This window comes from Brassica napus, chromosome C3 (genome assembly GCF_020379485.1).
Source record: "Brassica napus cultivar Da-Ae chromosome C3, Da-Ae, whole genome shotgun sequence".
In the NCBI taxonomy this organism is placed as follows: domain Eukaryota; kingdom Viridiplantae; phylum Streptophyta; class Magnoliopsida; order Brassicales; family Brassicaceae; genus Brassica; species Brassica napus.
In genome coordinates this window covers 18,655,980-18,797,971 of record NC_063446.1, presented here as the reverse complement: position 1 = coordinate 18,797,971, position 141,992 = coordinate 18,655,980, and the positions used below count along the sequence as shown (strand labels likewise).

Genomic DNA, 141,992 nt, shown 5'->3' with positions numbered 1-141,992 from the left:
GATTCTCTTTTCCCTTTTGGTACCTTCTTAAACTGAAGGAATCAAGAGCAGTTAAGATGATAAAATTCAATGACTACAAGGAAACATGAATGGTATGATTAATGGAACTAGCCATGCAACGAGCTCCATAAAACCCGAAGAGGGGAATGAAGGAGGCCCAGACGTTGAAAGAATCTCATCTCCTGGTCTAAGTGGTGCTGTTCAGAGCTTGTCTTTGGTGACTAAGGCTTGACTGCTGAGGAAGGTTGGACATCGGCATGGGCAGAGGTTCTCAATGTTATTGAGTGTTGGAGGCAGATTTCATCCCGCTCAAGACCCTATTCGAGAGTCCGACCCTGAGTTACTTGGACCAGGGAATGGATAACTGGCCCATGCCATATTGAGCTTGAGGGACGGCTCTTGCCGAGCTCACACAATCTAACCTGATCTGAAATAAAGTCAAAGAATTAAAGACAATCACTAAAAGTTTCTGATACGCGCCAGTAATCACATGGCCATTATGATTCATCCCAAAAGACCTATAAAAGAGGAGTTTTTTTTGCAAAATTGACCTAGAACTACTCAAATTCAAACACAAAACTAACTTTTTTTTTTTTTTTGAAATTGGTTTTGCCCTATTCACCCCACAAGTTCATATAATTCACAAAAATGCCATCAAAATTTTTTTTCTTTCCGAAAATGACATTTTTACTCTTTCACCCTCATCATCTTCAAGTAATTACAAGATTGTCATTGTCATCAATACTCCAACCACCATGAACAACTAATTTGAAGCTCTTAATACACCTAAAATCGATTTACATTCTCTCTTTCTCACTTGTTATGAACTAAAAACAATATCTCTTTCACTTTGCCTCCATATTCATCCAAAAAACTCAAGCTTTTGATTCAAATTTTTTTATGGTTGATATAGCCATTCAAGCATACTATTCTTGGTGGGTTAATTTCGTTTGAGGTTCTGGGTGGTTGGAGAAGACTCTGTGTGCTAAGGAAGTCATCTCACTAGTTTAAGGTATGAAATTAATTTTTTTTCCAGATCTGTTCGCGTAGAAGACTTACCCGTAAATAGTCTGGCTGTAGAAGACTTACGGGTAAGTCTTCTGGTCAAACAGACGACTTACTTGTAAGTCGTCATCTTTGTTTGTTAAAAAAAAATCTAGAGAATACCCTAGACGACTTACTGGTAAGTCGTCTAGGATAAACGAGTTAGTTTTGCATTTGACCGAATTGTGTCAGATATTTGACTTTTCCTGTACGACTTACCAGTAAGTCGTCTCCGGGAAAACAAAAATTTTAATATTTTATTAAAGCTAGACGACTTATCTGTAAGTCGTCTCACGATACTTTTGCAATTGGAAAATAATTTAAATATTTAACTTTTCCCAGACGACTTACGCGGAAGTCGTCAAGTAAGACGACTTACTTGAAAGTCGTCCGACTTACTTGAAAGTCGTCCAGGATAAGCAAAGTCGTCAAGATTTATTTCCTAGATTCTGGTCAAACCTTTCTTATTTCGGACGACTTTCTCGTAAGTCGTCTACCTGGACGACTTTCAAGTAAGTCGTCTGGGTAAAGTTAAATATTTAAGTTTCTTTTTCGAATTGCAAACAAACCTGAGAAAACTTACAAATAAGTCGTCTAGCTTTGATAAAATATTGAATTTTTTGTTTACCCAGAGACGACTTACTGGTAAGTCGTCCAGGAAAAGTCAAATATCTGACACAATTCGGTCAAATGCAAAACTAACCCGTTTTATCCCAGACGACTTACCAGTAAGTCGTCTAGAGTTTTTTTTAACAAACAAAGCTGGACGACTTAATTTAAAATTCAATTGCAAAAATGTCGTTTGCGTCAATGTTTAGTAAACTTTCATTTTCTCTATGTTTACTAATGTGTTTTATTTTGAATTTTTGCAGATGTTGCGTCAGTTACATGCAGTGTATGGAGAATGGTTGTTGAAAGATTGTTGTTGGGATTTTGTGGTTGATAATGTCAAAGGAGCGAGAATGTTTTTTTGAGTGAAGGTTCGACACATGCTGAACTTCTTGCAATGGCTCAAGAAGATTATAACCTGGACATGAGCACATAATCTGTGGAGATAACCTACTCATTACCAGTAGAAATGATGCTGGCTCCAGACACCCCTCCTATTAATGTTACAAGTGATAGACAAGTTCGAAACTTGCTCGAGATAACCAAAACGCATGGAGTACGGCTTTGTGTATCAAGCCGTAGCAAGGTGGAAACAGTTTCAGAGTTCAGGGAAGAAGATGATGAAGCTGATGAAGCTGATGAAGCTGATGAATGTTTTGAAGATGATGATGATGATTTGGTTGAAGATGAAAATCATGATGGGGAGGAGGATGATGGGGATGAGGACGATGGGGAGGAGGATGTTGATATCTCTATTGTTGCTGAAGCGGACGAGAATGGTGAGGATTACAGTGTTTATGGAATGGTTGAAGATGAGGATGAGGAAGATGATGATATGTGTTTTGAAGATTTCAAAAAGATTGAAGGAGGAAGATCGAATGGTAACATTATCTATGTCAACCAGAGTTTTGTTAGCAAGGATGCATTGCTTTCAGAGCTGCGGTTGACAGCAGTGAGGCTTAGGTTCTCCTTCAGAATATACAAGTCAATGAAAACTCTCCTTGTGACAACATGTCCGGTAAGTGGTTGTGAATGGAAGATCAGAGCGAGTGTGAAACATGTGACAAACACGTTTTGGGTAACAAAGTATGTGGAAAAACATACATGCTCAGTGGGAGACCGAATCGCTCAGCGGAGACACTGTACTCCGAAGTATGTTGGTAGGCTTTTCATTGATCGTGTTGGAATCATTGATGGGTTGAATCCGCAGCATATCACTGATGCAATGAAGAACATGTTTGGCATGAAGCTTGAATACACCACTTCATACAGAGCACTTTTATATGCACAAACATTGGTGAGAGGATCAGCAGAAGATGGGTATTCGCGTCTGGCATCATATCTCGAGCAAATCTCCTTAGCAAATCCCGATTCTATCACGACTATAGAACTTGATTCTATCAATAGATTTAAGTATCTATTTCTCTCTTTTGGAGCTTCTATCAAAGGTTTTAAGTATCAGAGAAGGGTCATTGTGGTGGATGAGACTCACCTAAGTGGGAAGTATGGAGGTGTTATGTTAGTTGCAGCCGCACAAGATGAGAATTTTCAGATATTTCCATTGGCTTTTGGGATCGTAGATGCTGAAGATGAACCTTTTTGGGAATGGTTTTTCACAAAATTGGCTAGTTGTGTATCTGATGAGCAGCCTCTGGTGATAGTCTCCGACCGGCACACGGCCATTAAAAGTGCGTGTGATAAGGTGTTTTCTTGGGCAACCCGAGTAATATGTTATTATCACTTTCAAGATAACATTGTCAAAAAGTATAAAGGGAAACATCTCTTGTACTTGGTGAAAGGTGCTGCTTATGCTCATACGGTTTCAGATTTTGACCGGTACATGGCTGAGATACGGAGTGTAAACCTGGACCTTGCAACGTATTCGGAGAATGCCGACGTCAGCCTATGGTCAAGGGTTTATTGTCAGGGGGACATGTACAACATAAAGACAAGCAACATCGCTGAATCTATTAATTTTGCTCTGAAGCGAGCTAAAGGATTTCCGATTCAGTTCATGTTGGAGTTCATAAGGGAGAAGCTAGGAAAGTGGTTTTGGAAAAGGAGAGAAGATGCTTTGAGTCTCCCAACTCAACATAGTCGGGGTGTTGAATACTTGCTTGCTGTTCGATCAGAGATAGCGGATACGATGACGGTACAACCAATTGATGGATGGCGATTCTTTGTGAAAGGTGGCAAAATGGACTGTGTGGTTGATTTGGAACATAGAAAGTGTGATTGTGGTGTCTATGCAGTGGAGAAAATACCTTGCTCTCATGCTATAGCTGATGGAACATCTGCTGGTTTGCATATCTCCACACTTGTATGTCCAGTGTACTCAAATGATTTTCTGTTTGCAGGATACTCAGAGAATATATATCCTTGTATTGGACAACAAGTTGAGGAACGCACATGCTTTCCTCCGGATGTAAAGCGTGGTCCGGGAAGACTGAAGAAATCAAGATGACAATCTTGGTTGGAGCTATCCAGGATAAGAGGACGCAAACCCCGGAAGCAACACAGGGTTTATAGATGCTCAAAATGCAAGAAAACTGGCCATACGAAACCACAATGTAAGAAATGACGTGGATGACCTTCAAGTAAGTCGTCCCGAAGGTCGTCCAGTTAGTCGTCCAGGGTTTTTTCTTCCAGAAGACCTTCAAGTTAGTCGTCCAATGTTTAGTTTTCCAGAAGACCTTCAAGTAAGTCGTCCAGAAGACCTTAAAGTTAGTCGTCCAAAGTTTTTTCTTCCAGAAGACCTTCAAGTTAGTCGTCCAGTGTTTAGTCTTCCAGAAGACCTTCAAGTAAGTCGTCCAGAAGGTCGTCCAGTTAGTCGTCCAGGGTTTTTTCTTCCAGAAGACCTTCAAGTTAGTCGTCCAGTGTTTAGTCTTCCAGAAGACCTTCAAGTAAGTCGTCCATAAGGTCGTTCAGTTAGTCGTCCAGTGTTTATTCTTCCAGAAGACCTTCAAGTTAGTCGTCAAGTGTTTAGTCTATGTATTAAAAATTTGTGTTATGAACTTATATGTGTCAACTTCTTTGTCAAATTGCACTTCCAAACAAATTTAAGAAGGTATTGCCCTTTATATTATCTGAAAGGTTACAAAAGGTCACTGCACAGAAGACTTTCCAGACTACTTATAGTTAAGTCGTCCAACATTCCAGACGACTTAACTGTAAGTCTTCTGCGCAGAAGATAGGTTACAAAATAATCAAGTTCAAATACACACTTCAGCCTAATCTATCATAAAAAATAATCTAACGTAGCCTGTTTATCACCCCTCATACGCTCCAGGTTGGCATCATTGTCCTTGTTTTCGAACTCATGCGCGTCAGGAAGCTCTTTAAATATATCCACCGCCATCTTATCACTCATAGTCTTTCCGTTGGGCTTAGCAAAGTCTTTTTTACTAAATGGCATCCCAAGAGCATGCCATTCAATGTACTTTAGAGCGTACACGCCACAATCACCAGCACGAGCCTGAGGTATATTGGTCAGTCTCTCATATGTGAATGGCTCCAGGCTGTATTGGGCACGTTGTTCGTCTGAGGAAGCGCACTCAACAAGCAGATAAGGGACCATATAGAGAAAAGGCTCCATTACCACATCGAGTTCTTCTGGGGAGATACTAGAAAAATGTTGTCCCAGACGACTATGTGCCTCTTAGGGATCGATATCCAGATAGCAATCCAATGAGTGTCGGTGTAGTTCATTGGCGCATAGACATCATCAATATATGTCCCCCAAACCTTGTTCGATTAGCAAACTGATGGTATAGTGCCTCCATAATAATTCCACGACCCACCAGGGAGTCTTCTTCCTAAACCGTTCTGATCGGGCTCTGAGTCCTTAAAATCCTTGTAGTTGAATCTCCATTGCTGAGCAAAGAGATGATCAAGGAAGCACATTCTCTCGCTCCTGAAATGTTGTGGGTTAGCGTCATACCTCTTCCTCAGCACATTAATCCAAGCATCAATATGCTACATATAAAATAGGGTACAAGTCAGAAGATATCAGACGAATTACTGGTAAGTCGTCTACGTAGAAGACTTACCAGATGACTTATTGGTAAGTCGTCTACAAAGAACACTTATCAGTAAGTCATCTAAGTCATAGTAGAAGACTTACACAGTCCTACAGCCACTCTAAGGAGGTCTGGAGGATGTGATACCACCAAGTTCTACTTGTACGTGTTTTTTTATCGAGAGGTGTTCTATAATGACTGCAAACACAAAATGTTGAAAAGCAATCAGTTTTTGTAGACTAAAGCAAGCTATTATGGGAAAAGCAAACACTTACGGACAAGTTTTCAACCAGTCAGCGAGCTCCTTCAACTTCTTCTTGCCAATTGGTGCAAAAGGATTATAGCATGGATAAAGCTTTTTGTTTGGAATGATCACTTTGGCCGTATTGTTTGTCGTATAAGGAGATTGCTGTGAGGCAGCAAGTTTCCTTGTTCGATCACTCTTTGCACGGCAAAATGCCAAAGCAGCATCCGTTTTTCCTGATATCTAGCATCCTCCTTCTGTAAATCCGAAACAGTGGGTTGATTTTTGTCCAATAGAACAAGGCTCGGTTCTGGAGCTTTATCTTTCGAGGAACTAGCATCTGCGGGCACATTTAGACCTTTATCTTCCGGCAAGCTCTTCCTTCCCGCGTTCGTCCCATTAACACTTTCACTCTGCAATATACAAGATGGATTTATACAATAATAACCAAAGATCCATTTCAAACAATAATAACCAATGAGTGTCTTCAAACATGAAACAAAATACATATACAAAATCCATACACTATAAACAAAGCACACATGTTCTGACATACAAGAAACAAAGCAAATGCAACTTTTTAGTTCTTATTCTTAAGACTTTGTCTAGTCAATCTCTTGTTGGGAGAGGATTCGCTACTAACCCCGGGTTCGAGCGTCGGTTTAGGTGGAGAGGTAGTGTTTTGAGATGATGTCCCTTTCCGTTTTGTGGTGATACCAACCTTATTCTCCACAGCTTCCACCCTTTCCAACAGATACTTGATCTCCTTAAGGCACGTCCCAAACCCTTCCTTCATGGCATCAACTATGTCCTTGAACATGGTTTTAATATCCTCTTTGGTCAACCCACCAACAGTCATAGTCACCTCTGAACGAGCCACTGTATGAATCTCTTCACTAGCCTCTGCAGGTGCCTCTTCACTAGCCCTGCAGGTGCCTCTTTACGAGCTTTCTTCCGAGGTCTTGGACTATCTTCCTTCACTACCTTTTTCTTCGCTGGACTCACAACCGTCGGCTTTGTATTGACCCAAGTACCGGTGACTTCCCAGCAATCCATGGTCCACTTCCACGGTCTCTTCACAAACATGAGTTTAATTATGTTCTCTGCGGGCATGTCCTCAACAGCAAACTCTCATTTTGGAAACATTTCACCAATGTCCTTCTGAACAAAGTTGATCACCCTAGTCTGCAGTAAATAGAAGATATGAACTTAGATATTTCACGGATTAAGAAAGGATGAAAGAAAAGACTTCGCAGACGACTTATAATTAAGTCGTCTGGAAAGTCTTCCAGCTGGACGACTTAGTAGACGACTTATAATTTAGTCGTCTGGAAAGTCTTCCAGCTGGAAGTCTTAGTAGAAGACTTATAATTCAGTAGTCTGGATAGTCTTCCCAGGCGACTTAATTATAAGTCTTTTAATAAGTCATCCAGCTGGAAGACTTTCCAGACGACTTAATTAAAAGTCTTCTACTAAGTCGTCTAGTTGGAAGACTTATCAGACGACTTAATTATAAGTTTTCTGCGAAGTCGTCCAAATTGAAGCAAATACCTGACTGGGGATAGCCTTTTTAAACTGTATGCGTCCTTTGCGACCCTTGTAAGCCAGTATCGGTAGAGACGGATTGTTTGGGAGAGGATTACCATTATTAGCACCCAATTCCGGCAGAGCTGTGTACACCCAGACCTGGAGAGCTTGCGCAAACCCATTAATAGTGTAACAACCCGAAATATCTCCGCTCTTCACAGAGTTCATCAGCACCTTAACTGGGACTCTCTCCCATGGATAATTCTGAAACCGTTCTAGCTTCATGTTTCCTTGTAGTCATTGAATTTTATCATCTTAACTGCTCTTGATTCCTTCAGTTTAAGAAGGTACCAAAAGGGAAAAGAGAATCATGGTCCCATGGGTCTATGTAGCTCAGCCTATATTTTTTTAATTATCAAATCTTTACCTCTCTGGCTCCTTTGAACATTAAAATTCCTATTCACATTTTTGGAAGACCCATTACTAAATCTTCTTCGTGCATCGGTGGAAGAAGACCGACCGAGAACACAAAACTGAACTGAATCAGCATCAGTTTTGGTCCTATGGTTCAGGGCCGGCTCAAGGAAATCATGCATCCTTGGGCAAAATAATTTTTAAAATTCATTTTCATACGACAATGGATAATTTAAAAATTTTGGGCTTTTATTCCTAATTTTTTTTAAACAAATTGGTCCCCTTTTTAACATTATTTATGCCCAAAAAAGTTTGGGCTCTAAGACCAACACCCCCATTGCCCTACTGCCTAAGACAGCCTCCTGGGGTTCCTACTCTTTGCTATTATGTGACAAAGAATAATCTAAACCATAATGAAAAAAAGGAAATGATATATAGTTACAATGCTATTCAAAGAACGGTTTCAACACGAATATAGAGGTATACAAAACTTGAGAATACCTGAGCAAACAGAAGATGATTGAATATGATTTTTTTCTCAATATGCAATTAACTTAAATTCAAAAAGATATCATACTCAGTAAGGTTTTTCTAAATGTGATTGATCAATTTAATCTTTATACGTTCGTTTGTTTGGAATAAAAACATGTTTTAGAACAATTTGAAATCATTTCTCTCATTTTAATGAAAATTCTTTTTGAACATAAAAAATCATTTTTATTACTCAAACAAAATGTAGTCTGGAAAGCTATACACAAATAGAACGATGAACATAAAAAATTACTTATGAAAAAATCTTGTAGTTCTATCTAGAGAATCGGAGAGCGGATGGAAATATTTTTAAGCAGATAGTCAGCGTTGGTAAACAAATACCAAAAATTGCAAAGGGAACAACATATAGTACATTGACATGTCTTTTTCTCAAAGATGAGAAAATATAAAACTTATTAATACATAAGCAAACCAAATTTATCATTTACTGTTCTAGACTATTGAGGTGGGGGAAAGCCAAATTGTCTTCATTAGAAATCAATAAGAATCCAAAATAAAGTGGAAAAAAATCTGTAAGTTATACTTTAGATTTTGGTTTTAGGTTTGACGTTTAGATTATAGGTTTGTGTAACTTGTAAAAACTTTGTAAATAGTCAAAAACGTGACATTTCTCTCTCTCCCTTCCCTCTCCCTTCTCTCTACCAGAAGTTTTAAAACCCTAATTTACTGTCGTTCTCAGCCGGTGGTGGCCTCCGGTGGTTTCTCTACCGCCGCCGCTGCCGGCTGTCTCTCCTCCTCTCTCTGTTTCCCTCTTTTCCCCTGTCTCGCCTCATTCTTCCTCTCTCTAACTCCGCCGATATACTCTCCGTTGTGGTCTCCCTCCCCTCTCTGGCGTCGCTGTCCGGTGGTGAGGTTTCTGGAGCGGTGGTGAGGCGCGGCTGGAAGAGTGAGGCTTGGAGGCTCTTCCAAGGGTGACTTCGAGACATTGCATTAGATCTGGCCAGATCTGCTAGCAAGGGTGAGCGATGGTGCTCCGGTGGTGGTGCTCTGGGTCTCCGACGCTTCTTTCGGCGTTAGTTAGCTGTGGTCGATGACAAGAACCCTCGTTCTCGGTTGGGGGTGCTCGTCTTTGCGATCTCTCTCCAGATCCATCTGTCTCTCATCACCAGTGAGAGGTGGCTGGTCATGGAGTCGATTTTGGATCTCAATCGGGTGCTCTGGTGGTGGTGATGATTCTCTGCCGGCAGTTTTACCTTGAAGATTGCAGCAGCTCCTTGTGGCTAGAAGGCTTTTCTGCCTGGATCTCGAGGTAAGACTGGGCTCTCTTTCTTCGCTAAATCAGAGGTGGCGTTCTGATGATGCAGGTGGCTGGAGATTCTTTATGCGGTGAAGGGTCAGGCTCCTGTTCTCGGGGTCAGTCGCTCGCGCAGGTTATTGTTGGCCTAGGTTGTTGTAGTCATCCTTGGTCTGCAATCCCGGTGGCAGCGAGTGTTGCTAGCGCCTCTGCAGATAGGGTGTAGTTCTGCTGTTTCTTGCCCTTTGGTGTTAGTCATTTTTCCCGTGCAGAGTCTGGTGGATGTGGCGGGTTATCATCCATTAGTCTTTCCAAATAAGAGCGGTTTCAGGCTGAAGTCTGGGTTTTGGTGGATCCAGTGGGGGTCTTAGGGTTATTGGAGTAGTGTGGTGCCTCTGAACTTCAGGTGGGTGAGTAGAGGTGGCTGTTTGCGGAGTTTGGTGGCCGGAGCTTCGACAGGCTCTGGTTCGTCGGTTCGCCGCCTCGGTGCAGTCCCATTGTCGTCTACTGTGACCTCTTTATTCCGATGGTGTCTTTGCTTCTGCAGGTGGTAGGGCTTTGTAGTGAGGCTATTTTTTGGAGGCGAGTGCCTGGGCAAGCCATTATATACCGGCTCGTTCTCATATGTTTACTAGTGCTTTCACTTGAAACTCCTGATCCTGCGTGTTGCGCTCTCCGGCCAATCCTTTTAAGTGCTTCCCGAGTGGTCTTTCCTCTGACTCTTGTTTTCTAAACCTAAATCGTGTTTTCCTTATTGTTTTTTCGTCGTTGTTATATGTAGTTTCTTTCTGTTGTTGTTTCTGTTACTAGTTTGTCATTGTAACTTCTGTCACAAATTTGAAAATTGTAATATAAGCTTAACATTAACATGTTTACCAAAAAAAAAAAAACTTTGTAAATAGCTAAAACCTTGGATAATTATATTGGGGGAAATTTAAAAACCTCTGTAATATTTTTTTTGAAAATCTATATATCTAAAATACATTGTTAGATAAAAAAAGAAAAATAGTTCATTAAATAAAGATAATTGTCAACGTAAAATTCAAAATTTTACACTAAGTAGTCGTACTTGGTTCAAAGCTGGTTCAATAGTTCACCGGTTTTTGATTTTTGCGGTTTATAGTCAGTATAGGTCAAGGTTGAATCCGGTTCGACCATTATTTCAGGCCAGTTTTAAAAAGATTGGTTCTAGACTACAGAGCTGAGAGGAAAGCAGAGAAATTAACTAAACCAAATTAACAAAAATGGCAAAAGATGAAATTTATATATTTTAAGAAAGAAACCGAAAGCCTTTAAATTTTCTTTATACCACCAACAAAGTTTTATGACCTTCCCCTCATCATATCAAACATTAGAAACCTAAGGAAGCTATAGCAAAACAAAAGCTCTTTCTATCTTCAGACCAACAGATGTACAAAAACTCATTTTGTAGCTTATCTGAAGTAGAACAACACTCAAAAGTGCAGCTGAAGCCTCCCCCACCTTCTTGTCCACTCCACCAAGTAATAAAACTAAAAAGAAAAAGGAAAGAGAAATGAGAAAACTATCTTCAAAATCGGATCACGAGTTGGGAGTTGCGTCCTCAGTTGCCTCTTTAATGATAGGCAGCGTTTGCATCAGTGATGGCTTCACCTCCTTGTGCTGTATGTCAAGTCAGATGAGTTAGAAAAAAAACAATGAGAGAGAATCAAAGCAAGCGAAGTAAGAGTGTTGTTATGTTCATATACCTGTTCATAGAAGGCTCTGATCTCCTCGTCTGTGAGGGCTTCTACCTCAGTATTGTTTTCGTCCCACCCAAGGGATTTAAGGAACTCCGCCTCTTTTTCATCTGGAAGGTCTGTCGACTCAAAAACGTTAACCCTCTCCGCAGTTTCAGAAACTTTCTCGACCCTTTCCATGACCATGTCATCTCTTTCTACACTTGAAGGGTCACTAGCTACAAGCTCCTTAGAGATGGTGCAAGAGCTTGTTGAGATGTTTGTAGATGTCTTGTTCTTCAAAGCACTGAAAAATGCATTCCTGCTCTGAGTTTGAGCCAGGGAAAGCTTCTTTTCTGGTGGCATGTTTACCGAGGATCCCTTGAGCTCCCTTGGATTGTTTGTACTTTGCGCAGAAGTAGTGGATAGTGCAGATGGAGCAGCGATCATCTGGCTAGCAGCAGCAGCCAGGCTGTTGTTTGTAGGACGTGGACTTGGAGATTCTTTGACGGCAGGTTTGAGAACCACCATCTTCTTAGTAGTATCAGGCTTGATCTGACTACCAGAATTAGAAGGAAGATTACCTAGCCGAAAAGAGGATTGCAGGTGGGTGTTTCTAAACGAAGCAAGACCAGTTTCACCACTTCGAGCCATTGGTTTGGTCTTGGATTTATCAGAAGAGCTCAGAACCTGACGAATTAAACCAAAGTAAACTGAGTATAGCCTAAGGTAACAGGAGGAAATTAATAATAGCTGCGGGAAAAAAAAAAAAAAAACTTACTGAGCCCTTTGGTGTAGAAGGCAGAACCGGTATTAGCTTAAGAGCTCGGTCTTCAAGTCTCTGTATCTTTGAAGATTCCTAATAAAAGTTAACATGTCATAAAAAAAAAAAAAAGAAAAAAGGCAAGTGTAGTATAAAGCAACACAAAGATACAAATCATATACCTGGGGAGGTGTACCAGTTCTAGGAGGCTGCAACAATGCTTCAGCCATGTTACGAGTCTGTCCCGTTAAGGTAGCAACATTAGCAGCAACGGGGTCGGAAGCACTCTTGTCAATAACAATGGGAACCTCTGCCAGAGCGGATGTCCAAGGTTCCCCAGGAGTGAAGCCTGAGTTACCACCAACAGCAGGACTTAGACAAGGAGACGAGATTCTTAGAACGTCTTGAGTCCTCTCAGAGCTCTTTGGAGGAGGAAGCATACCATTTCTGTTGTAAAGGCTTCTACCATCTTTGAAACCCATAGAAAACCCTGGGTCGTCCTGTTTCCTTGCTGACATTGAATTAGATCGCCTTAACTGAACTTCATTTAAAAAGGTGCCGAAAGGGAAACAAGTATCATGGTCCCATGGGTGGTCTACGTAGCTCTCCCTGCTCCGATCTTTATCTCTATTGCTCCTTTGAACATTGAAGTTACTATATGCATTTTTTGTAGACCCCCTCCGGGAATTGGTGGAACAAGACCGATCAAGAAAAGGAGACCCAAGTGAATCAACATCGGTGGTTTTGGTCCTACTCTTGCTATTATTAAGTAACAAAGAAGAATCTAAAACAAAAACAAAAACAAAAAGGGAGAGTCACAATGCTATTCAAACAATGACACTAAACGTAAAGAAGAGGATGGAGCATACCTGAGCGAGCAGACGATGAAAGAATGTGATTTTTACTCCCAACACTAGAACCATTCCCTGTACTTCTCAGCCATTCAGGTACCAAAGAGGGTTCACGTTTCTCCATCAACCAATTTTGCAATTCCTCTTCCTATCTCTAATCACCTAACACCACAACGAACAATTGATTCGTTCCAAACCCTCTCTCTCTCAGATTGCTAGAAGATCATCATCACTCACTGTCAATAAGAGACTAGCACAGTGATGGCACCCTAACAACTAGGGCAATTATCTCTGTATATGATGACTATCACTCCCGATGTTAATCACCCTAATCCCAACACAGCACGATGGGTGCGAACACCAGACCGAGATTATTTGGATGAAATCGCTCGAAACGAAACAATGGCAAGGAGGGAGAAGAGAAACCTACGACAAATTTGGAAGAAGAAAAAAAAAATAACGAATTCGAGAGACAAGACGGGGAGCGATTGGAGTAGAGGATGACGATGCAATTAGGGTTTGTAGAAGCGAAATTAGGGTTTTGCGATGGGAAGACGAGACTGGTAGGCCGAATGTTCTTTTTATTTGCTCTCTCTCTCTCTGTGTTTTGGGAATACTTGGAACAAGAAAACTCATGAACAAACAGCAGCCTCTCTCTCTCTCTCTCGCTTTCTCTTTTCTAAGAGAAGAGAGGACTACTCAGTTTTTATTTTTATATATCTTTTTTTCTTTAGGTTTTTTATTTCATCTACAAGAAATTGTTTTGATACACTCTTGAAATGTTTCTTCTCAATTCAATCAGTTTATAGTAATACCAAAATTTAATACCCCTCAGATTATTTCCTTATTTAGTTATTAATATATATATTGACAATTGTAATTTAATTAAATCACTATTTTCACTATTACTGTTTATTTAGTATATATATATATATATATCTCTGAACACGTTTTAATTAATTTATCACCATAATTTCATAAACTTTACATATTTATATCATTTATAAGAAAATCTGAAAATTTTGTTCATAATTTAATATATATATATATATATATATATATTCATACTTAGAACATCATCGTCATTCACCGACCAACGCGGAATCGGACTAATGGTTCTGTGAAAGGTCGAGCTCTTTAGTTTGATTCTCGTTGAGAAGACAGATTTACACTCTTCGGAAAAAAACTATTTCGCGCATTTTTAACTATTCTAATTTAGTTACCCTATCTCTAAATATAATTTATTAGAAATAATATTACTATTATATATATTTCACTCATATACATAGCATTTTTTTTTACCTGCTACAAAGTTTTGACATTTAATAACTCATGTCTTCTTGTTATTTTTTTATAACTCGGAAAATAAAAATAAAAGGTAAATTTTTTTTTGTAATCTACTTCAAAATAAAAGGTAAATTTTGTTTTGTGACACTGCAATAGCTCGAGCTTAGGCTATGCTCTTCTAAAACTCATTAAATGCTTCTCATATATCCTCACTTTCTGTTACTCATGAGGATTTCTCTTTGACTCCTTGGAGTTTCTTTGTTATAAGGTGCCTACTGGTATCTTGATTTTCTGATTGTTTTTGTTGGCCTTGGCTATGTAAGAACTATGAACCTTACGGTTGATTCAATATTACACAAAGCGTTAAAAAAAAGATCATTGTTTGCTCCAACAATGTTGCATTGCAATAGTACAATAGTATGTAGTTTACTCTTTAGAGCATTATTTACGGGTTTTTTTTTTTAATTGTGTGTCCCGCACCCCTATAATTGCCATTTAAATCTCGCAATACCCATCTCTAAATATCTTATTTTGCTTTTATTAGTTTACTTTATTTGATATTGATTTCCTTTTATTTTTAAATATTTTTTTTAGAATATTGACATTTTTGAAAATAATAAATTAAAATAACAATTTTAACTTTTATATAGTATAAAAAATAAAAAAATAATTATTTATGTTGAATTTCGAAAATTTATTATAGATATTAAGTTAATACATTTATAAAGTTTTTAACCTTTTTAGTTTACATTATTTGATATTGATTTCTGTTTATTTATAAATAATTTTTTGAAATATTGACATTTTTGAAAATATTAAACTAAAATGATGCTATGTCATACTTTGATTGGTGGTTTTAAATCCTACGTGGACGCCTTCGATGACTTATAACCTCGACTTTTATATAATATATATAGATTTTTTGAAAATATTGACATATTTAAAAATTTCAAATTCAAAAATGTTTATTTGTCATAATACGATTGGCCGTTTAAAATACTACGTGGACGTCTTCGATGGCTTATAGCTTCGACTTTTATATAATATATATAGATTATATATTGTAATACTAATTAAGGTTTTCTTCTTTTATTTAAGAAACTAGGTGTTTTCCTGCACTATGTGCAGTGATAAATTTTTTAAAAGTTAAATTATATTTAAAATAAAATTTATTAATATTATATATTTTATTATTTGTGACTAATATTTAATATAAAGTTGATTATTTACGCATAAAATTAAGAAAAAAATAATTTTGTTTATTTTAAATTACATTTAATAATATATATGAAATATATTTAAAATTCGAATCTTAGATAAATTTTTTATCTATTTATTTTTTTAAATGTATTAAATCAACTTGTATAAAATTACTAAAAATCATATAAAATTGTATAGTTATTAAAAATTATAACTAAACAATATTTATAAATTTTGTAGATATCTAAAAGAAACTAATGAAATTACGATTAACAATTTATTATTTTTTTAAAAAGATGTAGAAAATTTTGAAAATATTAGTAATAAAAATTGTATAATTATAAAAATACAATTAAACAATGTATTTCGAATTATATTGCATATTTCAATATATTTATTTTAGTGATCATTTATGAATTATTACCATATTTTAAGAAGTTTAACAAAAATATAAATCAACATTAAATGTAATGTATTAGTTAATGTCATATTCTATAAAGTGTACCAAAAATATATGTCACTAATAAATGTGATTGTCCATGTCATATTAAATATAAGCCATGTTATCATTTTTATTTGTAAAAATGATTATATATAGGACATGTGGCAAAATCACTTCGCAAATATAGTATAGGGGATTGGTTTGAGAAACTGTTGAAATGTTTCCTCGTAGTCCAATGAATTTATGGTAGTATAAAAAATTAATACCATAAAAGTATTTCCTTATTTATTCACAACCAATTAATACATATTTGACAAGTAAAATATCATTAAATAATTATGTTTTTACTATTAAAATTTAATCAATATATCGTTTAACAGATTTTAATAAACAATTTACCATAATTTGTACACTCATCCTATCTATCATATATATAACTCGGAAAATAAAAATAAAAGGTAAATTTTGTTTTGTAATCTCCTTCAAAATAAGAGGTAAATTTTGTTTTGTGACACTGCAATAGCTCGAGCTTGGCCTATGCTCTTCTAAAACTCATTAAATGCTTCTCATAGATCCTCACTTTCTGTTACTGATGAGGACTTCTCTTTGATTCCTTGGAGTTTCTTTGTTATAAGGTGCATACTAGTATCTTGATTTTCTGATTGTTTTTGTTGGCCTTGGCTATGTAAGAATTATGAACCTTACGGTTGATTCAATATTACACAAAGAGTTAAAAAAAAAAGATCACCGTTTGCTCCAACAATGTTGCATTGCAATAGTATGTAGTTTACTCTTTAGAGCATTATTTACGGGGTTTTTTCAATTGTGTGTCATGCACCCCTATAATTGCCATTTAAATCTCGCAATACCCATCTCTAAATATCTTATTTTTTTACATATACATCTACATCTTTGATCTGTTAGACCTTGTCTTCTCGTTGTTGCATTTTGAAAAGAGCATTGATGTAACACTTCATGTCCTTCCATTCTTTAGCATCATTTTGAGCTTGTTGTAATATAATCTTCCAATGACCAGGCCCAGTCCGGTTCATTTCGTTTTCTAAATCAGAAAAGCAGCCCATATGCAAAAACAAAATAGTAAAGCAAGTGTGGTGCCCTAGGCGTCGAACTTGGCAACTCTAAGGGTTGTACAATAGACAATGACCACTAGACCATGGCTATATTTCTGAAATGTATGCCTTTTAAACGTATCTATATTTTTACATCTAAAGCTAGTGCTTCACCAGCTTTAGCCTAGAGTTGACTCTGCCAACGGTTTTGTTTTTGTTAAAAATGAGCATATTACGACTTTTCCATATTCTCCAAAGGATCCAAATTGGTAGCTCCTAAAAGTTATTTAATATTATAGATGTTGTAAACTAAAAACAAGTATAGATTTTCTTCTCGAGTTTTGCAGTAGGACTGTTGATGATATTATTAGAAATGGCCCAATGCTCTCCAAATGTTTTTAACATATGGACATTCGAAGATATATAATTATTTGTTTCTTCTGCCAAATAGCATCTCCTACCTTGCCCATCAAGAACTATATGAACAAACATCAGCCTCTCTCTCTTTCTCTCTTGCTCTTCTCAAAGAGAGAACTACTCAATTTTTATTTTTATATTATTTTTTGTAATACTTAGGTTTCTCTACTTTTTTATAAGAAATTGTTTGAGAAACTGTTGAAACATTTCTTCTCAATTCAATGAATTTGTAGTAATAAAAAATTATTATAATAAAAGACTTATTTTGTTTACGTCTAATCAATTAATATATAGTGTCAAATATTGTAATATAATTAAATTATTATTTTTACTATTACAGTTTAATTAGTATATATTTGACATAGACTTTACATGTATATCGTTTATAAAAAAATCTAAAATATTTGCACAAAAATTAGTATATATATTGATAAATAGACAATCATTCACCGACCAACACGGAATTAGAATAATGATTATGTGGAAGTTCGAGTTCCTAGTTTAATTCCATTGAGAGAAAGCACTGCATATAATTCAGGGGAATTAGTAGGGCCGAAGGCCTGGATCACCTTCTGATTATATAAAAAACATCATTCACCGAAAACTATTTCACATATTTTATTTATTCTAATTTAGTTAGTGTATTTGTAAATATAATTTATTAGAAATAATATTTTTATTTTATATTAGTTCACTTATATATAGCATTTTGTATTTACATGCTAAAAGATTTGAAATATATATGACAAATGTAACATCTAATAACTATAAATAGAAATTCAGGCAGTTTGTTCTGTTAGCAACACACACACATATATATATATATATATTCCAAAAATTAATTTGGTCGAACAAAATTCATGATTTTTTTTTATTTTTAATAACTTTTTATTGATGATTAATTATTTGATCTTACATAGTTTTAGTGTAATAAGCCGCAAGTTATGAAAGTTAGAATATAAAAATAAAAGGTAAAATGTTCTTGATATGGGAGATTTTGTTTTGCCAACAGAGCCACCAATTAGTTCCAGGCTCTACCAGTCCATATGAAAGCGATATCTCAAAAATTTTGTTTCTATCCATTAACATTATGTATCATCAGTTGTAGGCAGCAAAATTAATGGCCTTGTTCTTGAGAATATCCATTATAAAGAAATCATAATTTCTCCTACATCCCTTACACTACCATCTTGATGTTTTGTTTCTAAGAGGTATATGATGTCCGAGAGATACTTACAATTTATCTCCTTGAGGTGTCGAACTGTTGAATCAACACATAGAGCTTGACAGTTCCAACATATTATTCTCACGGTGGCAAAGGTGGTTCTGCGACAATTGTGCCTCTCAACTCAGGTGTGTCTTCATCCACTTCATAACGTTCCTCCTCGCTATGTTCACTACTCCCTCGCGTATTGGGGTTCATCCTCTTTGCATCCTTACATCCACTTGATTCACCTTTCTCTCCATTTCGGAATTATGCTATGTGTCTAGTGGCACTGTCAAGCCAAGCTTTCCTCTCTGAACTTGTATCCACTCATGATGTCTCCCCAAAAGGATTGATTGGGTTGTACTTCTCTTCGATAATCACATAATATGTGTAAATTGTTTCCATGCATGCCCCACTCTAGAGTTCACCATCATTGGCTTTCGCTTCTATAGCTGCAATGTTCCTTTCATATGTTTCTTCATCTGGAATATCTGGTTCTGCACCCCCTTTTTGCTCTTCATCCTTATTTAGTTCTTCATAATAACTTTTGGTTTGAACTCATTCCTCCTCCTCATTATTCTCACCGCTATCATTATTATCTCCATAATTTCATGGTCGATTTTGTGAATAAGACAAGCTCATGAATCGTGAGTTAACATCCCACACACTTCACATAACCCCTCAAGCGTTCATAGTGAAAGCAGATCAGGATGTTTTGAACTCATTAATTCCTCCTCCTTATTATCATCACCACTATCATTATTCTCCATCATTTCTTGATCGATCATTACGAAGAAGGCAAGATCTTGAATCGTGAGTTAACATCCCGCACACTTCACATAAACCCCTTAAGCGTTCATAGTGAAAGCACCGCAAGGTGTTTACTCCAGCAGTAAACTGGAAGTGCCTTTTGAATCTCAGAGGATGAGATATATCCCAATTCAGTTGCACTCGAATGAAGTCAAATCTCCCACCGACTTCTTTGTTGTACTCCATCTAAATGTATTCCCCATAGCCCTTGAATATGAAGGATGACCTCTCTATTCATTAGCTGAAAAAGGTATTCGTGGGATTTGAATCTAGAAGGGAATGAAGTTGAGGAGTGCCATCAATGGTAAGTTGCAGCACTATCATACGGTTTGAAAATGCCCACATATCTTTGCAAATTGATGTTCACATTGCTTCCTCAGAAGGAAACACAAATTGAAATCTCTGATGTTTAATGATTCTTCCACGAACAAGTCCCTCAAGCCCTCAGTTTTGTGGCATTTATGCCACTATTGATTTTAGGTTTTGTCGGCTTGGCATGACAGGATGTCCCACCAGGATGAAGCGGTTTTCTTATGCCGCTTGTCGGACAACCACTGTAGGCAAGGGGATCGGCACATCATTGAAATCCAAATCAATATCTTGTAATGCTTTCCATTTTTTATCAGCTATCTTGATGAGAATCGAGTATAATCTCCAAGGAAAATACATAATATGTGATAAGAACTGAAGAAGAAAGTAATTAATGATTGTCCAGTGAATTGGATTTTATACTCTTTATATCGCAAATCTTTATGAAAAAGTGTTTAATCACGAAGGACGTGGATTCCTTCATGGAAATAACTGACATAATGGAGAGAAACCGTGAAGAAACTCCCATTTTGTCTTCTAAACATCATCAAACACCAAGCTTGTATGTCGTGAGAAATTGCAGGAAGAGTAACCATTTATGAGTCACTCTTTTGCTGCAATTTCTACGCACAACGGCCACGTCTTTTTGTTATTATGTGTGAAATGAGAAAAATAGAAAAAAAAACCTTTTTTTTTTAGTATCATTGAGTACATTCCTTCAAATATATATATTGATTGAGAAAGAAAGTCACTCTTACTTTGAAGACCACATCTTTAATAGCTCAAAACAATACGTTACAAAACCCATAAATTAGGGTAAGAAAATCTAAAAAAGCTGATTCTTTCGACCACGAAAAATTAGCTAGCTTCATTCCGGCATAAAGTTCTTAATAGAGTCTTCATTAGTAAACATTTGCAAAAATACTGTTATTTATAATCCAATCAACTATTATAATTTATATTAAATTAAATTTGTTATATACAATATCTATATATCTTTATTTTATCAGTTTTATTATTTCTCTGGTTTTGTAAAAAACATTATGTTAAAAAGTCAATTAATATTTTATTAAGAAAAAGAAAAAAAAATAATTTTTAGTAATGATAGTTATGTATAATTTTTTTGTATTTCATATTTTTAGAATACGGGAAAAAGACGAAATACTTATTTTTAAGACAGAAACCGAAAGCCTTTAAATTTTGCATTCATACCACCAAGAAGTTTTCTCTTTCCCCAGTCAGAGCACCATTAACCAAGGGTGCTTAAGGGGTGTTTAGATTTTTTTAATTAAAAAAAAAGGAAAGAGAAGAAGAAGAAGAAAGAAGAGTGCTTAATTAGACATCACAAGCACCTCTTGCTTGCACTATTCGCGGGTTCCACTGACACGTGGCGACCCGCGATTGGTTCGCTTTTTTTTTTCTTTTAATTAGAAGAAAAATTAAAAAAAAAAAAAAATTAAGCATCCCAAATGAGGTGCTAGGGTTAATGATGTCATCAAACATTAGAAACCTAAGGAAGCTTTCAAAACAAAACCACTCTCTATCTTCAGACCAAAAGATGTACAAATACTCAATTTTGTTGCTTTTCTGAAGAAGTAGAACAACACTCATAGTGCAACTGAAGCCTCCCCCACCACCAAAGTAAGGAAAGAGAAATGAGAAAACTATCTTAAAAATCGGATCACGAGCTGGGAGTTGCGTCCTCAGTTGCCTCTTTAATGATAGGCAGCTTTTTCATCAGTGATGGCTTCAACTTCTTGTGCTGTATGTAAAGTCAAATGAGTGTTAAAAAAAAACAATGAGAGAGAATCAAAGCAACCGGAGTACGAGTGTTGTTATGTTCATATACCTGTTCATAGAAAGCTCTGATCTCCTCGTCTGTAAGGGCTTCTACCTCAGTATTGTTTTCGTCCCACCCAAGGGATTTAAGGAACTCAGCCTCTTCTTCATCTGGAAGGTCTGCCGGTTCAAAACCACCATCTCTTTCTGCAGCATGCACACTTGAAGGGTTACTAGCTACAAGCTCCTTAGAGATGTCTGATTTTTCTTCGACAGAAGGGAAGATGCAAGAGCTAGTTGAGATGTTTGTAGATGTCTTCTTCTTCAAAGCACTGTAAAACGCTTTCCTGCTCTGCGTTTGAGCCACAGAAGTAATGAATGGCGCAGATGGAGCAGCGATCATCTGGAAACCAGCTGCCACGCTGTTGGTTATACGACTTGGACCTCCAGATTCTTTGACCGCAGGGTTGAGAATTACCAGCTTCTTAGTACTATCAGGCTTACCATAATTAGAATGAATATTGCCTAGCAGCATCGAGGAATGCTTGTGGGTATTTCTAAAAGAAGCAAGACCAACTGCACCACTTCGAACCATTGGTTTGGTCATGGAAACCTGTTAAATAAAACCAAAATATATACAGTTATAGCCCAAGGAAAGAGAGGAGGAAAATAATAATAGCTCCGGAAAAAAAGCTTACTGAGCCCTTTGGTGCAGAAGGCACAACCGGTATTAGCTTAAGAGCTTGGTCCTCAAGTCTTTTTATCATTGAATATCCCTAATAAAAATAACATCTTAGACAAACAGTAAAAAGGCAAGAGTACTATAAAGCAACACAAATATAAAAAAAATATACCTGAGGAAATGCACCAGTTCTAGGAGGCTGCAGCAATGCTTCAGCCATGTTACGAGTCTGTCCCGTTAAGGTATTCGAAGTAATATCAGAGTCAGAACCACTTTTCTTAATATCATTGGGAACCTCCGCCGGAGCCGATGCCCAACCTTCCCCAGCAGTAATGCCTGAGTCACCAACAGACAAGCTCTGAACAGCAAGACTTAGATCAGAAGATGAGATTTTTACAGCGTCTGGGTCTCCTTTATTGAAGTTAAACTTGATTTTGGGCTATGCTTAATTATGGACCAATAAACTCTTATTGGACTAAACCCAAAATTAAGCTTAAATTCTAGAATCTTTCTATAATTATCATCACCTCCTCAAATAGAAAAATATCTAGATATTGTAGTAGAAAAATCTAGAGAATAAAGAAAAATCTAGGAAGTAAGGAGGTTGTAATAGAACCATCTAGATATTTGTAATAGAGTTTAGGAGGCTATAAATACCTCTTCATCCTCTCATTTGTAACAACACAAGAAGTTGAACAAGTAAAGTATAAGAAAGTTTTCTTAAAGAAAGAGTGTTCTACTCAAAGTTCTCTAAATCTCTTTGAGAGTTCTTCCATATTATTCTTCATACTTGGAAGTTTTCTTGTTTCTTTCGGGTTCTCGGGTATTACGATCTTGGGCTAGTGCTAAGCACTATCAAGAGTGGTTTCTTTACATGGTATCAGAGCCAAGCTAATCTTGTGCTCATTAAGATCGGTTTTGAAAGAGAGCTCGGGTCTATTCTAAGTATGGAATCAACGGGTCGTGTTGTTGGATTGGGAATGGAAATCCTAAACCAATCTAACTACCGGTTCTGGAAGTCATGCATGGAGTCATACCTGGTGAGTGAGGACTTATGGGATGTCGTCGGTGGTAACAACACAACACCACCAAGGGGAAATGCTGCAACCCCGGAAGCGACAAAGGAGTGGACACGGAAGAATGCCAAGGCGGAGTTTGCTTTGAAGAGGTCCATATCTTCAAGCATATTTGAGCATGTCTCAAGGTGTACTTCCGCTAGTTCCATTTGGCAAGCTTTAGATCAATTGTTCAACAAGAAGAATGAGGCTAAACTACAATTATTAGAGAATGAGCTTGCGAATGCGAAGCAGGGGGAGTCTTCAATCTCGGAGTTTTTTTATCAAGGTAAAGAACCTATGCTCTGAGATTAATACTCTAAATCCGGAGGAGTCAATTTCTGAAGCACGGTTGAAGCGGTCTATCATTCGAGGTCTACGGCCTGAATATACACCGTTTGTGACTTCGGTTCAAGGATGGGCTACACAACCTTCCTTGGAAGAGTTTGAAAATTTGCTAGCTTCGCAAGAGTCATTAGCCATGCAAATGTCAAGAGTCAAAATCAATGATGACTCGGGAAGCGCCTTTGTAGCTCGGAGACAACAAAGCTTTAAGGCGAAAAACAAAGATGGAGGTTCAAGACACAATGATGGAAGTGAAGGATCTTCTATGGATAAGAAAAAGTTCAAGTCCTATCGGTGTGGAAAGCTTGGGCATTTCAAAAGGGATTGTCGAGTCAAGTTGAAGGAAACAAATATGGTGGAGTCAAAAAGTCATACGGAAGATGAAGAATGGGGGAAATGTTTCACGGTGGAGGCTACACATCCAGGTACACCCACAACTAAAAACTTGAGAAATGATTGGATTGTAGACTCGGGTTGTAGCCATCATATTACCGGAGATGAGAAGTTATTTTCTAGTCTTCAACGTCATGACGGGAAAGAAGCCATTATTACCGCTGATAATTCAATCCATCGAGTTGAGAAAGAAGGGACTGTTGTCATTAAAGGAGATGATGAAGAACCGATCACCCTCAAGAATGTGTACCATGTCCCTGGAGTAAAGAAGAATCTTCTTTCGGTGGTGAATGCGGTCGACTCAGGTAATTATGTTCTATTTGGCCCAAGAGACGTTAAGTTCTTAAGGAATATTAAAGAATTAAAGGCGGATGTTGTTCACACTGGAGCACGCGTCAAAGATTTATATGTTTTATCGGCCTCACACGCCTATGTGGAGATGATGAGTACGAATGACAATACTTCCATCTGGCATGCTAGACTTGGCCATATAAATATGACCAAGCTTAAGGTCATGGTGAATAAAGATTTGGTTCACGGGCTTCCAAAATTGAAGATTCAAGATGGAGGAAAAATTTGTGAAGGTTGTCAATATGGAAAGTCACATAGACTTCCATTTGATCATTCAACCTCAAGGTGCAACGGTCCATTGGAGAAGGTCCATAGTGATTTGATGGGTCCAACAAGAACATCCTCCTATTCTGGGTTTCGCTACATGTTGTTGTTCGTAGATGATTTCTCACGGTACACCTGGGTATACTTTGTGAAGGAAAAATCAGAAGTATTTCAAAGATTTCAAGAATTCAAGGTTACCGTGGAAGGAGAGTTTGGCCGGAAGCTAAAGACTCTAAGGACGGATAATGGAGGAGAATTCATGTCAAATGAGTTTCTCTCTTTTTGCCAAAAGAATGGTATTAAGAGAGAATATACATGTCCGTATACACCTCAACAAAATGGAGTAGCAGAAAGAAAAATTAGACATCTAACTGAGACGTGCAGAAGTTGGCTACATGATAATAATTTACCAAAGGCCTTATGGGCAGAAGGCATGAGATGCGCAGCCTATGTCATCAACCGGATGCCACTCAGTCCAAACAACATGAAGTCGCCTTACGAGATGATTCACGGGAAGAAGCCGACGGTGAAGCATCTAAGGATATTTGGATCGGTCTGCTACGTTCATGTGTTCGACTCCCAAAGAACAAAGTTGGAAGCAAAGGCAAAGAAGTGCATCTTTGTCGGTTACGATGAACAACGAAAGGGCTGGAGGTGTATGGATCCAGAGACACATAAATACACAGTGTCTCGGGATGTTGTCTTTGACGAAGTTTCATCCTACTATGGACCACATCAAGTCTTAGATGAGCATGATGGTTCATGTTCCTCCAAGACTGATGAACAAATTATTCAAGTTCCAAGTAGTAATGAAAGCTTTGAAAAGGAGACTCAAGGTGAAAGGGGGAGCATTGACCAAGATGAAGAAGAGGAGCATGATCATGGTTCTATCGCCAATCAACGACCAAAAAGGAACATTGTCAAACCCGCTCGGTTCAGAGATGAAAGGTTCGTCACCACTTACTCTTGTTACTTTGCAGCTCCTTTCGATGAAGATGAACAATCATCTTATGAAGAAGCAAAAGGAGTTGAAGAATGAATGATCGCAATGAAGGAAGAGATTGATGCTCTCATGAAAAATGAAACATGGGATTTGGTTCCGAAACCAAAGGATGCTAAACCTGTTTCTTGTAAATGGGTGTATCGACTAAAGAGAAAGGCGGATGGGAGCATCGATAGATACAAAGCAAGGTTGGTTGCTCGAGGATTCTCTCAGAAGTACGGAGAAGATTATGATGAGACCTTCAGTCCAGTAGCAAAGATGACTACGGTATGCTCACTCTTATCACTAGCTGCAAGCTTTAGATGGAAACTATGGCAGTTAGATGTGAAGAATGCTTTTCTCTATGGTGAGATTGATAAGGAAATTTTTATGGAGCAACCACCTGGTTTTGAGTCACAAGAGTATCCTAACCATGTATGCAAGCTAAAGAAAGCCTTGTATGGGTTAAAACAAGCTCCACGGGCTTGGTATGGAAAGCTTGCTCAATTTCTTCAGTTTTGCGGGTATATGGCATCAAGTGCTGATTCAAGCCTAATCTTCAAGAGAAGTGGAAGAGTTCATGTAGTAGTTCTCCTCTACGTGGATGATATGATCATTACTGGAAATGACGATGCTGAAATTGCTCGTCTACAAGAGGATATGTCGGTGAGGTTTGAGATGAAGAAGTTAGGTGAGCTGAATCACTTTCTTGGTCTAGAGGTCGAGAGGGTAAAGGATGGAATATTCATCGGCCAACAAGGTTATGCGAAAAGGATTGTTGACAGGTTTGGAGTACACCAAGGAAAGGTACGTTCCACTCCACTAGATTCTAACATAAGGCTCAAACGCGATGAAGGATCATTGTTAGCCAATCCTCGACCTTATCGCTCTCTTGTTGGAAGTCTTCTATACTTAACCATTACAAGACCAGATATTGCCTTTGCGGTTGGCCTTGTAAGCCGGTTCATGCAGGAACCAAGGAAGCCACATCTAGAAGCGGCAAAGAAGATATTAAAATATGTGAAGACAACTCTTGGCATGGGACTGATGTACAAGTATAATGCCAAGGTTTCTCTTCATGGTTTCACAGATGCTGACTTTGGTGGAGATTTAGATGATCGAAAATCAACTTCGGGTTTTGTGTTCTTATGTGGAGACACAAGCATTTCATGGTGCAGTAAGAAGCAAGCAACGGTGTCATTGTCTACTACCGAAGCAGAGTATAAAGCTTCAACACTCGCAGCCCAAGAATGTATATGGCTTCGAAGACTCCTTGAAGACTTGTTCAAACCAATCAATAAATTGATTACCATCTATGGAGATAACCAAAGTGCTATCAAGCTGGCCAATAATCCAGTGTTCCATGGAAGAACAAAGCACATTGAATTGGAACATCATTTCATAAGAGAGAAGGTGCTTGATGGAACAATTGAAGCATTGGAGGTTCGAAGCGAGGACAACATTGCTGATATCTTCGCCAAGTCATTACCTAAAGGTCAGTTCGAGATACTCCGCTCCAAGCTCGGAATGGTGGACAAAATCAAGTTTAAGGGGGAGTATTGAAGTTAAACTTGATTTTGGGCTATGCTTAATTATGGACCAATAAACTCTTATTGGACTAAACCCAAAATTAAGCTTAAATTCTAGAATCTTTCTAGAATTATCATCACCTCCTCAAATAGAAAAATATCTAGATATTGTAGTAGAAAAATCTAGAGAATAAAGAAAAATCTAGGAAGTAAAGAGGTTGTAATAGAACCATCTAGATATTTGTAATAGAGTTTAGGAGGCTATAAATACCTCTTCATCCTCTCATTTGTAACAACACAAGAAGTTGAACAAGTAAAGTATAAGAAAGTTTTCTTAAAGAAAGAGTGTTCTACTCAAAGTTCTCTAAATCTCTTTGAGAGTTCTTCCATATTATTCTTCATACTTGGAAGTTTTCTTGTTTCTTTCGGGTTCTCGGGTATTACGATCTTGGGCTAGTGCTAAGCACTATCAAGAGTGGTTTCTTTACATCCTTCATTCCCCTCTTCGGTTTTAAGCCTAGGAAAATCCCTGGAACTCGTTGCATTTGTAAACCCTTGAGCTAAGTAGTCGTCATGTTTCCTTGTTGTCATTGAATTTGATCGTCTTGACTGCTCTTGATTCCTTCCATTTAAGAAGGTACCGAAAGGGAAACGAGAATCACGGTCCCATGGGTCTATGTAGCTCGGCCTATCTCTCTCCATTCTCCGATCTTTACCTCTCCTTTGAACATTGAAATTCCTATATGCATTTTTGGTAGACCCATTACTAAACCTCCTCCGTGCATCGGTGGAAGAAGACCGATCGAGAAAAGGAGACCGAACTGAATCAACATCGGTTTCTGCCCTAGGGTTCCTACTCTTGTTATTATCTAAATCAAAATGAAAACGGAAATGATATGAAGTTACGATGCTATTCAAACAATGGTTTTAAAAGGAATATAGAGGCATATAAAACTGGAGCATACCTGAGCGAGCAGAAGATGACTGAATATGACTTTTATTCCCAACACCAGAACCATTCCCTGAACTTCTCAACCATTCAGGTACCAAAGAGGGTTCACGTTTTTCCATCAGTAAAGCTATATTGTATCAAGCAAAGGAACCAATATACAATTCTCTGCCCTCTTTCACTCTCTTACTATACACCACAAGGGCAGGGAAGAAATCACAATCTAAATTAAAAAAAAATCGATTTGTCCCAAACCTACACGAAATCAGTTATGAGAAACCCTCTCTCCCACAGATAGTTTCAAAGATACTTGAAGATCGTCATCGCTGTCAATAAACCCACAAAGAAGGAACACACGAACAAACAAATGCCTCTCTACCTCTCTTCCCCAAAGGAGAACTACTCAATTTTTATTTTTATATTATATTTTGTAATACTAGTTAAGGTTTTCTGGTTTTATTTAAGAAATTGTTTTGAGAAACTGTTGAAATGGTTCTTCCTGGTCCAATGAATTTATAGTAATATAAAAATTCAATACCATAAATGTACTTCCCTGTTTATGCACAGCCAATTAATGCATACTTTGACAAGTAAAATATCATTAAATAATTATGGTTTTACTATTACAATTTAATTATATCTTTGAACAAATTTTAATAAATTTATTACCATACTTTCGTACACTCATCATATCTATCATTTATATAAACTGTTTCTATAATTTTTGAGGAAAAAATAATATGTATTGACGAATGAAAAATCTTTTAACTGAAAAAACTGTTTGGCACTATTCTTTTACTATCATAATTTAGTTACTGTATCTACAAATACATTTTGATAAAGATACTATAATCAGAAATTTTTCTGGTAACAGAAAATAACACTATCATAATTTCATTTATATTGTGTATACTTGCAAAAAAAAGGATTTGACATATATTTAACAGATATTATATATAAGAAAATGTTATAAAAAAATAATATATAAGAAAATATTTTATGCATTTTGTTTTGTCAACAGCACACACGTATATATTGAACCAAAAGTTGTAGCACAAAATTCATGTCTTTCTGTTCTCTGCGGGTGGAGTGAAAATACTTCTCTTTAATTTCATCGAGTTCAGACGAATGTATCGAGAGCAATGATTACGTTTCAGGTGAAAACAACATCAATTCACCTGTTCGAAACTTTCCATTACATACACTTATGGTTACTGTCAAACAGTGCATTGTCCCTAGAAGTTATTTTAATTTTGCATGCAAAAAGAAAACTTCATTTTAGACATCTAACTTTTTTGAGTGATGCCTTCTTAAAATAATGCCACCCCAAACTCAAATTCACAACTGTATGACTTTAATCCGGTATTAATAAACCGGAAATCAATTATGGGTCTCATGTGTTATATGATTATTTTGTGTTGATTCCCCGTTTGCCTTTGATTCCCGATCTCAAAGCCTGTAAGGGTCTCTATCTAGACTCAAATAAATATTACGGTTTTATGTTTATTTTTATATTCTGACTCAAATAACTATTCAATTATTCAATCAATAGGTGGTATAAGAAGTCAGATGAAAATAGAACTATCAACAAAAAAATTAAAAATTTATGCAGTCTTAACTCATGAATTAGCCATATGGTTTTGCGCTTGGGGACGGTAGGCACTCTTGAAATCTTGAAGTCTTCTATTTAGAATAGATAACTCTTTCAATTTCATTGAAATTTTTTCGACATACTTTGGTTCTTGTATCACTGAGATTAGATCCTTGCAATTTGTTCTTAAATGTTGGCAAGATAAGTATTGAAGCAGACTTTTCATAGCCCAGGTAAGCGCTTCCAGCTCTATATGTAGAGATGAAAGCGCCTCTTTTGATTCCTTAATTTCAGAAGTTGCTCATATTCTGAAAAATCTTACCACACACATCCACATCCACTAGATTGTGCCTTAGAAGTTCATGGACCATCAACTTAACATATGCTTTGCAAACTTAACGGTTGAGATATCATTGGATGATGTTGTAGTTGCATCTCCTAAAATTCTTTAGGGTTCACTTCAAACCGAACTTGACATTCACCCTCTGCATGCCTTAGTAGCTCTAGAGAATCTCTTGTGATTCCCCTAAATAATTTTTGATCGGAGATTTTCAGAGATACTAGATTATCCAAGTATAAGGATCTCTATCCCAACCGTGCGGTCGGACTGGATCATGGGCGGTTCAGTTATGGTTTGATGGTTGGAGATTGTCCTTGGGATGGATCTAAGTATGGCCGATTGTTATATGATGAGTTTGATAGAGGTTTTTGAGTTAGATAATAGAACAAAACCTTAAATTGTTAGAATCGATTGTTAGGATATCGGATTGTGATTAATGTGATGGTTTACGGTTTCAGGATCTGCGGTTACTCGTAGTACGACCAAGAAGCTGTGAAGACTCGGTCAGCGCGAAGTTGTGTGGTGTATGGGTAGATCGAATTAGGAATGAACTTATGATGACCTATAGTGCAACTTAAACCTATGTATTGAATTTCATTTTATATTAATACAAGATTGATTTACCTTATTGTTTATACATACTGGTCGATTGTCTTATGAACCTCATATGATTGAAAATGACATAGTAAATATTGAACCTAAAATGAATCAAGAGTCGGATTGAGTTGGTGTAAGGCTGCGGGTCTTAGTTGGGTTCAGGAACCCGAGATCGGGTCTTACACGCATCTCACTATTGATTGTCTCCTTTTTCCCACCCAAGACATCAAATTTCAAAAACACGGAAATTTCAAATTCCACAATATATGCTTAAAAAGTAAGAACGGATTATCAAAGGAACCGTCTTTCCTTCCATTTTCATTATGCCATGCGATCTTACTAAAATCATCAATCATGAACCAAAATTCATTTTTTGTTAAGGCAAAACATGTAAGACGTTCCCAAACTTAATATTTGCGTTCTAAGACATGATCCACACAAGCAGATGTCATATAGCCTTTTATTCCATTACTGACTGTCTCACCATCAATTATTCTATTATTCAAAAACACAATATTAATCTGAAAACCATACATAAAAACAAAGCTAAATCTTCGGTTTGTCCAAGTGGCTATACAATAAACAAACAATCAAATCCCAGATCAGCTTGAATGTTTTGCAACACATGCTTCTATTTTTCATTTATAAAAGGAATATTATTTATGGATGATGCTCCTGGTGTATTCCCTATAAACGTTAAAGTGTGAGGTTATTTCCAGTCCTTCAATATATCCATAAAACACATTTACGTCCCGATTGTATCAGCAAACTAAGTTAAACGTTTACGATTCGAGACTATTGATTTGGAGAAAAATCGAGAAATAATAAATCGAGAATAACGAAAAGAGAGCAGAGAAGATATTATTTTGAATCTGCGTATGAGCATTTACAACATGTAAAAGCCTCGGCCGCAAGAATTGTCGGCGAATTCCTCGTTCTAACTGCCTAGGACAGGATACCTAATTGAGTCGCAGCTCAATAAAAAAAATGAAAAATTGCCAAAGTTTCTCTAAGTGCTAAGTTTCATGTGCCAAAGTTCTCCTTTCCGCCTCTCATCATGGCTTCTCTTATATACTCCTCCTAGGTCGGTTGTCCTTTCCTTTTCTGCCCCGGTTGAGTTTATACTTTTGCGGAAATATTTCATTTTTCTCGATCTTCATGATTATCCTTCAAAACTTGACATTTATCTTCTTTCGTGAATATTCGATAAACCTTCAAAGTAACTTTGGGCACATTCTCGTCTAAAATCGTAAGTGGGCTTTTGCCGCGTTTTAGACCTTTTCGGGCCTTTTTTTTTACTGAAGTGTTTTTACGATTTCTTTCAGAGAAATCAACTTCCCTATGACGTCGGTTTTACGAAATAGTAGGAACCAATTGTACAGTCGAGACAATTATGGTGTTAAGTTAACCATTATCGTTTTATACGATTGATTTGAATTCATATGAGAAAATAAGTCTTTGATAATTTTATCGTAAAGTTTCAACGGTAACTCCGATCGAGATGAAACAAGAGACAGTTTGATCAAGACTTTAAGGAGCGAGTTCCAGAGAGTGAAACGAGAGTGCATGGTGTGGGATTGATCCAGGTTGCCTGATGGCGAGTCGGATGAAGCTGATCCAACTCGCCTAATGGCGAGTTAGACATGGTCGATCCAACTTGCTTGATGGCGAGTTGGACGAGGTCGGTCCAACTCACCCGCTGGAGAGTTGGATGAGGTTGATCCAAATCGCCATCGTGCGAGTTGGATGAGGTCCATTCAACATGCCTGATGGCGGGTTGGACGAAGCTGGTTTGGTTGTTTCGTCGCTCGAGAATCGTTTGCTCGAGAGATTGAATAATCTTTTCCGAGAACTTGTCGCATAATACTTTTTACGAAGTTTTAGTTTTCATGCATTTTTTTCCTTTCTAGAGAAGAAAGGTTTCTCGGAAACTTTCCGACATTGATTTCGTCGTAACTGATTTTGACCCCAACATTAAACTTTAGAATATGGGATTTTTTTTTGCCAGTCTTCACTCCCTATAGCTCGTACAAGGAAGCATCTCACTGTTAATTGTCCCCTTTTTCCAACCCAAGACATCAAATTTCAAAAGCATGGAAATTTCAACATTCCACAACATCTTCCTTCCATTTTCATTATGCCATGTGATCTTACTAAAATCACCAATCATGAACCATAATCCATTTCTTGTTAAGGAAAAACACGTAAGATGTTCCCAAATTTAATATTTGTGTTCTAAGATATGATCCACACAAGCAAATGTCATATAGACCTTTATTCCATTATTGACTGCCTCACCATCAATTATTTTATTATTCAAAAACACAACATTAATCTGAAAACCTTACATAAAAAACAAAGCTAAATCTTCGGGGTTTTTTTCAAGCTGCTCAACGATAAACAAACAATCAAATCAGAGATCAGCTTGAATGTTTTGCAACACATACTTTTTATTTTTTGTTTCTGAAAGGAATACTATCTACAGACGATGCTTCTGGTATATTTCCTTTAACGTTAAGCTGTGAGGTTATTTCCATTCCTTCTATACATCCATAACAAAATACATTTGCATCCCGATCGCATCAGCAAACTAAGTTACACGTTTACGGTTAGAGACTATTGAGTTGGAGAAAAATAGAGAAATAACTAAAACTAATAAAGAAAACGGGCAAAATATTAAATTCTTACTTTTAAGAAAGAAAGCAAAAGATTTTAAATTTTTCATTCATACCACCAACATGCATTGCTGCCCCTATTGATTTTAGGTTTTTTTGCCTGGGCAAGACAGTATGTCCCACCAGAAGGAAGCGGTTCTCTTATGCCGCTTGTCGGGCGACCTCTGTAGGCAAGGGAATCGGCGCATCATTGAAATCCAAATCAATATCTTGTAATGCTCTCCATTTTTTTATCAGCTATGTTGATGATAATTGAGTATAATTTCTAAAGAAAATACATAATATGTGGTAAGAAATAAAGAAGAAAGTAACTAACGATTATCCAGTGAATTTGATTTTATACTCTTTATATCGCAAATCTTTGTGAAAAACTGTTCCATCACGAAGGGACGTGGATTCTTTCATGGAGATAATTGACATAATGGAGAGAAACCGTGAAGAAACTCCCTTTTTATGAAGATGTAAGATGTCCGCCCTGAAGTAGTCGCTGACGTAGTTGCTGAAGCAGACGTCGTGTTGAGTGGTGAAGACCATGTCGAGTCAAGGTGCTGAGCTGGAGTCGTGTAGACTTGGAGAGTAAGAGAGTATCTTGGAGATAAGGAAAGATGAATAAACTTGAGGAGCAAGTTTATGACTTAAAGAAAGAGGAATAAGTGCATTCCAAGAAAAGGAAAGTTGCACTTATTGTTATGGAAGATGTTCATACATGTTGCCTTGGAGACTAGGGTTTCGGGAACGTGGAGAATAACTATAAGATAGCTATGGGTTCGTCTGTATAGAGATAGAGACACAAAAGCTGATCTTATAGAGAAAGATAAGCTCTTGGAAATATTATAGGTCGTGCTGAAGCAGTGGCTGAGGTACTTGACGGAAAAGAGACACAAACATGTACCTTAGGAATCTTTCAGTAGCAGTTGTTAGGGTGTAACAGACTGTGTAAAGCTGATTAAGCAGATCTTGTAATAAAGTGTACAAAACGATTTCTAATAAAGCTTAAGTGTTGCTCGTAGTTGTTTTGTCTTTTTAAATTATTTTCTGCAGTATTATTGTGTTTACATCTTGCACTTACATTTTATTTTCTAAACATCATCAAAAACCAAGATTGTGGTGAGAAACTGCAAGAAGAGTAATCATTTATGAGTTTGCCATTTCTACGCACAATGGCCAACGTCTTTTTGTTAATTTTTTAAAAAACAACATTTTATTATAGTTTAAATTGTATAAGGTGAATACAAATAAGGTAACAACCAAATTGGTGGAACCGAGAAAAACAAGTGATCAACATCAGACTCACGAAACTGTTTTGACAGAGCATCCGCTGCCGCATTCCTTTTGCGATTGATAGCCTCAAGAGAACAATTTGGTAGAAATATATTATTTTTGTTATTTATGTGGGAAAGGAGCAAAATAGAAAAAAAATATTCTTTTTAGTATCATTATTACGTACATTCCTTCAAATATATTGATTGAGAAAAAGGTCACTATTACGGTGAAGGCCACATCTTTAATAGCTTAAAAAAATATATTACAAAAGCAATAAATTATGGTCAAAACCGGTCTAGAAAAAATCTAGAAAAGCTGATTTTAGAAATTAGGTAGAAATTTTTTAATATGGTCTTTTTCAAAAAAAAAAGGGTTCTTAATAGAGTTTTTGATTAGTAAACATTTGAAAAATTATTATGTTATTTATTATCCAATCAACTATTATTATTTCTATTATATTAAATATGTTATATATTATCTATGTATTTTTATTTTATCAATATTTTTATTATTTATCTGGTTTTTTAAAAAGAGAAAATTAAAATTAAAAAAATTCAATTAATTTTTTATTAAAGAAAAAATATAATTATTATTAGTGATGTGTATATTTTTAATTAATTAATGTTATCACAATAATCTACTTCTAACAATTAAAATGATCATGATACACAAAAAGAAATTGACTTTTCCAATACCAAAAAAAAAGGTCAAGGGAATAACATAAGACCATGATTAACCCGGATTCTTATGGTGGGGTTCTTAGATTCGGTTAAAAACCGTTTCTTAGCTTTTAACTAAGAAAAACTAAGAACCGGCTCTTAAATAAGAGATATAAGAGCCTCTTAACCGAAAAGTGTAAAAAAAAACAAAAAGTGTCAAATCATGAGTTAATAACCCCAAATTAAAAACCCGGGATAATCATGCTCTAAAGTACATTTGCATCCCGTTCGCATTAGAGCATGATTATTGGAGGGTTCTTAGAGTGGGGTTTTTAGCGGAATATAAGAACCCGTCTCTTAACTTTTAACTAAAAAAGTTAAGAACCAGCTCTTAAAACTCTTATTTAGGAACCGGTTCTTAGTTTTTTTTAGTTAAAAATTAAGAAACAGGTTCTTATATTCCGTTAAGAACCCCACCCTAAGGCCATCTTTATCCCACAAACTCACTAAAGGGTTTCTTAAAAAAAAAAAAAATTCACTTTTTGTCTGAAAAAAAATTAATTAAAAAACGCACCAATCGCGGGCCGTCACGTGTCGGTGGAGCCCGCGAACAGTGCAAAATGTTTCTTATTTGGTGTACATAAGGCACCGTTTTTTTCTAAACCGTGCCCCCCCCCCATAAGAGACGCTCTGTTTAGAGCGATAATGATGCTCTAAGAACCTCAAATAATCATGCTCTAAGAAACCAATTAAAATAGAGAAAATAACTAAAAAAAAAAAAAAAAAAAAAACTGCAAAGGACGAAATACTTATTTTTAAGACAGAAACCGAAAGCCTTTAAATTTTGCATTCATACCACCAACAAGTTTTCTTTTTCCCCAGTCATCATCATTGTCATCAAACATTAGAAACCTAAGAGCAATATTATCAACGTCCCAAAGGCATGTCCTTAGCTATTTTCGGATTTAAAAAAAATGAAAAAGGGAGATTAATGTGTAGTTTTCTTAACCGTCCCAATAAAACATGTGTCGGCTGAAGGGAGTAAACGAAAAGGGGGTAGGGCAAAATCGAGAGTCAATTGAGAAACTCTGTCTTTCTCGATCTCTCTTGTCTCTCGATCTCTCTTGTCTCTCGATCTCTCATCTCGCTCGCGATCTCTTTTCTCTCTCGATCTCTCATCTCCTTCGCGTTCTCCGGTTATCTCGATCTCCCCACGGTGCTCTTCTCAACGCACGGCGGTTCTCCTCTCGATCTCTCGTGGGTTCTCGTCTCGGCGGTTCTCCTCGGCGGTTCGACCATCGGCGGTTCTCCTCTAGATCTCTCGACGGTTATCGTCTCGGCGCTTCTCCTCTCGGCGGTTCGACTCTCGGCGCTCGCGATCTCTCTTCTCTCTCGATCTCTCATCGCCCTCGCGTTCTCCGGTTATCTCGATCTCCCCACGGTCCTCTTCTCAACGCACGGCGGTTCTCCTCTCGATCTCTCGTGGGTTCTCGTCTCGGTGCTTCTCCTCTCTGCGGTTCTCCTCGGCAGTTTGACTCTCGGCGGTTCGACTCTCGGTGTTTCTCCTCTCCATCTCTCCACGGTTAGTGTCTTGAGCTTTGAAAGTAATTTCTGCTATAATGTTTTTTGAAATGTTGATTGTATTCTTGAAATTTCTCGCTTGTATTCTTGAAATTACTCTATTGTTCGTAAAATTATTTGTCATGAAACTGTTGTTTGTATTCTTGAAATTTTACTCGCTTGTAGACATAGAACTGTTGTTGTTGATAGTTTGGCATGTTTGTTTGCAACTAGATAGTTTGGCATGTTTGAAATTTAATGCTAGTTTGATTGCGATTCAACTTAGACTTGGACTCTAATGATAACTGAAAGGGTAGTTTGTTTGCGACTCAACTTAGACTTGGACTCATGTTTCTTTATTGAACTTGAAAGGCTAGTTTGTTTGCGATTCAATTTATAGATCGATCTAGTTTGTGTAATGAAGAAGGCTAGTTTTTTTTTCATTTATTGGTAATTTGACAGTTTGAAATGAAAGGCTACTTTGACATCTTCACCAAGTCTATTTACGGGTACTTAATGCAATTGTGAAGTTGGTTGTGTAATGTGAATTAACTGAGTTGTACTTTGGTAGTTAGGTAATTAAACATGTCACTTAAGTTTACCTCTCCTATTAAACCGAGAATGGTTGTAGTAATTTTTACACCATCATCTTCTTTCTCTTCTGTTCTTTTGTCCCTTCTCTCGTTATTTCCTACTATGAATCCATTGAATCAGCATAGTCAGTCCTCTGGCTATATGGGTCTTCTTCAACGTCAACAGAGCGGTGCTCTGCATCAAAACTCTCCTTATGAGAGTTTTCATTCCGAAGCTTCTGACTTCCCTCAATTCAGTTCTCAACAAGGCGAGGCTCCAACTCCACCTTCTGATACACCCGTGGAGCGTGGGAAGAGACACAGATGGAGTCCAGCGGATGACGAACTTCTAATCAGTGCCTGGTTAAATACGTCTAAGGATACAATTGTGTCAAATAACCAAAAGGCTGGGACGTTCTGGGAGCGAGTAGGAGATTATTTCTTAGCAGCACTACTTAGTAGAGATGGTCGTCAGAGTAGTGAACATCTCCACTATAAACAGAGGTGGCACAAGATCAATGAGCAAACTAACAAGTTCTGTGGTGCATATGCGGCTGCAGAGAGGCAACTAAGGAGTGGTATGAATGATAACGATGTTCTTAAGGTGGCGCATGACATCTTCTATTCTGATCACCAAACGAAATTTACACTTGAGCATGCTTGGTGTGTGTTGAGGCATGAACAGAAATGGCTTAGCCTCAACACCACTAAAGCTTCTGCAAGTTCAAAGAGGAAACCCGTTGAAACAGACTCCCAAACTTCCACAATCAATGTTGGTGATGAAGAGGTACGACCAGAAGGGGTAAAGGCAGCAAAAGCGAAGAGAAGTAATGCAAAGGGGAAGTCTGTTGCTGATATAACCACGGTCTGGGAGATGAGAAAGGACGATTTGGACAGGAAAGAGAAACTGTCAAAGCTTGCAATCTTAGACACTCTCCTTGCGAAAACCCAACCACTAACTGCGGCTGAAGAAGAAGCCAAGAACAAGCTGCTCGCGCAATATATCTAGTTAATCATTTCATAAAAACTCTGTTGAAGAACTAGAACGCTGCTACTTATTCCCAGCTTCTTTATTTTTAATGTCTTAAGTACTCGGCGGTGATGTTTTAATGTTAACCTTCTCTATGTTTTAAATATGGTTCGTTGTGGCTTTGTTTGTATGTCCTCTTTATAAATATATATTTTCTCTATGTTAACCTTGTCTCCACTATGAATGTTAACTGTTAAGCTTGTCTATGTTATAAATATATATTTTGAAATGCGCAATGTTAACCTTGTCTATGTTTTTTTTCAGGTTTCAGTAAACATGGGACGATGGAGAGTGTCATGTGTGGAAATGGTGGGATGAGGCAGCAATGGAGGAGATATGCTCTTAGGTTTCATTGGTATCGTCCTGATCTTCATCTAGACTTTGATGCTCCGTTATGGTTATGCTCTAGACTATTTAGCTATGTTGAACTCGACCTTCTAATGTGTAATGTGTACTAATGTGTACTTGTCACTCAATGTTTTTATGTTTTGAGAAATTTGTAATGTTAAATTTGTACTATGTGTATTTGGATTCCATGATGTTGTTTGTCACTTACTGAAAAATTTGAAAAGCTTGTGACTATTACTTGTCACAGACTGATACAACCCGTGATAATTGCATGAGAGATTCTCCTCGTGTTAGAAATCACTAGGAGTCAAAAAAGTGGTTTCAATCCGTGAACAAGTACTAACAATATTCAATCAATATTGTATCACAAGTCGTGAAATTCTTCTCCTATAAATAAGAGTTACAACATGTTCGTTCAGATCACAACCTCTCTACTTCTCATTTCAAAACAAAATCTCTCCAACTCAAGTTAAAATCCCTTTCTTTTTATTCACTCAATATGACATCTTCTTAATTCACATTATCATTATAACAAAAAAGATGATGATGATGATGAATTTGAGACTATGGTTGAAGAATTTTTAGAAATCCCTTATAATATTCCCGAACCAAAAGAGCGAAAAAAAAAAAAAATTATCGAGAGAAACCGAGAAGAAGGCCACATGAAACTTTGGAATGATTATTTTAGCGAGACTCCGACATACCCGCACAATATATTCCAAAGACGGTTTAGGATGAACAAGAGTTTGTTCTTGGCTATTGTCGATCGTCTCTCCCAAGAATTTGAGTTTTTTCAACTCAAAGAGGATGCATCCGGAAGGTCTACCCTATCTCCCCTCCAAAAATGTACCGCTGCAATTCGACAATTAGCGTATGGTGGTGCCGCTGATGCCATTGACGAATATGTTTGGATGGCTGAAACCACAGCTAGAAAATGTTTGCACCATTTCACTGCGGGGATAATCCACTTATTTGGCGATGAATATCTAAGACATCCAACACCAGAGGATCTTGAAAGACTACCAGCTGTGGGAGAACAACGTGGATTTCCGGGAATGATTGGAAGCATCGACTGTATGCATTGGGAGTGGAAGAATTGTCCAGCCGCTTGGAAAGGAATGTATTCACGTGGAACCGACAAACCCACAATCGTGTTGGAGGCGGTAGCTGGACAGGACCTCTGGATATGGCATGCGCTTTTTGGAGCTCCGGGTACTCTGAATGATCTTAATATTCTTGATCGATCACCTGTTTTTGATGAAATAATTAACGGAAACGCTCCGGAAGTCCATTTCCATGTCAACGGAAGGGAGTACAATTTGGCTTACTATCTTGCCGATGGTATTTACCCGAAATGGGCTACTTTTATTCAATCAATCCGACTCCCACAAGGCCAAAACATTGTTTATTTGCTAAAAGACAAGAATTCGTGCGAAAAGATGTTGAGCGTGCCTTCGGAGTCCTGCAAGCTAGATTTGCGGTTGTTAGAAATCCTTCTAATTTATGGGATAGAAACAAATTAGGAAATATTATGAGAGCATGCATCATACTCCATAATATGATTGTCGAGAATGAACGAGATTCCTACCTCCGCACATCAGAATTTCAACAAGGAGAAGATGACGATCCCAGTTTTGTAGTCAGACGGACTACAAATATCCGTACTACATTGGGACGTCGAGCAGATGTTCGGGATACAGCAGGCTATCTACAATTAAAAGAAGATTTGATCGAAGATATTTGGGCTAAATACGGACATTTACCAAATTTACCAAATGATATGTAATTTTTATGTTTGTATGAAATTAATAAAATGTGTGTTTGTTTTTTATTAATAAAATGGGATGTAAAATGTTTGTAATATAATGTTTGTAATTTTCTATTAAAGTAATAATTTAGTTTTTTCTTATATGTGTTATTAAATTTAAAATGGAATTTTGTCTAAAAAAAATTAAAAGTTAAGGACCCAGAAAAAGTCCCACCAATAATCATCATTTTAACAAAAAGTCCTTAACAAATTCCTAATCTACAAATAATAATTAAATACTCTAAGGACTTATCAATTGGGACAAAAAGTCTTTAACAGAGTGGGGTTTTTAGCGGAATATAAGAACCCGTCTCTTAACTTTTAACTAAAAAAGTTAAGAACCAGCTCTTAAAACTCTTATTTAGGAACCGGTTCTTAGCTTTTTTAGTTAAAAATTAAGAAACGGGTTCTTATATTCCGCTAAGAATCCCACCCTAAGGCCATCTTTATCCCACAAACCCACTAAAGGGTTTCTTAAAAAAAAATTCTTTTTTTCACTTTTTGTCTGAAAAAAAATTAATTAAAAAACGCACCAATCTCGGGCCGCCATGTGTCGGTAGAGCCCGCGAACAGTGAAAATGTTTCTTATTTGGTGTACATAAGGCACCGCTTTTTTCTAAACAGTGCCCCCCCCCATAAGAGACGCTCTGTTTAGAGCTATAATGATGCTCTAAGAACCTCCAATAATCATGCTCTAAAAAACCAATTAAAATAGAAAAAATAACTAAAACCAAAAAAAAAAAAACTGCAAAAGACGAAATACTTATTTTTAAGACAGAAACCGAAAACCTTTAAATTTTGCATTCATACCGCCAACAAGTTTTCTTTTTCCCCAGTCATCATCATTGTCATCAAACATTAGAAACCTAAGGAAGCTTTGAAAACAAAACCAGTCTCTATCTTCAGACCAAAAGATGTACAAATACTCAATTTTGTTGCTTTTCTGAAGAAGTAGAACAACACTCATAGTGCAACTGAAGCTCCCCACCACCAAAATAAGGAAAGAGAAATGAGAAAACTATCTTCAAAATCGGATCACGAGCTGAGAGTTGCGTCCTCAGTTGCCTCTTTAATGATAGGCAGCTTTTTCATCAGTGATGGCTTCAACTTCTTGTGCTGTATGTAAAGTCAAATGAGTGTTAGAAAAAAACAATGAGAGAGAATCAAAGCAACCGGAGTAGGAGTGTTGTTATGTTCATATACCTGTTCATAGAAAGCTCTGATCTCCTCGTCTGTAAGGGCTTCTACCTCAGTATTGTTTTCGTCCCACCCAAGGGATTTAAGGAACTCAGCCTCTTCTTCATCTGGAAGGTCTGCCGGTTCAAAACCACCATCTCTTTCTGCAGCATGCACACTTGAAGGGTTACTAGCTACAAGCTCCTTAGAGATGTCTGATTTTTCCTCGACAGAAGGGAAGATGCAAGAGCTAGTTGAGATGTTTGTAGATGTCTTCTTCTTCAAAGCACTGTAAAACGCATTCCTGCTCTGCGTTTGAGCCACAGAAGTAATGAATGGCGCAGATGGAGCAGCGATCATCTGGAAACCAGCTGCCACGCTGTTGGTTATACGACTTGGACCTCCAGATTCTTTGCCCGCAGGGTTGAGAATTACCAGCTTACTATCAGGCTTACCATAATTAGAATGAATATTGCCTAGCAGCATCGAGGAATGCTTGTGGGTATTTCTAAAAGAAGCAAGACCAACTGCACCACTTCGAACCATTGGTTTGGTCATGGAAACCTGATAAATAAAACCAAAATATATACAGTATAGCCCAAGGAAAGAGAGGAGGAAAATAATAATAGCTCCGGAAAAAAAGCTTACTGAGCCCTTTGGTGCAGAAGGCACAACCGGTATTAGCTTAAGAGCTTGGTCCTCAAGTCTTTTTATCATTGAATATCCCTAATAAAAATAACATCTTAGACAAACAGTAAAAAGGCAAGAGTACTATAAAGCAACACAAATATAAAAAAAATATACCTGAGGAAATGCACCAGTTCTAGGAGGCTGCAGCAATGCTTCAGCCATGTTACGAGTCTGTCCCGTTAAGGTATTCGAAGTAATATCAGAGTCAGAACCACTTTTCTTAATATCATTGGGAACCTCCGCCGGAGCCGATGCCCAACCTTCCCCAGCAGTAATGCCTGAGTCACCAACAGACAAGCTCTGAACAGCAAGACTTAGATCAGAAGATGAGATTTTTACAGCGTCTGGGTCTCCTTCATTCCCCTCTTCGGTTTTAAGCCTAGGAAAATCCCTGGAACTCGTTGCATTTGTAAACCCTTGAGCTAAGTAGTCGTCATGTTTCCTTGTTGTCATTGAATTTGATCGTCTTGACTGCTCTTGATTCCTTCCATTTAAGAAGGTACCGAAAGGGAAACGAGAATCACGGTCCCATGGGTCTATGTAGCTCGGCCTATCTCTCTCCATTCTCCGATCTTTACCTCTCCTTTGAACATTGAAATTCCTATATGCATTTTTGGTAGACCCATTACTAAACCTCCTCCGTGCATCGGTGGAAGAAGACCGATCGATTAAAGGAGACCGAACTGAATCAACATCGGTTTCTGCCCTAGGGTTCCTACTCTTGTTATTATCTAAATCAAAATGAAAACGGAAATGATATGAAGTTACGATGCTATTCAAACAATGGTTTTAAAAGGAATATAGAGGCATATAAAACTGGAGCATACCTGAGCGAGCAGAAGATGACTGAATATGACTTTTATTCCCAACACCAGAACCATTCCCTGAACTTCTCAACCATTCAGGTACCAAAGAGGGTTCACGTTTCTCCATCAGTAAAGCTATATTGTATCAAGCAAAGGAACCAATATACAATTCTCTGCCCTCTTTCACTCTCTTACTATACACCACAAGGGCAGGGAAGAAATCACAATCTAAATTAAAAAAAAAAATCGATTTGTCCCAAACCTACACGAAATCAGTTATGAGAAACCCTCTCTCCCACAGATAGTTTCAAAGATACTTGAAGATCATCATCGCTGTCAATAAACCCACAAAGAAGGAACACACGAACAAACAAATGCCTCTCTACCTCTCTTCCCCAAAGGAGAACTACTCCATTTTTGTTTTTATATTATATTTTGTAATACTAATTAAGGTTTTCTGGTTTTATTTAAGAAATTGTTTTGAGAAACTGTTGAAATGGTTCTTCCTGGTCCAATGAATTTATAGTAATATAAAAATTCAATACCATAAATGTACTTCCCTGTTTATGCACAGCCAATTAATGCATACTTTGACAAGTAAAATATCATTAAATAATTATGGTTTTACTATTACAATTTAATTATATCTTTGAACAAATTTTAATAAATTTATTACCATACTTTCGTACATTCATCATATCTATCATTTATATAAACTGTTTCTATAATTTTTGAGGAAAAAATAATATGTATTGACGAATGAAAAATCTTTAACTGAAAAAACTGTTTGGCACTATTCTTTTACTATCATAATTTAGTTACTGTATCTACAAATACATTTTGATAAAGATACTATAATCAGAAATTTTTCTGGTAACAGAAAATAACACTATCATAATTTCATTTATATTGTGTATACTTGCAAAAAAAGGATTTGACATATATTTAACAGATATAATCCCTGTTCGGGAACGCGTTATGCGCTACTCGGACGGTCGGGTTGGGCCTAGCGTCTAAAGAAAAAATCGGAGATTAATCGGAAATTATGCGGGGCGGAATTTTAGATTGTTTACTATGTTATAAAACATGTTAATCTTTAATTGTGTATAACATTAATACATTTTAATGTTTAAAATTGTATAAAACACACAAATAGAGTATATAAACTTAATAGAGTGTAATTTTTATCAAAATTATGAATATAAATGATATTTATAAAATTTTAGATCAAATAAATAAATAAAAATATTATTAAAAAATAAAATAAAAAAAAATAGATTAGGCGGCCGCCTAGCGGCTAGGCGGTCATTTAGGCGGTCTAGGCGGAGAAAATCGGATATCCGATTTTTTAAACCGATTTGGCATAAATCGGGACGGAAGAGTGACGCGTAGCGCACAGGCGGCCGCCTAGGCGGCTTGGGCGGCTAGACGGCCGATTTTTTAGAACAGTGGATATAATATATAAGAAAATGTTAAAAAAAAATAATATATAAGAAAATTTTTTATGCATTTTGTTTTGTCAACAACACACACGTATATATTGAACCAAAAGTTGTAGCACAAAATTCATGTCTTTCTGTTCTCTGCGAGTGGAGTGAAAATACTTCTCTTTAATTTCATTGAGTTCATACGAATGTATCGAGAGCAATGATTACGTTTCAGGTGAAAACATCAATTCACCTGTTCGAAACTTTCCATTACATACACTTATGGTTACTGTCAAACAGTGCATTGTCCCTAGAAGTTATTTTAATTTTGCATGCAAAAAAAAAACTTCAGTTTAGACATCTAACTTTTTTGAGTGATGCCTTCTTAAAATAATGCCACCCCAAACTCAAATTCACAACTGTATGACTTTAATCCGGTATTGATAAACCGGAAATGAATTATGAGTCTCATGTGTTATATGATTATTTTGTGTTGATTCCCCTTTTGCCTTTGATTTCCGATCTCAAAGCCTGTAAGAGCATGAACAGGAGCGAACTTGCAATTCCCGATTTCCTATGTTTTTTTTTATTATTTTAATTTTTTTTTTTCGTTTGACTTTAAAAAAATATATATATATATAAACGAACCTATCGCGGGCCGCCACGTGTCGTGGGGCCCGCGGAACAGTAACGAGACGGTATCACTCCAGCGAACCTGTACGAGCCGGGTTCATTAAAATCCGATTATTTTAATATTTTTTCTTCTCGAAAAACGTGTGAACTTTTTTCTTGAAACTCCAATGCGGATGGTCTAAGGGTCTCTATCTAGACTCAAATAAATATTAAGGTTTTATGTTTATTTTTATATTCTGACTCAAATAACTATTCAATTATTCAATCAATAGGTGGTGTAACGAGTCAGATGAGAATAGAACTATCAACAAAAAACTTCTATGAATAATTTGTGCAGTCTTAACTCATGAATTAGCAATATGGTTTTGCGCTTGGGGACTGTAGACACTCTTGAAATCTTTAAGTCTTTTATTTAGAATAGATAACTCTTTCAATTTCATTGAAATTTTTTGGACATACTTTAGTTCTTGTATCACTGAGATTAGATCCTTGCAATTTGTTCTGAAATGTTGGCAAGATAAGTATCATCGCTCAGGCAAGCGCTTCCAGTTCCATATGTAGAGATGAGAGCGCCTCTTTTGATTCCTTAATTCCAGAAGTTGCTCATGTTCTGAAAAATCTTTCCACACACATCCACATCCACTGGATTGTGCCTTAGAAGTTCATGGACCATCAACTTTCCACACACATCCACATCCACATCCATTTTCATTACGCCATGCGATCTTACCAAAATCATCAATCATGAACCATAATCCATTTTTTGTTAAGGCAAAACATGTAAGACGTTCCCAAACTTAATATTTGTGTTCTAAGACATGATCCACACAAGCAGATGTCATATAGCCTTTTATTCCATTACTGATTGTCTCACCATCAATTATTCTATTATTCAAAAACACAATATTAATCTGAAAATCATACATAAAAACAAAGCTAAATCTTCGGTTTGTCCAAGTGGCTATACATTAAACAAACAATCAAATTCGAGATCAGCTTGAATGTTTTGCAACACATGCTTCTATTTTCATTTATAAAAGGAATACTATTTATTGATGATGCTCCTGGTGTATTCCCAATAAACGTTAAAGTGTGAGGTTATTTCCAGTCCTTCGATATATCCATAAAACACATTTGCGTCCCGATTGTATCAGCAAACTAAGTTAAACGTTTACGATTTGAGATTATTGATTTGGAGAAAAATCGAGAAATAATAAATCGAGAATAACGAAAAGGGAGCAGATAAGATATTATTCTGAATCTGCGTATGAGCGTTTACAACATGTAAAAGCCTCGGCCGCAAGAGCTGTCGGCGAATTCCTCGTTCTAACTGCCTAGGACAGGATACCTAATTGAGTCGCAGCTCGATAAAAAAAAGAAAAATTGCCAAAGTTTCTCTAAGTGCTAAGTTTCATGTGTCAAAAGTTCTCCTTTCCGCCTCTCATCATGGCTTCTCTTATATACTCCTCCTAGGTCGGTTGTCCTTTCCTTTTCTGCCCCGGTTGAGTTTATACTTTTGCGGAAATATTTTATTTTTCTCGATCTTCATGATTATCCTTCAAAACTTGACATTTATCTTTTTTTCGTGAATATTCGATAAACCTTCAAAGTAACTTTGGGAACATTCTCGTCTAAAATCGTAAGTGGGCTTTTCCCGCGTTTTAGACCTTTTCGGGCCGTTTTTTTGACTGAAGTGTTTTTACGATTTCTTTCAGAGAAATCAATTTCCCTATGACGTCGGTTTTACGAAATAGTAGGAACCAATTGTATAGTCGAGACAACTATGGTTTTAAGTTAACCGTTATCGTTTTATACGATTGATTTGAATTCATATGAGAAAATAAGTCTTTGTTAATTTTATCGTAAAGTTTCAACGGTAACTCCGATCGAGATGAAACAAGAGACAGTTTGATCAATACTTGAAGGAGAGAGCTCCAGAGAGTGAAACGAGAGTGCATGGTGTGGGATTGATCCAGGTCACCTGATGGTGAGTCGGATGAAGATGATCGAACTCGCCTGATGGCGAGTTAGACATGGTCGATCCAACTTGCTGATGGCGAGTTGGACGAGGTCGGTCCAACTCACCCGCTGGAGAGTTGGACGAGGTTGATCCAAATCGCCATCGTGCGAGTTGGATGAGGTCAATTCAACATGCCTGATGTCGGGTTGGACGAAGCTGGTTTGGTTGTTTCGTCGCTCGAGAATCGTTTGCTCGAGAGATTGAATAATCTTTTCCGAGAACTTGTCGCATAATACTTTTTACAAAGTTTTAGTTTTCCTGCATTTTTTTCCTTTCTAGAGAAGAAAGGTTTATCGGGAACTTTCCGACATTGATTTCGTCGTAACTGATTTTGACCCCAACATTGAACTTTAGAATATTGGATTTTTTTTTTTGCCAGTCTCCATTCCCTATAGCTCGTACAAGGCAGCATCTCACTTTTAATTGTCCCCTTTTTCCAACCCAAGACATCAAATTTCAAAAGCATGGAAATTTCAACATTCCACAACATCTGCTTAAAAAGTAAGAACAAATTATCAAAGGAACCGTCTTTCCTTCCATTTTCATTATGCAATGTGATCTTACTAAAAATCACCAATCATGAACCATAATCCATTTCTTGTTATGGAAAAACACGTAAGATGTTCCCAAATTTAATATTTGTGTTCTAAGATATGATCCACACAAGCAAATGTCATATAGACCTTTATTTCATTATTGACTGCCTCACCATCAATTATTTTATTATTCAAAAACACAACATTAATCTGAAAACCATACATAAAAAACAAAGCTAAGTCTTCGGGTTTTTTTTTCAAGCTGCTCAACGATAAACAAACAATCAAATCAGAGATCAGCTTGAATGTTTTGCAACACATGCTTTTTATTTTTTGTTTCTGAAAAGAATACTATCTACGGACGATGCTTCTGGTGTATTTGCTTTAAACGTTAAACCGTGAGATTATTTCCATTCCTTATATACATCCATAATAAAATACATTTTCATCCCGATCGCATCAGCAAACTAAGTTACACATTTATGGTTCGAGACTATATATTGAGTTGGAGAAAAATAGAGAAATAACTAAAACTAATAAAGAAACCGGGCAAAAGATTAAATTCTTATTTTTAAGAATGAAAGCAAAAGATTTTAAAATTTTCATTCATACCACCAACATGCATTGCTGCCCCTATTGATTTTAGGTTTTTTGCCTGGGCAAGACAGTATGTCCCACCAGAAGGAAGCGGTTCTCTTATGCCGCTTGTCGGGCGACCTCTGTAGGCAAGGGAATCGACGCATCATTGAAATCCAAATCAATATCTTGTAATGCTCTCCATTTTTTTATCAGCTATGTTGATGATAATCGAGTATAATTTCTAAAGAAAATACATAATATGTGGTAAGAAATAAAGAAGAAAGTAACTAACGATTATCCAGTGAATTTGATTTTATACTCTTTATATCGCAAATCTTTGTGAAAAACTGTTCCATCACGAAGGGACATGGATTCTTTCATGGAGATAACTGACATAATGGAGAGAAACCGTGAAGAAACTCCCTTTTTATGAAGATGTAAGATGTCCGTCCTGAAGTAATCGCTGACGTAGTTGCTGAAGCAGACGTCGTGTTGAGTGGTGAAGACCATGTGGAGTCAAGGTGCTGAGCTGGAGTCGTGTAGACTTGGAGAGCAAAAGAGTATCTTGGAGATAAGGAAAGAGGAATAAACTTGAGGAGCAAGTTCATGACTTAAATAAAGAGGAATAAGTGCATTCCAAGAAAAGGAAAGTTGCACTTATTGTTATGGAAGATGTCCATACATGTTGCCTTGGAGACTAGGGTTTCAGGAACGTGAAGAATAACTATAAGAAAGCTATGGGTTCGTCTGTATAGAGATAGAGACACAAAGGCTGATCTTATAGAGAAAGATAAGCTCTTGGAAGTATTATGGGTCGTGTTGAATTAGTGGCTGAGGTATTTGACGGAAGAGAGACACAAACGGGTAGCTTAGGAATCTTTCAGTAGCAGTTGTTAGGGTATAACAGACTGTGTAAAGCTAATTAAACAGATCTTATAATAGAGTGTACAAGACGATTTCTAATAAAACTTAAGTGTTGCTCGTAGTTGTTTTGTCTCCTTGATTTATCTTCTACAGTACTTTTGTGATTCCATCTTGCACTTACATTTTATTTTCTAAACATCATCAAACACCAAGATTGTGGTGAGAAACTGCAAGAAGAGTAATCATTTATGAGTTTGCCATTTCTACGCACAATGGCCAACGTCTTTTTGTTATTTTTTTTTAAAAACAACATTATATTATAGTTTAAATTGTATAAGGTGAATACAAAGGTAGCAACCAAATTGGTGGAACCGAGAAAAACAAGTGATCAACATCAGACTCACGAAACTGTTTTGACAGAGCATCCGCTGCGGCATTCCTTTCGCGATTGATAGCCTCAAGAGAACAATTTGGTAGAAATATATTATTTTTGTTTATTTATGTGGGAAAGGAGCAAAATAGAAAAAAAATATTCTTTTTAGTGTCATTATTACGTACATTCCTTCAAATATATTGATTGAGAAAAAGGTCACTATTACGGTGAAGTAGGCATGCGCGTTGGCACGGGCGTTCGGGTAACCGTTGGCATTCGGATCGGGTATTTTGGGTTTTCAGATTTTGGGTTTACGCTTCTAGGTCTCATACTAAAATTTTATTAGTACGGGTCGGGTTCGGATAATAACACTTCGGATTCGGTTCAAAATTGCATAGCATCATAAAACCCATAAAGTAATCATATATCGTACGGATTCGGGTTATATCAGTTCGGTTCGGATATAACCAAAGTAAAAAACAAATTTTTTGAAGTAAAACATAAAGAAAAACATCTAAATTAAATAAAAATTAATCTATCACATATAAAATTGATAAAATAACAATAAAATGTTAAATCAAGCATGAAAACAAACATCATTTGAAAAAAATATGTATTGCCTTATAGAGAGTAGACTTTTTATTTCAATGAGAAAATTATAAAATACTTATTTATAACTAATTGTGTACTTAAAGCATTTATTAGAATTTTAATATTTATTATTATATATAATATTACCACAAATATTGAATTTAATAATTGGAATACTTATATATATTTCAAAATATTTATATTGACTATTAATTTCGGATTTTTCGGGTTACCCGTTTGGGTTCGGTTAATAACACTTCGGGTTCTTATATTTTTTGTACCACCCTACAAGATCCGTTCGGATATTTTTACGTTCCGGGTCGGATAACGGATCGGGTTTTTCGGTTCGAATTCGGTTCGGATTTCAGGTTTCGGATTTTATGCCCATGCCTACGGTGAAGGCCACATCTTTAATAGCTTAAAAAAATATATTACAAAAGCAATAAATTATGGTCAAAACCGGTCTTAGAAAAAATCTAGAAAAGCTGATTTTAGAAATTAGGTAGAAAATTTTTAATATGGTCTTTTTCTAAAAAAAAAAGGTTCTTAATAGAGTTTTTGATTAGTAAACATTTGAAAAGTTATTATGTTATTTAATATCCAATCAACTATTATTATTTATATTATATTAAATATGTTATATATAATATCTATATATTTTTATTTTATCAATATTTTTATTATTTATCTGGTTTTTTAAGAAGAGAAAATTAAAATTAAAAAATTCAATTAATTTTTTATTAAAGAAAAAATATAATTATTATTAGTGATATGTATATTTTTAATTAATTAATGTTATCACAATAATCTACTTCTAAAAATTAAAATGATCATGATACACATAAAATTGACTTTTCCAATACCAAAAAAAAGGCCAAGGGAATAACATAACCCGGAGCATGATTAACCCAGAGTTCTTAGAATGGGGTTCTCAGTGGAAGTTAAGAAACTATTTCTTAACTTTTAACTAAAAAAGCTAAGAACCGGTTCTTAAATAAGGACTTTAAGAACTGGTTCTTAGCTTTTTTAATTAAAAGTCAAGAAACAGTTTCTTAAATTCCGCTAAATTAAAAACTCCACTCTAAGAACTCGGGTTAATCATGGTCTAGACCATGATTAACCCGGGTTCTTAGAGTGGGGTTCTTAACTTCGGTTAAGAACCGTTTCTTAGCTTTTAACTAAGAAAAGCTAAGAACCGGCTCTTAAATAAGAGATATAAGAGCCTCTTAACCGAAAAATGTAAAAAAAAAACAAAAAAAAAAAAGTGTCAAATCATGAGTTAATAACCCCAAATCAAAAACCCGGGTTAATCATGCTCTAAAGTACATTTGCATCCCGTTCGCATTAGAGCATGATTATTGGAGGGTTCTTAGAGTGGGGTTCTTAGCGGAATATAAGAACTCGTCTCTTAACTTTTAACTAAAAAAGTTAAGAACCGGCTCTTAAAACTCTTATTTAAGAACCGGTTCTTAGCTTTTTTAGCTAAAAGTTAAGAGACGGGTTCTTATATTCCGCTAAGAACCCCACTCTAAGGTCATCTTTATCCCACAAACCCACTAATGGGTTTCTTAAAATTTTCTTTTTTTTCACTTTTTGTCTGAAAAAAAAATTAATTAAAAAATGCACCAATCGCGGGCCGCCACGTGTCGGTTGGGGCCGTGAACAGTGCAAAAGGCATACAACAACTCTCTTATTTGGTGCACCGTTTTTTTCTAAACCGTGCCCCCCCCCCCCCCCCCCCCAAAGAAACGCTCTGTTTAGAGCGATAATGATGCTTTAAGAACCTCCAATAATCATGCTATAAGAAACCAATTAAAATAGAGAAAATAACTAAAACCAAAAAAAAAACTGCAAAAGTGGAAATACTTATTTTTAAGACAGAAACCGAAAGCCTTTAAATTTTGCATTCATACCACCAACAAGTTTTCTTTTTCCCCAGTCATCATCATTGTCATCAAACATCAGAAACCTAAGGAAGCTTTCAAAACAAAACCACTCTCTATCTTCAGACCAAAAGATGTACAAATACTCAATTTTGCTGCTTTTCTGAAGAAGTAGAACAACACTCATAGTGCAACTGAAGCTCCCCACCACCAAAATAAGGAAAGAGAAATGAGAAAACTATCTTCAAAATCGGATCACGAGCTGAGAGTTGCGTCCTCAGTTGCCTCTTTAATGATAGGCAGCTTTTTCATCAGTGATGGCTTCAACTTCTTGTGCTGTATGTAAAGTCAAATGAGTGTTAGAAAAAAACAATGAGAGAGAATCAAAGCAACCGGAGTAGGAGTGTTGTTATGTTCATATACCTGTTCATAGAAAGCTCTGATCTCCTCGTCTGTAAGGGCTTCTACCTCAGTATTGTTTTCGTCCCACCCAAGGGATTTAAGGAACTCAGCCTCTTCTTCATCTGGAAGGTCTGCCGGTTCAAAACCACCATCTCTTTCTGCAGCATGCACACTTGAAGGGTTACTAGCTACAAGCTCCTTAGAGATGTCTGATTTTTCCTCGACAGAAGGGAAGATGCAAGAGCTAGTTGAGATGTTTGTAGATGTCTTCTTCTTCAAAGCACTGTAAAACGCATTCCTGCTCTGCGTTTGAGCCACAGAAGTAATGAATGGCGCAGATGGAGCAGCGATCATCTGGAAACCAGCTGCCACGCTGTTGGTTATACGACTTGGACCTCCAGATTCTTTGCCCGCAGGGTTGAGAATTACCAGCTTACTATCAGGCTTACCATAATTAGAATGAATATTGCCTAGCAGCATCGAGGAATGCTTGTGGGTATTTCTAAAAGAAGCAAGACCAACTGCACCACTTCGAACCATTGGTTTGGTCATGGAAACCTGATAAATAAAACCAAAATATATACAGTATAGCCCAAGGAAAGAGAGGAGGAAAATAATAATAGCTCCGGAAAAAAAGCTTACTGAGCCCTTTGGTGCAGAAGGCACAACCGGTATTAGCTTAAGAGCTTGGTCCTCAAGTCTTTTTATCATTGAATATCCCTAATAAAAATAACATCTTAGACAAACAGTAAAAAGGCAAGAGTACTATAAAGCAACACAAATATAAAAAAAATATACCTGAGGAAATGCACCAGTTCTAGGAGGCTGCAGCAATGCTTCAGCCATGTTACGAGTCTGTCCCGTTAAGGTATTCGAAGTAATATCAGAGTCAGAACCACTTTTCTTAATATCATTGGGAACCTCCGCCGGAGCCGATGCCCAACCTTCCCCAGCAGTAATGCCTGAGTCACCAACAGACAAGCTCTGAACAGCAAGACTTAGATCAGAAGATGAGATTTTTACAGCGTCTGGGTCTCCTTCATTCCCCTCTTCGGTTTTAAGCCTAGGAAAATCCCTGGAACTCGTTGCATTTGTAAACCCTTGAGCTAAGTAGTCGTCATGTTTCCTTGTTGTCATTGAATTTGATCGTCTTGACTGCTCTTGATTCCTTCCATTTAAGAAGGTACCGAAAGGGAAACGAGAATCACGGTCCCATGGGTCTATGTAGCTCGGCCTATCTCTCTCCATTCTCCGATCTTTACCTCTCCTTTGAACATTGAAATTCCTATATGCATTTTTGGTAGACCCATTACTAAACCTCCTCCGTGCATCGGTGGAAGAAGACCGATCGATTAAAGGAGACCGAACTGAATCAACATCGGTTTCTGCCCTAGGGTTCCTACTCTTGTTATTATCTAAATCAAAATGAAAACGGAAATGATATGAAGTTACGATGCTATTCAAACAATGGTTTTAAAAGGAATATAGAGGCATATAAAACTGGAGCATACCTGAGCGAGCAGAAGATGACTGAATATGACTTTTATTCCCAACACCAGAACCATTCCCTGAACTTCTCAACCATTCAGGTACCAAAGAGGGTTCACGTTTCTCCATCAGTAAAGCTATATTGTATCAAGCAAAGGAACCAATATACAATTCTCTGCCCTCTTTCACTCTCTTACTATACACCACAAGGGCAGGGAAGAAATCACAATCTAAATTAAAAAAAAAAATTGATTTGTCCCAAACCTACACGAAATCAGTTATGAGAAACCCTCTCTCCCACAGATAGTTTCAAAGATACTTGAAGATCATCATCGCTGTCAATAAACCCACAAAGAAGGAACACACGAACAAACAAATGCCTCTCTACCTCTCTTCCCCAAAGGAGAACTACTCCATTTTTGTTTTTATATTATATTTTGTAATACTAATTAAGGTTTTCTGGTTTTATTTAAGAAATTGTTTTGAGAAACTGTTGAAATGGTTCTTCCTGGTCCAATGAATTTATAGTAATATAAAAATTCAATACCATAAATGTACAACCAATTAATGCATACTTTGACAAGTAAAATATCATTAAATAATTATGGTTTTACTATTACAGTTTAATTAATATATCTATGAACAGATTTTAACATATATACTACCTTACTTTCGTACACTCATCATATCTATCATTTATATAAACTGTTTCTATAATTTTTGAGGAAAAAATAATATGTATGACGAATGAAAAATCTTTAACTGAAAAAACTGTTTTGCATATTCTTTTACTATCATAATTTAGTTACTGTATCTACAAATACATTTTGATAAAGATACTATAATCAGAAATTTTTCTGGTAACAGAAAATAACACTATCACAATTTCATTTATATTGTGTATACTTGCAAAAAAAAGGATTTGACATATATTTTTAACAGATACTAATATATAAGAAAATGTTATAAGAAAATAATATATAAGAAAATATTTTATGCATTTTGTTTTGTCAACAACACAGACGTATATATTGAACCAAAAGTTGTAGCACAATATTCATGTCTTTCTGTTCTCTGCTAGTGGAGTGAAAATACTTCTCTTTAATTTCATTGAGTTCATACGAATGTATCGAGAGCAATGATTACCTTTCAGGTGAAAACATCATCTTCACCTGTTCGAAACTTTCCATTACATAAGCTACCACTTATGGTTACTGTCAAACAGTGCATTGTCCCTAGAAGTTATTTTAATTTTGCATGCAAAAAGAAAACTTCATTTTAGACATCTAACTTTTTTGAGTGATGCCTTCTTAAAATAATGCCACCCCAAACTCAAATTCACAACTGTATGACTTTAATCCGTTATTAATAAACCGGAAATGAATTATGGGTCTCATGTGTTATATGATTATTTTGTGTTGATTCCCCATTTGCCTTTGATTCCCGATCTCAAAGACTGTAAGGGTCTCTATCTAGACTCAAATAAATATTAATGTTTTATATTTATTTTTATATTATGATATTGAAAAACTATTCAATTACTCAATCAATAGGTGGTATAAGAAATCAGATAAGAATAGAACAATCAACAAAAAAATTCTATGAAAAGTTTGTGCAGTCTTAACTCAAGAATTAACAATCTGGTTTTGCGCTTGGGGATGATAGGTACTCTTGAAATCTTGAAGTCTTTTATTTAGAATAGATAATTCTTTCAATTTCATTGAAAAATTTTGGTCATACTTTGATTCTTGTATCACTAAGATTAGATCCTTTCAATTTGTTCTGAAATGTTGGCAAGATAAGTAATGAAGCAGACTTTTCATACCCCAAGTAAGCGCTTCCAGCTTCATATGTAGAGATGAGAGCGCCTCTTTTGATTCCTTAATTCCAGAAGTTGCTCATGTCCTGAAAAATCTTTTCACACACATCCACATCCACTGAATTGTGCCTCAGAAGTTCATGGACCATCAACTTAACATATGCTTTGCAAACTTAAGGGTTGGGATATCATTGGATGATGTTGTAGTTGCATCTCCTAAAATTCTTTAGCGTTCACTTCAAACCGAACTTGACATTCACCCTCTGCATGCCTTAGTAGCTCTAGAGAATCTCTTGTGATTCCCCTAAATAAATTTTCATTGGAGATTTTCAGAGATACTAGATTATCCCAGTATAAGGATCGCTATCCCAACCGTGCGGTCGGACTGGATCTGGGCGGTTCAGTTATGATTTGATGGTTGGAGATTGTCCTTGGGATGGATCTAAGTATGGCCGATTGTTATATGATGAGTTTGATAGAGGTTTTTGAGTTAGGTAATAGAACAAAACCATACATTGTTAGAATCGATTGTTAGGATATCGGATTGTGATTAATGTGATGGTTTACGGTTTCAGGATCTGCGGTTACTCGTAGTACGACCAAGAAGCCATGAAGACTCAGTCAGCGCAAAGTTGTGTGGTGTATAGGTAGATCGAATTAGGAATGAACTTATGATAACCTATAGTGCAACTTAAACCTATGTATTGAATTTCATTTTATATTAATACAAGATTGATTTACCTTATTGTTTATACATACTGGTCGATTGTCTTATGAACCTCATATGATTGAAAATGACATAGTAAATATTGAACCTAAAATGAATCAAGAGTCGGATTGAGTTGGTGTAAGGCCGCGGGTCTTAGTTGGGTTCAGGATCCCAAGATCGGGTCTTACATGTCATCTCACTATTGATTGTCTCCTTTTTCCCACCCAAGACATCAAATTTCAAAAACATGGAAATTTCAAATTCCACAACATCTGCTTAAAAAGTATGAAAAAATTATCAAAGGAACTGTCTTTCCTTCCATTTTCATTATGCCATGCGATCTTACTAAAATCATCAATCATGAAGCATGATCCATTTTTTGTTAAGGCAAAACTTGTAAAATGTTCCCAAACTTAATATTTGCGTTCTAAGACATGATCCACACAAGCAAATGTCATATAGCCTTTTATTCCATTAGTGACTTCCTCACCATCAATTATTCTATTATTCAAAAACACAATATTAATCTGAAAATCAAACATAAAAACAAAGCTAAATCTTCGGTTTGTCCAAGTGGCTATACATTAAACAAACAATCAAATTCGAGATCAGCCAGAATGTTTTGCAACACATGCTTCTATTTTCATTTATAAAAGGAATACTATTTATTGACGATGCTCCTGGTGTATTCCCTATAAACGTTAAAGTGTGAGGTTATTTCCAGTCCTTCGATATATCCATAAAACACATTTGCGTCTCGATTGTATCAGCAAACTAAGTTAAACGTTTACGATTTGAGACTATTGATTTGGAGAAAAATCGAGAAATAATAAATCAAGAATAACGAAAAGAGAGCAAAGAAGATATTATTATGAATCTGCGTATGAGCGTTTACAACATGTAAAAGCCTCGGCCGCAAGAGCTGTCGATGAGTTCCTAGTTCTAACTTCCTAAGGCAGGATACCTAATTGAGTCGCAGCTCGATAACAAAAACGAAAAATTGCCAAAGTTGCTCTAAGTGCTAAATTTCATGTGTCAAAAGTTCTCTTTTCCGCCTCTCATCTGGCTTCTCTTATATACTCATCCAAGGTCGGTTTTCCTTTCCTTTTCTGCCCCGGTTGAGTTTATACTTTTGCGGAAATATTTCATTTTTCTCGATCTTCATGATTATCTTTCAAAACTTGAAATTTATCTTCTTTCGTGAATATTCGATAAACCTTCAAAGTAACTTTGGGCACATTCTCGTCTAAAATCGTAAGTGGGCTTTTGCCGCGTTTTAGACCTTTTCGGCCCTTTTTTTTACTGAAGCGTTTTTACGATTTCTTTCAGAGAAATCAACTTCCGTATGACGTCGGTTTTACGAAATAGTGGGAACCAATCGTATAGTCGAGACAACTATGGTGTTAAGTTAACCGCTATCGTTTTATATGATTTATTTGAATTCATATGAGAAAATAAGTCTTTGTTAATTTTATATTAAAGTTTCAACGGTAACTCCGATCGAGATGAAACAAGAGACAGTTTGATCAAGACTCGAAGGAGAGAGTTCCGGAGAGTGAAACGAGAGTACATGGGGTGGGATTGGTCCAGGTCGCCTGATGGCGAGTCGGATGAAGCTGATCCAACTCGCCTGATGGCGAGTTAGACATGGTCGATCCAACTCGCCTGATGGCGAGTTGGACGAGGTCGGTCCAACTCACCCGCTGGAGAGTTGGACGAGGTCGATCCAAATCGCCATCGTGCGAGTTGGATGGGGTCCATTCAACACGCCTGATGGCGAGTTGGACGAAGCTGGTTCGGTTGTTTCGTCGCTCGAGAATCGTTTGCTCGAGAGATTGAATAATCTTTTCCGAGAACTTGTCGCGTAATACTTTTTACGAAGTTTTAGTTTTCCTGCATTTTTTTCCTTTCGAGAGAAGAAAGGTTTCTCGAGAACTTTGCGACATTGATTTCGTCGTAACCGATTTTGACCCCAACATTGAACTTTAGAATATGGGATTTTTTTTTTGCCAATCTTCATTCCCTATAGCTTGTACAAGGCAGTATCTCACTGTTAATTGTCCCCTTTTTCCAACCCAAGAAATCAAATTTCAAAAGCATGGAAATTTCAGCATTCCACAACATCTGCTTAAAAAGTAAGAACAAATTATCAAAGGAACCGTCTTTCCTTCCATTTTCATTATGCCATGTGATCTTACTAAAATCACCAATCATGAACCATAATCTATTTCTTGTTAAGGAAAAACACGTAAGATGTTCCCAAACTTAATATTTACGTTCTAAGATATGATCCACACAAGAAAATGTCGTATAGACCTTTATTCCATTACTGACTGCCTCACCATCAATTATTTTATTATTCAAAAACACAACATTAATCTGAAAACCATACATAAAAAACAAAGCTATATCTTCGGGTTTTTTTCAAGCTGCTCAACGGTGAACAAACAATCAAATCAGAGATCAGCTTGAATGTTTTGCAACACATGCTTTTTATTTTTTGTTTCTGAAAGGAATACTATCTACAGACGATGCTTCTGGTGTATTTCCTTTAAAAGTTAAACCAAGAGGTTATTTCCATTCCTTCTATACATCCATAACAAAATACTTTTGCATCCCGATCGCATCAGCAAACTAAGTTACACGTTTACGGTTCGAGAATATTGAGTTGGAGAAAAATAGAGAAATAACTAAAACTAATAAAGAAAATGGGCAAAAGATTAAATTCTTATTTTTAAGAAAGAAGCCAAAAGATTTTAAATTTTTCATTCATACCACCAACATGCATTGCTGCCCCTATTGATTTTAGGTTTTTCGCCTAGGCAAGACAGTATGTCCCACCAGAAGGAAGCGGTTCTCGTATGCCGCTTGTCGGGGCGACCTCTGTAGGCAAGGGGATCGGCGCATCATTGAAATCCAAATCAATATCTTGTAATGCTCTCCATTTTTTTTATCAGCAATGTTGATGATAATCGAGTATAATTTCCAAAGAAAATACATAATATGTGGTAAGAAATAAAGAAGAAAGTAACTAAAGATTATCCAGTGAATTGGATTTTATACTCTTTACATCGCAAATCTTTGTGAAAAACTGTTCCATTACGAAGGGACGTGGATTCTTTCATGGAGATAACTGACATAATGGAGAGAAACCGTGAAGAAACTCCCTTTTTATTTTCTAAACATCATTAAACACCAAGATTGTGGTGAGAAACTGCAAGAAGAGTAATCATTTATGAGTTTGCCATTTCTACTCACAATGGCCAACGTCTTTTGTTATTTATGTGTGAAAGGAGCAAAATAGAAAAAAATATTCTTTTTAGTATCATTACGTACATTCCTTCAAATATATTGATTGAGAAAAAAAGGTCACTATTACGGTGAAGCCCACATCTTTAGAGTATGATTAATGAGGAACTCTTAAGGCGGGGTTCTTAACGGAATTTAAGAAACCGTCTCATAATTTTTAACTAAAATAAAATAAAAACCGGCTCTTAAATATCTTATTTAAGAACCGGTTCTTAGCTTTTTTAGTTAAAAATTAACAGACGGTTTCTTAAATTTCTCTAAGAACTTCATCCTAAGAATTCTCCATTAATCATTAAATACCTTAAAAATATATATTACAAAAGCAATAAATTATGGTCAAAACCGGTCTTAGAAAAAATCTAGAAAAGCTGATTTTTTTACCGAGAGAAATTAGGCAGAATTTTTTTAATATGGTCTTTTTCAAAAAAAAAAAAGTTCTTAATAGAGTTTTTGATTAGTAAACATTTGAAAAATTATTATGCTATTTATTATCCAATCAACTATTATTATTTATATTATATTAAATATGTTATATATATAATATCTATATATTTTTATTTTATCAATATTTTTTTATTATTTATCTGGTTTTGTAAAAAGAGAAAATTAAAATAAAAAATTCAATTAATTTTTTATTAAGGAAAAAATATAATTATTATTAGTGATATGTATATTTTTAATTAGTTAATGTTTTCACATTAATCTACTTCTAAAAATTAAAATGATCATGATACACAGAAAATTGACTTTTCCAATACCAAAAAAAAAGGGCAAGGGAATAACATTACATTTGCATCCCGTTCGCATAAGAAACCAATTAAAATAGAGAAAAAAAAAATGCGAAAGACGAAATACTTATTTTTAAGACAGAAACCGAAAGCCTTTAAATTTTGCATTCATACCACCAAGATGTTTTCTCTTTCCCCAGTCATCATCATTGTCATCAAACATTAGAAACCTAAGAGCACCTTTATCGCCTTATATAAACAAAGGTTTTAAGGTATGGGTCCCGCATAATTTTTTAAAAACGTATGCAGAAATAGCGAAATAGTAGACATCTTTGGTGTGTCTTTAGTGCTGTTTGCGGGCCCCACTGACATGTGGTGGCCCGCGATTGATTCTTTCTTTAAAAAATAAAAAATAAAAAAATAAGAAACCCAATGCGATAATGGTGCTCTAAGAGCATCTCCAATGGAGTGTTTGTTGGTGGAGCCCACCATAAAAGAAGAAAATGGAGCGCTAAAAACGTCAGATTTGGCGTCGATGCTTGAGCTGTTTTGCGGGCCCCACTGACATGTGGCGCTCCGTGATTGGTTCGTTTTTAATTTTTTTTTTTAATCAGAGAAAAAACCAAAAAAGAAAAAAATTAAGCACCAAGTGGGGTGCTAGGGTTAATGGTGCTCCAACGAAGCTTTGAAAACAAAACCAGTCTCTATCTTCAGACCAAAAGATGTACAAATACTCAATTTTGTTGCTTTTCTGAAGAAGTAGAACAACACTCATAGTGCAACTGAAGCTCCCCACCACCAAAATAAGGAAAGAGAAATGAGAAAACTATCTTCAAAATCGGATCACGAGCTGAGAGTTGCGTCCTCAGTTGCCTCTTTAATGATAGGCAGCTTTTTCATCAGTGATGGCTTCAACTTCTTGTGCTGTATGTAAAGTCAAATGAGTGTTAGAAAAAAACAATGAGAGAGAATCAAAGCAACCGGAGTAGGAGTGTTGTTATGTTCATATACCTGTTCATAGAAAGCTCTGATCTCCTCGTCTGTAAGGGCTTCTACCTCAGTATTGTTTTCGTCCCACCCAAGGGATTTAAGGAACTCAGCCTCTTCTTCATCTGGAAGGTCTGCCGGTTCAAAACCACCATCTCTTTCTGCAGCATGCACACTTGAAGGGTTACTAGCTACAAGCTCCTTAGAGATGTCTGATTTTTCCTCGACAGAAGGGAAGATGCAAGAGCTAGTTGAGATGTTTGTAGATGTCTTCTTCTTCAAAGCACTGTAAAACGCATTCCTGCTCTGCGTTTGAGCCACAGAAGTAATGAATGGCGCAGATGGAGCAGCGATCATCTGGAAACCAGCTGCCACGCTGTTGGTTATACGACTTGGACCTCCAGATTCTTTGCCCGCAGGGTTGAGAATTACCAGCTTACTATCAGGCTTACCATAATTAGAATGAATATTGCCTAGCAGCATCGAGGAATGCTTGTGGGTATTTCTAAAAGAAGCAAGACCAACTGCACCACTTCGAACCATTGGTTTGGTCATGGAAACCTGATAAATAAAACCAAAATATATACAGTATAGCCCAAGGAAAGAGAGGAGGAAAATAATAATAGCTCCGGAAAAAAAGCTTACTGAGCCCTTTGGTGCAGAAGGCACAACCGGTATTAGCTTAAGAGCTTGGTCCTCAAGTCTTTTTATCATTGAATATCCCTAATAAAAATAACATCTTAGACAAACAGTAAAAAGGCAAGAGTACTATAAAGCAACACAAATATAAAAAAAATATACCTGAGGAAATGCACCAGTTCTAGGAGGCTGCAGCAATGCTTCAGCCATGTTACGAGTCTGTCCCGTTAAGGTATTCGAAGTAATATCAGAGTCAGAACCACTTTTCTTAATATCATTGGGAACCTCCGCCGGAGCCGATGCCCAACCTTCCCCAGCAGTAATGCCTGAGTCACCAACAGACAAGCTCTGAACAGCAAGACTTAGATCAGAAGATGAGATTTTTACAGCGTCTGGGTCTCCTTCATTCCCCTCTTCGGTTTTAAGCCTAGGAAAATCCCTGGAACTCGTTGCATTTGTAAACCCTTGAGCTAAGTAGTCGTCATGTTTCCTTGTTGTCATTGAATTTGATCGTCTTGACTGCTCTTGATTCCTTCCATTTAAGAAGGTACCGAAAGGGAAACGAGAATCACGGTCCCATGGGTCTATGTAGCTCGGCCTATCTCTCTCCATTCTCCGATCTTTACCTCTCCTTTGAACATTGAAATTCCTATATGCATTTTTGGTAGACCCATTACTAAACCTCCTCCGTGCATCGGTGGAAGAAGACCGATCGATTAAAGGAGACCGAACTGAATCAACATCGGTTTCTGCCCTAGGGTTCCTACTCTTGTTATTATCTAAATCAAAATGAAAACGGAAATGATATGAAGTTACGATGCTATTCAAACAATGGTTTTAAAAGGAATATAGAGGCATATAAAACTGGAGCATACCTGAGCGAGCAGAAGATGACTGAATATGACTTTTATTCCCAACACCAGAACCATTCCCTGAACTTCTCAACCATTCAGGTACCAAAGAGGGTTCACGTTTCTCCATCAGTAAAGCTATATTGTATCAAGCAAAGGAACCAATATACAATTCTCTGCCCTCTTTCACTCTCTTACTATACACCACAAGGGCAGGGAAGAAATCACAATCTAAATTAAAAAAAAAAATCGATTTGTCCCAAACCTACACGAAATCAGTTATGAGAAACCCTCTCTCCCACAGATAGTTTCAAAGATACTTGAAGATCATCATCGCTGTCAATAAACCCACAAAGAAGGAACACACGAACAAACAAATGCCTCTCTACCTCTCTTCCCCAAAGGAGAACTACTCCATTTTTGTTTTTATATTATATTTTGTAATACTAATTAAGGTTTTCTGGTTTTATTTAAGAAATTGTTTTGAGAAACTGTTGAAATGGTTCTTCCTGGTCCAATGAATTTATAGTAATATAAAAATTCAATACCATAAATGTACTTCCCTGTTTATGCACAGCCAATTAATGCATACTTTGACAAGTAAAATATCATTAAATAATTATGGTTTTACTATTACAATTTAATTATATCTTTGAACAGATTTTAATAAATTTATTACCATAGTTTTGTACACTCATCCTATCTATCATTTAAATAAACTGTTTCTATAATTTTGAGGAAAAAAATAATATATATTGACAAATGAAAAAAACATTAATTGAAAAAACTGTTTGGCACTATTATAATACATTTTGATAAAGATACTATAAATCAGAACTTAACAAAAAGGAATACTATACTATAAATCAGAACTTAACAAAAAGGAATACTATCATAATTTCATTTAATTCACACACACACATATATATACTTGCAAAAAGGATTTGACTTATAATCTATAAGAAAATGACATATAATGTTGTTCAAAGAAAATATAAAAGAAAAATATTTCATTTTGTCAACAGCAAACACACACACACATATATGTAGTACAACATTCATCCTTTTTGTTCTCTGCGAGTGGAATGAACGAGATAGTGACAAAATACTTCTCTTTAATTTCATTAGATTCCGCCAAATTTATTGAGAACGAAGATTACTTTTCGGGTGAAAACATCATCTTACCACTTCAAAACTTTCCATTGCAAAAGCCACCATTTATGCTTACAGTAAAAAAAAATGCATTATCCCTAGAAGTTATTTAAATTCTGCATGCAAAAAGAAAACCTTCATTTTAGACATCTACCTTTTTTCCTTTTATGAGTGATCAGAGGCGTGCCTACCCTTTTGATTTTGAGGCATTGGCCTCAGGCCCCTTCTCATATTAGTTCATTTTGGGGCCCCGAATTTATAGATTATGACATAAACAACGTGATAATATGCTTTCTTTTAATAATCAAACATCAATTTCTATTTTCCTTTGAGCATTAACTTCTGGTTTTCTTATTAATGTTGAAAACTTCTTTGTCTACGTAGAATTTAGCTTATAACAAGACATAATGTTTTCAATCTAAGTTTTCAATAATTTTTTAAGCTGTTGTTTATTTGTCAACGTATATTAAAATACTATTATTATACTAAAATTACTAGATATTTTTATTATTAAAATAAGATTAGCTATTTTGCCTTAGGCCCCTATTATGCTAAGCACGGCACTGTGAGTGATGCCTTCTTAAAATACTGCCACCCAAACTCAAATTCACGTATGTATGATTCCATAGACCATCTATATAGCACCAACATCCTCTTTAATCCGTTATTGATAAAACGGAAATGAATGATGGGATCTCGTGGGGCCGTGGGAACCTGATCAGAGGAGATTGTTTTTGGGTCTTGGATCCAGCGAATAGAGGAAGCTGGTTTTGGAGGGCCATTTGTAAGTTGAGGGAGTTAGCTAGGCCTATGATTCAGTGCGAAGTGGGAGATGGTGCTACTGCGAGCTTCTGGTACGATAATTAGAAGTCTCTAGGTCCTCTGATCGAGCTGGTAGGAGAAAGAGGGCCGTCTGTTACAGGTCTTAACATCAACGCAGTGGTGGCTGACGCTCTGATTTCTGATGGTTGGTGGCTTGATCGTAGCAGAAGTAGAAGCCCGATCATAACTCTGCTAAAGGCTTGCTTGCCAAGTGCTCAGGAGATCATAGTTTCAGCTCAGAATGACAAATATGTGTGGTACCCGGATGGAGCGCGTGGCTCAGGTATTTTCTCAGCTAGTGAGACTTGGCGAGCGCTTCACCCTCCTACACTAGAAGTGTTTTGGCATAAGAAGGTTTGGTTCTCTGGTCGTGTTCCGAAGCACACATTTATAGCTTGGGTGGCTGCTCAGAACAGAATGGTTACGAGGGATAGACTGATAAGGTGGGGGTTGAATGTTCCCGCAAGCTGCGTGTTGTGCTCGCAGCATGATGAGAGCCGTCAGCATCTGTTTTTTGACTGCTCCTATAGCAACGAGGTTTGGACTTTCTTTATATCTCGTATGCATCTCTCTCCTCCATAGCTGTTTGAGGATGTATTGAGATGGTTGGAAGCTCCCTCAAGGAATGATAAAGTTACTCTGATTGTGAGGCTAACTTACCAAGCAGTCTTGTAATTAATTTGGAAAGAAAGAAACTCGAGGATTCATTCAGCGGTGCAAAAACCACCAGGGACTTTGATTGTAGAGATTAAACAAATTATCAAATTCAGGTTGGACCCTATAGTAAGGAAGCAACGTCTCTCAAGTGATGGAGATTCAGTTTTAGGAACTTGGATGTTTTTTTTGGCTAAGAGGCTGTTTTCTAGCCCCTTTTGAGCCAAGCCCATGTTTTTTTGTGTTGGGCTTGTGCACCCCCTGTAGTTGGATTTAATTTATAAAATGAGTACTTACAAAAAAAAAAAAAAAAGAATGATGAGGGATCTCATGTTGCTATGATTATTTTCCTTTGATTCCCGATCTCCAAGACCTTGTAAGGGTCTCTATCCAGACTCGAATGAATATTACAATTTTATTTTTATATCTCAGATATCAAAAATGCTATTTATTAGTAAAAAAAGAGGTAGTATGAGAAGCCAGCCAAGAATAGAACACCCATAAAAAACACAAATTCATATGAAAAGCACGTGCAATCTTAGCTAATGAATTAGCAGTCCGGTTTTGTGCTCGAGGATGGAAGACAACCTTGAAGTCTTGAAACATTGACTTTAAAATAGCTAACTTCTTAAATTCCGTTAAAAATTTGGCCTTACTTTTGTTATTGAATCATTAAGATTAGATCCTTGCAATCTGTTTTGAAATGTTGACATGTTGAGTATTGAAGCAACTTTCCATAGCTCAGGTAAGCGCTTCCATCTCCGTTTAAAATTACGTTTGAGATGAGATGCGTTTCCTTTGATTCCTTAATTCCAAATTTTAACAAATTTCATACAAATAAAAATATTTTATTTTGATATAATATTGGTTCTCACATTAATATTAAGTATATATGCCTAAAATACCAACATTTCGTTATTTAAAAATTTAAAAATTATTTTTTTCTTATTAATTAATCAGATTTAATTAAAATATGTATGTTTTAAAGGAAGAAATGGTTTTTTAACCCATTTAATTTTTATGTTAAACACTAAATAAAAAATGACTGAGAAAGTGTGATTTGTGAATTAACAAAATTATGAGAGAAATTACTTAGACTACCATTTTCCTAACACATGTTTACTTTAACCAAATTTATCCTTGGTTTTAAAGAGATAAATCATACTATATATTAATGGGAAAATTGCTAAAACGGAACATAAAAACAACATAGTTCTCCATATGGTATAAAATCATATTTGTCCATTTATTCTCCCTTTTACCCTTTCCATTTCTGAAAATTAATGAAATAAATAGTTTTATGAATCCAAAAAAATATTAAAAATATAAACAATTAATAAAACACTATATACACAAACACATATTTTTTTTGGTTAAGAAACTTGATAAGTAAAATTTTAAAATTACGTTCCACTAAAAGTATAATTCATCTTCTACGGAAAATGAGTTAGTAGAAAACGAATTCTATAATAAACAAGTCCATCTACTTTTTTTAGAAGAAACAATCTAAAAATGTTTAAAATTCTAAACATGGAGAATGCGAATTCTACTAATTGTAAAGATCGCTACTTTTCTTTTGAATGCAGTTTCTACTTTTATGAAGTATTCTAAAATTTTGGGTATGCGAAATCTAAACTTAGCATGAACGTCTACAAAAAGTAGAAATTGTATTCAGAATTTTTGTCATGGTTCTACACAGTGTAGAAGGTGCCTTCTACGGATAAAAAAACCAGTTTTTCCGAAAATTAAGGAAGTTTCAGTTAAAAAAATATTCTAAAAATATTCTAATTTCCTAAAACGTGTCCTGGTCGATTTTCTTTGTCAAAATATCAAAAACAAATGATTTTGGCTTTTCTTCTTCATCAATCTATGATTTTTCCATAGTTTGTCTTGTGATTTTCAAAAATTCTTGTTCTATGATGCATATTTATACAATATGTGGTGTTTGGGAATTTAGTTTAAGCACATGATGGATTTTTTTGGCTGATGATAATTGGGGTAGGCTACTGTTATTGGAATCAAGCTCTACCTTAGAGGATTTTAAAAGAATAGTTTTGGAGGATTTTAGAAACCAAATGCAATTAGGTTACGAGATATTTTTGATCAGTGTCGTGTGTTCTTTTTTAAAAAAAAAATTGTTTTTAATTTTTTTTTCCTTTCTAAAACATTATGGGATTACCTTATTTTTTTATCTTTTTCCATTAAACTTTTTAAAAATGGTTTTAATTTATGTTTAATTTGATTAAGGAAAGGTTAGTTTTGGGATTATAAAAAATATTATACTATAGGGACAACTTAGTGATGGTTTTATACCATATGGACAACTATATTGTTTTTTTGTTCCGTTTTGGCAATTTTCTCTATATTAATTGAGAAGTCACTTAAATGATTTTTTTTTCTTATGCATTGTTAATAGGTTAAGTTTTAAAAAATAATTATAATTTGATTGGTTGTTGACGTTTATTAGTTATTTATTTTAATCAGATCTAAAAATAAAAGGTAAATAGAACTATTTAAAGAAACTAACGAGTGCAGTAGCTCAGTTTTGGTGGAGTCCAGGAGAAGCACAAGAGGCATGCATTGAAAATCATGAGATAAATTATGTGTACATAAGGATAATGGTGGGCTAGGCTTCAAGGATTTGACTGATTTTAATACGGTGATGCTTGGAAAGCACTTGTGGCGGCTGATCGAGAAGCCAAATGTCCTTTTTTCTCGAGTTTTCAAAGGACAGTACTACAAGAATGCTTCACCCCTGGAACCGATTCGCTCATATTCCCCGTCATATGGCTGGAGGAGTATTATCTCTGCTAGATCTCTGGTTTGTAAAGAACTAATTAAAAGGGTTGGAACAGGGTCATCTATTTCAGTATGGAATGATCCTTGGATCTCATCCACTCGTCCGAGACCAGCTAACAAAAACCTTCATAACAGTTACCCAGACCTTACAGTGGATTTTCTCATTAATCAGGAATCCCGAACATGGAATTTACATGCAATTAGGACTTTGGTGGAACCCCACGATGTAAAAATGATTGAAAGTATCCCTTTGAGTAGGAATCAGATGGAAGATAGGAATGGATGGCATTTCACTAATAATGGAAAATACGCGGTTCAATCATGGTATCAAATAGAAAGGATCTATCTTGACAAGAAAAGCCACCAGAATTTTATGGACCCAATGTGGATATACTTAAGGCATTCTGCTGGAAAGTGAAGTGTCCTCCGAAGTTAAAACATTTCTTATGGCGGCTGCTGACAGGTTTTATAGCGGTAACAAAAAATCTAAAAGCGAGAGGAATACAAGGAGATACATGTTGTGCACGGTGTGGAGACCCGGAGGAATCAATAAATCATGTGTTCTTCGAATGTCCCCCGGTACGTCAAGTGTGAGCACTATCTAAGATTCCATCGAACCCAAACATTTTTCCTATTGGCTCTCTTTTTGCTAATATGGACCATCTGTTTTGGAGAGTTACCCCAAAAATGGAGGACCATCAGTTTGCATGGATATTATGGTACATATGGAATGGCTGGAATAATAAAGTTTTCAGTAATCTTGATATTGATACGAGAGAAACACTTAACTTAGCAGAATTGGAATCAACACTTTGGGCTGAGACACATGTCATCAATAATCCCAGGTTGGTACATGAAGCACAAAACAAACCTAATTCATGATCAGGGACTACAGGAAGATGGTGTTACACTGACGGTTCTTGGAAAGATAAAGATTTATTTTTTGGGCAAGGCTGGTTCAGCACGCTACCGGGGTTTGAGGGCTTGTTAGGAGCAAGGAATCTAAGGGCATGTCTCTCACCTCTTCATGAGGAGATGAAGGCACTAATCTGGGCAATGGAAATCATGAAAAATCTAAGACAGTTTAGGGTTACGGTTGCTACGGATTGCTCTCAATTGGTGAAGATGGTTTCGGATCATAGGAATGTCCAGCATTTGAAAGTTACCTGGAATACATTAAGCTTTTGAGAAGAAGCTTCACCAACTCAGATGTCGTTCATGTACCTAGGACGGAAAACATAAAGGCGGATCGCTTGGCACGCAGTGCTCGGAAACAACTGTCTTTCGTTGTACATATGGATGCAGAGTTGTCACCTTGGTTTACAGAGTCTACATGAGTCTGTGAATGTTTGCTGTCAAAAAAAAAATAGAACTATTTAATATAAATTACCAAATAACACAAGTAATATTACAAATAATGATTTATGGTAACTAATTGTAGAATTGGAGAAATAATATATATGTTTTATCAAATTTTTTTTCTTTATCAATTATTTATATATAATTAAATAAAATAATTTAAGTTTTTTTATTGAAAGAAATTTAATGGTTATATATTTTTAATTTTTTATTAGGGATGGGTACTTTACCCGATATTCGAAGCCGCACCCGAACCCGATCCGAAAAATCCGAACCGAAATCCGAACCGAAGTAGCAAAATATCCGAACGGATATTAAATTAGGAGAGATTGGATATCCGAACCCGGACGGGTAATATCCGAACCGAACCCGGACGGGTAATATCCGAACCCGAGTGGATATCCGAAGATAACCGAACATATGTATAATTAACCTTATATTTCTAGTTTACATCTCTTATTTTATATAAAATATTTATATTGATACTACACATATTTTAAGTTCATATGATATACATACAATCACGGAAAAAATGATTTGCTACTCACTTGAAATGCATGTCAAACTTTTTATTTCAAGAATTAGCAAAAAGTTACATCCAAAATTTAAAAACAATAACCAAATTAATGTCTTTTTAGTTTCAAAATGTTATGTCCAAATTTTTTTAACCATTCAATCTATTAAAAAAAAATTAGTTAAGTGAAAGTTATATTTTTAAATACAAGAAATATGAGAAATGAAAAAATTAATATTTTTTTTCAAAATCTAAATATCCAAACCCGATCTGAAATAACCTAATCCGAACTAAAAATACCCGAACCCGACCTGAAGTTCAAAAATACCCGAACGGGTTCTAAACCTCTATACCGAAATACCCGAAAATCTGAAATACCCGACCCAAACCCGAACAGGTACCCGAACGTCCACCCCTAATTCTTATATAAAAGAATTAGATTTGTAGGTAAAGAATTATTAAAAGTTATTATGTTTTCTTAAGTCTACACAAAAACGTTTACAAAATATCTTCATGATAAAAGCATCTGATCATTGTATTGGTCCTACACACAAAAAAAAAACTATCTTTTTATTTCTTGAAAGCTAGAGTATTCCCGGCTTTTCACGTGTTAAATATAAAATAATTTTACAACCAATTATCTGAATTAATTATAATATTACTTTTCTGTAAGATCTTCTAAAAAACATATACTAAAATTTCACAGATTTTCTAAAAACATATACTGAAATTTTTGATTATTCAACTATTTGAAATTAAAAATTAAAATTTTAATTATTATTGAAAATTATAATAATGTAAACATAACATATATTTGTTCATATAATATAATTATCCGCAAAATTGCACCTGGTTTTTAATTAAAAACTAAGCATGGTTTTCTTATAACTTGTAACATTATAAATCTTAGCCACCGAAACTGGAAGGCCTGAAAAGCCCAATTAGATAAGCCTCGACATGTTAAAGAAAATAAAAAGAAACAAAAGACTCTCTGTGAAGCACCCACTAACAAAAAAAAAAAAAAAAAAAAAAAAGATGAGGAATCAAAAACACAGAGAAATGAGACCAATTATTTAACGAAAAACCGTGTTTTCGTTTACTTTTCCTTTTATTTTTCTTCTTCGGCCGCCAGGGTTTGCACAATCTTCGGTCCTCACTCCCGCACTTGTAGATTTTCTCGGAAAATTACCATTTGAAAGCAATCAATCAATCAATAAAGGTGCGGTACTCACAGAAAAAACTTGTGTATGGATTTAGCTATTTATGGATAGATTGATAGCTCGTATGAAGAAAGTTTCGGGTAGGAGAGGAGGGGAGCGGAAGTTAGAGCGTATTGGCGCCTTGAAGAACGTCAAGTATGACGCCGCTTCTTCTTCCAGCTCCTCAGCTGACGATCTATCCGTCTCCACTTCTTCCCTGATGACGCGCTCTCTTGAGGTGGATCGAACCAGTTTCCGCATCGGAGGAGGAGGAGGCGATGGAGAGTTGGATCGGATCTTTAAGTCCATTGGCGTGTCTGGCCCTGACGATTTGGCTATTTCTTTCGACGCCTGGGAAGCTTCCATGATGCGTTCCTCTTCGGAGGTTATCAACAGGTCTAACTCTTTCGACCACGATTGGAGTCGATCTGGTCCGAGTGGTGATGCTAATTCCGAGGTTGGGAGTTTGGCTGATAGGGTTGTGGTTGATGGTGGCGGTACGAAGCGTGGTCTCCAGCGGGTAATGTCGAGAGGTTATCTCGTTCCTAGTTCCAGTGATGTCGTGCCTGTTGTTGGTGTTAGTGGTGGTATAAAAGGAGTAAGACCATCTGTGCTTAAGCCTCCTCCCGCGAAACGGCCTCCTATTGATCACCAAGGATCATCTTGGGACTTCCTTATGCATTTGGGGCCGGAACATGAAATTGTTAAGCGGCCAAGTTCGTCTTCGTCTTCTTCTTCTTCTTCTTCTTCCGACAAGGCAGATCAAGTGGAAAAGCAGGAGAGGCTTCTCGCGGTTACAGCTGATGAGTCATGCTCATTCACTACAAACGAGGGTGGTGACTCCTCCAGCACAGTATCCAACACCTCGCCGGTTTATTCTTCTGGAAATATCATCACTTCTTGGCTGAAGGGTGACCTTCTGGGACGAGGATCATTTGGCTCCGTGTATGAAGGCATTTCTGGGTAAGTCCTACTGTTTAAGGTACAAAAGGGAGCTTTTACTTTATGCATTTGGCTGATGAATAAACTTTTTTTGATGGATAGTGATGGGGACTTCTTTGCTGTCAAGGAAGTTTCACTTATTGATCAGGGAAGTCAGGCACAAGAGTGCATTCAACAACTAGAAAGGGTGAGATATATATCATTTGTCACATTTTACCTGTCAAAGGTTGGTTTGCTTATCCTCCTCGCTTCATTTATATAGGAGATTGCATTACTTAGTCAGCTTCAGCATCAGAATATAGTGAGATATCGTGGCACGGCCAAGGTATGTTCCCCGTTCTGGCTTTCCTCTTCACACTTGCAGCTCAATCAGTAACGCCTATTTGGTGTGTTGCAGGATGGGTCGAATTTGTACATCTTTCTTGAGCTTGTCTCCCAAGGCTCTCTTCTCAAACTTTACCAAAAATACCCGCTTCGGGACTCTGTAGTGTCCACCTACACCAGACAGATCCTTGACGGCTTGAAATATCTCCACGGAGAAGGTTTCATCCACCGGTAAAGACTAGTAGAAACCCTTTCTTGTCATAGATTTCCCTGTATTTACTCTTTCCCTTACTTTTCTCATCTGATTCGACAAAAGGGACATCAAATGTGCAAATATATTGGTTGACGCAAGTGGAGCTGTTAAGCTTGCAGACTTTGGATTGGCAAAGGTTCTTTTCCATTTTGTAGATATCTATAGGTTTTGCTCTAAAGTAGTTGCTTCTGTCTTTTATTTATTTATTTTGTATTGTGTCATTTAGGTTTCAAAACTAAACGACATTAAGTCCAGCAAGGGGACTCCATTCTGGATGGCTCCAGAGGTATTGTTTTTGGAGATTATTACACATTTCCTTTCTACTCTTTTGATTATATGAATACAATAATAGACAAACATATTGCTCGCCAACATAATTATTGGATCTCGAACTATTGGTATAACTCGTGTAACGTTGGATTCATTTCACTTTCACAGTATTTAAGGCTATGCTTTTATGGTTGATTCTAAATGGAATGCAACAATTTTGTTCAGGTTATTAACCTCAAGCGTACTGACGGGTATGGAAGTTCAGCTGATATATGGAGCCTTGGGTGCACTGTGCTGGAATTGCTGACTCGGAAGATCCCCTACTGCGATCTTGAAAACCCCGTAAGTCGTCCAGCTTTGTTTAATATTCAGTCTAGTTGTTTATTTGACCTTTAATTTTTAGGTTATTGTTTATTTATTTATGGGTTTTTCCCAGTAAAATAAGAGTTGATGTCGTCGAAAAAAAGAGTTGATGTCAGATTTTGTGCAAACATGCAGTATCAAGCCCTGTTTAGAATCGGAAAGGGTGAGCTTCCAGACATACCTGATACATTATCACTAGACGCCCGAGATTTTATAATTAAGTGTCTCCGAGTGAACCCAGAGGAGCGGCCAACTGCGGCTGAGCTACTGAACCACCCATTTGTAAAACGGCCCTTATCATTCTCAGGCTCGGGAATCAAGATCTTCACTTCTCCATAGACGAGGCTAACTTAGTAGAATGTCTACACTGGTGAAACTCTTGGTTTCTTTTGCACGAGAATATTTGAGTCAGGAGTTGTAGATTCTAACGTTGATGTCCTAATGTATGTAAGCAGGCGTTAGCAGAAGATTTGTGAGAGATGGATAAGACGCTGTAGAAACTAAAAAATTGGGGAAACTTGAGCATGATTCTTCTTCAACACAAGTCTGCGGTTCAGTTGGGCAGCAAGAGCTAAACTGCTTGGAAACATATTCTGGCTCATTCATTGGTTATTTGTTGTGTAAGTTGTGTTGGGCTTGATTCTAAAACTGAAGAGCCATATTCTTCTAGGAAAAGGATAAATTAGAGTGTAACTTTGGGGTTTTGAGTGTATAGGTTTTGTTAAGTTAGTGTATGTATCCCATATGTAATGTGATGTAATGTAATGTATAATCTGGGTTTGCTAGTTCTTTCTTGTGTTTGTATCTCTGCACATTTCTTTTACCGTTGGGTTCTTTTCTCTAACTATCGTATGACCCCCTTCACGTATGGTTTTTTTTTTTTTTTTTTTTGTAGATTTTTGGTCGAAAACATATTTTATTGAAGTCTATTATTCAACTTAGATCCTACATTTTTGGCCTGTTGAATGAATGCGGTCAATAGACTTTTTTTTATCAATGAACTTCTGACTCCAGACATTTTCGGAGACCAAAACAGATTTACAAGTCGATTATATCTTCAATCCCATTGGACTAACTATTTTTCTTCAAACCACTGTTTCCTACCCGCCGCCCTTTATATCCCTTCTTATTCTGAATTGGTTTAAGGAAGGGCACCCATCAAATATTCATGATCCGATCTGTTAATTATCCGAATCGTTTCAATCCGTACAAATAAACTTATTTAAAAATAATATAAATATGTTATATTACAAAAAATTATTTACTTTCTAAAATTCTAATAACTTATATAATAAATTTAATAAATAAAAATACTATAAATTTTACATAAAATATAGTATTTAAATATTATGTATAATTCTTTGAATATATATATATATATATATATATAACAAATTGTGTCGGATATTCGCTTCTAAAAGTATAAGTATTTGTGATTGCTTCGTTTTTTTACGAATATTACATATTAATTTTTGGTTTGCTTCGTAGAGTTACGGATAACAAGCGATTCGAATCAAAATCATTAGAAGTTCCATGAATTCAGAATAGCACCAAATAGCAAAACAAGCCAAAGATCATAAATGCCTAACAGTTACCCAATTTTGCTCACAAAACATAAGCCAAAGATCACTATGTTGGATGTACCGGAGATATTATAACATACTTCACTACCTTTTTCCATCACAAGAGATTGCAATACTTACTCAGCTTCAGCATCAGAATCATGAGCGGCATCGTGACACAACCAATCAAGACCGATTTTGAAATTACGGGACCTTAAACAAAACCAAAAATGGAACCTAATATTTTATCATATCACTGAAAATAATATAATTAGAAGAAAAATAATCATCTACAAGATTATGCTTGTGATACATGTTGGAAGTAGAAGGAAGTACGATTTTCAAAAGAAAATAACACGTTTGTGAAAAAATGAAGATTCTCATTTAACAAGAGTTATTTACACTATAAGTCACTTTTACAATTCTTAATTACATGATAGAACACTTTCAACTACCAATACACTTTTGCTTCTTCTAATACAAACTCTCTACTCCCAACATCTTAAAACACATGACCAATCAAACTTACAAAATTAAAATCTAACTAATGTTTTTTAAACTATGAATCTCTTTTCACGCACAAATATTGTTTTCACCAAAACCGTAAAATCACATTTTTCCGCCAATACCAATAAATTGGATTTCCCACCAATATTGCAAAAGAGGTTTTTCATCAAAATCACAAAATCAGTCTTTCTAATAAAAGAAATAAAATTCTTTGTCAAAAAAAAATCACATTTTTTCTGCCAAAATCATTTTTTTCCGCCAAAACCGCAAATTAGGTTTTCTCACCATAAACAAGAATGAGTTTCCCACCAAAAAAGCATTATTGGGGTTTCTCCCCAAGACTACCAAATCATGTTTCCCTCATAACTGCAAAATTAAGTTTCTCATCAAAATTCAAAACGGTATAATCAAACTTACAAAGTTAAAATCTAACTAATGTTTTTTAAACTATGAATCTCTCTTCACGCACATATATTGTTTTCACCAAAAACGCAAAATCACATTTTTCTGCCAATACCAATAAATCGGATTTCCCACCAATATTGCAAAAGAGGTTTTTCATCAAAGTCACAAAATCAGTCTTTCTGATAAAAGAAATAAAATTCTTTGTCAAAAAAAAATTACATTTTTTCTGCCAAAATCATTTTTTCTCGCCAAAACCGCAAATTAGGTTTTCTCACCATAAACAAGAATGAGTTTCCCACCAAAAAAGCATTATTGGGGTTTCTCCCCAAGACTACAATATCATGTTTCACTCATAACTGCAAAATTAAGTTTTCTCATCAAAATTCAAACAATATAATCATATTTTCCTGACATAATCCCAAAATCAAAATTTTATGGCAAAACTGCAAAACCACGTTTTCCCGCCAAAACACAATATCATTTTTCAGTCAAAACTGTAAATCAAATTTTCTCACTAAAAATAAAAATTTGAGTTTTTCCCACCAAACCTCATCATTGGGGTTTCTCGTCAAAACCGCAAAATTTTGTTTTGACATCAAAACCGCAAAAGTAAGTTTTCCCAGCAAGACCATAAAATCATATTTTTTTGGGTAAAATAGCAAAACCACATTTTCTCGTCAAAACAACAAAATCTTGTTTTCGTCAAAACATCAAAATCATGTTTTATCGTCAAAATGTAAAATTACATTTTACTCGCCAAACCCGTGAATCACATTTTTGTCAAAGCCGCAAAATCATTTTTTTCTTCAAACCCACAAAATCAAGTTTTCTAGTAAAAACCGCAAAATCACATTTAGCCAAATCCGCAATCACTTTTTCTCATCAAAACCGTAAAGTTAATTTTCTCTTTACAAACAGCAAAATCACGTTATCTACTCAATTAATACTCTGATTCCAAAATTCTAATACACAAATCTCTCTAAGATCCCCTATACATTATTTGAAAAACGATTTTTCAAATTTTGTTTATGTGTCATTTCTACATACATTTTCACTAAAAAAGACGACATGACACACTAACAATTATAACATGGCTTATAGCTAATTGTGACATGGATAATCACATTTAATGTTGATTTATATTTTTAGTAATTTTTTTAGAATATAGTAATAACGAATATATCATAAGTAAATATATTTAAATATAACAATAAATAATATAATAATACCAATATAACAACATTTTAAGAATTTTGAAATATTGTTTAATACTACTTATAATTAAAAATAAATTTACTACTAAAAACTTCTCAAAAATTGTATGCAGTTCTTTTTTTTAAATGTTTTTTAATTCTAATACAATTAGTTTCCTGTTGATATCTATAAATTTTAGAAATACTAATTAGTTTTACTTTTTGATAATTATACAATTCTCTATCAGATTTATACAAGTTGATTCAATATACATGATTATTATTTATCTACAAAAGTAACAGTAAAATTTGATAAAATTAATTTAAAGTGTAAAATTATGAGAATATTTATACACATTAATTTATGCTACTTACAAGTTGATTCTGAGAATTTACATCATTAGCATAAATTTTACATATATATATACATATTAATTTATGCTACTTACAAGTTGATTTTTCTATCAAATTATACATGGTTTTGTATAAAATTATTATTTTATACAAGTTGATTTAATATACTTAACCAAAAGAAATATATCAGAGTCAGTATGAGTTTGTATTGTTGATGACAAAAAAAAACCAAAAGAAATAGATAAAAATCTATCTAAAACTATAAATTTAAATATATACATATCTATTAGTAAATGCAAGTTAAAAAAATAAAATTTATTTTACTTAATTTTATGTATAATTAAATCAAAATATATATTAAAATATTAGTAATAAAATAATAAAATTTAAATATTTTATTTTAAATCACATAGTGCAGAAAAAAACCTAGTATATTGTGAAACCAAAAGAGATATATATATAAATGTACATAAAAGATAGTGATTTGTTTTGGTTTATGTTTCTTTATATCGAGTTAGGTTTTGTAAGTTGTATGTTTATGTCTTTGATTCTGGAAAGATATTATATGGTTTAATATCAATTCAAATGTGTTAGAGTTTATTGGAGATAAAAAGATTTAAGAAGTTTGATAATATTTCAGGAGGTTATAATGTACTCATGTACACCGAACCATTACAAATTATCATGTTTGTCAAAATAAGGGATGTCCACATGTGGACAATTATCTTTTGTCAACTTTTCCATACAAAATGAATTTAATCTTGTGTACATTTTAAAAAATGTTGTTTATACATTGATGTAATAAATACTATTTAACACCAGCGTGACTTGCATATATGTGTAGACATAAGAGGTTCTAGGTTTGAGAAGGTGATAAAAAGGAATGGTTTCAAGTGTACATGATAAAAGATGTACATATGAATTTTACAAACAATGTACTTGTCAATAGCAAAATTATGTTTGACCGTCAAACCGCAAAGTCATGTCTTTTTTGCTAAAAACGAAAATCATAATTTTTTCATCAAGCTGCAAAATTACGTTTTCCACCAAAATCACATAATTATATTTTTCCGTCTAAACAATCAGTTCACATTTTTCCACCAAGACTTCAAAATCGCGTTTTCCCGTCAAAACAAAAAAAAATCATGTTTTCCTTCAAATCAACAAAATCACGTTTTCCAAACAAAACGACAAATTATGTTTTCGTGCCAAAATTACAAAATCACATTTTCAGTCAAACCGCAAAATCAGTTTTTTTTTTATCAAAACAACAAAATTATGTTTTTTCACAAAAATCGCAAAATTACGTTTTCCATTGTCATATTTTCGCGAAAAACTACAAAACTACGTTTTCTCTGAAAAATCGCAATATTGAACCTTTTTGTCAAAACAATTCGAGGAAATCGTGATATTACGGTTTCGTAGAAAATGTGATTTTGTGGTGTTGACGGTAAAAAGTTATATTGCAGTTTTGGCGGGGAAAATCAGTTTTTCGTGTTGTTTGGAAAATATGATTTTGTTCTTTTGACAAAAAAAAATGATTTCATGATTTCGATGGGAAACATGATTTTGGCGAAAAGCATGAATTTGCAGTTTAGACGGAAAACCTTATTTTACAGTTTTGGCAGAAAATTTTCATTTTGCGATTTTGACTAAAAACCTGATTTTGCGATGTTAATGAGTGTTTCGGCTAATGCTAATGGCCAAGGTATGGATCAACAATATGTCCTCTGGAACAACAAAATGTTCAAGCATCTCTGCATTCCATTCCTTTGGGTTATCTATAATAAAATCACTGATTGTCATTCTCGGATGGACTATCAGGACATTAGGACGAGCAGACTTCCCTGGTGTACTCGTTATCCAAGGATTCTCCCACGCCTTAACCTTATAGTGCTAGTGAATCTTCTGCATAATCACCAACGATTATAACTATCTTGCAGCAGAAAAAAAACTAGTCCATACGTAAAATGGAATAATGTAGTACTTACTTTTTTTTTGATAATCCAGGGTTCCCCACTTACGTGGATCATTCCCTGAGCCCGGTTAGGCAGCGGTCCACTTCACCCGGGAGGACTTAAATCTGGGCTGAGGACAAGGCCCAACACCCAGTCCCGCATTTGATGACAGGATGGACAGTTCCCCTCCGCCTGGCGTCGAACCCGGGAGCATGACAATTGGCCCCCAAGATCCTTACCAAACGAGCTACCACATCCCGTCAAATGTAGTACTTACTTGAAACAGAGAATTAAGTATATAATATTTCCACGAAGAATCCGAACTAGTAGAGTCTTAAAATTACACTAATCGCCATAGTTGTTTTGTTATCAGTGTCAAATTAAACTTATGGATTATACGAAACCCAATATCTCTCGCATCTTTTGGTAATCAAAGTTTATCCCATTTATTCCAATAATACGATATTGTTTAGTAAACATGATTTGTTTTCGTTATTTTGTATTCAAAAAAATAAAATATAACCTGCGTTAAATACGAGTTGTATCCTATAGGTCTGGGACGGATCGGGTATTCAGATAATTTTAAGATATTCGGATCCGGATTCTTATCCGGCGGATCTATAATTTTACTATCATTATCCGGATCCGGGATTCTCGGATATCCTTCTAAAAATTGTAATATCCGGTGGATATCCGGATCCGGATATGGATCCTTAAAATAAATAAAAAATAATATTAATATATATAAAATATGAACAATAATTTAAAAATAAAAATATATATAATGTTTTAATTATTTATATGTATAGTATTACAAAATTTACATAATGTTTATATATACTATTATAAAAATGAAAATATATTAAATAAAATTAGTTTTTATATATAGATATTACTATTTTGAAATATTTTTTAATAAAACTTGCGGATCCGGATATCCGGACTGAAAAATCAAGATATCCGGATCCGGATCCGGCTTTGACGGATCCAACATTTTACTATCCGGATCCGGATTCGGCCCCTCCGAAGATCCCGGATCTTCGGATCGGATTCCAGATCGAATCCGGATCTCGGATAAAAGTGTCAGGCCTAGTATCCTACTATTATACTTGTCAATAAAATAGCGTACCATCGTAAGTATTGGGCCTACCGGACCTGAGGAATTAGGAATGGGCCTACAGAGAACTAATCCCAAAAAGTTCGGCCTTATAAACAAACAACTGAAATCTCTGGGAGTCAGATTGGAAAACAATATCCAACGTTGAGACCGCCGCCTAGGGCGTCTCCTCCGCAATCCCAGTAAACCAAACAACCCTTCTTCCGCCGGAATCTGTCGTTCCCGATTGTCTGGGGTATGCTCTCGATCTCTAAGCTATTTGATCTCTTATGCTTTCTTTTGAATCCGAAACGGTTACTCTTTCGCTCGATCTTTGCTCTGAGTTTTAGGGTATTCATACTTTTATCGGAGCTTTGACTTTCTGCATTCGCTCTGTGTTTCATATAACTGTGATACTTGTTTTGCATTCTGAGCCCAGTGCTGTCGGTGAGAACCTCGAAAGTTGTGGTTTTTCTCCCGCCGATAAAGCATTATCAGATGGGGTGGGTTTTTGGTAGGATGGTTTGTAGGAAAAGGTAAGGATACTTCACTTATCAAAATAATCGTATATAGAACTATGAGGTTGTAGGATAGTCTCTCTCCTTTGATCTTTGGATTAAAAGCATTCTTGAAACATAACAATTCTTGCCTTGTTTTGGTATTTGATCATCATATTCTGAGGTTGTAAATCTCCTTTTAAAGGTAGTTTTGATCATCAAAGATATGTTCAACCTCTTAGATTGTGTTTTTTTCCTTTTAGTATTGTTGGTAGCTTTGAATGATTTGAGAAACAAACTTTACTGTTGTAACTTTGTATAGAATTGTTGATTGCTTTGCTTTGGAAGAGTTTTGTGAAGTGTATTAATAATATCTTATGTTGCTGATTTGTTCGGCAGATGGGGAGAGTTAATGCAGATGGTCTCCACTATCGACCTGGGGAAAGACCACACGCTCTGAAGAATATTAAAAAGGCTATAAGCAAAGAAAACCAGGAAAAGCCACATAAGAAGAAGGCACTGAAAGGAAAAGCCTGGAAGGGCGTAACATGCCCTGTCTGTCTTGAGATCCCTCACCACTCGGTTGTTCTCCTCTGCTCATCTTACCACAAAGGTTGCCGTCCTTACATGTGTGCCACTGGAAGCCGGTTCTCAAACTGTCTAGAGCAGTACAAAAAAGCCTATGCCAAGGATGAGAAGAGCGGTAAGCCTGCAGAGCTGCTGTGCCCGCTTTGTCGGGGCCAGGTGAAAGGTTGGACTGTGGTGAAAGATGCGCGAAAGTATCTGAATTCGAAGAAAAGGGCATGCATGAAAGACAGTTGTTTGTTTTCCGGAAGCTATAGACAGCTCAAGAAACATGTTAAGGAGGTTCACCCGAGAGCTAAACCAAGAGCCATTGATCCTGTGATGGAGGAGAAATGGAAGAAGCTTGAAGTTGAGAGGGAGAGGAGTGATGTAATTAGCACACTGATGTCGTCAACACCCGGAGCTATGGTTTTTGGAGACTATGTTATTGAGCCTTACAATGATGATTATGATGATGATGACGACCTTGACTCGGATGATTCTCTGGAAGATGGGTTCTTGGATCTGGGATCGCTAGGAGCATTTGGCATAAGCCGTTTTCAACCGCGTTCTGCTACAGCCATCACGAGTAGGGGACTTCGCAATCACTGGATGAGCAACCCCCGACACCGAAGCAGAGGTGGGAACAGAAGGCGGTAAATGCAAGATTGACGATTTGATGTTTGAAAGGTATGACCAAAAATAAAAGCTTTGAGCTTTATGAAGCTTTGAAGGGAAGCTTTGAAGTGGGGAACATAACAAAGGGTTGGCGTTTATTGTTAGCAGTTTTGGGTTCCAGGTTTGAAGACTGAGTTGTGTTGTTTGTTCCCTCGACCTTTGATTTTAAAGAAACGTTTCATACTTTCATATGCTTGCTTTCATTTGAAAATATCCCTAGTTGTTTGCGTCTTTAGCACTTTCATTTTCTTAACTATCAGATTTAAAAATATATGTATTTTGGGCAGAACACATTTAAACCAACAAAATAGAAAACGATTACAAATTTGATTAGCAAACTCAATATCAGACATTAAGACATCCGATGAGCTCTCTTACCAAGATATTGAGAAGATATTTGAGATAATTTGTATGTAAATGACAAATTCCCAGTTTTTTATACTCCCTCTGTTCCTGAGAATAAGATTTTCTAGAGTATGCAAGCTTATTAAGAATTTAATAAATATTTATAATTTAATTTATTTTTTACTTTATTATATACACTTTCCAATAACTTTCCACTAATAAAATTTAATCAATTCAAATATTCTCAATTAATATTACTCAAAAGTATAAAAAAAAAATACCTTAACAATATAGAAAATCTATTTTTGTGGAACAAGAAAAAAACCTAAAATATTTTACTTTCGGGAACGGAAGTAGTATGTTTTATCGGCTAATTTGGTAATTTACGGGAAAATGCATTTACCGCTACAGAGCATACGGGTTTAAGTCGTGCCCCTAATCTTTTACTATTAGGTTACCACAATTTGATTATAAAAACCATAGCTAGACCAAAACCTCACCAAATTGCCCACACCAGCCACTTATGAGCTACTAGCTACATATGTTCAGTTCAGAGTACATATGTCAACAACTAGATGGAATTTTGCCATGAAACCACTTGCCAGAAACAGCAAACTCATCAATGCAACCACAGGAAGTAGAATTACCAGAAAGGATTCATGGACGAAGAAAATATAGATTTTACAAGTTGAACCATTTTTTCAGCACCCAATGGGTCATGCCTTTTACATTTCAGTCCACGCAAATCCGTCCATGAGTGGCTTCAACCAAAGACACTTGTCTCATCCAGGAGAGCCCCTTAAGAATCCAGAAAACGAGGAACCAAACCCAGAGCCTGATCAAACAAGAAGATCCATTTGATTTACTAAAATAGGACAAGCCGACATCATTTACAGAATGTCTTCAAACTCTTCAAAAGTTTATTTGACCGAAACTTATTTATGAAAGCGAGGAGTCTGAATATCATGTAGAAGCCATCCTAAATGTCGTAACATGTGCCAGCATCCTCTTATATGGAGTCAACATATATTAGTATCTAACAGCTTCTTCCTAAACTAATTGTGCATGATATCAGTATATATCAAGCCATCAAGAAGATTCCCAGGAAGCTTATATATCCCTTAAAACAGTTCAGGTTCAAGAAGACTAAAGTTTTTCTTTTATGGCCAAGCAAATCACTTCCAGCGGTCATATTCCATGCAAGATCATCTCTTCGGAAGACTCTTCCTTTTGAGTAGTGTACTCCTCATTGGTTCCTAAATATCTTTAACATTTTCTTGGAAAAGACGAGTGTATTAATATTGTCATGGATTTAATAATAACATGTTGGTCCAAAGTAAAACTTACAATAGGTTTTGACAACCTAAAGCTTACAATAGGTTTTGACAACCTAAAGCTCTGATAGTGTGAATAAACGCGAATCAACTCAAAGATTACAATAGGTTTTGACAACCTAAAGCTTACAATAGGTTTTGACAACCTAAAGCTCTGATAGTGTGAATAAACGCGAATTAATATTCTCATGTATTTAATAATAACATGTTGGTCCAAAGTAAAACTTACAATAGGTTTTGACAACCTAAAACTTACAATAGGTTTTGACAACCTAAAGCTCTGATAGTGTGAATAAACGCGAATCAACTCAAAGAAATTTAAGAGCAAAATCGATTGAGGCAAATATTCGTCTAGGATTTGTATATTGATTATGTGAATGAATAATTTACAATTCTTTAGACATGTATATATAGCAGCCTCAGAATCCATTTTTCCTTTCCCTTTACAAAAACATATTTATCATAGAAAAAATAATTATCCAACGAATACAGATTTTTTTTACCGGTGTACAAAGATTTAATATACTTTTAGAATTAACAAGTGTTGATTAAATTTCCTTTTCTTCCTTCTCTTGTGTGGGCTTAGATTTGTTTATGGTTGCTGGGCTGGGGTAGTTGATCTGACACCGCTGGTAACATTTTGATTAGTATCTATCTTTGGAACGCAACACTCATATTGAGAGAAAGGCAGTTTCACATCTTATGAGATGGAAATCTTGGTACATTAATTTTATGAGAATCTATATTTCGGTACTGTGTTACATGAGCTACAGATCGTTTGAAGAATGTTATACTTTATACTTAGTTATGATATAATGAGCTGTAAGATAAGCTGACAAGATCATGCATGAACTACCCAACCATGGATCCATCTTCCTTAATAAGACCAAGATCAGGGACAAGAGATGAAATGAAATAAAGATGCTTCCTGCAACAATTTTGAGTATTTAATACATCAAATTTCTAGTGCTTCACAGGGCGGTGTTCTGCTGACCTGACTCATGCTATACCTAACATACATAATAAAGGAAACTAGAACTTGCTTTTTGTTGATGGGCATTTTCAACATGTTTTGCTTGTGCTAGTTCCTCCAGCAGCTGTGTTAACCTGTTTCGAGAGATAAGCTTCATAGATTTCAACGATAAGACGAGGCTCCTTTTCCACAAGCTCCATGTATTCCTCTCTTTTGGTAACATTCTCCATGTTTTCAATGATCTGTAACAACGCAGCATCACGCACGTGTTTTGCGTTGTGCTGGTGGGCAAAGGCATAGGTCATGAGAGAGTTGTCTGGATTGAGTTTAGTTACCAAAAACTTCTCACAGTAACTCTTGAGATGTTTGACTTGGTATTTCTCTGACATGACCAAAAGATCACATGCCATTTGCTCATCAAGACATGCTTCAGCTGTGTAGAGATAATAGACGAACGTTCGAAGAGTGTCATAAGATATGTCGCTTATCTTGATTGTGCCGCTACGGCTCTCTTCCATCTCGTTCTCAAGCATTGCTCTGAAGACTGGGGAACGACTCACCTGGCAGCAATATTCAACTTTTTTTTAGTGCACATATGAAAAACCATTAGACAATAAAACCCAAAACGAACACACAAGCCAAGATTCCAGTTTCTTTTGTCATGTTTTCGTGGAAAGATGGAGAATGCTATTCTTAAAACATAGTTCCTGCAATAGCAAAAGACTACTAACTTAACACTGTATCATATGATTGCAACTTCTACTTCTTCCTCATGGTTAAGAGTTGAATAAATTCATATCTGAACTTCAAACAGAAAGAAGAAAAAAAAAAAAAAAAAGACAATTCTGGAAATTTTCAAATGATTATGAACTAACTATTCCATTTTTTTTTTGTTCAGCAAGTGCCACAGGCTTCATCTAAAGTTGACTAATATGCATATGTTTTGTCCAGTGTACGTATATACTCACTGTTTCAATTGGTTAAAGAACTATCAAACACAGATAAAGCTGGAACATTGGGAAAAGACAACAATTGAAGGAAAGGGAAGATAATGGTCTTTGTTAAAACATACACTACTGAACACAATTAACTTCTATTTCATCCTAAAATGCATAAACTGAACATTTGGTATTAAAAACAACAATCAAATTCATCGTAGAAACTAACTGCCCCCAAAAATTAGGTTGAGAGAACAAACCAGAAGGGCTTTATGAGCGGGAACAGGAGGTGAACTGGCGGAGTCTTCGGAGGCGATGAGAACAACATCAGTGAAGGACCTTGAAGAGCTGTTACCGTGGTCGAGAGAAGATGATAAGCGAAGGAAAGTAACTTTGGCCTTAAGGTCTTCGATCTCGCGTTTGAGCTCTTCCTCTGTCTCGCCGGCCTCTACGTAGCATTCCTTGCAGGTGCCTGCGTCGCGAGGGAGGTACTCTTCCCGGCACGATATGCAGCGCATCGACGTGTCCGAAACGGATTCGGATCCGCTCTCGCTGCTCTCGGATTGGATGACGCATCGGTGGTGGGTTCTCCTCATCTTACACGACGGCGATTTTGCTCTCTCTTCGGATTTTTGTTCCTTTCTTTCTGAGTTAGAAAACAACTTATTGAGTTTCTTAACATATTTTTAGTATTGACCAAAAATTATAAAAAAAATAAACATTAAATTAAAAAGAGAAAAATACAAAAATAGCACTAAATCAAGTTTTTGTTCCCAAACTAGCACTCAAGGTCAAAAGTCACAAAAATAGCACTTAATGTTTTATCAAAAGTCACAAACTTACGGTTTAGAGTTAAATGGTGGGGTTTAGGATTTAGGGTTTAGGGTTTAGGGTTTAGAGTTTAAGGTTTAGGGTTTAGGGTTTAAATTTTAGGGTTTAGAGTTTAGGATTTAGAGTTTAGGGTTTAGGGTTTAGGGTTTAGAGTTGAGAAATAAGGTTTTGGGTATAAGATTTCAAATTTTGAAAAATAAAAAAATTATAATTTTCAAAAGATAAAATGTTATTTTGGTCATTTTAGTTTTTGAGTGCTATTTTGTGATATAAACTTAGAAATGTGCTATTTTGGAGATTTGCCCAATTAAAAAGGTTAAATTCTAAATCATTCAAAAAAAAATCTCTCTTTTCCCTATTTTCTATTTTTTTTAATTTATAAAAAAAAAATCTTTAAATTGCTTGGATACAAATACGGTTATTAGTCATTCTTGGTAAATAAATGATTACAAAATAAATAAATACTATAATGTTTTATCATAAAATAGTTTCTAAATATCCGAATGACCAAAATAAATTTCTTTAAAAATATTTATAAATTTATGGTTAACTAACATATATTTTAGGTTTAGATTTGAGCAGAAGCGGATGCAGAAATAGATTTAATAGGGAGCACAACAAAATGTTCATTGTATTTTTTCTTTCACTTGGGGACAATTATATATACTTACAGCATTTTATAAGGAAAATTTAAAAATTAGTTGGGGGCACGTGCCCCATACGCAATGCACTCCATCTGCCTTCAAAATTAATATTTATGTGTTGTTTATGAGAATGGATCACGTTAAAATTGTTATTGTGTGATTGGATCACGTTAAACGTTAAACGTTAATATTTATGTGTTGTTTATGAGAATGGATCACGTTAAAATTGTTATTATGTGTTGAGTGGAGATGTTTTGAAGAGTTGTTTATGAGAATGGATCACGTTAAAATTGTTATTGTGTGATTGGGTTACCACAAATATGAATTTGCAAATTGCACACTTTCTAGGTGAGAGAAACATTTGAAAACAATTCTACCTTTTTAACCTACAAACTCGAAGTCTTTTGTCTCGATAACTTACATGGACGAATAGCTGACGACCTAGAATCCGAAACTTGGTCACACATGCGAGAATAATGACCCAAAGAATCGACGACTTAGATTTAGACCTAAAAAGCTGAGGACTCGTACGCAGAAAGTTACGTGGGAGAGTTGAATTTTAAGATTTAAAATTTAAAATATAAATTAAAAAGAATATAAAATTTAAAATAATAATTATAACAATATTTTTGAAAAAGAATTTTTATTCACACACGATGAATTCAGGTACTAAATGGAAATCGGACCAAAAACGGATGGAACACGTATGTTTTATTTTTTAAACAGTATGTTTTTCTATTTAAAGAGCACTTTAAAATATTTTAAAATTGATGTGCTAGTTAATATTAAAGCTCAAAACTATTATATTATTTAATCAAAAACTATAATTACTTTTAAATAATCTAAATCAGTATTAATTTTGAAGTTCAAAATATTATATATGTAAAGTAATTTTATTTTATATTTTAAATTAAAAATTATATTAATTCCATTTATAAATCATTTTATACAAAACTATTTCTATTTATGAAAACAAATAGTAATATAAAATTTATATAATTTTTTTAAAAGTTGTACAGTATTTTGGAGTGCTTTTTATCCAACCATTCAAACATATGTTTGAGACCACTATATATGTTTGATCCACACTTGTACCACTAGATATGTTTGATCTGCTCGATCCGATCAAACCGCTTGATCCTCAAAGCTTAATACGCCTTTCTCATTCGGAGCCTCAGTCTTTCAAGATAACTTTAATCAAAAAATCTGATAGCTGTAACAATAGAATGATGCTGGAAAGAAGGGATTGGCTAATGTAACAATAACATAGAAAATAGCAATGATAGAGCAAGCGTTTTACCATGCGACATGATGTGTTTTTTTCTCCCACCAGTGGGTTAGGACAGAAGAATAAAACGAAAGTGTATTGCATTGTTCACAAGGTAAGTGAGCATGACATGATCAAGTTGTTGGAAACTAAGGTGTATGTTTCATTAAAAGTATCTATTGAATCTGAATTTGGAGAAAAATCTATTGGGAGGGAATATCGACAGTTTTTGATGAATGATGGCAGATGCTTTTCAAAAGAATTATCCCGTAAAAAGTAACGATCGATAATTCGTTGGGAGATTTTTCGTAGGTAATAAGTTCTGATGAAATATGTTTCTTCGGTAAAAAAAATTGACGAATCTGTTTCCTCTAGAATTTATCTTCATGAACATGCATGTCAAAACATGATTTTATCGTTGGTAATTCGTTAGTAATCAATCACTCCGTCAGTAACTATAGTTAAAATATTTTTTGATAAATTTATTACTCTCACTTTTTCAAAATGATATATGTTTTAGATTTTTCACACATATTAATAAAATATAATAATTTTATTTATAAATGCATGTCTTTTGTAATCATATATTTATTATAATTTTAAACCAATAATAATTTAATAAATGCAATTTTGTTTTGAAATTTACAACTAATCATCAGTAGTTGATAAAAATGCATTAAAATATAAAAACCATATCATTTTCAAAAACAAAATCCAAAAATGTATTTTTATGAAACGGAAGGAGTACTAAAATTATTTATTATAAAAATATTTTATTATTAAATAATTAAAAATTAAAAATTAAAAATTAAAAATTGTATTAATAACTAAAAATTCAAATTAAAAACAAAATTTAAATACATAAAAGGTTTTAGAAAATAAAAAATAAAATTTAAAGTTATAAAATGTAAGAAAACTAATATTCGTTCAGAACATATGCCAAGACGATACATCCATATATATTGAACATCACAACCAAGTGTCTCTTCTCTCAGGAGATGAATAGAAAGATATTCCGTAAAATTAAAATTGATGGAGGAAATATATTTTTGAGGCTGCAAAGGATTACAGGTATGTTATACTTTAAAGGGATATTTGTTTTTTTAGGCCAAAAAATGGTAGCTATGTCCCATTAAACTAATCTCATATATTTTATGTCTCATTAAGTTAATTATTTTCAAAATATCAATAATGCCCTTAATTTCAATTATAAATTCGAAATTACAATTAACAAAACAATTGTTAAATATTAAAATATAATAAATAATTAAAATAAAAGAAAATATTAAAAATCCTCAAATAAAAAAAACTAAATCTATACTTTATGTCCCACGATTTTTTTTCTTCTGAAAAATCGATTTTTTTCATTTATGGAAACTGAATATTTCCAAATATTTTCTTCCCATATTTTTCGGAACTGATTATTCTTATTTGTAGAATACAGTAAATTTGTAGAACTCGGTTTCTACAGGTTTTGAGATTTATAGTAATGTGTAGATTTTGATTTCTACTTATTTTAGATTTACAGTAAATTTGTAGAACTCGTTTTATACAGGTTTTTAGATTTATTGTAATGTGTAGATTTTGATTTCAACATGTTTTAGATTTATAGTAGCCTGTAGATTCCGATTTCTTCAGATTTTAGAGCGATAGGTTAAGTGCGGAATGTGTATTCTAAATATTTTTATAGTACTATTATTTTTGTAGATCACATATTCTAATCATAGTAGATTCAGTGAAAAAAATGAATTTTATTTTCTACTTCATAGAATGCATTATACTTTATGTAGAACATAATATGAAATTATGATTTAAACAGTTTTTGAACTGGTAAAAAATACTACTAAGTTCATATAGGTATTTAATCATTAGTTAATATTTTTCCACTTTTTTTTATTTGTAAAACTATTTATTTTAATTTATTTTCAAAATACTAAAGGGCATTAGAGATAATAAAAATGATACAAAATAGAAATTAGTGTAATGAGATATAGTTACTATTTTTTGGCCTAAAAACAATTTTCCCTACTTTAAATTGCAAACTATATTTTGATATGCGCTTTCAAAGCGTGAGATCATATTTATTATTATAACATACGTGTTTCTAAATAAAAATTATATCATGTGTGTGTTTTCTGATTTTGTTTAGCATTTGTTTTTATATGTCCATGTTCATTTTTATCTATACAAAATGTTATTTTATGAAAATAATTATTTTGTTGTGGCAAACTTCAATAAGAAATTAAATTATAAATTATGTGCAATATAATTTAATTTTAGAATGACTTGTCATATTGAAATTAAAAATGACTTGTAATATAACAGAAATTAATTTATCTAGCAATATAATGTAAAACCATATTGTAAATGTATGTTTATGTTTATTAATTGTAAATTTGATTTTTTAAATATAATATCAGTTGCAATGTTTTATAGTTTTGATAACCTCAAAATTTTAATATTGAAATGATTAATTTAAAGCCCATATACTTAAAGGTTTAGTTTGAAAAAAAAATGAATGGTTTTGCTGTCGATAGGAGTATCCTCTATATTTCTAATAACCATGAGGTAGGGTGAGGGTTTTTGATTTATGCCGTGAAGAAATATGCAAATCGTAGCTTACCAAATCTAAAATATGGCATATGCCTAATTTTATTGTTGCTTTTAATGATGAGGTTTAATTTGTTAACGTATTTTAAGTCAATAATATGTATATACTAGGGTCGGCCCGCCCTACGGGCGGGAAGTTATAATAAAAACTGTTTTATTATGCCGAACAATGTTTATCTTCTTGTTTAAAAACTAATTTTAAGTTAGCACTTAGAGTTTTGATCCAAAAATATTACTTATGATAAAAGATAATTTCATTTGTAGTAGTTTACAATGGTTTGGTGATTTTGTATTAGTCGCTTGATGATGTTGCAATTTATTTAAAATGAGAAAGTTATTATTAGAACTGTTGCAACACTTTTGAGAGTCAGATATTTAGTTACCATTAAGAATTCTATAATGTATGTGAGGAAATATTATTTATTAAAAAATGCAGTGTGTGATATTTCTTGTGTAGACGAATAGTTTAAGTACTATTTGGAAACGTAAACGAACTGGCTAATAAAGATATAACTAAATATAAAAACTTGTTGAGCGGAGTTTATATGAACTTTTTTAGCCTATCTTCTTAAATCAATCTTCAAGAAAGTGTGTATATTCACCGGTTTTTTCTAGCTTACAACTTTATGCCTTAAACACGTGCACCATTTAAGTGATTTTGATGGGAAATTTCGAAAGTTATAGTTATAGAGAAAGAAATTGGGTGTTGAGAATTTTGTTTACCTATGGTGGTCTGCGCTACCCGTATGATGTGATGTATTAGTTTTTATCACTGATATAATTTGTGTGTAAATTTTATTTTATTTTCATTTAGTTATGAGTGTGATTATGTTAAACAATCAGTGTTGTCTACATCAAATTTTAGTTATATAACTAAAAACGATATGTGAGCATATTCAGTATAATCGCTGATTTGATTCAGAGTTGAAATTTTTATAGTGTTATAATACTTTTAGCACTTCTCTAAATTTAAATCTTGAGCATTATAAATTAAATCGATCAAAATCAAACACAATAGAGAAACCTTGTTGAACCCATGGATCATAAGAGAAACCTTTACGGCTATATAATTTTTTTTTGATAGAGTACCGAAGTTATTTTATTAGGCTGACCGAAGAAATCAATTCTTTTAGCTAAATTATTGAGTGGGAAAGGTTAAAAAGATTGTTTGATCAAATTGCAAGAGAAGTAAGTAAAAAGTAAGTAAAATGAAATTGGTAAACATGATGTGTGATGTATGTAACTATATAATTGTATTTTTTGTTTGCGTGTGTTTTATGTAAGCTTTTGTAAAAACAGTATGTAATAGCGTTTATGGTTTTACATAATGTTAGGGTGTGTGTAAAAATATTAATAGATTGCAGCGTATAACATATTACAGAGGTGTAGATGATCGTTTTTGTTGTATGTTTTTTTATAATTAAGAATCTATGATTGGTTGGTTAGTTGTGAGTTGCTCTTATTTGAGCTCTCAATAGTGGGAATTTGATTCTGATGATTATAATGTGCAAGTTTGGTTTGGGCATTATATGATTGCATTTTGTTACAGTTCATGTTTGATATAGAATAGTTGATTCAAATTTTGATAGTCTAAATCTATTTTCTTTTCTTTTTATTATAAATTAACACTTACATGTATATTAAGTAATTTATAGTTCAAATATTCCAATTTTTTTTAAGGTTGTTGCATAGCTGTAAAGAAAATACTTTCGATGTAATCTATGACTTTTAAAATGCGGTTTTGTTTATTTTTTATTAAGTAAATAGCTTTGTTTTTTTCTATTTGTTTATTTATTTTTAACAGTTTTTTAATTTATTTATTTTTTGTTTTTATAAATGAATTATGATATTGTTAAAAAAATTCAATGTAGTTAATTAATATTTTAAATAAATTTTTTATTTTATGGAACTAAAAAATATTCAACTAAACAATAAAGATGATGAAGACATATAGAAATTGTTTTTTTCTTGCATGTTGTTGAACACCGCAATTATTTTTTAATTGTCTCGAGCTCTCTTGAACGCTGGTTCAGAGCCAAGCATTAAGCTTAATGTCTTGTTCAAAGATATCTCTCCATCTAGTTCTGTTTCCGATCTATACTTTTGTTTAGGACTACAATTCAACCACTTTACCATTACAACAGATTTTGTTAACCGATGATTCAGCTTCAACTTTGGGCTCCACCTAAAATGTGATAACCATATACCTTAAAACCAGTAGGAAGCTCATAACATGGAGAGAGAACAAAAACTTCTTGTAATAAATTTCAACATAATAACTCTTGCAAAAATATACAACAACAGAGGAGACTGATTATATAAGGATGATCACAATATCCTGATTTATTTATTAACGGTGTGTTTTTTTTTTGCCGCTTCGTACTGTAAGAGAGATAAAAAAATGGAGAGTGCCCCTTCTGTAGAAACGATGTAACTCTCTATTTCTTGTTTGTGGGTTGCCGTGAACACAATCAACATATCTGCAAAAGAAATGTAAAAAAGATAATACAGCTTGGTCAAATATAATGTATTCCATTTAAATTAACTTAAATGGCCAAACAGAGAAGAGAAGCAAAGAAGCTAACCTCATTGAGCGAGTGACAAAGAGCTTCCTCTCCCAAAGATGAATAGATAGTAACCACAGTGACGTTGCGCCTGAAGCAACCCTGTAACGGAATGAACCACTCTTCTCTCATATCCGCAAAAATGGCGACACGTTCCTCCGACTTGTGTCCAATCTGAACCAAACCAGAAGCAAAACTACACACAGCTTCAAGCGTCTGCCCGAATGTCTTGCACTCATAATCACCAAATGAAGTTTCTCAAACACTTTCCCGTCTTTGCTAGTCTCGACCTCTCTAGCGATCAGCCTCCTGGTCCCGAGGGAAAACCTGTAGCTGTGGTTCTTGCACGAGATCTCGAAGAGCTCTGGGAGAGTGGAGATGTCTTCCCAGTGAGAGCTGATGGGATCATTGAACCGGTGGTTCCTAACGGTATGACCTGGCTCTCCACCGACGTCCTCGTTTCTCGTCTTTCTTAGCGTTGCGGACCAAAAGGGTTAAAGCTAGAGGGACAATGACACCAGCAGCGTAAGGAATCATCTTCCACTTCCTGAAAGCAATGGTAAACGTGTTTATTCACAAAATCAATACAGAGAGGAGCTAAAAGAGTACACATTAGTTAAAAGCAGAAGTCAGTCTCGTAAAGTTAGAATCTTTTTAAATATGATTTAGATTTGAGACAGATAAGAGATAACAGAACAAAAGGAATAAATAAAAACAGAGATGTGGATGCTGCAACTTAGATTAAACTTCTTTGACATCAACATTATCTCATCTTTCATCATCTATTTTCACTCTCAAACAAACGGTCCAATAACTATAAAACATTTTGTTACGTTATATGATTGACTCAGTCTATAAGTCCCACATTCAGTCCATGGGTTCCATTTTCGTAAATGGTGTTCTCTGAAAAACTCATTTAGATTTCTAGACGTATCAATCCTACAAAGAACGGAAAATTATGTGTTCAGTACAGTACTGCATCTCTAACTTTTCCTATAGGGTTACACTACGGCAAACACGAATTTCTTCTGGAGAATTCTTGAATCTAAATATGTACGTTGTTGCATATAGCTAACCAAATATTTAGGGTGAAGATAATCAGTGACCACAATTTTTAAATGGAAAATAATAGGGAAGATGAGAAGGCCAACCTTTTCACATCGGATAGTAGGGGGTGAGAAGTAACCATTCCAGCTGTTTAAGCTTATTCTTGTCCAGAAAACAATTGTGTGATGATTATTTGTGGTGAAAATGCTTTTTTTTAGCAATATGAAGGAATTGTGTGAGGCAATGAAATTTGGGGAATTCATTGTCACTATTTATAGGATTGATCACTGAAATTCATAGAAGGTAGTGGTAGAGAAAATTAAATGTTACTTAGTGGGAGAGGTGGCTTGAAGAAAAAGCCACATCTCAAACTGTTTCAGAGATTAGGAAGATGCTCAGGCGTCGCCAACTCGCCTCTCAAAGAAGAGGAGTGTCCGACCCCAAATTTTTTTCTACTTCATATGAGTTAGGGTTTTCTTTCATGGGCCGTCGGACAGCATTAAACATATAAATTCATCAGCCCAAAATAACAATAGAAATAAGCCTAACCGTTAGAAGCCCAAATAAATACAACATAAATGAAGTGCTGCATAAATGAAGTGCTGCGTTTCATAGAAGACGGACACGTGTCGTCTCTATAGGAAAAGAGTTTCCACGTGGACACACAGGAGAGACACCAACAATTTTATATATATATATAGATATATTGTTTAATATTTTATTATTGAATTATTTTTCTTGGTGAATATGGCATATGCCTAATTTTATGGTTGCATTTAATAATGAGATTAAATTCGGTTACTATATTTTAGGAGAATCGTATAATGCTTATTTCTAAAGCTTATATATATAACTTTTAAGATTTTAGTATTTAATGATTTTGCTTAGTGAAGAGTGAATAAGTTTTAAAAATCTAGAATATTCTATATGTAGCATAATAATGACCAAAATGATTTTAAAAATATTAAGTAGATAATATCAGGCAATATAATTAGATTATCGTAAGTTATATTAAATTATATTTTTGTAGGAACGTAATATATATATTTAACCGTAAGTTAAACTTCATATTGTTAATTTTCATATAACACTAATTTAAAATCTCCACGAATTGATATATGTTTTTTAAATCATATTATTTGTATGTTTCATATAACCACCCTCTCCTTATTTTTTTTTATTTGGAAATTAATTGGTATAAGCCTAAGATCAAACTTAGGGTTTGTATGAATGTCAGGGTTTAGGTTCTGTGTAGTTCATGGTTATATTTTAGTGATTTAGGGTATAATAATGTGGTGCATGAGATGTCTTTTGATCGTCCTAAGGAGTTGCCTAAATTTCTAGTTAATTAACAAAGGCGGTGTTAGTTGTTCATTCAAAAATAAATAAAAGAAGGGGGCAGGGGGCAATGTTCGTTGTCAACAATTACGCTATGTACAACATACGGTACACAAACTTATTGTAGGGCATAAACATCACAGGTATATATGTATTTTTAATCACCCATATATAACGAATATGAGGAATTATCAATTGCGCCAGTGTTGGCGGAAGAGGGTACAAAAGTGTCAAAGGTGCTATTTCTAAGACCTTTCGTTCAGTTCTCAAAAAACTTTTTCTTCTCTCTCCGAGAATTTATTTAGCTTTGTATTAGAAAAACAACACTCGTGCTGTCATGATTGCTTAGCTAGAATAATATTATTAGTTCTCTTCAGCCTTCAAAAGACACTATTCTTAGTGTAAAAATAAACATACTTTATAGGCCATACATGCACGAAACTTTAAAACTAGAACAAAGAAATGAAAAACGGTCTCTCTTGTCGGCCAATTGACATCATCTTTCCTAGACCAAACACCTACGCAGTTTCTTCATGATACCGCTCGTCTGTCTTCTCTTATACATATATCATCTTTCCTTCTCTCTCTCTCTAATCACTTGATCATTTTTATTCACATTCACACGTACGGTTAAGATGGCGTCGTTTGTTTTGTGCAGACAAAAGTGCATGTTTTTGGTTCTTGTCTCAGTTCTTCTACTTGTCTCAGATGCTTCAAGATTCCCTCAAGTCCACTGGGAACAAATGCTCCCAAAGAAGCTTCCACTTCCCTCCTCTTCTCCTTCCAAAGGCACCAATTCTATCAGCAAATCATCTTCGACTTCTTCCCGAAATACTAATTCCATACAGAGCTCTTTTTCATCGGATGGAAAAGTTTGACGTAAATCGGGAGATTATCGCTTAGAAGATTTATAACCAAAAGGAGAAACATGAAGAGCAAAGGACGGCATTAGCAGCTCCATTAGAGATTGTTGTCAAGGAGAGAAAATGAGAAAGAAAAGTCTGTTCATTGATCATATAATTTTTGGGTTCAAATCCTACCAGTAGGCTAATGGGACCACTTTACCTTGCTCTGGTCACACTTTCCCAATGCGATTATGGATCTAAGACCAGTAACTTTTCAGTTACCAAGTAAATGATTTTGTTAATTTCATAGCAGAAACAATGCGTAAAATCATTGTGTAATATTTCAAGACTTATAGCTGTATATCATCTTCATTGTCCTAAATATTTCCTCCCTTGTAATATATTTTGTAGATATTTTATAATGCTAAAGAATTGTCCAATTTTAATCGTCTTTATTATTGTGTAACAAAAACAAAAAATAATCGTCTTTGATATTTAAGGGGCTTTTTGCCAAACCCAACCCAAATATTGATTCTAACCATAAAAGTATATCTTTTAAACAAAAAAAAAACCATAAAAGTATATCTCATATTTAATCAAATGCAAAACCAACCTAAATGGATAGTAAAAGTAGTATATATCTCTTATGACCAAACAAAAAACTAGAAGTTATTTTACAATTCTGTCATTCGTAAGTCTACACATAAAAATAAAAGTCTACATATCTTTAAACGTCAACACAAGTCTACATCATAATTTGATCTTATAAATTAATTTTTTTTTAAATTTTTGTGAAACTTAAATTAATCATTAATATAAGGGTTAATATGAAATTTAGAAATGAAAATTTTATATAATTGAACAATTTAAAAGAATACATATTGATTTGGTACACGTGTTAGACAATGTTTATGGTTTAGAACAAAAGGTTGTAGCATGTTATGTGTTTTAAGGTTAGATCTTAGGGTTAGATTTTAGATTGATATTTTTTTTGTTTTATTGATTAAAATTTTCATATTAGTGTTGACTAGTTTATATTTTGTATATGTGGATATTTGATACAATAATTGAGACTTTTTTTATTATCAAGCAAACATTTAGGGTTTGAGTTTTGTAGTTTAGGATTTCGTAGACTTACAATTTAGTCAACTGGAATTAGTGTTTAAAAAAATATTAGTTTTAAAAAAATTTAAAATATGAAATTATATATTATAAATATTAAAAAATAAAGAAAAAAATTATTAATTCATATATAAATTGCTAAAACAATAAAGAAAGTAGGAAAATAAAAATATGTGTAGACTGATAAAGAAGTCTACTCTCTACGAATTTAACCTAACTGGATGTAACCAACAAAATTGTAACCTAATCAAATTTAAACCAACCTTACCGGTGCAGACTGATAAAAAAGTATACTTCCACCGAATTTAACATAATCGGATTCAACCAAGTTAATTTTAACCAAATTTAATTTTAGTAGACTCCAAAAGAAGTTTACAGTATCGTAAATTTTAACCTAGTTATAACTTTTGTCTTCCTATATAAATGAAATTTACACAATTTCTCTAAAATGGCTGCACAAGTTTCTAAACTTCTCTCACTTCTCTCTAAAACTCTCTTATTTCTCTCTTTTTTTTCTCTATAACTGTTTCATGTCTTTCTCACAATATTATCTTATTAGTTTAGGTATTATGATTCATGGTTTTCATCTACTCCTTTAAAAATGTAAGTTTTATATCTATAGATTTTAAATGTGTGTTTTTATGCTATGCCTTTCTCACAATATTATCTTATTTTTGTAGGTATTATCCTTCATAGTTTTCATCTTCTCTAAAAGTGTAAGTTTTAGATCTATAGATTTTAAATTTTTATTTTTATGTTATGTCATTCTCACAATATTATCTTGTTTTTATAGGTACTATCATCAGTGCCGCGCCTAGCCTTTGTGGGGCTTAAGGCAAATTAAAAAATTGGGGCCTTAATTTAAATAAAATTTATCATGTAAAATATGATTTATATAAAGTATATTCAACATAATGAAAAAAACTTTTTAATATTTTTCATATCTAAAATATATGATTTAAATGTGAAGTAAACACAATTTAGTACGTAAACATAAATATAATTATTTGACATGAATTTTGTTTATTAAGATTGTTTACATGTTTTTATAATAACCTTAAAAAGTTCATATCAGTGTTGGTTAAAATATATAAATTATAGCTATAAAGACCAAAGATACAGATTCATTCAACACCGCAAAATATATAATACCAATAAATTTTGAAAGATTTTGTGAAATATACGTATAAAACAAGTATAGAAACCAATAAATGAATAAATATTTAAAATCTGTAACATAATCAAAATAGTAAACGTGTAACATAATTAAATTTGTAGGAACTATTGGCAAGAGTAAAGTCGTAGAACATATATAATTTTTTCAAACGTTATGCCAGTCATACGAAACGCTTAATAACACTTGAAACCGCAACCACCCGCATCCGCAAACTCCCACATCCGCAACCGCTGCGTTTGAACAAGTCGGGCTCATAGTAACTTGCCTTTTCTAGATGACTTCTTAGTTATTCTCCTTAGAAACATCTGATTTTAACAATACCTTATTTAGATTTTGATCCGCGATTTTATTTTACATAAGATATTACTTTATGAAATATTTTAAAGTGTGGAAATATCTTTTAACAAAATTCAATTAGTGTATTTCAAAAATAAACAATTACATTATTTTATATTTATATTAATTATGAAAAGTAGATAAGATATTACTTAATTTTATTTTTAATTATTTCAGTCATTTTTTGTTATGAATTTTTAATAAATCTCTATAATTTATTTGATTAATTGTGTGATATATATTTTTGATGAATTTCTAATTATAAAATATATTTGATGTCAATTTTGACTCTAACATTTTATTTATATACAGTATTAATTTAGTATGAAAGTTTATTAAGTTTAAATGATGGGCTTTTTGCAGAATTGACCTATAACTTAAAGTCAAACACAAAACTAACCTCTTTTTTTTTTGAAAATTGGTTTTGCCCTATTCACCCCACAAGTTCATATAATTTACGAAAATGCCATCAATTTTTTTTTTCTTTTTTTTTCGAAAATGACATTTTTACTCTCTCACCCTCATCATCTTCAAGTAATTACAAGATTGCCATTGTCATCAATACCACAACCACCATGAACAACCAATTTGAAGCTCTTAATGCTCCCAAAATCGATTTACCCTTCTTCTTTTTCCATTCTTGTGAACTAAACACAACATATCTCTCACTTTCTCTCCACAATGAGCTAAAAAAACCCAAGATTTTGATTCTAAATTTTTTATGGTTCATAGAGTCATAGAAGCTAACGATTCTGGGTGGGTTACTTTCGTTTGTGATTCTGTGTGCTTGGAGAAGCCTTATGTATGCTAAGGAACTTATCTCACCAATTTAAGGTATGACATCGAGCTTTTTTCCAGATCTGTTCGTCAGACGACTTACTTGGGAAGTCGTCTGGTCAACGCAGAGGTTATTTTTGCAATTGACTTTGAAATCTGTAACCTGAGACGACTGAAAGTTAAGTCGTTTGTTTTTGTTAGGTTTCAAAAAAATTTCCAAAGAACCTAGACGACTTACATTTCAGTCGTCATAGGTTAGTTTTGCATTTGACTGGATAATTTCAGAAGTTTGACTTCCCCAGACGACTTACATTTCAGTCGTCTGGCGAAAATTAAAATAATAATATTTTTTTAAAAGTAGACGACTTACAGTTAAGTCGTCATAGGTTAGTTTTGCAATTGAAAAAAAAAACTTCAAAATTTAATTATACACAGACGACTTATATTTCAGTCGTCCACGAGACGACTTACTTGTAAGTCGTCCAGGATTTTTTTCTGAGATTCTGGTCAAACCTCGTAAATCCTGGACGACTTACATTTCAGTCGCTCGTGGACGACTGAATTATAAGTCGTCTGTATATAATTAAATCTTGAAGTTTTTTTTTTTTCAATTGCAAAACTAACCTATGACGACTTAACTGTAAGTCGTCTACTTTTAAAAAAATATTATTATTTTAATTTTCGCCAGACGACTGAAATGTAAGTCGTCTGGGGAAGTCAAACTTCTGAAATTATCCAGTCAAATGCAAAACTAACCTATGACGACTGAAATGTAAGTCGTCTAGCTTTTTTGGAGTTTTTTTTTTAGCCAAACAATAGTAGACGACTTATTTTTCAGTCGTCCGAAATAACAGATTTCAAAGCCAATTGCAAAAATAACCCATGTGTTGACCAGACGACGTATAGTTTAGTCGTCTGGACAACTTAGATTGAAGTCGTCCGCGTCTTCTCCGCTAGTTTTTAAGTCTTCTACGTTAGTTTTTGAATAACTTGTATTTTAAGAGTGATAAGTAACTTCAAGATATGTAAAACTCATATTTACAAAATATGTTCTCTCCTTTAGTTTTACTAAATTTGACTAAGTTTTTCAACGCAAACTTATAATAAAATATGATATGTTTTGACTAGTTACTATTGTTTGTTTCCATCTCTTAAGTATTATTGTTATAGACAATAATGATGACTATTGTTATGAGTTGGAAGAAGGGTTAAAATACTTCTTAAAATGTTGTATCAATATAAACTACCAACATTCTTGTTTATTAAGATGAGAAAAAGGTCATTGGAGTTTATTATTGCATATGAGAGATCCAAAGATAAGAAAAAGGCTACTGAAGTCTATTATTTCATTGATTTGTAAATGTGTAAACACATTGTTAGCACATTTAATACATCTTGGAAAACATTATTACTGATTTTACAAATAATTCACAACTAAAAGAGTAGACATGCAATTCACAAAACAGACCACAAACAAAACTATTATAGATCATTCCTCTACAAAGACAAGCTTGGATTCCACTTGAGTAGACAAGACCACACGACTTTTAAGAAGTCCAGACGACTTCTAAGAAGTCCAGACGACTTCCAAGAAGTTCAGACGACTTTGTCAGAAGACTTTTAGGAAGTTCAGACGACTTCCAAACGACTTTACAGGAAGTCCATACGACTTTACAGGAAGTCCAGACGACTTTACAGGAAGTCCAGACGACTTTGTCAGAAGACTTCCAAGAAGTCCAGACGACTTCCAGACGACTAACAGGTAAGTCGTCCCAGAAGTCTTCCAGATCTGAAAAACCTGCATATTAAATCCAGATCTGAAAAACCTGCATATCCAAAAACGTTCAAATGGCTTAAAAACAGAAAAAATGAGTGAAAGATTAGATAAATCTACCTTTACAGAACACACAAAAATACATATCTAAAAATAATAGATCTACCTTTAAATTAGTGGAAGATGAGTACCATCTAATTAAAAACTTGCAAAAAAGATAGATTAGTAAGAAAGACATGAGACAAAACTGGAAAATTCATATAAAGTTTGGTGTTTTCAAGTCAAAGAGATTAGAGTGGGTTTGGAGAGTTTTAGTTTGGGAAAAAAGTAAGAACTTTATACAACAAGAAGTTCCCAAATGAAGAAAAATCAGACATAAGAACTTACCAAAATGCTCAGATCTATTATGAAAGGGAGACTTCGTCAGAAAACTTCCATGAAGTTCAGACGACTTCCTGGAAGTCCAGACGACTTCCCTGAAGTCCAGACGACTTCCTGGAAGTCCAGACGACTTCCTGGAAGTTCAGACGACTTTGTCAGAAGACTTCCAAGAAGTCCAGACGACTTCCAGACGACTAACAGGTAAGTCGTCCAAGAAGTCTTCCAGATCTGAAGAACCTGCATATCAAATCCAGATCTGAAAAACCTGCATATCCAAAAACGTTCAAATGACTTAAAAATAGAGAAAATGAGTGGAAAATTAAATAAATCTACATTTATAGAACACACAAAAATACATATCTAAAATTAATAGATTTACCTTTAAATTAATGGAAGATGAGTACCATTTGATTAAAAACCTGTAAAAGAGATAGATTAGTAAGAAATACATGAGACAAAACTGAAAAATTCATATAAAGTTTGGTGTTTTCAAGTCAAAGAGATTAGAGAGAGGTTGGAGAGTTTTAGAATGATGAACATTACATTTTTGTTGCAGCCATTTGAGAGGAGGAGAGAGAATGTGTAAATTTTTCTTTATATAGGGAGACAAAAAATCCAATTAGATTAAATATTTTTTACTCAGACGACTTCCTGGACGACTTACATTTCAGTCGTCTGGTGAAGAAATTAAAACAGACGACTTACATGTAAGTCGTCCAGAAGAGTTTAATATTTTTAGCGGAAAATTAAATATTTTTAGCGGGAAACTAAAATAGAAGACTTTCGAGACGACTTACAAGTAAGTCGTCTGGTTTAAATTATTTAAGCGGGAAAATAATTTTTTTAAAAAATTTTAGGCGGAAATATTTGGACGACTTACATGTAAGTCATCTGTTTTAATTTCTTCACCAGACGACTGAAATGTAAGTCGTCCGAGTAAATTATTCAACAGACGACTAAAATATACGTCGTCCGAGTAAATTATTCAACAGACGACTGAAATATAAGTCGTCCACACCCTAAACATAACCCCTAAACTTAATTATCTAATTAACGACTTCATAAAATCAAATCAAACTTGAAAAGTGTTTACTATACACATAAATAAACACATATAGGTGAAAACTAATTTTTGAAAAAAACATTTTAGTTTTCCAAAATCTAACCCTAACAATACATACAATACTACAACATATGTTTGCCAAACTCCTAAACCAAAGTATTTCATGATTCACTACTTCCACTCATCTATTTTCAAAACAAATCAATTTTATCATATCTTAATTTATATCACTTAAAACTGTTTATAATTACTTGATTTTTATTTTTCACGTATCAAAATATTTTTTTACAAGATTTATAAATTATTTTTAAAATAAACCGGTACCAGACGACTTACACTTCAGTCGTCCAGACGACTTCCAACATCTCAGACGACTCAGACGATTTACTAGGGCTATATTCGTAAAAATGGCTTCTGTTTTTTTGTTTGGTCACAAGGGACTGAGCTGTAATTTCACTAGGCTTTTAGGTTAGTTTTGCATTTGATTCAAGTTTGGGTATAAGTTTGGAGTTAAAATCAAGTTGTGGGTTAGTTTTGGCAAAAACCTCTTAAATGATTGTAGGTTTATATTTTTGAAAAAATAAATAAAATATTTTATTCACTTAATTTTCATATTAAATGAAATTATTTCCTAGTATCTAAACCTTAAAATATATATATAAATATTTGAGTGTTTTAATCAATAATTTTATATATAAAAGAATTTTAAAATGATTAATAAATAGTTTGCTTTATTAAAAATATGACCTAATATTTATATTGTTTGGACGCAAGATTAATTATTATTTTATTTGAAAACATATATAGTAGTATAATATTGTTTTCATAATTATATTAATATAGTTTTAGTGCTTTCATCAATCATTAATGACATAGTAAAGGTTGGGTTCAACATAATGTTTCTATTTTAATAAGATAAATGAGTCTTAACATTTTCAATCGTTTAGATGTTAAAAAAAATTCTACAACTACTTATAATAAATATGATTATTGTATTTTATTTTGAATATGGCCCCAAAATCTAACGTCCGACTTTGGCCTTCTTAGAAAAACTATAACAACACACTTCTGTAGTGTTTTTCTATTTTATAACAAAAGGATTGACAGAGATTTTTTTGCAAAGGAGTTAATTTTAAAGTATTACAAAACTTGTAGTTTTTTTTTTTTCAATACTTGTAGTTGTTGAAAGTTTGAATGCATAAACTGTATTTTGACAAAGTGTTGGCTGTTCTTTGACCTCTTGAAATGATTATGGCTTATGTTTAGTAACCGTCATATTTACTGAGCCCCCAAAAGTCTTTGGCGGCATCTTTTTTGCACTTCATGCCTTCCCCGGTGACTGGTACTCCTCGCCATCACCGGGGAGGTTCTCTCCTGTTATTCCCTTTCTTCTCTCTCTCCTTTGCCTTTGTTTTTGGATTTTATACAAGACAATTTCTACTCTGTTGGGATCTCATGGCGACTGTTGTGATCTTTCAGATCTACTGTTTGTGGTGGTTTGTTAATGGATTCTGGTTGTACTATGATGATATCGAGTTGGTGGGGTTTGGTTTGGCATGTTCGTGGTGTGGAGTGCATCAGAGGCGCGAAGAGAGCATTCACATTGGTGGCTCTGCTACCTGAGAAGTGGTGCTTCTTTTAGCATGTTCGAGGTGTGGAGTCTCACCGGAAGCTCATGGAGAGTCCATTCGTAGTCCAATGGCGTATCTTATTTGGATATGGATATAGTTCTACATCGACTGCTATCTATTGCAACCGAGCTAGTTTGGTTTACTCTTCATGGATTTTGGTTTTCAGTCCTTAGTCCTTTAAGATGTTTATTTTGTTTTGGCTACCGTCTTTTCCCTTCGAGTTTGGTAGTCATGATTGGTTTTGTTCTTGAATTTTAATTCTTGCTTGCGTTTGGAAAACCAGGCTTAGATTATAGTGGTTTTGATGTGGTTCTCAGTTCTCGTAGCTTCAATAGATTGGAACCTTTTTAAAGAGACTTGCAGAAATCTCTAGTTCGTTGGTCGATTGGAAAGAGTGGAAAGGGTAAGCTAACACCGTAGTGGTTCTCTATTCGACTGTATTTCACCTTGGAAAAGTCAGGAAAAATTGAGGTTATTACTTTCTTCAATTTGAATGGTGCCTACTAGTATCGATATAGTCTATAATAGTTTTTTTTTCTTGTTTCTTTGTATTGGTGTACTTTTTACAGTATGCTTTTTGCTTTATGTACGACCAGTTTGGTCTTGAACTTTATATTGAAATGATTAATAAAGCGTTAAAAAGTCATTTAAGGGATTTTTGACTATTGGAGAATAGGGGATCCAACTAAGACAAGTTTAATTAACCATTGGTACGTAGTGGCGGATTTAGAAAATATTTTGAGTAGGGGTAACTATCTCCAGTTCGCTTGGGAGAGCCATTATAGTGACACTTTACACGTTACAATAAAAGAAATGGAAACTTTTGAGTATATACACTTCTTATAGTTGGACTAAGCACAGAAAAAAAAAAACTAAACATTTATCCTTTTAACAATAGAGGGTTACCTATATATAACAGGAAGACATGACATCGAGGCCAGTTCCAGGAGTCATTGGTTGTCCTCCAGGAGTTCCAGGTAAGTATGACGCCGAGCTTGGTGTCATATGTTGTCCCAGCGTAGATGAAAGGTAAGGACTTGGGGCATTAGTTGCATGACAAGGTATGTTAGAGAAGAGTGGCCAACATGTTGGTTATTTTATTCGGTTTAGAAGAGAATCTCAGGCATGAATTTGGAGCTAGAAACGCTAGATTGGGCAATGGACAATATGTTGCATCATTCGACATGTTATCATTTTGGGACAGATTGTAAAGATTCGATCAAGATGATAAAGAAAACTCAGGCATGGCCGACTTTTTCGACAGAGCTGAAGGAAATACAAGAACTGAAGAGAAGATTCCATGATTTCAAGCTATCCTACATTCTCAGAGGACAAAATTAGAATGCTGACTTTTTTAGCTAGAATTGCTTAGTCTTTCTATAGGTCTTATGTCTTTTTGTTTTGTTGGTTATTCTATTCCGGTTTGATTACTAAGTAGTAATAGAATTGTCAAAAAAAAACTATTAGATCGTCTCACTATCGTATCAGAACATGATCATCACTTCAATTAGCAAATCAGAATTTTACAGAATATGGTGAAATATTTAATGTCAGTTACAAAGATATCAGACCAGAGCCATGTTTAGTCTGAGAAAGCAGTTTTTTTCTCATTTTCTTGAAACAAAGGTATCCAGATTTGTCTCAGCCATTATGAGTTTTTTGTTCTGACAGCGCCATTATGAGATAAATGCACAAATCATAACAATGAGAAACAATTAGAAATGTAATGATATTATCTGGATTTTTATCCAATTTTGTTTGCATGATGTTGGAATTGCTGTTTAGAGAGTAATTCATGAGTTATTAAAAAAAAAATAGCAGACGTGTTTTTATGAAATTTTCCTTTCTTTAAAAACAAACATGGATTTTTATTATTAACTGGTTAAATATAGCCGATAAAAAACACAGAGTGGTGGTTGATACTTGATATAAAGCATATTCCTTTATTTGGAAAAATCATCTAACTCGGGAAGTACTTGGTAGTAGAAATGGCCTCCAGTTCGACTTGAACCATCAGTGTATCATCCACAAGGAAACCCTTTGATGAATCTCTGAGATCATCAAAAGAGACGAACTCACTGAAACCCCATCCAAAGGATGTTATTCCGTACCAATTCTCCACTGTCAGGAAAAAAATGGAAGATCACAGGAGAGCACTCATTAATCGTATGTAAAATGTTTTCACTGCGAAGAATATATAGTATGTGCTTACGTTCCATCTGGATGTTGCCGAGTTTTAGTTGGTTAAGAACTTGAAACTTGGCTAGAACATAAACCGCCTCATAGGCTCCGGTTCTCTGGTTCGCAAGAAGGTGAAAAAACAATGACACCGCTTTTCCACTTCCGCTGCCACTACCACTTGGATTTATTCCTAATTGCCTGGTCATCATGTGGTACACATTTTGGTAACTCTAAAACAAGAACCTTTTTTGTCAGCAGTATGCATTAAGTATGCCAGGTTTGAATCCAAATGGTGACAAGAATAAAGTTACTATGTTAAATCATGAAACAAAACGTTTTATATTTAGAATTAATGTGGACCCACCATTTTCTTCCTGCGAAGGAGATGACATCTGAATAAGTATATTGGGTCACCGTGGAGAATCCCCTAATTGTCCAGGTGAATCTGTCTGAACGCTTACTAAAAGATAAAAGTTCTGATTTCTCAAAAGGCTTAGGAACAGTTACATCTACACCAAACTCGGAGTGGTCTCCATCATAAAGGTAACCGTTTTTTAGGTCTTTGAACGTATCAAGAGGGAGAACCTGAGAGAATCCCCCCATCGTTTTGAAGGCATTGAATCGGAATACATCGGTATCTACAGTTTAACACAATTGTGTTAATCACAATTGTGTTACCAAATATAGATTAATCACATTATCATTACTTTACACATAGCAGCATCTTTCTTGTTTTTTTTTTCAATTTTTGATTGAAAATGGGTTTGTTGGGAAGGATTATTTACAATTTTTGGGAGGGTTTTTACCAAAAAAAAAAGTTTAGCGAAGAAAACCTTGGATGGTGAAGTACTTCCTCTGGTTCCTGTTGAAGTTGTAAAACCTGAGATCCGCATAAACCTCTTGATGTGCAGAAGCGTCGAGACTCGACTTGTCAATGGCTACATAAAGGGAAAGGTAGCCTGAACCACCATCCTTGTTGTTCCCGTTAGGGTACACACGAAGAGTCCTATATACATAGTATGATGATACAATCAAATGAAATGTTTGGTATACATAAATATTTGATAAAGGCGAATAAATGATCAAATTATGATAACTTACCAGTTGTATCCACCAGCCGAAAAAGGACGAGTTTCATAATGTTCTGTTGAATTAAGGACTCTGTGGAAAGCCTCCATCTTCAAAGAGTAGGTCGATGGAGGACGTTCTCTCAGACCCTTCAGTGTGTTTGAAGAAGAGAGTTTATAATCACGCGATGAGATCTCTTGATGTTTTTGTAAGTAATGCATTTCTTCTTCCACGTTTGGGTTTGGTTCTGCACCTTCCTCATCTGCTTAAAAAAAAACAGAGCATCTTTGTAAGACAAAACAAGACAGAGGATTTGCATCCAAATCTCTTATATACTAAAACTCAAATCGTCTAGCTAATCAAATACAGCCAGACAACTGGAAAATGTTTTTCAGAAAAATATAAAAGTTTAATTAATTGTTGACATAGTGGTTAAAAATCTGAGCCAATTACAAAGTTAATCAATTAAAAAAAAAGTTAATCAATTGTAAAAAATAATTGCCCCTTTTTTATTGAACAACAAAATACAACTGCCCCTTACCACACAGAACTCCACGATTACTTTCATGGCACAAATTCAAACGGGTCTCTTCTATAGTTCTATATAATCGATATTACTTTGTAGAAGAGATTACGTGTGTTGGTCTGCATCACGTGTGTTTCACTTCATTTGGCCTTTGATCCATTTTGTTTTTATGTCATTCTTATATGCCTACTTTTGTAAAAGATGTCCCTTTTGGGAAAAGAATGAACGAATAAAATATATATTTTTTTAAAGTATTATAAAATTTTAGATATAATATCCACAATTTGTGGCTTTATGTAAAAACAAATTAACACTCTTCAGCATTTTTTTGGAGATGGTGTTTACATTTTTAACCAAAAAATGTAGTTTTCATACATATTAATATTAAGGAATTCAAAAACTTGTTTGCGTGTACGTAGTACTACTACGGGCCCAAACACTAGTATAGTATATAAAAGACATAGATACTTGAATATTATTGAGAGGACATATATACGCTGCGGATTTGTGTTGAAGTCATTGGTGATTTGTTGTATTACAGACTGGGAAGACGCATATGTGATGAAGAGACAAAGCAAGAGAGAGATAGTGTTTCTGTAGTGACAGTTCATCTTTTTTTCCTCAGTGGAGTGAAGCGTGAAGAGAATAGTGAGATGCATTTATAAGCCTACATGGATGCTTTATGATTGCTGTCTATGGATTTATAAGCCTACATGGATGCTTTATGATTGCGGTCTATGGATGAGAACTCGGCACGATAATGTTAATACAGTATAACCTCCTTAAATTAATACTCTATAAATTAATATAGTCTAAATTTTTTTATAAAATAATATAATTTTATAGTTTCAAATTGAGTTTTTGATTCAATTAGTATATCGATAAATTAATATCTCTATCAATTAATAAAAAAAAATATAGTTTTGGTGTAGTCCCAATATTATTACTTTATAGAGGTTTCACTGCCTTTTTAAATTAATACTCTATAAATTAATATACACTAAAATTTTTTATAAAATAATATAATTTTATAGTCTCAAATTGAGTTTTTGGTTCAATTAATATATCGATAAATTAATATCTTTATAAATTAATAAAAAAAAATATAGTTTTGGTGTAGTCCCAACGTTACTAATTTACAGAGGTTTCAATGTATATGTTTGCAATGGAAAATCAAAATTTTGTAATATTCTTTTTGGGATGATAACTAACGTGGTTTCATTTAGCACCATTGGCAAATTTGAACCCAATCTCTCAAGGGCAAGGTTGTCGTTAGCACTGTGCTGTATATTTGTCGTTTTACTATTAGTCACGTGAGCTATAAATAACAATAATAAGTCGTCAATATCGACTACTCTTGGCCGGTAGATCAATATTTTGTTTAAATATAAATTAGATCTCGATCCGCGCAACCGCACAGATTTTTATTTTCATTTACTTTTATATAAACATTTTGTTTTCAATTCTAAATTAGTATATATTATAATATATATGTGTCTATCAATTTTTAAAACACAATAAGTTTACGGTATATTTTTTTCATTGAATAGATTGTTTCAAACTTTCATATGTATTTGTATCTTCTTCTATACATATATTTTAGGATTATTATTTCACTATTAAAATCGTAACTATATATATAAAGATTAGTAAAATATTATTTTATTGTCATATTCAAAGATATTGTAACATTTCACAAATTTATAAAGTTTTTAAAAAATTAAATTTTTCTCTTCATAGATTTATATTATCGAGTAAATAATTAAACATTTAGTTTTTGTTTAATTTTTAAAATAAACTATATATTTTAAAATTCGTTTTTATTGGTTTAAGGTAGTAAAGATTAATCATTGTTAAATAATATGATTTTTGTTATTTAATTTTTTTTTAATAATTTTAAAAATTAACGTCGACAAATATTTAAATAATTAACATATAGAGGTATAGTATTACAATATTAAATTATATCTATTTAATTTGTACTATCTATAAATCCAATCGATCATTTATTGTTTAAATCCAATTATTGATAGCTCAATAAAAATTTATGGTAGGCCCAAAATTAAATGATAGATTATAGATTAAATGTAACATGATTTTCTAGGAATAGGTCAATTAGGTCTATTTTAAAAAAAAAATCACACATGAATCAAGGTTGTGACTTATGTTTTAATATATAAGACTAGATCTGGATCCGCGCCGCAACCACGCGGATGTTAATTTTTACTTTTACTTATATAGATATTTGGTTTTATTTCAAGAATGGTATATATTATAATTATATATGTGTATATGCATTTTAGAAACATAAGTAAGTTATTCATTTTTTTTTGTTTTTCATCAAATTAATTATTTCAAAATGTAACATGTTTTTGTATCTTCTTTTATATATTTTTGTTTGTTGAATTAGTGTTTTATTATTAAACACATGAACATGTATAAAGTTTTGTAAAATAGAAAATAATTTTCATTTCCAAATACATTGTAACATTTCACAACATGATAAAGTTTAACAAAAATTATACTTATATCTTCTTAGATTTTATGTCTGATATATGGTTTTATTTAATGAATGTATGAACCGCATATGTTAAATAGTCAATGATTGACTCAAGATAAATCCGTTTCGGGTTTTGTGAAAATAACTGAAATTCAAAAACCTAATAAAACCCGCTAAAACCCGAAATCCGGTCACCGGTTGAGCCACTGGTTAAATCAGTACACAGCTTTTAGTTTTAAATTATGTTTTTAAAATCTATTTTGTATAATTTTTAATTAAGAAATTAGGTTTTTCAGTTTTGTTATCAACATTTTATTAATGATTTTTATTTTTGGTATATTTTAGATTTAAGGTTTAACTTTATTAGTCACATCAAACATATAACTATTTATAATTTTTTAAGTCTTAATATTTTTTTGTTAGATGTCATAAACCTTAACTTGTTAATTTTTTTAAATAATCTAAACTATTTTTGATATCTTGTATGCAAAATAAAAATAAAAATATAGAAACTAAAGTTAAATATTTTCTAAAAAAATTTAAACATAAAATATTTACTTTAAACATAAAATATTTACATATCCAAACTGTTATTTTATGTTTTATATAAATATTATAAAATACTTAACCTTAGTTTCTATATATTTATTTTCATAGCTAATATATTATTATATAATACAATTAATTTATATATTATTCTACCGATCACCGACGGTCGATCCAATGATCTGATGACTCAGAAGTTCATCTGGTTTAGTGTTCGGATCGGATTTAAAAACATTGAAGCAATCTAATCATGTATCAAAAATGATGGTCATAACTGGTTATTCCAATTGTGATTTGTTTATTAACTTGTATAAACCAAACCGAGTAAAATGACTTATTTAGAAAAAATGTTAGGTTCGATATAAGCATTTTTTTTAAACACAGATATGCATCGTATGCGAATCATTAATGATGCAAATATATGTTTCTTAACTGATATGTTTCTTTAACTGAATCGTGTTTGTAGGAGTAGGTAGTTATTATAGTATCAAATAGAGTGATTTAGTAAGGCATAAATGTTATTAAGGAATAAATGAATTTGGATTTTCTAGTAAGGGTTCATTTAAAAAAAAATAACACATAGATTAACATCGTGACTTCTGAATTAATTTTAAATATATAAGATGTACTTTAAACAATTCCAATCATTCGTAAGATTTATTTAATCATGATAGGTAGGAAAAAGAACACCATCATCTAGAAATACGATTCGAAGTTTCTTTATAAACTATCGAGAAATTCAAAAATACAATAAACGGGCACAAGATGGAAACTCAAACGTTCATCAGAGCAAATCTCACGGTTGAACAAACTTGGCTAATATGGCCAGATCCAGAATCTTGACGTCGAGATTATCCTCAATCTTAACAATACCATCTGATCCGTCGATTCCGATCAGCTTACCTATAGAACCGCGATATTGGCCGCCAACGATTTTCACACGATCATTCTTCCTCGGAGGAACTATCTCCAGTTCGCCCGGGAGAGCCATTATAGTGTCACCTTCACCGCTCGACCCGAGAGACACTTTACACGTTCCATCCTAACAAAAGCAGCACATCACAACAGTGTCATTCACAAGACTGAGACTGATGTGTAACAAAAATGGAGTTGGTGAAAGGGAAAAGACTAACCGAGACATCTCGGATGACGCCCACATCGCTGTCTTCTCCAGCCTTGTGTATCTCAACCAATATATCAGGCATGAACCATGCTTCAGCATCTCCACCTGTGACATTTACAACAAAAGAAATGGAAACTTTTTGAGTTTATAAACTTCTTATGGTTTATCCTTTTAACAAAAGAAGGTTACCTATAACAGGAGACATGACATCGAGGCCAGTTCCAGGAGTCATTGGTTGTCCTCCAGGAGTTCCAGGTAAGTATGAAGCCGAGCTTGGCGTCATAGGTTGTCCAGGTGTAGATGGAAGGTAAGGACTTGGGGCATTAACTGCATGACAAGGTATGTGAGAGAACAGTCGACGCTTTTTGAAAATGATTAGATTGGATCTTACCATAGGCTGAACCACTATCTCTAGGTGTCCCCGCATCTGAGTAACTACCACCGGGTGTACTAGCCCATCCTGACCCAGGAGTTGGCGCTTCATATGCCCGTGAAGGAGGACTTCCCGGCTGCAAACAAGTGCCAATCAAACAATTTTAACTCACCGTTCGCCAATAATAAGGTTGAATGCAAAACATTAGATGTATAACTCTTACTTGATAGTTAGGACTCGTTCCCCAAGATCCTGGGTTCCCTTCTTCCCAGTTATCCCTGATGCCAATCACAACCATAATATGAGGGATATCAAAGTTTTTTCTTCGAACAAGACTCACCGTTATAAAATTGAAACATAGACCATGTTTGTGTAACATAAGGGGCAACATTGGTGAATACAAACGCAATAAAAAAAACATACCTAGGTGGACTCATAGGCGTGTAAGGATTCCACGCTCTATCGCGCATGGGTGTCCTCATTCCATCATGGATCGGTGTAGCTGAAATTTAGATTAAGTTTACCAAAGAGCATAACATATCAAATGAACATATTACAGAGGTACACGAGCTAGGAAACAAACCTCCAGCGTCCCGCATAGGAGTCATATAAGGATGAAGTGGAGTCCGTGAAGGATGCATAGGTGTTTCACTTCCCATGCTATACCGAGATGTATCTCTGTGTAGAAGAAATTCAGATGATCATAATCAATGTCCTTTACTGAAGTCTAAATAACTAAGAAGATAAATTAGTAGAATACCGAGACGGTGTTGTCACAGCCACATTATCTGATATTGCATTTCGATCAACTGCATTATACAACTATTGTTAGAGTCCATTCAACAAGTATCAAGAAGTAAATACAAGGGCTTGCCTGTCACAATCTTCATCTCAAGTTCAACACGCACTGTATCTCCTTTCACTTCTACTACAGGTCCCCTATATCCCTTGAAAGGTCCTAGACGGATTTTAACAGTAGTGCCCAACAAAGAATCGTCTCTCCCTCCTCTTCCACCCCTGCCCCTTCCTCTTGCTGCATTTTAATGATACAAATTAGATTATGTGCAACTGTATGTAGTACTCGTAACCAAAATAGAGAGGAGAAATCTGAACATACCATTATATCCCATGCCTCCGCGTTGAAATCGTCTTGGAGATGGAGGCACTGGGGCAGGAGCCTTGAAATTGCTAAATCTTGATAAGGAATCACCACCCTAGAATAGAAAAGTTGCTAGACAAAGTGAGGCTACAATACATATATTGATGCAACAGATTAAAAAAAAAAAAAAAAAACATGGCCATATAACGAAAAGAAGGCATACATTTCTATTAGCACCAGAACGTGATCCACCAACAACAACGCATGATGTGCATTTAGCGCAGATGAATCCGGCATGCTCAAGGTGATGCCGATCATATATAAACAAGACCCCTTTGTAAATATGCCTCACGGGACCTTGTTTACCCTATTTATATGTAAATTTGTTAAATATGAGATCAGTAACGTTGAGCACGTCAACCAATATGCAAAAATACTCACTTTGCTAGGACCCTCGACGATTCTGACATCATCACTCACAGAAATGACATTTTTGTAGCGATCTTGAACACTAATTTTCCTATCAAGCTTGCATTTGATTTCTCTGAGTTTGACAAGAGCAACCTCTGGTCTGTCAGGATTCCCTTTAAGAACCTAAGACATTAAAACAGAGTTGTTATTTCCTATAGCTCCATTGGTACGCGTATGACTTGATAATAGTTGTATTCTCAGAAAGTTGGCGATTTACCTGAAAAGCTTCATTCTCTAGCCGTATAGTTACTCCGAAAGTTAGGTTACTGCATCAAAACAATAAAGCTTAAAAAATGCGTGTAAATGGGAAAGATGCATCACTTCAAGTTATTCCACTTACTCCAGAAGCACAAGGTCATGAAGTTCATATTGCCCAATTTTGGTAACACCAGTCGTCACTTCTGAGCTCTCAACAACATGATCAGCAAACACGCGGACCTACGAGTATATCCCATTGGCATTTAGTCAGAAATAGACTCAATTAAAATACAAAAAATTGACTTACATGTTCTTTGGTCGTGTCAGACAGAAGGATGAGCACATGTTGATCAACTTTGACCACCATGCCTGTTGCTCCTTCATGTGTCCCAGAAACAACCTTCACGTGGTTTCCAGGCTCGAAGTATTTGCAGAGCTCTTTCTCATTTACAGCGAGAGGATCCTGCAACGCAAGAGTAATGATCAGCCTTTTTCCATGGGGGTGGATGATCTCAGAAAACATGCAGCAACCAGTTAAGAAAAGACAAAGAGTGGATTGCTTACAGGGAGACCTTTCAATCCTGATCTGATAAGAACGTTGTCTTCATCTACTTTCTCAACCCAACCTTTCAAGTTTTTGAGATCCCCTTTGATAACGATAACTGCATCACCCTTCATGAAATGACCTTTCTTTCTGTTTGCAAATAAAGTCGACAGACCACCAAAGTCGCCGCTCTCCCCATTTTCACTTGGTTTGTTGAATTTTTCAAGCTCGTCAAAAGTCGGTGTAACGTTCTGAGCAATGATGGACTTCAACGATACTGTTTTGTACATGAAGCCATCTTTGAAAAGCATACCACCAATATTTTCAAAGTAATCGCCGGTCATGGGATCACGCCGACGCTCAACACGTATGTGCAATTCCCTATACGCATGTAACAAATTTTAAAAGGTCCATAACAGGCATTATAATTAACGTACAACTGAACGGATTCTAAAAAGAGTACCTAGCTTCATCAATGTTCATGAAACGTGGAGGTGGAACAAAGGCTTTTTTCTTCGCAACTTCTCTTCCGTCCTGCAAATTAGTCAGGTAACACTTCAAAACCTTAGTATTGTCCAAGGCAAGATCCATTGAACTATTACTCTATTAGACAAAAATAAAACAATTTTCCCCCTTAATGATGGACAGAATCTATACCAGCTTAGAGGCTAGAGCCTGCAGATCAATTCTTGGAATTAACTTGACTGTAACCCTCTGGCGCACATTATCAACATCAACCACCTGCAAAGAACTTCCATTTTAGCAGTCTAAACTAAAGATAGTGTTGTTGTCAATGGAAAGACATTGAAATGGATCATACCTTAGCAAGATCACCTTTGTACGTCCCGATTTTCATTCTAACCCAGGTATCCCGAGACAGATCAATTGCTTTGCTTTCAACAGAGAGGACATCTGTCATTTCTCTTATGGGGACAAGTAAGATCTTCTGATTAGCATATATATTCCTCATTCCCTTGATTGCCTAGCACATGTAAAAAGAAACAACGCACATAATGACTTCACACCCTTCATAACATTAATGAACACAGAGAGCAACAAAAAAAATACCTCTTTGACGTGAGCTTCCTTGTCTGCTTCAACATATATATAGTTCTTAAGATGGTCAAGTGCAACAACAGATCTGATCTGCAAATCCGATCCTCGGTCTATGTATTTTTGCATAAGACACACCGCAACCTCCCTTTCACGGCCAATCTGACATTTGCAATGTGAAAAAATCAGGGAGATTCAATTCAATATATCATAAAAAGACATCAAAGTAAGAACCCCTTACCGCACATTTGACCATCCAGAGCTTTGGATCACGGACAGAAGGCAAAAGAGCTTGCTGCTCCACATCTGTAGCTTCTTCATCATAATCCTCTTGAGGCCTAGAGAACCTCTCTTGAATTCTCCTCTCCAGATCGTCCACATCCTCATCGTTTTCGTCAAATCCGCGGTCGTGATACCTCCGTCTATCAACACGCTCATCCGGAAGATCCGTTCCAGTATCCACTATGAATCCTGCATCATCATAATAAAAAAAAAAAAGCTTCAAATCATCAATAACAAAAAAAAAAAAAAACATTTATGTTAGAAAAATGGAATCCAAACCATCTTCTCCATCTTCGTCTTCTCCTTCTTCATCATCATCATCAACCTGGTCCGCTATGTCGTCTACGAACATAGCAGCGGATGACTTTTTTCTCTTAGGTCCACCTCCACCTCCTTTTCCTCGGCGGCTGCCGTAATCTTCGTCATCGTCATCGTCTTCCTCTTCCTCCGAATCCTCCTCCGCGTAATCATCGAAAAAACTCGATCTTCCTCTCTTCTGCCTCGAACCGCCGCCGCGGCTCCTTCCTTCGTCCTCCTCTTCCTCCTCCTCTAATTCCATTCCATCGTAGTCTTCGTCTACATCATCCTCTTCCCCTCGGTGACGCGGCATCTTTGGTAACGAGAATTAGGGTTTCTGATGTGGAATCCCCAAGCCTAGAATCGCTCTGTCTACTGCGGCTTTTTTACCTTGTTCCTTCTTCGTTTGTTTAGAGAGAACCCTAGATTTGTCTCCAGGAGTGAGAGAAAAGATCGTAGAGGTTGGTCTTGTCTTGTTTCCGACACACCTGGACCGGAATCACGGTTTAATACCATACCAGGTAATTTAGTCAAATTTGAGATCGTTCGCCTTTGGATCTAGTTTATTGGGCCTAAATCTCTGGTTTATTGGATCTACTAAACCCACAAAGTTTTGAATGGTAGACCCAAATTTTTTTTTTTTAAAAAAAACACGCAATAGATTACTAAATGGGAAATTGCACCCAATAGATATAAAAAAAAACAAAACTCGCTAACTAACTAAAAACACTCTCTCTCTCCTACTTTCTCTTTCTATCTCTCTCTACTCTCTCTCTAAAAATCTAATTTCACTTTTTTTTTAGCTATTTAGCAAATAAACCCTTACTAAATATTTTCTTTTTTTAAAAAAAAAAAGAGAAAATTTTCAAAATAGAACACATGTAATTTTCAATCATTCCAACAGATTTTTTTTTTTTTAGCTATATTAAAATGTCTTGTATTTTATAAATGAAATGTATCTTTTATAAATATTTAAAATTTCAAACTATTAACACAAATAATAGTATTTGTATTTGTATGTTTTAAATTTTTAAAATATTATAAATTACAAAAATTATTAAACATCACACAATGAATTTTTTTGTTATCAGTGATTCAAAGTCTTTGTTTAAAAAAGATACAAATGATCAAAAAAATATGAGTAGAAACAATTATTTAATAAATATCATATTAAAATATAGTTTACATCTATATTAATATCATTTAAATTTAATTATAGACCATATAAAATAAAAAATGTTTGTTTGGATTAATACAATTTATTTACGTGTTCACATCAATTTGATAATATACGTAATAGTTGTTGAATTTTTATATTTAATATATATTTAATATTTTATAATATGTAAAATAATATATAATATGTAAAAATAATTTATATACAATGTTCATTCCGTACAAGGCGCGGATCTTAATATAGTCTATATACTATAGAATATGTATCAGTGATTTCTTATAAATTCTATTTGTGCTATAATTCACTTTTCTATTTATTGACCAAACTCGTTGGTATACCTTTTCTCATAAATACATGTTATAACTTTAATTATATGATCTATCTTATTTTAGTAATATGTTATAAACTTATCTAACTATTCGTTTTTTATTTGCGTACTAAAGAATAGATACCATACCCTCTATTATTCAATGTTCCATTATTTCGGTTATTTTTTTTAGATCTTGAAAATATGGTATCTTTAAAAATCTGCATGATATATATTATATGCATTATGAAAGCGCATATCGCCAAGAATTATTGAGATTTGCGTTAGGATCAATGATTTTAAAACATTTACAAAAACAAATTTTAATAACTCCCAGCCGTCCTTCACCATTTCCAGACCACTTTGATTAGTCTTAACAAATTGCAAACTAAAACAGAGAGCTGAACTTATTCCCCCGACCTCTGTGATAGGTTTCTTTTGCCAATAATCCCATTGACTATATGCGTGCAATTCCATACAATGTTATAAGATTGTATATTCATATCGTTAAATCATTCAGGATACTTCTAGACACAAGGCAAATAACATTTTGTAAAAGGATTAAACAAAACCCAATGGGTTGATTTGTTCTTTGGTAAAGCACTAATTTATGCTGTTATGTTGTCCTAAGAGGGTAAACCTTTCTGGTTAACCGTAGCGTGAACTGATCTGGCAGCTGCCACTGCTGAATCTCCCTGTTTCACTATTTTCTCGAGTTCTCTCACTTTCTCTGTCAAGAATCTAGCATTTGTGGTGGTGGCGTGGACCAACTTGTTTGCAGTTTCTAAGGAAGTGCAAAGCTGAAAATTGAAGGGCAAGCAAGCAAACGATTAGTTTAGATACAAGCCAGCCACACGGAAACATTTCATCTGTCTATTCTAAAAAAACAATGTATCTAGAGAATCTCATAACCATGTATGAGACATTGGAAACACCCATAGGAAGTTAGAACCATCTTTAAAGACAATATCATCAAAAGACTGGAATTGACAATAACCAGAAAAAATTATATATGTTCCCATCACATCAGACAAGAGATAGTTGTAAAGGCAAGATGATTCCCATACCAAACTATTAGAAAACAAAAGGACAGACATGGTAATCGAAATTAACCTAGACCGCTAGACGTCAATATGTTGATTGTAAATCCTTATAAATTACCTCCAGAGTAAGAGAGGTCCATGAGTGATCAGAACCAGCAAACGCTCTGTTGAGTTTATCATAGTTGTCCTGAAACACAAAACAGCTGTTTTAAAAAATAATCTGCGGCAGAAAAGAGGCTTGCAAGCATTATCATCGATAAGAACAACAAAACAAATCGGTAAAATTTATAGATTAAGCTATAGTTACAGTACAGCTCTTCTTCCCTAACATTCAACCTAACAATGAAAGAACATTATAGATCGCAGCATAACCCAATGAAGATGCAGTAATGAGATTCACAAAGACCATTAAATCGATAAGCGATTAGAGGAATGACCTGAAAGAGGCCGGTTAGATCCAGTGGTTCAGAGATGGCATCAGTCTCTAATTTGGAAGCATTCTCAGGATTTGGTGGAGCTGAGACAACAGGTTCTTCAACGAGATCGGCAAGAAGATCTCCGATTGAAAGCAATGGTCCTCCCACTCCTTTCATCCCTGCCGAGATTAAATCGCAAAGCCTCTTGATTCGAATTTTGCAAATCTTCGTACCACGAATGTTACTCTCAATTTGCCTTCGAGGTTTCTGATTTAGGGTTATTTGGCATTTTAGGATTGTTCGACTCCAATGGGGTGTGTATCAACGTTATATTATTATTATTTTTTTTTTTTTTTCAAGATCAACGTTATATTATCAAAAAGCAGATTTTCATGTTATTTTCATGTTTACAGCATTGTACCATTGTTCATATTTACTTTCACTGAAAACTAATATTTTCACAAATATAGCAGAAGACTCTTGTACCTTATACATATACGAGGTGATTCTTTAGTACTGGTGCACAGATATAAATATAAATATATAATTACTTACAAAATAAATATATAATAATAACTGATTGATAGTTTGATTTCCGTTTTAAACTATTTATAACTTATATGTATACTTTATATTAATGATAGTATATTATTTTAATTAGATATGTACTTTCTAACGGGCTTGATATTCATTTGACTATATTAGATCTTTTAACTTTTCCAAATTCAACCATAATTTTCTTTTTGTTCTAAATAGATTAACTTTTGATTAATTTTATTATTTTACATTTAGACGGATTATTCTCTTAGATACGTAAATATACTTTAGTAAAATTATGTATAATGTTATATATCTTGTTTCAAAAATCAAAAACAAAAATAAATTAAAGTATTGATCGATTCAGAACTACATAAATAAATATAACAATAAATTTTTGAAATTTCATGCATATATATTTACAAAATAAATAAATGGTAACAATTAGCTAATATTTTACTTTTATTTATTAGTATGATTTGTAGAATATTGTAATTTTTTGTATAAAAATAAATAAAACATTACTACAAAAAATAATTTTTTTATTTTCCTTTTGATTTTGGATTAAAAAAAAACTTGATTAGTCCAGTTACTCATTTCGTGGTTATATTGAGTGACATATATTTCTTCGAATCCAAATATAGTTATTTTTATTCTTATGAAACCAAATCATGTTGGTTTTGTTTACCACATTAGTTCATTTTTTTTATCTTAGATGTAAATGTATATTTTTGTAATAATTCTAATAATCTTATATAGTTGATTTTTAAAGAAATATTAAAAAATATAAATGATGATCAGTAGAAAGTTGCATAAAAGAAAATAACTGATAAAATTTTGAAAGCTCATGAATTCATATTTATTTATTTATTTTGTTGTTAATTTAAACAGACTCAAACAGACTATGTAAACCAAGTCGGACGCTCTGTATCCATGTGAACAACAAAAAACGGTTGTCTCTTAGCACTATGTGCGAGGCTGTCCGCTTTAGTATTTTGCGTCCTTGATACATGAATAATCTCTGAGCTTATAAAACTTTCCCTGGGGATCTTGATGTCTTCCAAATAACTTGTAAAAACTGATCATTCTTCTGGTTTCGAAACCATATTCACCAATTGAGAACAATCCGTTGCAAATGTAACAAATGTTTGACGTAAATTCTGCATGCACTCCATTGCCCAAACTAAAGCTTTCACCTCTGCACGAAGAGAGGAAAGACAAGCACGAAAGACAAGCACAGACGTTTCGTGCGCCCATCAGTCCATCAAAGCTTTCCAAAGTACTATACCAACCTTGTCCGGATAGACAATCATGTTCCTTCCATGAGCCATATGTAAAACATTGCTACCTGTGTAGTTGGTGTTGCCCTCTGTATATTCAACAGTTGTGCCTCGCCCCACATGGCTGATTCAGTTTCAGCCAATTTAAGGGTGTCTCGTGGATCCATATCCAAGTTACTGCCATATGTAAAACATTGTTACCTGTGTAGTTGGTGTTGCCCTCTGTATATTCAACAGTTGTGCCTCGCCCCACAGGGTTGATTCAGTTTCAGCCAATTTAAGGGTGTCTCGTGGATCCATATCCAAGTTACTGAAAACTTTATTATCTCTCTCTTTCCATATATACCACAGTATCCATACGAACTGGTGATCTTCCATCATGAATTCATATTTATAATAATTAAAATGAGAATAAGAAAATGTAGATGTCGATTTTAGATGCATTTAGAGCTTGAATTGAGTTGTTTATGGTAGTTGGTGTATTCATGATCAGGGTCATTTTTGAAAAATCCCTATTCTAAATATATCTAATTCGAAGCAATTCAAGTATTTAGCTTCTATAAATTTATTGAGCATTAATTTGTAGAATTTTTAAATACTCAATAATTAGATCTGAGGATTCTTCAAAGTAAATTTTCTTCGTTTCGTAAAGACAGGCACTTTGACACTTTTCTAACTGATTGATAAAATGAATGAAATGCATTCATATTTTTATTAATTAAATATATGTAACCAATGAAATTTAAGATAAATAAAATTATTTATAAGATCAATTCATAATTAGTTAATATTAATTTTCAAAAAGCAAAAATCCTCCAAAAGACTCTAAATAATTTTTTTTTGTCAAAAAGAACACATAAAGGGGAAAATAATTAATAGAATTTTCATAAAAAAGATAAATAACAATTATATTCTTACTCTATAGATATGTTAATATAAATAATAAAAATAAAATTTTATTATATTTTTGAAGAAAACTTTATTTAATTGGAAACTTTTTATTTCGATGTTGGTTTTCAAAAATTTTGTTTTCTTTTTGAATTTTTATTTTCAAAAAAAAAATTATTTAAAAAAAGAAATGTTTGAAAACCATTATTTTAAAATTTAAATTTTAGTTATATATTTTTAAATCCTATACCTCACCCTATCTCCCCCAAACCCACCCACAAATATGAATTATAAGTCTAAGATTAGTTAACTCTAGAGATATAAATATTTATTACTCTTTTATTGAACCTTATTTTGGTCATTTCAAATATATGTGCTATATTTGTGATAAAACCTTTTAATGCTATTTTAGGATACTTAAAAAAAAGATTTAAACTACAATGAAATTTTAAAATGATATTTTTGTGTAATTAAGAAAAGAAGTGTCTCTTGACAAAAAAAAAAGAACTGTCAAAATGATAGGAAAATTTCAAGTTTACCCTATTTATTGTACTATAATTCATATTCACCTTCATCAAAGTGACATTTTTACAAATACTTTTTTCATTAAAGAGACAAAAGACTCTTCTAACTTTGCTTTATATATATATATATATATATATAAATATAAAAACTATTTAAATAAATAATAAAAATATTATATGGTTTTTGAATCATAAGTTTTAAAATTTGAACTTTTTATAAAGTTTTTTTTTGTTTTTTTATTTATTTATTTTTTTCAAAATTTCCTTTTGTAATTCGAAAAATCTTTTTGAAACTATTTTAAAATTTTAATTTTAATTTTTAGGTATTTATTTATATATTTATTTAATTTTAAACAATCTTCCGAACTTCCATCTTTCAAATCTAAACTCTAAGTATAAATTAGTTACAAATGTCTATTTATTTAACTTAAATGTTATTAAAGTAAGTATTAAAAATGTAGTGGTTTAAGCGATTTTTTCATAATTATATATGCAATCAACAATTCATAGCTTCCAATCACGATTAGCCACGTGACAGATCCACGTAGACGTCGCGAAACTTCTAATGAACGCGTAAGGATGCAAAGACGATATAAATCGTAGCTTATCATCCAATCCAATCGCCTCCCTGAAACTGCTCTTATATCGGTCGAGGAAGAAGAAGAAGAAGCCAGAAGATTACAGCAATGGCATACGTCGAAGGAGGTAGGAAACTTCAGATCTCTCTGATTCGTTTCCGCTTCTTTTTTTTTGGAAACTAGTAAGGCCCGATTGTTCGTCTTTGATCCCAAATCACAAGTTTCAATCCTATCCCTAAGAACCGATTCTTGATCAATAACCTTATTGATCTTTGATTTCTGTAGATTTTTTGATATCTGTGGGAATTGTTTTATATATATATCCTAATTTGGATAATATCTTACATGTCCTTGGGTTGATCATGAATTTTGAAAGGGTTTCTAATTGCCTTTGTTGATTTGTGTATCCATCATCTTTATAGGTTCATGGAAGATGGCAATTATATTTCTTTTATCCCTTTGACATTTGTACTAACCCGAGATGTATTACAATACTACATATCAATAGTCAAAGTATTAATTGTGTCTGAGTTTGAATAATTTATAGGTGTTGTTAAAGCCAAGCGATCAATATGGAGACTAAGGACGATCAAAGATTTCTTCTTGTCAATCATCAACCTGATACAAGTCTTCTTTATAACCATGTTCTCGGTAAGACTCTGCCTTTACTTGCCTTTAAATAAGCTATGACTTACCCGAGAGCAAAACTTTGGCCAGATGGAGAGATCAGATTCCTACAGGAAAGGCTCTGGAGCTAACAAGAAGTGGGATGGTGGCCGACCTGGTGGTGGTGGTGGTGGTGGCGGAGGTGGACGCCCTGGACCTCCTCGTGGGGGCCTCGACAATGTGCGTGGCTTGAATGATATCCGTGGAGCTGACCACAGTAAGTAACCTGAAACAAGTTTGATATTTACTTCTTTTACTGATGGAAAACACTGCACATGAATCATGGGTTAGTAGTTTATAATGTGATGATAGTTTGATCTTCATGTTGAAAACTGAGGTACTTTGATTTGTTTTTTTTCAGATTCTCTACCGGCGTGTGGCTCGTGCTGCGGCTGAGACTTTGTTTGTACAGAGCGCCCAAGAATAAATGAGGGGATCTATATATATACTTATATAGTGTTGAAATGGTGCTCTGGAGTTTGAGAAAGCAACATACCGTGATCTTATCAAGCTTTTTGTATCTAGTCACTGGGAACATTTAAAGTTGGAAATTTGCCTTAACTAGTTCGTACTTTTCATGCAACATAATTACATATTGGGATGAAACCATTGAAAAGTTTATGTATTAACTCGTTTAATTATAAATATATATATATATATATAAACTCGTTTAATTATAAATATATATATATATATATATACTGTTATCTAAGAAGTAATGTAATGATTTGTAATTTAAGAGCATGATTAATCTGGGTTCTTAACTTCCGATAAGAACTTCGCTCTAAGAATTTCGGATTAATCAGAGTTTTAGAGCAATCATTATCCCAACCTCATTTGGGGTTTCTTGATTTTTTTTTTTTTTTTTTACTTTTTCGAATTTAGAAAAAAAAACAATTAAAAACGAACCAATCGCAGGTTGGTACGTGTCAGTGGGGTCCGTGAACAGCGTAAGAAACCCTTAAGGATCAACTACTATTTGGTAGTTTTGATAACCGGTTTTTTAAAAAAAAATAGGTTCTACACGGGATCCACACGATAAAAACCCATCTAGTATCTTTGGATAACGATGCTATTATATCTTTTATTTAAAAGTTGGTTCTTAGCTTTTTTTTTTTAATTAAAAGCTAAGAAACCCGAAGCTAAGAACATTATCCTAAGAACCAGAGTTAATCATGGTATAACTATCTTAGTATACCAACTAGTATATATATATTTATTATATCATAGTACCCAATTCTATGTTAGTATATACACGGAAATTATGCATGCTTATAATAACTTGCGAACAATGTTTTTATTCTTTTTTTGAAAAGAAACCACATTATCCCCTATGTATTAAATGAGTGAGTCTTAGCGAGGCTTAAACAAGGGAGATCGGCTTTTAGGGCTGATGTGATTCGCCGTGTCAATTTTCCTTTTCTAGATCTCTAGTGTTTTTCTCACGGCAGCGGCACGTGACTTAGTGGGGGACCTCATCCACCATGGATCTACCGCCGGGAGTGACGGTATGACAAACAGAGGAGTTGTGTGTCGTGGGTTGGGTGGGCACAAACCAACTACTTACCATTTTTGGTATACTTGGTACTTGGCTTGTTCGAGTAAGAAAAATTTGGACTTATACTTGATTTACTAAAAACGAGTACTTGTTCTTTCAAGTACTTACTAAAAATGGTATACTTGCAAATTACTTACCCCAGTTTATTACTATTTATTTGTCAACTAGTTTACAAATTATTTAATAATTATTTGTAAATTATTTAATAATTATTTATTTATTTGTACCTACTAAACTTTGCATATGAGTTTCAAAAAAAAAAATTTAGTTATAATTTTAAGCTAAACAAAATTTTGTTTTAATAAAAAAGTATTTTCTTACTTTTCATATGTTTTAACTCTATATATGATAAATATAAAATAAAATCTCTAAAATATTTCTACAAATATATCACTTTTAATTTATTTATCTTATAAGAAAATTATTCGACTATAATTTAGAGATTGATTTGGTACAAAAGTAAAAAGATATAATAAGCTTCGGTAATAAGTTACGAGTAACAAACGAACAACACCAATAAGTTTTTTTATTTTATTTTAGTACTTGATACTTGTCATGTCCTTGCAAGTAATTGAGATAGACGACTTGATCAAGACGAGTACTTGAATTTAAGAAACAAGCACAAATCAAGTAGCAAATACAAGCCGAGTAGCAAGTAATTGTGCACACACATCGGTGGAAGATGGAGGGGTGAAGCCTGCAGCGGGTACATGGTGGCTCTCCATATCCCAGTGCTGGCGATGGTGTAAAGGGCGGAGCCGGCGGTGTAGTTTCACGCCATTAGAAATTAGGTTTGCTGTTCTGGTTGCAGTGTGGTCACCAATGTCTAACTTTTCAGTACAGGCTCATTCCGTCATTTTGGCTAAGGAGCAGACACTTGATCCCAGAAGTGATGGTCTTTCACCAGTGTTGCGCCGCAAGGTGAGGATGCATTGACTGGATTTGTCAATCCAAACATTTGGAGCCCAATGCAATGGCTGTTCAAGGAACTGGTCTTACAATCCGTCACTCTCGGGCTCTCAATGCTGCGATCTTGTTTGGTCTAGTTAGGAGGTTAAGAGGTTGCTTTTCTTCAGTCGTAAGGAAACTATGATTTCAGTGGGGTGGAATTACATATGAGTTTCATGTTGGGTAGCGTACGATCCAAATGTGTGATTCTAGGTGATACTAGATTATTCAGTTTATAATTGTGGTTGAATTACTTGAGTGGTGAAAATCATGCAACCCCTTGTTGGCTCATGAAAAGTTGAAACTGAGTTAAAAAGAAAAACATTAGATTAACAGATTGCTCTAAGAAAATAACAAGTTACAGAGATGTTTGTCTTCCTTCCGTTCTAATTTTCCCAAATGAACTACCTTCCGTTTACATCAAAGCGTGATGTTGCTGCCCGCCCAGTCTTGCAACTTCTGACAAGAGCAGTTATAAGCTTTGTCCAAGTTTAATACGTTTATGGAATTCGTAACAAAATAATAAGAGAGATTCGTACTATTAGCTGAGTCATTTACTAAAACTGGCTATGGACTTGAAGCTTATAGCAGCAAGGTTACGCCATTGCGGGAAGCTGCAAGCTTTTAAGCGTGGGGAATCTATTCAAGCTCAGCTAATTAAACAAGGGATCTCCAATAACGTTTTCCTTGCAAACAACCTGATCTCGATGCATCTGGAATTTAAGTCGTTCGTTGATGCACATAAAGTGTTCGATGAAATGACTGAGAGAAACATCGTCACTTGGACGACGATGGTCTCTGGGTATACAAGCGATGGCAAACCAAACAAGGCTATTGAACTATACAGAAGCATGTTAGATTCGGAATCAGAAGCTCCCAACGAGTTTTTGTTTTCTGCAGTTTTGAAAGCTTGTGGGTTAGTGGGTGATCTTCAGCTGGGCCGTTTGATCCACGAAAGAATTGGTGAAGAGAACATGAAAGGTGATGTTGTTTTGATGAATGCTGTTTTGGATATGTATGTTAAGAACAGGAGACTTAGGGAAGCTAATAAAGCTTTTTCTGAGATTTCACAGCCTAATTTAACTTCGTGGAACACTCTCCTTTCTGGTTACTGTAAAGAAGGTTTGGTTGACGAAGCGGTTCGTTTGTTTCATCGGATTCCGCAGCCAAATGCTGTGTCTTGGAACTGTTTAATCTCTGGGTTTGTCGATAAAGGTAGTCCTCGTGCGTTGGAGTTTCTAGTTATGATGCACAGAGAAGGACTCAAGCTAGATGGTTTTGCTTTACCATGTGGTCTTAAAGCTTGCAGCTTTGATGGCTTATTAACAATGGGGAAACAGCTGCATTGTTGTGTCCTAAAGTCGGGTTTGCAGTCTAGCTCCTTCGTACGCTCTGCCCTTATCGATATGTACTCGAACTGCTGTTCTCTAAGTGATGCAGTTGATCTATTTCGTCAGGCAAAACTTCATAATACTGTCGCTGTTTCGAACTCTATGCTCTCTGGATTTTTGATTAACGACGAGAATGAAGCGGCGTTAAGGATGCTTTTGCAGATGTATCAATCAGGGTTGAGTTTTGATTCCTACACTCTAAGTGGTGCGTTAAAGATATGCACCAACCTAATCAACTTGAGACTCGGGCTTCAGGTGCATGGTTTAGTTGTAATCAGTGGTTATGAGCTGGATTACATAGTAGGAAGCATTCTTGTTGATCTACACGCAAACGTAGGGAATGTCCAAGATGCGCATAGACTGTTTCATAGGCTTTCAAATAAAGATATCATTGCTTTCTCTGGCCTGATAAGAGGCTGTGTGAAAGCAGGTTTCTACTCTTTAGCGTTTGATCTGTTTAGAGAGTTAATCAAACTGGGACTCGATGCTGACCAGTTCGTCATCTCGAGTATTCTCAAAGCCTGTTCAAGTTTAGCGTCTCTTGGATGGGGAAAACAGGTTCATGGGCTGTGTGTAAAGAAAGGTTACGAGTCAGAACCAGTCACAGCGACAGGACTAATAGATATGTATGTGAAATGTGGCGAGATAGACAATGGTGTTGTGTTGTTTGACGGTATGTTGGAAAGAGATGTCGTGTCTTGGACAGGGATAATTGTTGGTTGCGGACAAAACGGACGAGCCAAAGAAGCGATTCGGTATTTCCGCGAGATGATTGATTCTGGAGTTGAACCAAATGAGGTAACTTTTTACGGGGTTGTCTCTGCTTGTCGACATTCTGGGATGCTTGAAGAAGCGAGATTCATACTCGAATCGATGAGATCTGAGTATGGTCTTGAACCGTGCGTAGAGCATTATTATTGCGTGGTTGATCTTCTTGGTCAAGCGGGGAGGTTCCAAGAGGCAGAGGAGATCATAAAGGGAATGCCGTTTGAGCCGGATAAAACGATATGGATGTCTCTGCTCACTGCTTGTGGAACTCACAAGAATGCTGAACTGGTCACTGTAATAGCTGAGAAATTGCTTAATAGTTTTTCAGAAGATCCGTCGGTTTATACATGTATTTCGAACGTTTATGCAGCTATGGGAATGTGGGATCGGTTAGGTGAACTGAGAGAAGCTGCTAAGAAGTTAGGGACAAAAGAATCTGGCTTGAGCTGGATTGATATTGCCTGAAGCAATGTGTGAATTGATGTTTCATTTATTATCCACAGGGAGCTTCATCTTATGTACGTGTGTGTTTGGACATGATAATGACAATTGAAAATACCGTTGCGGATTACACTTGAAATATTTCATAAAATATTTTTTAAATACCTAAATTCTTATTAAAATATTTTTTAAATAATAACAAAAGATATATAGACTATATTTTAATGATTTGATCAAATTAAAATTGTAAAAATATTCAAATTTTATCACTTCAAATATAATAAATATTTCTAAAACTTTGAAATTAAAATATTTTATATATTTTATATGGTATATAGTTTAATTAAAACAATATTAAATATATATATTTTTTAATATGAATATATATATATATATATATATATATATACTTCATACTCATATGGTTTTAATGTTACATGTATTTTCCTATAATAAAAGTTTAAACCACTGATCAAAATTTTTTCAAAGTGATAGTTATAACAATTTTAGTAATTTATAGTCGTTTTACAAATTTTAAATGTAACATATACGAAAAAATATAAAATTTTATTCTATAGTTAGTGTAATTGTTTAATTTATTTGAATAATATAAAATTAAACAAAAATGATAGAAAAATACAAATTGTTATCTCTTTATTGTTCAAAATGATTAATTTCATATATTTTAGTAACATTAGATAATTTTGCAGCTTGTATTTAAGAAATAAAATGAAGAATATTTTTTTACATATTAATAATTAATTTAATGACTACTTAATGAAAGTATATTATATGTTTAGATGAACCATCAATTTCTCTAAGAATAGAATCATTTTAGTGAACATGTTATAACTTATAAGTTGTAATGCTTTTCAAAATATATATAAGAGATGTTTTCTATGGACCTTTTAGTCACTGTGTAAGAAACCTAAATAGGTCAGGTAGTATAAGTCTAGAACTTCTTTCATAGTGTGAAGTCAGTTTGTCTACTAATATTTTTTGTTTGCCAACGTTTTGTATATTAATAAGTTAACCGAGTTTAGGTATTTCTAAGATCGCTACATGTCTGGAGGTGTCTTGATCCCTCTATATTACTTTCTTAAGTTAGAGCATGTAGGTAGCAAATGAAACAGAAACAACACTTTGGACCGAAGCGATAGCAAATGAACAGAGGACAGTATCACAGGTAGAGGTTACGTCATTACTGTTAATTCCAGGTAAATGGTGTTTTACATATGGTTCCTGGAAAGAGAATGATATTTTCTTCGGACAGGGTTGGTTCAGTATTTTAGAAGGTTTTGATGAGCTGATGGGGGCGAGGAATGTTCGGGCTAGTCTCTCTCTTCTCCATGCGGAGATGGAAGCACTACTCTGGGCAATAGATGTATGAGAAATTCACGTCAATTTCAAGTTACGTTTGCAACGGATTGTTCTTAATTGGTGAAGATGGTTTCAGAACCAGAAGAATGACCAGCTTTTGCAAGTTATTTGGAAGATATTAAAGCCATGAAAAAAAGTTTCCTCCGATCAGAAATCGCCCATGTACCAAGAACGCAAAATACAAAGGCGGATAGCCTAGCACGTAGTGTCAGGAAGCAGCCATTTTTCGTCGTTCACATGAATCAATATCTCCCGGTTTAGTTTACAGAGTCTGTATACGTTGATGACAAAAAAAAAAAAACAAGTTAGAGCATGTAGGTTCCTATTTAGATATAATTAATACTCAAGTTTGCTTTGCAGTGTGGTTGTTTGTTCTTACTGAATGTGTTAAGAACCAATGGGTTGCTTAAGACCATGAAGCTGACCGATGGAAACCATTGTTGGTTATATATTATTTACTTAATTAAAACCTAGGGGTGGGCACTTTGGTTATTTTCTCGGTTCGATTCGGGTTCGGTTCGGTTCGGTTCTAGTATTTTTCCAATTGAAATAAACCATTGTTAGTTTGGTTTGGTTTGGTTCAGTTAGGTTTGTGTTCGGTTCGGTTTATATTTGGTTTGGTTTGTATTTGGTTCGGTTTGTATTCGGTTCGGTTGGATTTATTTTTTAGATCAGTTTATTTAGGTTTTTCTTAGTTTAATTTTTTTAAGAGAAATTATGTTTTAAAGCATAAATTATATAAACATAAACTATGTGAACTAAATTCAATATCAAAATGAAACAAAAACCTTTAAAAAGTCACAAAAAATATATAAGAATTAAAACAAATGAAAGTTAACTAAAAAAAAAAATCAACATCATTAGTAATGTCTCTTATATCATTATTAAAAAACTTGCAATGAATCCTCTTCCATGTGATGTTGTGGAGAAGAACTTTTGTTTTTAATAAATTTGCTTTAACTTTTAGATTTTAGGTTTAAATTTAACATTCATGTTTACATATATAAGAATATAAAGATACCTGACTTTTCTATTTTTTAAATAAAATATTTAATGATTACATATTCGGTTAAAAGAATATATGTTAATAAATGAAAATGGAAAATATGTGGTATGGTATTATAATTTAGTACATTGGTATTACTAATATTTTTGATTTAAATAATTACAAAAACACATCGGTTTCTCGGTTCGGTTTGGTTTAAAACCGAACTATTCGGGTTGGAAAAATCTTCAACCGAATAGTTTGAAATAGATTTTGGTTCGGTTTGAGTCGATTTCGGTTCGGTTGGTTCGGTTTGACCTGGTTCGGTTCGGTTTTTTTGCCCACCTCTATTAAAACCTACCACGTAAAGAGTGGAATCAAGAGAAGTACCAAAAAGGAAGAAGCACGGAAGCCAAAAAAAGAACGAAGAAGAAAATGTTGACAAGAAGAGTCGAGGAAAAGTAAAGAAGAAGTGCACGTGGAAGAACAAGTCAAGTAGAAGATTTTTATGTTATTTAATATTTTTTAAATAGTTTAGGTTAACTTTTAATTTGTTGTTTATATATTATTTACTATTTTGGTTGAAATGTATTATTTTAAATATTTGTGATTTTTGGATTAAAAACTAATTTGATGTTTTTCACGTATAAATACACTTAACTTATTTACGAATATGATTATTTATATTTAAAATATATAAAATATTTAGCATAAGTATTCAATTTATAGCCTCCGGCATATATTTCAATGATGCTTTAACTTTAATATTAAATTTAATATTAAAATAATCTGTTTTAAAATCAATATTTTTAGTAAGAATCAGAGAACCTGACTATAATATTAACCATTAGAATCATAAATTAAATATAAGATAAGCCAAATTATAATATTAATGTTTTAATGATCTGAATTTGGATCAATATTTCCGATAAGAATCAGAAAACATAGCTATAATATTAACCATTAGAATTATAAACTAATTATAAGATAAATTATAAGTAGAATTTTTTAATATCTATTGTTAGTATATAATTATTAACAATCCAAAAAGATCATAATACTAAACATGAATATAATATTAATCATTAAAATCATAAACTAAATATGGTATTTTGGCAAATATGAATCAAAACTCAAAGTCAAACACAAAATAACCCATGATTTTTTTTTGCAATTTTCATTTGTTCTATTCACCCCAGATGTTCGGATTATTCACGAAAATACCATTATTATTTTTTCCAAAAATGTTTGTTTTACTCAATCAACCTCATCTTTCTCTATTATTTACAATATTGGCATTGTCATCAATACACCAACCACCATGAACAACCAATTTCAAGCTCTAAATGCACCTAAAATCAACATCTACATCTTCATATTCTTATTTCTTACACACACAAACCATTTCCCTTTCACTTCCTCTCTTATTTCATCACAAAATTCCAACTTTTTTATTTCAAAATTTATAGGCTTTTTAGAGTTACTCAAATTCATGATTATTGGTCAAGAACGGTGGGTAACTTTCATTAAAAACTCATGTGTAATTGGAAAAGTTAAACATGAACCTCATTAGATCTAAGAATGATTTTTTTATTTTTTTCAGATCTGTTTGCTAGAAGACTTTTATATAAGTCTTTTCCAACGAGAAGACTTTTATATAAGTCTTCTGGTCAATGCAAAATTTAGTTTTGCAATTGACTTATTGTGTGATTTTTAAAGACGACTTCTCGAAGTCTTCTAACTTTTCTTTGTTAACAAACAAAATTCAAATATTCCAGAGAAGACTTACCAGGAAGTCTTATCGGATAAACAAGTTAGTTTTGCAATTGATCGAATTGTGTCAGAAATTTGACATTTTCCATACGACTCCCGAGAAGTTTTTCAACAGAAGACTTCCAGGAAAGTCTTCTCAGCTGTCGGTGAAAGTCTTCTCACTGTCGGTGGAAGTCTTCTCACTGTCGGTGAAAGTCGTCTCATCTTACCTTTGCAGTTGAAAAATAAAACTCAAATATTTAATTTTAATTTTAATTAGACGACTTTCATATAAGTCTTCCGACAGAAGACTTACACGAAAGTCTTCCAGAATTTAATTCCGAGATTGTGGTCAAACTTTTGGTTATCCCAGAAAACTTTCGTGTAAGTCTTCTAGTTAAATTAAATATTTAAGTTTCATTTTTGAATTGCAAAGAGTAACCTGAGACGACTTTCAGCGACAGTGAGAAGACATCAACCGAGAGATTGGAAGATTTCTTGGAAGTCTTCTGCCGGAAGATTTCTTTGTAAGTTTTCTACAAAAAGTCAAATTTCTGACACAATTAGACCAATTGCAAAACTAACATGTTTATCTTAGAAGACTTACCGAGAAGTCTTCTCTGGTAATTTTGAGATTTTTTCAAAAACAAAAGTAAGCCAATATTTACATTTTGAAGTCTACTGTAGAGTAGACTTCTTTGAAAGTCTTCATCTGTAAATTTTCAATTGCAAAAATGACTTAAATGGAAGACTTCATGGAAGTCTTCTTGGGAAGACTTCCGTGGAAGTAGGAAGTCTTCTACGTTAGTTTTTCTAAACTTGTTAAGTAACTTTAAGATATGTTTTTTTAACTTTCAAACTGTTAAATAACTTCAAGAATATCAAGTCATATGGTTTAATGTGTCTTTTTAGATCATAAGATATACTTTTTAACTTTCATGAAATTTAAAATTTCAATTTCCATTTAAAATTTGTGTTTTCCGCTTAAATTTTATTTTTTCGCTTAAATTTTTCGCTTGTATTGAAAATCCCCGCTTAAAATTTAAGTTTTCGGAGATGACTTCCCATAAATCTTTTGAGGCTTCCCAGAAGTCTTCTGAGGCTTCCTAGAAGTCTTTTGAAAACTTCCGAGAAGACTTCTAGTAAAAGTGTTATATGTTCTTCACTTTTGTAATTTTTGATCTTTTGTGAATTTAATTATGTTTTTTGAGAAGTCTTCTCCCTTAGTTTTAGTAAATTTGACTAAATTTTTGTGTTATTGTGTTTTACTATTGAATTTGTATATAACTTCAATAATGTCAAGTATTTTTGGCATGATAATATTGTACACATGAACATATTTACCAACTTTTCATTAACATCTCTTCAAATTTACAAAAGAATTCACTACTAAAAGAGTACACTTACAAATCGCAGAACAAATTATTACACTTGGAGTTAGAGATCATTCCTCCACATAGATAAGTCTGGACTCCACTTGTTGTACACATCATAAACTTTGATAGTTCTCATGTATTGAAAATCCCCGCTTAAAATTTAAGTTTTCGGAGATGACTTCCCATAAGTCTTTTGAGGCTTCCCAGAAGTCTTCTGAGGCTTCCCAGAAGTCTTCTGAGGCTTCTTAGAAGTCTTCTGAAAACTTCTCTGAAGACTTCTAGTAAAAGTGTTATATGTTCTTCACTTTTGTAATTTTTGATCTTTTGTGAATTTAATTACGTTTTTTGAGAAGTCTTCTCCCTTAGTTTTAGTAAATTTGACTAAATTTTTGTGTTATTGTGTTTTGCTATTGAATTTGTATATAACTTCAATAATGTCAAGTATTTTTGGCACGATAATATTGTACACATGAACATATTTACCAACTTTTCATTAACATCTCTTCAAATTTACAAAAGAATTCACTACTAAAAGAGTACACTTACAAATCGCAGAACAAACTATTACACTTGGAGTTAGAGATCATTCCTCCACATAGATAAGTCTGGACTCCACTTGTTGTACACATCATAAACTTTGATAGTTCTCATGTTCAGTCTTCCAGGAAGACTTCGCATGCATGAATTCTTCCTGGAAGATTTCGTGGAAGTCTTCCGGGAAGTCTTCCATGAAGTCTACCTCAAACTTGAACTTCCATCAACTTCAACACATTCAGATCTGTATACTAGATGATCTGACAACTCCTCCACTTTGATAGCTCCAGATTTGGAAAAAAAAAGTAAGAGTTTTAAGCAACAAGAAGTTACCAAATGAAGAAAAATCAGACATAGAGACTTACTAAAACGCTCAGATCTGTTAAAAGAGGAGACATTGGAGAAAACTTCATTGTCTTCTAGTGTATTATATGTTAGAAGTCTTCCCTTGAAGTATTTCATGGTTTGGCTCATATCTGAAAACATGCATATTCAAAAGCATTCAAATGGCTTCAAAACAGAGATAAAAATTCAAATAAGATAAGAAGTTTAAGCAACAAAATGAGTTTTCAAAAGGTAAGAGCTTTAAGCAACAAAAAGTTACCAAATGGAGAAAAATCAAACATGGAGATTAATTACCAAAACGCTCAGATCTTTTATGAAAGATGAAACATGGGAGAAGACTCCGCCAGAAATGTTAGAAGACTTCCGAGAAGACTTCCCTAGAAGTTTTCCAAGTCGGTTTCAAATCTGAAAAACAAACATATCCAAAAGCATTCAAATGGCTTCAAAGCATAGAAAATCTTCAAAAATAAGGTAAGAACTTACAAAAACAAAAAGAGTTTTCCAAAGGTAAAAGCTTTAAGCAACAAGAGGTTATCAAATGAAAAAAAGAAAGATTTATAGATCTACCTTTAAAAGAGTGAAGATGAGAACCATGTAATGAAAAACATGTAAAAACAAAATAAATCAGTGAGAATGACATGAGATAAAAATGAGAAATTGATATAAATTTTGGTGTTTTTAAGTTCAAAAAGATTAGAGAAATGTTGGAGAGTTTTAGATGAGAAATATTACATTTTTGTTGCAACAATTTGAGAGAAAAGAGAGAATGTGTAAATTTTCTTTATATAGGGAGAGAAAAATTCCAATAAGGTTAAATATTTTCGATTCATAAGACTTTCAAATAAGTCTTCTAATAGAAAACTTCTTAAAAGACTTACTTGAAAGTCTTCTAGACCCTAAATTTACTATTCGCCCAGAAGACTTCCGCATAAGTCTTCTAGTGCATTATTTGTTAGAAGACTTAGGTCACCTAAACCCTAAACTCAAAATAACAAACTAAGTAGAAAAAAACACTTCATAAAAATTAAAATCAACTTTAAAAGTGTCTAATATACACAAAACTAAACACATATAAGTCAAAATTTAATTTTTCCAAAAAAAATTAAGTTTCCAAAATCTAACCCTAAGAATACAAACAATACTACAACATATGTTACCAAACCTTAAACCAAAGAATAACATGACACACTACATTCACTCAACTATGTTGAAAACAATTTAATTTTACTAGACCATAATTTATATCATTTACAAATGTTTATAATCATATGACTTCAGTTTTCCCCCTATCATAATAGTTTTTATAAAATTTATAAATTATTTTTAAATCTACTATATGAAAAGAATTATAGAACCTCAGAAGACTTCCCAGAGTTATATTCGTAAAAATAAATTTTGTTTTTTGGTCATAAGGAGATAGTTGTAATTTCACAAGACTTTTGAGTTATTTTTGCATTTGATTGAAGTTTGAGTATACTTTTGAGTTTAAAATCAAGTTTTGAATCATTTTTGGCAATCCACTAAATATAGGATAAACCTAATTATTATATTATCAGTAAAATTTGGTAATATATATTGTTAATTTTTTTATTTAAATAATAACCCCAAATACCATCATAAATTTATATACCTAAATAATATTTTTAGATAATGGTATATAGAATTTGTCAATATGTTTATTAATTAATTATCTTAAATATTATGATAAATAAGATATATTAAAATAAATTTTATGATATAAATAAATTGGACTAATGATTTATCCTATAATTATGGAGAAAGTGACGAATACGCGAAATTACTTTTCAAATAATAGTGTATATAGATTTAGTTTCTTGGTGATGATTTAGCGTTGTTTACAAAATATATGTAGTGGAATTATTTTAAAACCAAGCATTAACCGAAACAATTTACTGGTAAATACCTAATTGAATTTTCAACAAAATTAAGATTCTGTTTTAAATGAGAGAGCAAAGAGAAATCAGATAACCATATATTACATTTCCATAACCATAAATAATCAACCAAAAGCAATACAAAAGAAACAGCCCAATTTTAGCTGATGGTTACTAATTAGTAACAAAAATCAAGTTCTTGTGTTTAAAAAATAGATTTATTCTAACAGTTCATGGAAACAATTAACTCTATATAAGCAAATACATTAGATAAACACTTCTCATTGTGTCTTAAAGACATTTATTAATAACACAAAATTCTTATTTGAATATAGCCTAAACATAATAAGAAGATGACTTGCATTGCTTATGCGTTTAAGGCTTTGTGTTTGTCTCTCTTGTTCGTCGACGCCGTTGCAAGTCGTCCGACCAATAGGCCAAAGGTTTTTAACGTCCAACGCTATGGTGCCAAAGCTGGCGGAAAAGCTGATAACACCAAGGTATGTACATAACCAATATATATATATAGAAACACACAGAAATAAGCATTTTATCGATTTTGTTTTATTTAACTTGTCCAAAATTAGGCGTTCACAAACATATGGAAAAGCGCATGCACAAGGAAAGGTGGTAATAGTAAAATCTACGTACCGAAAGGAACGTTTTATCTCGGTGGTGTAGAGTTCGTAGGGCCATGTGCGAATCAGATTGAATTCGTTATCGATGGAACTTTATTGGCTCCTTCAAACCCCAGGGACATTAAGAATGACACATGGATCCAGTTCAGGTACATTAACAATCTTATTATCTCCGGTGCCGGTACACTCGACGGCCAAGGAAAAGAGTCTTGGCCACTAAATGACTGCCACAAAAACCCCAGTTGTCCTAAGCTAGCTATGGTATACCAATTCTTAATCCTTTTACATGTTTTATTATAAGGCTTTACAATGAAAATTATACTATTCAATTATTTTCTTTATAGATATAATTATCTAGTTACAAAATGTCACTAAAACGAGTATGTATAGTTTTGAAGGAGGCAATATCCACATAATAATATGTCTATATCTTATATTCTAGTCAGCTAGTGTCTTACGAGTTACTAAACTTGATTATTCTCACAGACCATGGGATTTGCATTCGTGAACAACTCAAGAATCAATGGGATAACGTCACTCAACAGCAAAATGGGACACTTCAACTTCTTCTCTGTCCATCACTTCAACATCACTGAAGTCACTATAACAGCTCCCGGCGACAGCCCAAACACCGATGGGCTAAAGTTCGGGTTCTGTAGCAACATTAACATCTCCAAGACACACATTGGTACAGGAGACGACTGTATAGCCATCCTTTCCGGAACCACCAACATGGATATCTCTAATGTCAATTGTGGTCCCGGACATGGGATCAGTGTCGGAAGCTTAGGGAAGAACAAAGAAGAGAAGGACGTTAATGGCTTAACCGTAAGAGACATAGTCTTTAACGGCACTAGCGATGGTATTCGGATCAAGACTTGGGAATCTTCAGCTTCGAAGATATTGGTTTCTAACTTTGTGTACGAGAATATTCAAATGATTAACGTTGGAAACCCTATCAACATCGACCAGAAGTATTGTCCTCACCCACCTTGTGAAAAGAAGGTGAACTCTCTACGCAAGATACAAACTTAAATATTTCTTTTCTCTTATTTCAGCAAAAGAAAAAATAAAATAAAAGTTGTGTTTTAATTAATTTTTTCAGGGACAATCACACGTTCAAATCCAAGACCTTAAATTAAAGAACATATATGGAACATCGATGAACAAAGTGGCGGTGAATCTACAATGTAGCAAGAGCTTTCCATGCAAGAAGGTTGAGCTAATTGACATTAACCTAGAGCATAAGGGAGTCGAGGGTGGTCCTTCCACTGCGGTATGTGAGAATGTTGACGGTTCTGCCCGTGGCACGATGGTTCCTCAGCATTGTCTGAACTGATTCAACGACCCATGGGAACAATGACCGTGTGTTGTACACTTGTACTATTTTATATTTTATTATGTTTTTCTGCTAGTTTATGAAAGTTTTTGATTGGTGCAATAAAGAAGTGAATACACTTTTGTGTCTTTTTCGTCTCTGGTCTATTTTTGTTTCATACGAAAAAGAGTACAATCCTATTTTATTAATCATACGTTAATATGTTAAACTATTAGAGCAACCCGTCTAAAGTCATCATGAAATATCCTAAAAATAATAAAATCAAATATATTATATATTGTTAGGTATTTTAAAAGTCAAAACACCAATCCAATATTTTTTTCAAATAAGATTTCTCTAAAACTATATAATAAAAAAATGTATTTTTCAACTTAAAAATAGTGTAAATAAATATGACTAGGGTTCTCTAATTGGAATGCTCTAATTGAATCAGTTTGTTTGTTTGGAATTCTCTAATTGAGATGCTCTAATTGATGTTCGTCATGTATAAATATAAATTAATATTTAAGAATATGATTATATATATATATATATATATAATATTTACCATAAGTATTCAATTTATAGTCTTACGACACATATTTCAATGATGCTTTAGCTTTAATATTAAATTTAATATTGAAATAATTTATTTTTAAATCAATATTTTAATAAGAATCAGAGAACGAGACTATAATAGTAACCACTAAAATCATAAATTAAATATAATATAAACCTAATTATAATATTAATGTTGTAATAATCTGAATTTGAATCAATATTTCTGATAAGAATCAGAAAACATGGCTATAATATTAGCCACTAAAATAATAAACTAAATATAAAATAAATCTAATTATGATATTATAAGTAGAATTTATTAATATATATTGTTAGTATATATTTATTAATTAATAATCTCAAATATGATGATAATAAAACAATGGGCAATTCTCTCAAATATGCATTTTTATGTTTTTGTCACAGAAATAGACCTCAAAAACTAAAATGACAAAAATAACATTTTCACTACAAGAAAACAGGGGGATTCTGATGGCCGAAATCGTCGGTAATTCGTCGGAATCGGTCTATTCCGACGAATTTCCGACGAACCCGTCCGTCGGTATCGTTTCGTCGGAAAAAAAAAATTCGTCGGAATTTCGTCAGAAATTCCGACGACTTTCTGACGAATACCAAGAAACGTCATTCTGACGAACTTCCGACGATATTACGATGCGGCTACATGAGACCAGAGTTCATCGGAAAACTACAATTCCGACGAACGTGGTTCCTCGGTTTATTCCGACGAACTGTAGGCGTCGGAATTTACCGACGGACATCGGTCGTCGGAATATACCGACGAACCACGTTCGTCGGTATATTCCGACGGAAATGAGTTTGTCGGTAAATTCCGACTGATATATGTCCGTCGGTATATTCCGACGACCGTTGTCCGTCGGTATATACCCTTTTTTTTTTACAAATTAATTTTGCATTTTTATATATTTTTTGATATTAATAAATTTAAAAAATTGGAAATTTAAAAC

General features: G+C 34.3%; 15 protein-coding genes and 1 long non-coding RNA gene across 22 annotated transcripts; 6 read left to right on the top strand and 10 right to left on the bottom strand.

Moving 5' to 3' along the window:
* Window positions 1–10,888: 10,888 nt before the first annotated feature.
* On the bottom strand, window positions 10,889–13,661 carry LOC125583632. Its single transcript, XM_048750920.1, has 5 exons — window positions 12,973–13,661; window positions 12,286–12,887; window positions 12,122–12,199; window positions 11,371–12,030; window positions 10,889–11,284 (listed from the first exon to the last, which is right to left on the bottom strand). The coding sequence occupies exons 1-5, from the start codon at window positions 13,076–13,078 to the stop codon at window positions 11,204–11,206; spliced, it is 1,527 nt and encodes a 508-aa protein (XP_048606877.1). The 5' UTR covers window positions 13,079–13,661; the 3' UTR covers window positions 10,889–11,203.
* Window positions 13,662–21,200: 7,539 nt separating this feature from the next.
* Window positions 21,201–22,822, bottom strand: LOC125582953. Its single transcript, XM_048749430.1, has 5 exons — window positions 22,815–22,822; window positions 22,330–22,528; window positions 22,174–22,251; window positions 21,546–22,088; window positions 21,201–21,458 (listed from the first exon to the last, which is right to left on the bottom strand). The coding sequence occupies exons 1-5, from the start codon at window positions 22,820–22,822 to the stop codon at window positions 21,378–21,380; spliced, it is 909 nt and encodes a 302-aa protein (XP_048605387.1). The 3' UTR covers window positions 21,201–21,377.
* A 17,059-nt stretch (window positions 22,823–39,881) lies between these two features.
* LOC106412873 lies at window positions 39,882–43,644 on the bottom strand. 2 transcript variants are annotated; one of them, XM_048750919.1, is made up of 4 exons: window positions 42,448–43,644; window positions 42,292–42,369; window positions 41,671–42,207; window positions 41,145–41,583 (listed from the first exon to the last, which is right to left on the bottom strand). In XM_048750919.1, the coding sequence occupies exons 1-4, from the start codon at window positions 42,895–42,897 to the stop codon at window positions 41,503–41,505; spliced, it is 1,146 nt and encodes a 381-aa protein (XP_048606876.1). In that variant the 5' UTR covers window positions 42,898–43,644; the 3' UTR covers window positions 41,145–41,502. The 2 variants fall into 2 exon arrangements, with proteins under 2 accessions (XP_048606875.1, XP_048606876.1); XM_048750918.1 differs by having other exon boundaries at window positions 39,882–41,583; window positions 41,671–42,369.
* Window positions 43,645–51,910: 8,266 nt separating this feature from the next.
* LOC125583631 lies at window positions 51,911–55,937 on the bottom strand. Of its 2 annotated transcripts, XM_048750917.1 has the most exons (4): window positions 53,246–55,937; window positions 53,090–53,167; window positions 52,469–53,005; window positions 51,911–52,381 (listed from the first exon to the last, which is right to left on the bottom strand). In XM_048750917.1, exons 1-4 carry the CDS (start codon window positions 53,693–53,695, stop codon window positions 52,301–52,303), a joined length of 1,146 nt encoding a protein of 381 aa, XP_048606874.1. In that variant the 5' UTR covers window positions 53,696–55,937; the 3' UTR covers window positions 51,911–52,300. The 2 variants fall into 2 exon arrangements, with proteins under 2 accessions (XP_048606874.1, XP_048606873.1); XM_048750916.1 differs by having other exon boundaries at window positions 52,469–53,167.
* A 5,275-nt stretch (window positions 55,938–61,212) lies between these two features.
* On the bottom strand, window positions 61,213–64,255 carry LOC106384044. Of its 2 annotated transcripts, XM_048750915.1 has the most exons (4): window positions 62,289–64,255; window positions 62,133–62,210; window positions 61,512–62,048; window positions 61,213–61,424 (listed from the first exon to the last, which is right to left on the bottom strand). In XM_048750915.1, the coding sequence occupies exons 1-4, from the start codon at window positions 62,736–62,738 to the stop codon at window positions 61,344–61,346; spliced, it is 1,146 nt and encodes a 381-aa protein (XP_048606872.1). In that variant the 5' UTR covers window positions 62,739–64,255; the 3' UTR covers window positions 61,213–61,343. The 2 variants fall into 2 exon arrangements, with proteins under 2 accessions (XP_048606872.1, XP_048606871.1); XM_048750914.1 differs by having other exon boundaries at window positions 61,512–62,210.
* A 555-nt stretch (window positions 64,256–64,810) lies between these two features.
* LOC106384045 lies at window positions 64,811–65,533 on the top strand. The gene is made up of 2 exons (XM_013824066.1): window positions 64,811–64,983; window positions 65,116–65,533. Exons 1-2 carry the CDS (start codon window positions 64,811–64,813, stop codon window positions 65,531–65,533), a joined length of 591 nt encoding a protein of 196 aa, XP_013679520.1.
* Window positions 65,534–71,297: 5,764 nt separating this feature from the next.
* Window positions 71,298–74,434, top strand: LOC106388446 (mitogen-activated protein kinase kinase kinase 1). 3 transcript variants are annotated; one of them, XM_022699251.2, is made up of 9 exons: window positions 71,304–72,439; window positions 72,521–72,605; window positions 72,681–72,743; window positions 72,816–72,973; window positions 73,059–73,131; window positions 73,222–73,281; window positions 73,491–73,607; window positions 73,764–73,998; window positions 74,081–74,434. In XM_022699251.2, the coding sequence occupies exons 1-8, from the start codon at window positions 71,541–71,543 to the stop codon at window positions 73,965–73,967; spliced, it is 1,659 nt and encodes a 552-aa protein (XP_022554972.1). In that variant the 5' UTR covers window positions 71,304–71,540; the 3' UTR covers window positions 73,968–73,998; window positions 74,081–74,434. The 3 variants fall into 3 exon arrangements, with proteins under 3 accessions (XP_048606870.1, XP_022554972.1, XP_013683977.1); XM_013828523.3 differs by having other exon boundaries at window positions 71,305–72,439; window positions 74,084–74,434; XM_048750913.1 differs by having other exon boundaries at window positions 71,298–72,439; window positions 73,764–74,434.
* A 6,380-nt stretch (window positions 74,435–80,814) lies between these two features.
* Window positions 80,815–82,631, top strand: LOC106388447. Of its 2 annotated transcripts, XM_048750912.1 has the most exons (3): window positions 80,834–80,959; window positions 81,143–81,239; window positions 81,600–82,631. In XM_048750912.1, exon 3 carries the CDS (start codon window positions 81,600–81,602, stop codon window positions 82,422–82,424), a length of 825 nt encoding a protein of 274 aa, XP_048606869.1. In that variant the 5' UTR covers window positions 80,834–80,959; window positions 81,143–81,239; the 3' UTR covers window positions 82,425–82,631. The 2 variants fall into 2 exon arrangements, with proteins under 2 accessions (XP_048606868.1, XP_048606869.1); XM_048750911.1 differs by lacking the exon at window positions 81,143–81,239 and having other exon boundaries at window positions 80,815–80,959.
* Window positions 82,632–85,027: 2,396 nt separating this feature from the next.
* On the bottom strand, window positions 85,028–86,709 carry LOC106388448 (BTB/POZ domain-containing protein At4g08455-like). The gene is made up of 2 exons (XM_013828526.3): window positions 86,293–86,709; window positions 85,028–85,654 (listed from the first exon to the last, which is right to left on the bottom strand). The coding sequence occupies exons 1-2, from the start codon at window positions 86,626–86,628 to the stop codon at window positions 85,184–85,186; spliced, it is 807 nt and encodes a 268-aa protein (XP_013683980.1). The 5' UTR covers window positions 86,629–86,709; the 3' UTR covers window positions 85,028–85,183.
* Window positions 86,710–93,620: 6,911 nt separating this feature from the next.
* LOC106388449 lies at window positions 93,621–95,445 on the bottom strand. The gene is made up of 3 exons (XR_001277850.3): window positions 95,100–95,445; window positions 93,970–94,495; window positions 93,621–93,864 (listed from the first exon to the last, which is right to left on the bottom strand). It is a non-coding gene; the product is annotated as an uncharacterized LOC106388449 (long non-coding RNA).
* An 11,716-nt stretch (window positions 95,446–107,161) lies between these two features.
* Window positions 107,162–109,886, bottom strand: LOC106385541. Its single transcript, XM_013825452.3, has 6 exons — window positions 109,711–109,886; window positions 108,722–108,950; window positions 108,454–108,626; window positions 107,985–108,258; window positions 107,652–107,818; window positions 107,162–107,560 (listed from the first exon to the last, which is right to left on the bottom strand). The coding sequence occupies exons 1-6, from the start codon at window positions 109,871–109,873 to the stop codon at window positions 107,400–107,402; spliced, it is 1,167 nt and encodes a 388-aa protein (XP_013680906.2). The 5' UTR covers window positions 109,874–109,886; the 3' UTR covers window positions 107,162–107,399.
* Window positions 109,887–112,904: 3,018 nt separating this feature from the next.
* Window positions 112,905–118,196, bottom strand: LOC106388451 (putative transcription elongation factor SPT5 homolog 1). The gene is made up of 22 exons (XM_013828527.3): window positions 117,683–118,196; window positions 117,363–117,592; window positions 117,137–117,283; window positions 116,889–117,050; window positions 116,726–116,809; window positions 116,532–116,602; window positions 116,089–116,449; window positions 115,832–115,987; window positions 115,667–115,764; window positions 115,544–115,592; window positions 115,297–115,449; window positions 115,079–115,222; window positions 114,874–114,970; window positions 114,631–114,789; window positions 114,517–114,565; window positions 114,340–114,434; window positions 114,180–114,258; window positions 113,980–114,034; window positions 113,775–113,892; window positions 113,573–113,710; window positions 113,394–113,488; window positions 112,905–113,302 (listed from the first exon to the last, which is right to left on the bottom strand). Exons 1-22 carry the CDS (start codon window positions 118,011–118,013, stop codon window positions 113,057–113,059), a joined length of 3,117 nt encoding a protein of 1,038 aa, XP_013683981.2. The 5' UTR covers window positions 118,014–118,196; the 3' UTR covers window positions 112,905–113,056.
* A 1,469-nt stretch (window positions 118,197–119,665) lies between these two features.
* Window positions 119,666–120,978, bottom strand: LOC106385542. The gene is made up of 3 exons (XM_013825454.3): window positions 120,665–120,978; window positions 120,346–120,414; window positions 119,666–119,984 (listed from the first exon to the last, which is right to left on the bottom strand). Exons 1-3 carry the CDS (start codon window positions 120,818–120,820, stop codon window positions 119,811–119,813), a joined length of 399 nt encoding a protein of 132 aa, XP_013680908.1. The 5' UTR covers window positions 120,821–120,978; the 3' UTR covers window positions 119,666–119,810.
* Window positions 120,979–124,406: 3,428 nt separating this feature from the next.
* LOC106388452 (glycine-rich selenoprotein) lies at window positions 124,407–125,741 on the top strand. The gene is made up of 4 exons (XM_013828528.3): window positions 124,407–124,577; window positions 124,998–125,101; window positions 125,168–125,333; window positions 125,478–125,741. Exons 1-4 carry the CDS (start codon window positions 124,559–124,561, stop codon window positions 125,510–125,512), a joined length of 324 nt encoding a protein of 107 aa, XP_013683982.1. The 5' UTR covers window positions 124,407–124,558; the 3' UTR covers window positions 125,513–125,741.
* Window positions 125,742–126,865: 1,124 nt separating this feature from the next.
* On the top strand, window positions 126,866–130,386 carry LOC111203639 (pentatricopeptide repeat-containing protein At4g08210-like). Its single transcript, XM_048750910.1, has one exon. It carries the CDS (start codon window positions 128,192–128,194, stop codon window positions 130,244–130,246), a length of 2,055 nt encoding a protein of 684 aa, XP_048606867.1. The 5' UTR covers window positions 126,866–128,191; the 3' UTR covers window positions 130,247–130,386.
* An 8,456-nt stretch (window positions 130,387–138,842) lies between these two features.
* LOC106385911 (exopolygalacturonase) lies at window positions 138,843–140,466 on the top strand. The gene is made up of 4 exons (XM_013825814.1): window positions 138,843–138,989; window positions 139,077–139,388; window positions 139,614–140,132; window positions 140,233–140,466. The coding sequence occupies exons 1-4, from the start codon at window positions 138,843–138,845 to the stop codon at window positions 140,464–140,466; spliced, it is 1,212 nt and encodes a 403-aa protein (XP_013681268.1).
* The last annotated feature ends 1,526 nt before the right edge of the window (window positions 140,467–141,992 follow it).

Bases quoted from the DNA above. Each gene is read 5' to 3' on its own strand.
- LOC106385541 (XM_013825452.3), bottom strand. From the start codon at position 109,873: ATGCATCTCACTATTCTCTTCACGCTTCACTCCACTGAGGAAAAAAAG. The intron at 108,259-108,453 runs GTTTTCTTCGCT...GTTAAACTGTAG, and splicing joins GAAGTACTTCACCATCCAAG to ATACCGATGTATTCCGATTC. The intron at 107,819-107,984 runs GTGGGTCCACAT...CATGATGACCAG, and splicing joins TCCTTCGCAGGAAGAAAATG to GCAATTAGGAATAAATCCAA.
- LOC106388447 (XM_048750911.1), top strand. From the start codon at position 81,600: ATGGGGAGAGTTAATGCAGATGGTCTCCACTATCGACCTGGGGAAAGA.
- LOC106385542 (XM_013825454.3), bottom strand. From the start codon at position 120,820: ATGAAAGGAGTGGGAGGACCATTGCTTTCAATCGGAGATCTTCTTGCC. The intron at 120,415-120,664 runs GTCATTCCTCTA...TTTGTGTTTCAG, and splicing joins ATCTAACCGGCCTCTTTCAG to GACAACTATGATAAACTCAA. The intron at 119,985-120,345 runs GTAATTTATAAG...TTCAATTTTCAG, and splicing joins GGACCTCTCTTACTCTGGAG to CTTTGCACTTCCTTAGAAAC.
- LOC106388451 (XM_013828527.3), bottom strand. From the start codon at position 118,013: ATGCCGCGTCACCGAGGGGAAGAGGATGATGTAGACGAAGACTACGAT. The intron at 117,593-117,682 runs GTTTGGATTCCA...ATGATGATGCAG, and splicing joins AGACGAAGATGGAGAAGATG to GATTCATAGTGGATACTGGA. The intron at 117,051-117,136 runs GTATTTTTTTTG...TACATGTGCTAG, and splicing joins AGGAAGCTCACGTCAAAGAG to GCAATCAAGGGAATGAGGAA.
- LOC106412873 (XM_048750918.1), bottom strand. From the start codon at position 42,897: ATGGAGAGAGATAGGCCGAGCTACATAGACCCATGGGACCGTGATTCT. The intron at 42,370-42,447 runs GTATATTTTTTT...TATTTTTATTAG, and splicing joins GAACTGGTGCATTTCCTCAG to GGATATTCAATGATAAAAAG. The intron at 41,584-41,670 runs GTATATGAACAT...CTTTACATACAG, and splicing joins TCAGAGCTTTCTATGAACAG to CACAAGAAGTTGAAGCCATC.
- LOC125582953 (XM_048749430.1), bottom strand. The intron at 22,252-22,329 runs GTATATTTTTTT...TATTTTTATTAG, and splicing joins GAACTGGTGCATTTCCTCAG to GGATATTCAATGATAAAAAG. The intron at 21,459-21,545 runs GTATATGAACAT...CTTTACATACAG, and splicing joins TCAGAGCTTTCTATGAACAG to CACAAGAAGTTGAAGCCATC.
- LOC125583631 (XM_048750916.1), bottom strand. From the start codon at position 53,695: ATGGAGAGAGATAGGCCGAGCTACATAGACCCATGGGACCGTGATTCT. The intron at 53,168-53,245 runs GTATATTTTTTT...TATTTTTATTAG, and splicing joins GAACTGGTGCATTTCCTCAG to GGATATTCAATGATAAAAAG. The intron at 52,382-52,468 runs GTATATGAACAT...CTTTACATACAG, and splicing joins TCAGAGCTTTCTATGAACAG to CACAAGAAGTTGAAGCCATC.
- LOC106384045 (XM_013824066.1), top strand. From the start codon at position 64,811: ATGAATGATGGGATCTCGTGGGGCCGTGGGAACCTGATCAGAGGAGAT. The intron at 64,984-65,115 runs GTACGATAATTA...GCTTGATCGTAG, and splicing joins GGTGCTACTGCGAGCTTCTG to CAGAAGTAGAAGCCCGATCA.
- LOC111203639 (XM_048750910.1), top strand. From the start codon at position 128,192: ATGGACTTGAAGCTTATAGCAGCAAGGTTACGCCATTGCGGGAAGCTG.
- LOC125583632 (XM_048750920.1), bottom strand. From the start codon at position 13,078: ATGGAGAAACGTGAACCCTCTTTGGTACCTGAATGGCTGAGAAGTACA. The intron at 12,200-12,285 runs GTATATGATTTG...AACTTTTATTAG, and splicing joins GAACTGGTACACCTCCCCAG to GAATCTTCAAAGATACAGAG. The intron at 11,285-11,370 runs GTATATGAACAT...CTTGACATACAG, and splicing joins TCAGAGCCTTCTATGAACAG to CACAAGGAGGTGAAGCCATC.
- LOC106384044 (XM_048750914.1), bottom strand. From the start codon at position 62,738: ATGGAGAGAGATAGGCCGAGCTACATAGACCCATGGGACCGTGATTCT. The intron at 62,211-62,288 runs GTATATTTTTTT...TATTTTTATTAG, and splicing joins GAACTGGTGCATTTCCTCAG to GGATATTCAATGATAAAAAG. The intron at 61,425-61,511 runs GTATATGAACAT...CTTTACATACAG, and splicing joins TCAGAGCTTTCTATGAACAG to CACAAGAAGTTGAAGCCATC.
- LOC106388448 (XM_013828526.3), bottom strand. From the start codon at position 86,628: ATGAGGAGAACCCACCACCGATGCGTCATCCAATCCGAGAGCAGCGAG. The intron at 85,655-86,292 runs GTTTGTTCTCTC...TATTGCTGCCAG, and splicing joins CCGCTCATAAAGCCCTTCTG to GTGAGTCGTTCCCCAGTCTT.
- LOC106388446 (XM_048750913.1), top strand. From the start codon at position 71,541: ATGGATAGATTGATAGCTCGTATGAAGAAAGTTTCGGGTAGGAGAGGA. The intron at 72,440-72,520 runs GTAAGTCCTACT...TTTGATGGATAG, and splicing joins GTGTATGAAGGCATTTCTGG to TGATGGGGACTTCTTTGCTG. The intron at 73,608-73,763 runs GTAAGTCGTCCA...GCAAACATGCAG, and splicing joins ACTGCGATCTTGAAAACCCC to TATCAAGCCCTGTTTAGAAT.
- LOC106385911 (XM_013825814.1), top strand. From the start codon at position 138,843: ATGACTTGCATTGCTTATGCGTTTAAGGCTTTGTGTTTGTCTCTCTTG. The intron at 139,389-139,613 runs GTATACCAATTC...TTATTCTCACAG, and splicing joins GTTGTCCTAAGCTAGCTATG to ACCATGGGATTTGCATTCGT. The intron at 140,133-140,232 runs GTGAACTCTCTA...TAATTTTTTCAG, and splicing joins ACCCACCTTGTGAAAAGAAG to GGACAATCACACGTTCAAAT.
- LOC106388452 (XM_013828528.3), top strand. The intron at 125,102-125,167 runs GTAAGACTCTGC...AACTTTGGCCAG, and splicing joins TCTTTATAACCATGTTCTCG to ATGGAGAGATCAGATTCCTA. The intron at 125,334-125,477 runs GTAAGTAACCTG...GTTTTTTTTCAG, and splicing joins TATCCGTGGAGCTGACCACA to ATTCTCTACCGGCGTGTGGC.